Consider the following 144,179-nt stretch of genomic DNA (forward strand, 5'->3'; position numbering starts at 1 on the left):
TCCGGGATCAGCGGGATATACTTCGAAATCTTCTTATTATCGCTTTGAAAATCTGATTGAAAATGATCGAATTCAATATTACAGATTTATAATCAAATTTATTCAGACTTTACCGTGCAATAAATTATCAAGATTTGACAAAGATCCAATTCTATTCAAACAACAAATACATGACTTTTACGATAATGGAGTAGTTATTTCAGGAAGCGGAACCGAACATCAAACTAAAATATGCGGAACTATTGCTAAACGCGGAAGTGTATTTCATAGTTTGATCGACAATGATTTGCAATTTGAGATAAAGGATCTCGTTCCCACATTTCAAATACAATATAATTTTAAAAAGTCGTTACCAATAAAACAGTTTGATAAAATCGGCTGTAAACCAGGATTTCTAGATTCGGGAATTTCCTGCGTCAAATACATCAAAAATGAACGTCTGGATTGGGAGAACGCTGAAATGTACTGTCAACACAAATACGGAGGACATCTTCTCAGTATCAACTCACAAGATGAAATGATTTCTGTCAAAAGATTATTCGCCACGAAACTGCTTAGAAAGGGATATACCCAGGAGGCGCTTATAATGATGATCGGGCTAAAATTCAAGGTAACTTACACTCGACAAATGATAAAAAAACATCGACATCGAATAGAACTCAAAGAGATTCCAAATTGATGTGTCATTTAATGGCATTAGAATATTTAAGTTTATATCACTTCTATATAGGACTTATGTTAATTTTCATGGTCTTGGTGAAAAATTTGAAAATTCTCGAATTCTTTCTTTTCGGCCGAATATTGAAAAAGATCAATTTGGCATCCAGTCACTTAACACTCTTGCAAATCAAATATCTTTAAAATTATACGGATTAACTTCAATAGATTAATTATGAAAATGGAAATAATGCATTTTTGCGGTCGATGAATGAATATGAATTAAATTTTAAACAGAATGATGGTTATTACACGTGGACTGATGGTAAACCATTGAGCTACACAGAGTGGTTTAAACCTGCTATGATAAACGAAACGATACCAGAAGTTATTCAAGGACTGATATCTCCTCTACGAAAACAACCGATAAATGACGTCAATATGCCGTGTACGGCGATGATACTGAATAATCCACGAGGATCAGCGAACTGGGTTCGATTCCCGTGTCAAATCGAGGAGACTCGAACAACTTTCATTTGTGAATCGGATAGAATTGACGTCGATTCAGAACGCGTGGATAATTCGACAATTAAAATTCAAAATACAACGACTATCCTAGAAATAACTGATACTAATAACGATATCGCATTTCTAACAGGAAACAAAAATGATCTAAATTCCAATACATATAACTCGACTTGTAAAAAAGGCTGGCAAAATGTAGACGGCAAATGTTGCCAGATTCTCACCGATTGGAACAGCAATCGATGTTTGAATATTCGAAGTGCTACGCAATTGTGTCGTGACCTTCACGCTGAAATAGGTATTGTAACTTTCCATGTGGAAAATGATATAAAAGCATTAATTGATGAGTTTAGTTTTAAACACCAATATGGCGCTATACTGACTATGGGTGCGAGGAAATTGTTTCAAGTGATCGAACCAGTTTTGACACGGGATGAAATCACTTTTATCGAGTCGTTGAACTGGTCGATAAAACCATGGAATAATCTGACAAACAACGTTCATTCCGTGCTATGTTCCTATAATGTAACTGATGAAGAGTTAGCTTCTATAAGCGGTTGTAAATCGTGGCAGTTTAAATGTAACGATCAACGATGTATCAGCGACCATCGCGTATGTGATAACAGAAACGACTGTCAACACGGTGAAGATGAACTCGATTGTTCGGGTTTAAACTTACAAAGTCAGTTCCACTGTTCAGATGGACGGGTTATATCAATAAGTGGATTCTGTGATTTCATTAAGGATTGTTTGGATGGTTCTGATGAGAACTCGTGTATTCATCCCCCGTGTTTGCCCCAACAATTCCGCTGTACTAGTGGTCAATGTGTCGATAGATCGTACCGATGTGATGGAATCGTTAACTGTAAGGACGGCTCCGACGAGCGGGAGTGTGGTCCGCAACTTTGCAACGGGTTTCTGTGTAACAACGGTGAATGTATCAGTTCTCTATTGTATCGGGATGGTGTTGTAGATTGTAGCGGAAGCCTCGAAGAAGATGAACTTTTAACATCGAATGTAACAGTGAATCCTACTGTTCACTGTAATAGTGATAACTACTGTACGACTAATTTCACAAACCTTTGTACAGAATCTGATGAACAAAGATGTTCTTTCGATTCTCCTCATTGTTATTCTAGACGTCATAGATGTATTTTAGAAAGGATGCCGATTGGTTACCCGGTATGTAGAAGGCTCGAACATATACAAGGTTGTACTGATTTCAAATGTCCAGCTGGTACTGTTAAATGTCCAGCATCTTACTGTATACCGATGGGACAGGTGTGCGATGGTCGATCAGATTGTCCTAATTCAGAAGACGAGCGAAACTGCGAGACTTTGTCGTGTCCCGGCATGTTCAAATGTGGCCAGGAAAACCGATGTATACCTCAATCTGAGGTTTGTGATGGTGTCACAAATTGTAAACATACCACTGATGACGAGTCTTACTGTGACGTCACGTGTCCTAAATACTGTAAATGTCAAGGTCATTTAATTGATTGCGACGATGCTGGTTTAGTAGAAATTACTGATCTTTTCTCGGCATCAACTCGAGTTCTGATTTTATCAGAAAACCGAGTTGTATTCAATGAGTCCACGTTTTCTTCTTACCTCTATCTACACCTTCTTAATATTTCACGTAACAATTTGTCTTATATTGTTCCAAACTCGTTCTCAAACCTGCATAATCTACATACATTAGATCTTACATATAATCGCTTAATATCATTGTCCGCGAATACATTCGCCGGTTTGTATAGTGTGAAAATACTTCTGATGTTTGGGAATCCAGTAAGATATTTAGAAGAAGGCAGTTTTCAAGGTTTAAAGTCATTAAGCGATCTCGATCTTCACGGACTTTCCTTGTCGTTACTCGTTGGAAATGTGTTCAGTCGTTTATCCGCTTTAGAGTCGTTAGATGTCAGCAATAACAGAATCAGTTATATTTCACCAAACGCATTTGTCGGATTAACAAAACTTAAAAGTCTGGATCTAACCAAAAATTCAAAAGTCATATCCGTAGAAAAAAACGTTTTTGACAGTCTTACATTAATAAGTACCTTGGCTTCTGACGCGTACAAATTTTGTTGCATGGTTCCGAATGTTGACCAGTGTCTCCCGGAAGCCGACCAATTTTCATCTTGTTCCGACCTGATGGGTAACACTGTTCTTAGAGCAATCATTTGGGCGATCGCTTCATTCAGCTTTTTTGCAAACATCACCGTAATTTTACTTCGCGTTCAAGCGTTACGCATTTCATCCTCTGAATCACGTAACACATCCTCTGATATCCTAATCATTAATGTTGCCACCTGCGATTTTCTGATGTCGATTTATCTGTTTCTGATCGCAGGAGCCGATTACGTCTATAAAGGTGTTTATTTCCTAAATTCTGAAAGTTGGACGGATAGTTCATTGTGTCGACTCGCTGGGATTATAGTGACTCTTTCCTGCGAGGGATCTTTGATTTTTCTCCTCATTCTTACCCGTCAAAGATACTCGAATATCGTCGATCCATTTTCTGCAAGCCCAATTATATCATCGAATTCTGTATCCGGGATTTGTTGCATATGTTGGATCAATTTAAGCATCGTTTCAATGCTGCCGCTGTCGTCATCTTCTTATTTCGGAAATAACTTTTACGGCACAACTGGTGTTTGTCTACCTATGAATTTACTATCCATCAATGTCCACGCCTGGCAATACTCATTCGCTATATTTGCCGTGTTTAACTCGGTCGTACTTGCTACAATAATGATGACGTATGCACAGATGTATAGACTCGTATCTGGAAGCAGGTCCGGCTCGGGTAGAGCTGATCCTACCGAATTGGTTCTGGCGCGTAGGAGTTTAGTGATAAATCTGTGTAATCTATTTTGCTGGTTACCGATAATTATCGTTCAGTTTTGCGCTGTATTGCGAGTAGAAATACCGAACCAAGTGGCGGCTTGGTTGGCGGTACTTTTCCTACCGATCAATTCGTCACTGAATCCACTTCTTTACACAATCCTCACTATCGATGTTAAATCTATTCGGGCCAGAAATAAACGCGTTTTGAGAACCCGCTGAAACATTCGTCAGTCGATATTAACCTTGTCGAACTCTAATCAGAATATGAGAACATATCAGATGAAATCGATAAACATGAAGGAACTAATTGCGATGTAGTTCAATGCGGCGTTTAATCTTATTTCACGTAAATTGATTGTAAATTCTTTTATGATTCACTTGTTCCGTTTTGTTGCATGAATAAAAATCGATTCAACATTGAAAATTTTTCTGTCTATGTTATATTCAATATTTTCATAGTTCGAATATTGAAATCTTTGGGAGGCACTTGACGTTTAAATGTTTCTTACTAACTTATGATTAGCAGAATGCAACATTAATTATTCCAACTATTTCACTTCATAAGCGTTTATTCTATGCTCTAGTTCATCTTATGGGTGTCTTTATTTACTGACAGTGAATGGAGCATGACAATCGGCCATAGAAATTAGACTGGTCACCGCAGCCGAACGGTAACCCGTTAAATATTCAAGCCTCACCAGTTCTGCAGTCGATCGATTGATTAGCGCATAATGCTAACTCCGAGTTCGAGACCTGATTATGGGTTAATTCATTCTATTTAGCGGGTATTTCCCTCCTTTTTGGAAGCTCATCTTGCGTAAAAAAAGAACGAGAATAAAGCTGAAAATCATTGGCAATTGAAGGATTCAATGACAGATGGTGTTGTCATTGAATAGTGTATTTGGTAATCACTCTCTACATCTCTACTTTTATCAATGATTACCGATGACTGTTATACCGGTCATAAGAAAAGACATCAGGTGGAATTGCGACTTTAATTCGGGATACTCTAGCCACCATTGTGCCAATATCCATCGTTAAACAATGGTCGTGGAGGGATGAATCCGTAGTGTTGACCATGAGTGGAGTATGGAGTATATACATCCTTGTATCCACTTTTGTAGGTGTTCTTGCTGTAGGTGTCCTTTGCCTTATAGCTCTTGCCTTTATCGTAAGTCTCGCCGTAGCTGTTCGTGTTTCATCGAAGAGAAAAATTAAAATAGAAATAACAATTTTCATCCATTCTTTAGTCGGTTTAGACATTGTTGTTTCACATTTAGTACACGGATCAAGGGGCAGTTTGTACACCCAGGTCTAGCTGGTCCGATAGCATTGATCAAACAATGTCATAGTCAATCATAGTCACGAGGGTGTAATTTGTTGAATTAGTTACAGCTGAAACGAGCTTTTAGAATGATCTCGCTTAGGTTTCTAGATTAGTTATAGAACCGAAATGCGCTAAGACTGGTCTTAAGTGGTTAGATTAGCTATAGAACCAAAACTGAGAACCCAAATGAGCTTAGACTGGTTTTTAAATTCGCAGAATTGGATGCGCAGTTGCCCAAATGGTTCTTACCTACCGTTCGCCATGGTAGCCTATCGGTAACAGGTATTAGAAATTGTGAAAACAAGCTTTGGCTCATTCAATAATGTAAGAAGGAGATGATATTTTGACAGAGCGAAAAGTAGCCGGGCTAAGGGATAATATCCATGATGATGTTCCATTACGTAGATTGCGTCCTTCTTTAAAATGCTTCATGCGTAGTTTAAGCTTTAGCAAGTAGGTGTCCCATTGTTACAGTAGACACCAGTGCCATACCTATCATCCTCGTAGCTTTCTCCATAGCCATCATCATAGCTCTCCTCGTAGCCATCATCATAGCTCTCCTCGTAGCCATCATCATAGCTCTCCTCGTAGCCGTCATAATTTTTCTCATAGCTTTCATCATAGCCAAAATTATAGCTTTCTTCTTCGTTACCATGACCATAGCTTTCACCATCATCATCGATCTCCCCGTAGCCATCATTGTAGCTTTTCTCGTAGCCATCATAATTTTCACCATAGCCTAAATTGTAGCTATCTTCTTCATAGCGGCTGTAGTCTTCTTCGTGATAGGTGCCTTCATTATCGTAAGCGGTGCAGTGGTCTCCACAATATTTCGGCGGATCAGTCGGATAGCGATAATCACTATAATATCCTGTAAGGAAAATCCGCTCTTAATAAACGTAAGATTTAAGAATAAAATGGTTTCCTAGCTTTTAAACGTTACTCTTGATTAATTACAATGAGTCCGACTAATACGGCGGATCGTTCGGTTCATAGCGATAATCAGTATAGCCTGTAAGCAAAATTAGTCTTTAATTCTTAATACTTAGGGGCCAGTTGCACAGTCGTGACTTAAGTCCAAAAGTGGTCTTAAATCGTAAGACTGGTGTTAAGTTGTTAGATTGGCTATAGAACTAAGTTGGTCTTAGACTGGTCTTAAGTCTAAGCCATGACTATGAAACCGGCCCTAGGAGTTAAGAGAATATGATGGTTTTCTAGATTTTAAACAATTCTCTTGGTAACAAATGAGTCCAACGAATACACGTTTTCCACGTAGTTAGATCGTCCCGATTGCTAGGACCTTTTGAGAAATTGCGAGTACACGCAATACTTACCTGGAGCGGCGGCAGCCACGGCCACAAGGGCCATCATGACAAGGAAAACTAACTTCATCCTGTAGACAACAAGAAACAAGAACATATTCCCAACATATTTTTACCATATTCAGTACGTACGCAACAACCGAATCGTACAAGCGATAAGAAAGGTACGTAATATGAGGAACAATTTACGCATAATTCGATCGAATTTTCTGTACGCCGAAATTCGTTTTGATTGTGAATAGATTTCAGATGTAACAGCACAGGATTCCACAATTAACCAACAGACACACGTACCTGATAATAACAGGGCGGCTCTTTTCCGAGATAAGACGCTGATCTGTTTTCGAGTTTGGTTTTATACGCGTTTTGGAGGGATATGAATCATTTCCACAGGTGAAATTAATTTCTTATTTTCAAGTATTGTATAATACATCTTTTTACGTTGAATTCGATCATAAATCTGTATTGTATCACTTGCAACTGTCCTCTACCCGTAATCTATGTATGAATCGGTAGGCGACGACATAGTTCGATGTCGCTGAAGTTGCCGCTGAATGAAATATAACATTCAAATCCATGTTAGAACTTCAGTTTGCGTTAACGATTTCAGTAAAACGTATTGATCTTCATTACTAATGCATCCTCGCTTGCCAGGGTTTGATTGCCGCCCGCCTAGCTCACGCCAACACAAACCCTGGCCGCAAAACCTTAATTGGTCTATTACACCGCCCAAGATTTCTTGGGTGGGCAGGTTGCGGCCCGTCGCCACCACGTCTACGTATATGTCAAGCCAATCAGATGCATTTTTTCACCATCCTCGCTTGCCAGGGTCTGATTGCCGCCCGCTGTGAGCTCATGCCTATGCAAACCCTCGCCGCAAACCCTTCATTGGTCTATTTCACCACCCACGATTTCTTTGGAGGACGGGTTCCCGCTCAGCGCCCGCCAGTCTATATATCTAACCAATCAAATGCGTTTTTACCGGCACGACGTTTGCCCTATAAATACCACGTATCTGATAGGCTAGATAAATAGACCGAGCGAGAACCATGGCAAGCGAGGATGTTTTTCGCCGGTAGATTCGTAGACTGGTCGCCTGTCCAATTCTGCGCTACCTGCATTCGCAGTTTGAATAGTCTAACTGAAGGTAGAGACCGGTGACCAGTCTAGTAGATTCGTTCAATACAACGCAGCTGATTGGCTAGATATAAAGACTGGTGGCCGCTGATTATCTGCTCACAACTCGTCGAGTTGGTACGAACTATGATCTGGAAAAAGTTTCTGGTCCTGAAAGTCCTGAAAATCGTTGTAATGCACCATGTTATGCTCATTGATGGTAGACGAGTGTGAAATTGGATATCTTCAATCAATGAGGATTTCGTGCCAACAGCTATCCCGCTAGATGGCGTGCGTAACAGTGCGACAACCCCGTCAAAATCTGGTTCATTCTCAATGAACTTTCATCTAGATTTTTAGCCTCCCTCATCAGAAATTAGGCAAATCTTTATAAACTCAGATGATCTTTAGCTAGTTCATATATAAGGTGGATTTTTACTAATCATCATTCAAAGAATTTGAGAAATTATGGATAGACTTTAATTGAATATGAGAAGAAATCCGGGAGTCGTTGTCTGAATGCACACTAGCGAACCTGGTGGATCCTCGCTTGCCACATTCGAACGTAGGGGTGCGTACGGCTACTTCGGTTTTGTCTATAGAGCTTGCCGAAAGCTGCTTACATCCTACCTAGACTGGAATCGAACCCGATGGCATCGAGACTCGCCACGGTACGAACACCTGCCACACTAGCCCAGGTGCCCAGCTATACACAGGATGATGGCGGTGACGATGAGGACGGACGCGAGACCTGAAGTAAATAGACATGGCGTCACAGGACCTGGTTCCGTGTGTACACTAGACAGCAGAACGATTGCACACGCGCTCACAACTTCGCTTGAGAAACAAAACATTTCACCATTTCTTTCAAGATTGCACCAGTGGAATCGTATTTTTTCAACAGACCCTATCACGTAACACCATATTAAACAAGATTGCAAAAAAAATTAGGCCGTTGGGACTAATCCGGGAATGCTCAACTACATGCGCTGAACCGGCTGATTTACTATATGCTGAATTTCGACAAAACCTTGGCATCATACAGTATCAATGGTACACGTGGGCGAAGTGTCATATTTATTAGAAACAAAAGCTACAACAATATCTACCTACGCCGGTTAAAAAGACATTACTGACACCTGCCGGTCAAATGATTAATCATCCTGTTTTACCGTATAAAAACACTCACAAAGATACAACGATCAATTTACTGATAAAAACAAGAAGCTCGTGAACTAACAATGCTCAGGTAAGTGCACGGGGAGCTATCACAATTTTTTCATTTCTAACTCGGGCGAGCTTTAACGTAGACGCAGGGCCCGGTTATTTGTTCTATTTTCACCAAAACGTTTGCCTCATAGCACCACAGTATAAGTCGCGTGATAAGTTCCATAGTTCAGTGCAATTCGAGTTCAATCGCAAATATGGTCATTTAAACCTACAGCGCTCAAATCTAACTGAACTGTATATGGAATTGGATCCTCGTAGTAGGATAAACAAAATATATTTTCGTTTTTTTTTTTATACAGAATTAAGTTGTTCGCCATTTTGCTGGTATTGTTGATTGTTCTTGTGGTTGCAACCTCCGCTTGTAAGTTACATTAATATATGTGCCAGCTCTCCCCTTCCCCGAAAACCGGATTCTAACAGTTCGACGCAATTGAAATTTCAGTCTTCAGAGGCTTTGGGGGTTATAGAGGTGGTTATAGAGGTGGTTACGGGCGGCCGTATGGCTATGGTGGTTATAGAGGTGGTTACGGACGGCCGTATGGCTATGGTGGATACAGAGGCTGATTTATTTACATGATATTTCATTCCGTCGGATAAACGTCATTCTTAATGTTTAGGAAAATTATTTCTTGATGTATGAATTCATTGTTTAAATTTTGTTATCTCGAATGCTTCAATTATCATAACGGTTGTGTCAACGTGTAAACCTGGAACAACTACAACGTGTGCAGGATCTATCGTATAATACAATAGCCTATTTCTCAAGAAGTTCATTTGTTTCTTCCTTTTTGTCTTTCAATACAGTCTTATGTGTAGCTTTGAGCCAGGTTTTTATGAATCGACTTCACCCGAAATGAACACTGGCATAATCTCATAAGAAATCAGAGTTTGTAACCTAAGCCCATTTTAAAAGATTTAGTCGATGTACCAGGTATTGCAGGATTTCACGCAAGCGACGATCGATGATCAATATCATGCACAGTGATTAGCATGGGAAGAGTCTTTAGCTCAATTCCAACCATAACTTGACCAAATTTTGAAGTCGAAGCGCAAACTACTAACAGAGTATGCTAGGCTCTGGTGGTCATTGCTCCTGAAGGGCTGACCGGTAAGATCTCCCGGATTTATTTGCGATAACGAACAAAATGAAAACGAAAGCAACAAAACGTCTATATTTTCAAGAGGTTTTATTACGGTATCCTGATGACGACTACAAATCAAGTGTGTACAGTCGGTACATTGACAGAAGATCAATAGTAGTTGCCGAAGCCTCCGTATCCGTACTTGTTGTTGTACTTGTTGTTGTACTTGGCGTACTTGGCGCGGTACTTAGCTAACTTTTTGGCGAGTTTTTCCGCCTGCTTTCTGGCGTACTTTTCGTACTTGTACCTGTACTTGTCATTGCCATATTTGCTGTACTTGCTATATTTGTCGTAATCATCATCATAGCTGTTTTCATAACCGCTATAACCTCCATCGCACTCATAGCCTCCACAAGACGGAGCGACATAAGCATCTTCGTCATAATAATCGTTCTCTTCATAACCTATAAACAAAGGTTGAGTACATCAGAAATGCATCCACGATTTTAGACATCGTTAGGGGAATACAGTTGAACCTCGGTTATAGTACGATTCGGCTTACAACGAAAACCTCAGTAATTCGATGAATCTAAAAATTCCCATTTTCCCATAAAAATATTTGCTTGTTACGATCGTATGGTGGCCGATAAGGGCCATAGCGTAAAATTCCTGGTATGTAAATGAGGGCGCCAGAACGCCAAAACGAAAAAAAAAACGTCCAATTTTCTCTGAAAGTTCCGTTTTGGCGCCCCCGTTTTGTTACATAATCAATTCCCCTTTTTTTAAGTTGGTCCCGTACAAATTGTTTATGCGCCGTCTGACCTATACATTAAAAATGCATAAAAAGGATCCACTGACTGGTGGCGCGGTCACCTGAGACATTTTAAATTGAAAATGAACTACAAACACCAGATATTAGACATTTTATCAGCACACTTTCAAAAACTGATCGTCCACACTTCACATGTGTTCAGTGCTTCACCTGAGACATTTCTAATTGAAAATGAACTACAAACACCAGATATTAGACATTTTATCAGCACACTTTCAAAAACTGATCGTCCACACTTCACATGTGTTCAGTGCTTCACCTGAGACATTTCTAATTGAAAATGAACTACAAACACCAGATATTAGACATTTTATCAGCACACTTTCAAAAACTGATCATCCACACTTCACATGTGTTCAGTGCTTCACCTGAGACATTTTTAATTGAAAATGAACTACAAACACCAGACATTAGATATTTTATCGGAATACTTTCAAAAACTGATAGCTGAGACTCGACAGTGGCTCCAGTCTGCATATATGCCCTCATCCGGCGTTCAAAGTGTAGACTTTTTTCATATCTAATTATGGTTAATGAAGATTTATTTGTATATAAAACATATATATGATGGACAAAACCTAATATCTAAACATCACTTACCTCTACCAGCGATAGCCAAGGCCACAAGGGCCATCATGACAAGGAAAACTAACTTCATCCTGCAAACAACAAGAAACAAACTCTCTACACGCAGGAATAGAATATACGATTTTGAAACTGATTTTCATTTGCTTATTTCCGTCGAAAGGACCAGTTTTGTTCACGAAAGCTGATGATGAATAGCTGATTCTGAATTTATTCGGTATAATTCTAAAATGCGCATTACACTAACTCCACACTGACCTGAAGCTTGAAGGACCGGTTCTTTTCCGAGATAAGACGTCAAGTTGGATTTCATGATGGTTTATATACTTATACTGAGACACAAATCACTCCAGCAGGTGTCATTTATATGCTTTTTAATGTGACAGCAATTCATCTTTTCCGTAAAATCACTAACACTTGTCTACTGTAGGTCCGTTTGCTATGTGTCTCAAGCATAAGGTATTTTATTAACCTGCAATAAAACTGGAGACATCGAACGTCAACGCACCGGAACTTGAGATTCAGTGGACGCTCGTCGAGTTCATTTTCAGTTACTTCAACTCTACAGTCAAAATCAGTTCATTTTCGATTACTTTAAGTCTACATTCAAAATCAGTCCATTTTCAATTACTTTAAGTCTACATTCAAAATCAGTCCATTTTCAATTACTTCAACTCTACATTCAAAATCAGTCCATTTTCAATTACTTAAACTCTACAGTCAAAATCAGTTCATTTTCAGTTACTTCAACTCTATATTCAAAATCAGTCCATTTTCAATTACTTAAACTCTACAGTCAAAATCAGTCCATTTTCAATTACTTAAGATCAACAGTCAAAATTCGTTCATTTTCAATTACTTGAATTCTACAGTCAAATTCAGTTCATTTTCAGTTACTTCAACTCTTTATTCAAAATCAGTCCATTTTCAATTACTTTAGATCAACAGTCAAAATCAGTTCATTTTCAATTACTTGAATTCTGCAGTCAAAACCTGTTCATTTTCAACTTTTACGGACAAAACGAGCTTATTTTCAATTACATGTACAACAATTACGTTCTAGGGTTGAATTTTCAACGTGGACCAATAGATCAACAGGACAATGTAGTAATTTGTCATCAAACTCTTCATCGTAAACATAATGAACATATAAGACACGTGCTTCCTTGCATGAGATATCAACAACATATGGGGCCAATATTGTACCAGATCAACAATGTTGGCATGAATGCCTCTTGTTAATTCATAGTTACACCAATGTTATTCGAAAATCATTGTTTCCAAAATCATCGTATCTAATCATTGTGCCCACGTTGTTTGCGTTATGGGTGGTTTTATTCGACGGTAGTGATTAGAGCTTGACATATTCCGGTTACGACATATGTGATAAGATAAAAACCTACTACTAATTAAAAGAATCTAAAAAAAAAGAAATTTATTTCAATAATCAAAGATATATATATATATATATATATATATATATATATATATATATATATATATATATATATATATATATATATATATATATATATATATATATATATATATATATATATATATATATATATATCGAAAGACCCGACGTTACGAACTCTCAATATATATCATGATCGTCAGACCAGGGAAAGTTTGAGACTTCGAAATCAATTTTCTAGCTTCTGGTACGATAACCACACTCAAACGTGGTGAACGGATAAAAAGATTAAAACCCACTATTTACAGATTAAAAGAATTTAAAATCAAGAATTTATTTATTCGAACAATCTAAAATACATGAAATACGCGACGTTTCGATCTCACCCTAGAGATCATCGTCAGGTGTGAGGTGTCAGGTGTGACCTGACGATGATCTCTAGGGTGCGACATATGTGACTGGTCACCGCAGCTAAGTGGCCACCACACTGACCTATCAAACGTTTTAACCTAATCTGTTGGTTAGTGCATTTGTCTATCAGATGGTCGCCCCGGGTTCGATACCTGACTTTTTAAATCCTTCCTAATGGCTTTTTCCCTCCCTTTTGAGAATGACTTTTGGTATTAAAATCTTCTTTTTGCTTCTCCTTTACTTGGACGATTTGCGAAACAAAAGAATGACATGAAAAGAAATTAATAAGATTAAGTTGAAAATCATATCGTTCTTGACAAGGAACTGTTGTAGTCAGATAATGACAGATCTAAACCTCATTCTTTTTCATTGTCTTTTCTATCCTTTTGTTGTTTTTATCTATCTTCTTTTTTTCTTTTCAAGGGTGCTTGCTTGAGCAGCCCTTTGGCCTTCTCTTGGACTTCATACGAAAGCCTTCTCAATTTCATTCTTGTTCTGTTTGCAAATTATCTTATAACATACTCAATGAAAAAAATTGAAATTCAATTGAAATTGAAAGACGATATTTTTATTGAATAGCACACATTTGTTAATCAGTCAATCGGACTACTGTGAGCTGCGTTCACACCACCACTAGTTGATTACTTAGACCGGTCCAAATGGTTCCGTACCTGGAACGAGCCAAATTTGGAACGGACGAAATCAGTGTGCGGTCACGCACGCGTCGCTAATAAGCTACGTAGAGTTATGATTTGCCCCGCAAGATGTCGCCGTGGGTATTCTAATCCGTGAAAACATTTTTAATTTCAACTCATGGCTATCTAGATATTCTAAAAAATCCTACAATCAACTTTGCAAAATACATCAAAAAAGGTCTCCCTCTATATACCATAGAAATGGTTGGAGTGTAAATTTCCTAATCCTAATCCCGAGGTAAACATTTATATGATAGATTAATGAGTCCATGTCTGCTATTTATCTTACAAATTGTGATGACTGCAGTTGATTCTTATATCCGGAGACATCAATCTATCGTAAAACAAACCATACCAATCAATACCATCACAATCTATGGGATGTATATACCAATCAATACCTTCACAATCTACGGGATGTATATACCAATCAATACCATCACAATCTATGGGTTCTATTGACAGTGCTATGACTGTTATAACAAGAAAAATGTTTGAAGACATCAGGAGAAATTGCAGTTCTGATTCAGGAGTCGCCCTTTTAGACCCTATGAACAATTTTCTACCACTCATTTTCTTGGACCTCTTACCAGAGAAAAAACAAACAATAAAACGAAAATAAAGTCTATTTTCTACGATAGTTTTATGATTTATTTCTACTTCAGGACAAGGACAGTGATCAGTAGTGATAACGGTGTCCGTGGTAACGCGGGTAAGCATGACCGCCGTGGTAATATCCACCGCCAAAGAATGGAGGAGGCGCGATGAATCCGTATTGTGGACCATGGGCGTGGTACGGAGCATATCCATCCTTGTATCCACTTTTGTAGGTGTTCTTGGTGTAGGTGTCCTTTGCCTTATAACCTTTGTCTTTGCCATAACTGTCTTCGTAACTCTCTTTGTAGCTGTTTTTGTTTGAAAGAAAAGAAAATAGTACTAAAATGTGTAATCATTAGTCAGTTTATACTGTGTCGTTTCACATTACAGTACACTGATCGAGGAGCCATGTCTTAGTCCAGAAGACTAGTATTAATCTAGACTATTCACGAGGTTGTTACATCGGTTATAGAGAATCAGCTTAGACTGGTCTAGAATTGATAGTTTGGTTGAACCAAAATGAGCTTAGACAGGTCTCAACTTGTTACTTTTGTTATAGAAACAAGTGGCCCTGGTCAGATTGGTTAGAGAACCCAGTAGAACTGAAATGTACTCAGACTGGTGTTCAAATCGCAGAACTAGCTCCGCAGCTGGCAAAATGGTTCTTGTCTACCGTTTGCCACGGTAACGCCACATGAAATAAGTTGTGGAAACAAACTTTGGTTCATAAATGTAAAAAAGGGATCGCGTTTTGACTGAGCCCTGATAGTACCGGTATTTATATACTACCTAGAAGTCTAATATTTGCTAAGCTTTAGCAAGTAGGTGTCCCATTGTTACAGAAGACACCAGTGCCATACCTATCATCCTCATAGCTTTCTCCATAGCCATCATCATAGCTCTCCTCGTAGCCATCATCATAGCTCTCCTCGTAGCCATCATCATGGCTTTCCTCGTAGTCATCATAGTTTTTCTCATAGCTTTCACCATAGCCATCATCATAGCTATCTTCTTCTGAGCCGTTGTAGTCTTCATCGTAATAGGTGCCTTCATCGTCGTATGAGGTGCAGTGGTCTCCACAATATTTCGGTGGATCGTTCGGTTCATAGCGATAATCAGTATACTCTGTAAGCAAAATGAGCAGCGTCTTAATACGTTAGAGTTAAGAGAATTAAGTGGTTTCCCAGATTTTAAACATTCCTCTTAGTAACCAATGAGTCCAACAATTACACGTTTTCCATGCGAAGTTCGATCCTCTAAACTCACTTTGAGAAATTGGGAGTACACGCAATACTTACTGTAACTGGCGGCAGCCACGGCTACAAGAGCCATCATGACAAGGAAAACTAACTTCATCCTGTAGACAACAAGAAACATATTCCCTACACATTTTTACCATATTCAGTACGTACGCAACAACCGAATCGTACAAGCGATAAGAAAGGTGCTGAACAATTAACGCATGTTCGATCGAGTTTTCTGTACGCCGAAATTCGTTTTGATTGTGAATAGATTTCAGATGTAACAGTACAGGATTCCACAATTAACCAACAGACACGTACCTGATACTAACAGGGCGGCTCTTTTCCGAGATAAGACGCTGAACGGTTTTCGTGTTTGGTTTATATACGCGTTTTGGGGGGATATGAATCATTTACACAGGTGAAGTTTATTTCTTATTTTCGCGTGGTTTATTTATTACGACTTCTACGTTGAATTCGGTCATAAATCGTTTTGTATCACTTGCAACTGTCCACTACCCGTAATCTATGTATGTATGTACCTGTAAGTAAACGACGTGAATGAACTGGTTCGATTTCGCAATGTTGCCGCCGTTGCGCTTCTCGGTGAAGTAGAACATCAAAATCCGTTTAACTATATGTACTTAAGTTATACAGTGGAAGCTCGGTTACAACGAACATCACGGGACCAGAAAATCTGTTCGTTATAACCGATAGTTCTATATACAGCGTAACCTCGTTACAACGAACTTCACGGGACCAGAAAATCTGTTCGTTATAACCGATAGTTCTATATACAGCGTAACCTCGTTACAACGAACTTCACGGGACCAGAAAATCTGTTCGTTATAACCGATAGTTCTATATACAGCGTAACCTCGTTACAACGAACTTCACGGGACCAGAAAATCTGTTCGTTATAACCGATAGTTCTATATACAGCGGAACCTCGTTACAACGAACTTCAGGAGACCAGAAAATCTGTTCGTTATAACCGATAGTTCTATATACAGCGGAACCTCGTTACAACGAACTTCAGGAGACCAGAAAATCTGTTCGTTATAACCGATAGTTCTATATACGGCGGAACCTCGTTACAACGAACTTCAGGAGACCAGAAAATCTGTTCGTTATAATCGATAGTTCTATATACAACGAGACCTCGTTACAACGAACTTCAGGAGACCAGAAAATCTGTTCGTTATAACCGATAGTTCTATATACAGCGGAACCTCGTTACAACGAACTTCAGGAGACCAGAAAATCTGTTCGTTATAACCGATACTTCGTTATATTCAGTATGAAATATTATTTACAAGCTGCAGATCGAAGATATTGTCTGGACCTGGAGGAGAGTTCTTGTCCCTTTTCGTAATTAAAGTTGTTACCGATTACATACAGATTTCGTATCGAAAGAACATGCGACCGTTAATACGAATCAACCAATCAGCGAACCGCCAGATAAAACTACTACGTCAAATCATTTTTTCTTTAAATCTATAAAGCAACGAATCTTTGTCTTTTATTTTCATACAAAATCTACAAAATGTTTCTTAACCCGTAGTTACGTGATCGACATACACAAGCTCATACAGTATTACAAAACAATTTAACGTAAATCAAATGAATTCATAGAAAAAAAAGAATTTCACAATGTATTTGATATATACAGAATTGAAGCCATTTTCTTGTTTACGCGTTGAAATACATGTGTCACATAATGTTTATTCTACGTCGATTTGAGACATTTGTTACGGAAGAGAAGAAATAATTGATTTCACGTAAAAGCTGCCTTCGAAGGAATTTACTATCACACGTATAATACGGTACAACAATTCCGTGGAGTAGGTTTTTTGGGGGGCCATTACACGGTACCTATTTCTGAATTGGATATGATATCTATTACGATTCATGGATTTTGACAGTTCAGCGATAACGGTATGGGAATTAATGGGGTAGTGGCAAGCGAAATTTCATCATCATCCACCGCTAGGTGTCGCTAGTGTGCAGTACGACCCGCAATATTTGTATATATTGTTCAAGTTATTATCAGTTTTACTTTATAGACGATGATTTAATTTTTGTTAATCCTCTATGTACCAAAAGTTTTGGTTAGAATGTAATAAACTAACTTATCTTATCTTACGTCGATGCTGGATTTCTTCTCAAACTCAACTAACAGTAATTTCTCAAATACTATGCATGATGTACCCAAAATTGTGCCACGTATGAACTCTAAACACTAATACGAGTTTATCTAGACTGAAAGATCAAAGTTACTTGAAAATGAACTAATTTTGATCGAGTTGATATCTCAAAAGGCGCCATCTGACGGGATAGCTGATGTACCGGTACCCCATCGGAACTGTTGTGTAGATAGTTGATCGGTTACCATACCATGTAATTAACAATATCAGCAACTTGCTAAAATGCTTTCAGACATTTAACACCAAAGCCGCGATCCCGATTCAGCCCGGGAAAATTGGCGCGATTTTGCCAGTGCCTAATTAGAGAGCGCGTTCACACGTAAACCACTCACTCGGTACTAAAGAATAATTCAATTCGCTTAATCAAAGCGAATTGAATCAATTCCGGAACCTGCAGCAATTCATGACGCTCGTCTGAACGCAGCTTTAGTGTATGAAGTGTGCACGACCAGTTTTGAAAAGTGTGCTGATAAAAAGTCTAATATCTGGTGTTTGTATTTTCAATTAGAAATATCTCAGGTGAAGCACTGAACAAATGTGAAGTGTGGCCGATCAAAACTTGAATGTTGATAAAGTATCAAAATTTCCGAGATGTAGAGGTGGTTCTGATACCTGCACGAGTTCTGCCATATTTCACACTACCAGCGCGTATGTTTACATAATGTACATTACGATATAATAAAAAAGAGAATACAGAAAAAAAAGTTCATCCGATTTTGCTCTGACATCAGGTGTTTATCCGATATATCAACCGACTGTCGATGAATTTATAGTTGGAACACCTGTCGTCGGACGCACGGCACCACCTGATCAACTGAACGGCAACTCGGTCGCTATATAGTCATCGGTCTCTTCGACGAAACGCGTCGGAGCAGCCCGGTTCGAGTCGGCGGTCGCCTCCATTTCGACCGCTTTCAAAAGCATCTGAAACATACTCGGCTGCGGTTCGGCCGGTTTGTTAGCGCTATAGGCGACGCCCAGCGGCCGAGGCACGGGCGATTCCGTACGGCCGACGAACGACAACTCGCTATCGGAGCAATCCTCTTCCGCGTCGTAATACTCGTCGTCGCCGTCCTCGTCATCGTCGTCGGTGACGTCATCGTTATTTGCGCGCTTGCTCGCCGAGTGGATGGCGTTTAATCGCATTTTGTAATGACGAAAGCCGATCGGGGCGTTCGGCATTCTCACCGCGTAGTTATTCAAAGCGCAGCGGAAGTTTGCCTTCCATTTTTTCGGATTCTCATTTTTGCTGTCGTATTTATCTGAAATAAACAGAAACACAAACAATTCAGTAAACTACGAATACAGATCGTATCAGTCGGCACCAGGTGTTTTATCCACCGAAGCCACAATACGGTATAAGTAAGAATACAGCATTGTACAAGACAGCACTTAACTATATACAAAAAATACCCCTTTCTAGAATCACAGGGAAAATTGTGCTTTCGTTTTTACAGAAATTGCCCTCTCCAGATGGAAAGTCTTGATTACGATAGCCTCTTAACACCCAGGGCCCAGTTCCACAGTTCTGAGTTAAGATTTAGCGCTGAGTTAATTCATTGAAAATGAACTGATTTTAACTCAGAGTTAACTCTAACTCACAACTGTGGAACTGGATCCTCATGGACAATCATATGGCTCAGATTCATGACCGATCTAAGACCGACTTAATCGCTATATCCTTGATCGCTATATACTTAATCGCTATATCCTTGATCGCTATATACTTAATCTACTATAATAGCCGATCTCAAAACTAAGACTAGTCTAAGCTTATTTCAGTTCTACATGTATAACCAACCTAACAACTTTGGACTAGTCTAAGCTCATTTTGGATCTAACAGCTTAATACGCTAAAGATTGAAGACCACTTTTGGACTTTTCACCTGAACTCAATCTTAGTCCAGTCTAAGCTTCGTGCATTGTCTCAAAGTTGAAGCTGGTTCCACTAGTTCCCGCCTATACTTACTGGTATGAATCGCCCATCGCTTGAAGATGACCGCGTCGTCATTGATCCAATTGGCAGCGCTGCGATGACGCCACGGCAACTGTAGAATCGTTCTATCCCTATCGACCCATTTCAATCCGGGAATCTCCCTGGAGTTCACCTGTACGGCCAGCCAATCGGGCATCCGGAATTGCTTCCTTTTCCGCAGCTTAATCGGAAGTTTCGTCGAAGAGGCGGCGGATGCTTGGTTGACTACCGTCGGTATGGCCGATCCGTCATCGTCGTCGTCAGAACTGCCTTCGAAATCTAAGTCCGAAATTTTGCTGATAGGGGGCGCCCGGGTACACTGTTCGGGTTTTCCCCGTCCTAAGATACGTATTCGTTTACTCGGCTTTCGCGGCGAATACTGACGTCGTTTCGGCCACCGACTCGAACAGGCCGCAGTCCCCATAATTCGCTTTTCACCGTCGGAATTACTATTTGAAACGGCTTCAGCCGGCGCGGAAGACAAACGTAAATTCCGGACTCTAGATGGCGTCGTAGTCGATTTAGAAGGTATATTGTGGTTTGATTTGCTAGTTTTGTCGCGTGTAAACCCGCTTGGCTGTGGTTTAATGACAGTACGCACAGTCGATCGGATTCCACGGGAGGTATTTCCGTATTTCGACGTCGATTCGCTTACACTAGTCATAATTTCGAATTTAACGGCGCTGTCTACCGGCGTCGCGGTAGGCGGCGCTCTTTCGACGCTGACGTCAGAACATTCGTCGTCTGCCGGTTCTGATTTAATAACGACGGGAAAGTTCGTCTGCACTAGAATCGGCGTGAACGCTTCGGTTTTACCCTCGAGCTCATTCTCGGTCTCCTGAGCCCGGTCAGTGACGTCGCGCGTATCCAATAAACGCGACATAAGCTCAGCCGAACGCGACTGGCCAGGTTGCGAAAACTCGCGTTTTCTCGCAAAATCTCGCGCGTACGCGATTTTCAACGCCTGCGTACCGGTTCGACCGGTCGTTAGGACGTTCCCGCTATCCGAGTTTCTATCCGTATGTCGTGAGACGGCGGTCGAGTCGGGACGAGTCAATACGGGGCGAGGTATGTCCGACGACAAGGCGGGACTCGCGACGAACGGGTTAACCGACGGCGTAGAAACTCGAATGATACCGCCAGCAGCCGGGCGCGGTATACTCAATCCGAGATTAGCCGGGGAGGGTATTGTTAGTCTCTCCTCTGCTGTTGGAGACATATCTACCGGTTGAGATTCGGACCGGCGGTCAGTTCGTTTACCGGCCAGGTACGACTTCAACGCGTGCATGCCACTGGTCCCTGGCGAATCGAGCGAACCAGGCCGGATAGGCGCGTCGACAACGGGCACCGGGATCGTGAACGCATCCGACGATTGCGAATCGGTGCCGGTAGATGACGCTACCGGTGTCGGTATTTCGCAGTCTTTACCGCTGGTCTTGCTTTCCACGCTCAGGTCGAGCGGCAACTCGTCGGAGTCGACCAGAAACTGGTCGCAATTTATAACCGACGACCGGCGCGCCACGTCGGCATGCGCGCCCTCTATAACCGGGCTACTATCCGACAAACTCAAACACGACCCCCCGCTAAGCTGTAAATAATTCAAGCTATTCGCGTCCGCTTTAAACACGGGGGGTGAAGATAATTTCAACGGCGCCAGACCGACCGGCTTCGAGCACGGGATGTCCAATTTGACGACGGCGGCGCCATCTAGCGACTTAGTAGACGCGGGTTTGATTCTGGCGATGGACGCCATCGATCGAATGACGGCGTCTGACGACGGCTGTAGTGGATCTAGCGGAATAACCATCGGACCATCCGGGTTGTGCACGTCGACTTTCATATTCTCGACCGGTACGGGAATATTCAAACGCCGTATGTCATCGTCGATGGATACGTCACTCAACACGGCCGCCGCGTCAGTAAGCTCCTCCTTCTTTATAATGGCGTCGTAATAGTCCGCCCCGCCCACTTCGCGTATCGTCTGCTGTAGCTGCGGTACGGGTAGAATCTTTATCTCGAACAAAGCGTCGGAAGTGTTGGCAGATTCATCGTTAACGCGTCGACCGATATCTGTCGGGTTCGGCTCGGTTTTGAAGAGTTTATCGTCGCTTCTAGTTTCGGCAGCGATCGGTGCCGCTTTATCCCTGCTCTTGCATCGACGACCGACTCGGCCAGCGCGGCCAGAATCTACGAATTTCTTTTCCATCTTCGATCAACGTTCGTCATTACTAAAAATATAAACCGATAAGAAATGTTACCGATCAGAAATCGCAATCAACGTTTCAAAATATCGTTGGCCGCCATATTGGGTTTCCGTCTTTAATGCGACCAGCCAGGATCCACCAGGTGCCGCTAGTGAGCAGTAGGGCATCAAATACTGCGGCAATAGTGGATTCCACTTGTGGCAAATAAGGATCCACCAGATGTCGCTAATGTGCAGTAGGGCATCAAATACTGCGGCAATAGTGGATTCCACTTGTGGCAAATAAGGATCCACCAGATGTCGCTAGTGTGCAGTAGGGCATCAAATACTGCGGCAATAGTGGATTCCACTTGTGGCAAGTGAGGATCCACCAGGTGCCGCTAGTGAGCAGTAGGGCATCAAATACTGCGGCAATAGTGGATTCCATTCGTGGCAAGTGAGGATCCACCAGGTGCCGCTAGTGAGCAGTAGGGCGTCAAATACTGCGGCAATAGTGGACTCCACTTGTGGCAAGTGAGGATTCACCAGGTGTCGCTAGCGTGAAGTAGGACATGAACAGTAGAATGGCAGTAGACTTGACGAATGAGGATGCACTATAGTAGGCCTATATACTAATGAAGAATGATCTAGAATCTATCTGTATCTTAGAATAGGCCCGATACACGTCACTCTCGGCCTAACGTGATTGACATACAGATAATTATTATAATCAAATAGTTGATAAGTTTTATCCGTATGAGCAAGTGAATTATGGTAAGCATGATAAACTCTCTCATTTCTGGGAGATGAACATATCATCGGGAATAGCTCAACATCATGATTATGTTCAGGGAAAAGCGCATCCCCCCGTGGTGCGGGAAAAAAAGCCTCTCAACTGAAAGAAGCCGGTTACAAAGTGGCACAAATATCGAACCATAATGACTTAAGAATTTAGGTTTTAAAAGGAATGTGAAATATGTTCCCTAATGATGAAAGCATAGGGAGTTGACATATAAAGCCTCCAGTAGCAGATAAGATAGGACCCAGGTCCCCGAGGTACACGGCTTTACAAATGTGTTCTTACAAATTCATTAAACACTTTGCATACTGCACTGTTGCAGACTTATTCTTTAAATTCATAATAAGTCATAGTACCCGCCCTGAGCTAAGCCAGGTGTTTGATCCCTGTAAGGGGTCACCCCTCTCGGGGGTAACATTTCAATCATAACTTGTACGTATGTGTCTATCGCTTTAACTCTAGTCGTATTATAATCGATATTGGCAGTCTACACCCATGCGCCATCTATCCGATTTGGCTGTCATCGACGTTGTGTCTTAAAGGGTTTAGAGGTCGCTGGGCACCGTAACAATTCGGTATATTGTAAATTCATTGCACTGTGGCAAGTGAGGATCCACCGGGTGTTGAAGGGCGTGTAAGTGGAGGAAAACCTTCCTCGGGCATATTCATAAGAACCTTTAGAGTTTACGGGGCGATACTATCGGGACATCCTCCTCCGGCAGGGATTCGAACTTAATCGCCGAATTGCCAAGGTACAAAAACCCTACCACACTAGACCGAGCTAGGTAGTGTGGTAGGGCTTCGTGCAGTGATGCCATCAGGTTCGAATCCCTGCCTGGGAATAATGAGGAACCCTGTAGGTGGCGCCCTCTAGGAGCGGATTTAGAGGGGGCGCAATTGTGTCCTTCAAATTTTCATTATTAATTTCTAAACCGTAACATTCGGTCACCAGAATCCAGGAAATGCAATCTAAGAGGGGTCCGATTTAAAAGATTTCTAAAAATGTCAGTCCCCGGGCGTCAGTGGCACCCTCATCGGGAAAGCTGTGAACCTCTTGAGTTCTAAATATGATCCACCAGTGGGTCCACTTGTCAATCGGTGGCGCCCTCAGTGGGGAAATTAAGAACCTTCAGTCAATGGTGCAGTGAACCTCTAATGTCAGGAGTCTTAGTCAATGTCAATTGATCCATCAGTGGTGCCCCCTGTCTGGGAACTGAGAACCTCTTCGAGCCAAGGGAGGTTCATTTCTGATCCACCTGGCCTCGGCAGAAGACAGAGAGAAACCTGTTGTTAGTAAATCAGTGTAGTGTGTCAGTAGTGTCTGTTAGCTGGAGGAGTAAGGAGTATCAATCACTATTGCGTTCATAATTTGTGTGCGAATCAGAAGATATTTAACAAAACTGTTTCATAATCGAGTTCCATATGTGTATATATATATATATATACTCCAAACTACTCATCAAACTATCAGAGATTACGACAACAACATTACACACATTTATAACAACATTTAACCACTGCTGACTTAGCATAGAGATACTGACCCCTCATTGTATAGCGGACAAAATCTCATAAATTTAGATCCAAATTGAGGAAATAATTTCTTTTCTTAAATACACTAACTTGACCCGAACATGAAGGAACCTACTTACTAGCAACTTTCAATTTGACTTATTCAGTTGGGTTAAAATTGGACTTCGAGTTAGTCCTGGTAGAGGTCTATTTCAAGTCTATTTAGTCAAATTGTAACCCACGCTAACTCTGTGCCCAGTTTTTGAGCGCAAATTCAACTTCAAGACTTGCGATTAGCTGATATTTAATGTTTAGAAGTCAAACACTAATCTAAGATCATCGAAAATATCAAACTTTTAAACTGATAGTGGAACTAGGCTACGCAAAGATCATTGAAAATGAACTAAATTCAGTTCAGGTCAAATTTAGCGCATAAGATACCGACCGATTTCGACAATTATTGCGCCCGCTTTATAAAGTGGTCGCGCTTTCTAAAAAAAGTCAGCAGTGGTCGCGACATCCGATCGATTTAGAAAACAAAACACAAATAACGATATCGATTGTTGTTCGGTATTTTTTTTTCTTCAATTTTCTCGCTATATCATTTGACAGCAAAACACACGTATGCATCGTAAAATCATGCGTTTATAGAGAGAGAGAGAGAGAGATAGAGGATACTCGCGAGTTTGAATATTTCGCGGTATAAAAAATAATTTGTCATCTCCGACAATCTAATCTTCACCGCGCCCGGCATTTTTTTCATTTCTTCACATTTCGCCGGTTTTCGAAAAAAACTATATCGCTCGTGAAGCTTTTGATTACGACGGAAATTGGCGACGATTTCGAGGTGGTTAATATACACACATGGAACTGGATAGTACATCGAGTATATTACAATATTTGATAAATCATGTTTTTTGTTTTTCGTTTACGAATCTCGTGGTAACGTTTTTTTTTTTTCGACGCGATAAAAAAATATTCTACCTTCGCGACGATTCGTGCAACTGTCAATCCGCAGCCTGGAGGAGGACCCTAGGACCTCAGGTATTCAATACACTTACGCTATTCTTCTGAGATATTTCATATCAGACATTTTATCAGAACACTTTCAAAAACTGATCATCCACACTTCACATGTGTTCAGTGCTTCACCTGAGACATTTCTAATTGAAAATGAGCTACAAACACCAGATATTAGACATTTTATCAGAACACTTTCAAAAACTGATCGTCCACACTTCACATGTGTTCAGTGCTTCACCTGAGACATTATTTAATTGAAAATGAACTACAAACACCAGATATTAGACATTTTATCAGAACACTTTCAAAAACTGATCGTCCACACTTCACATGTGTTCAGTGCTTCACTTGAGACATTTCTAATTGAAAATGAACTACTAACACCAGATATTAGACATTTTATCAGCACACTTTCAAAAACTGATCACCCACACTTCACATGTGTTCAGTACTTCACTTCAGAGATTTCTTTTATGTCAATGTAAATGAACTACAAACACCAGATATTAGACATTTTATAGCGAAAGTAAGTTGCGAGTTCCAGGCTGCAGATTGACACCTGTTTATTACACCAAAAATGCGATTCATTTCGAACCTGTATACTACATCACTACACAACTATATTTGTAACCTAATATTTACACGAAAATTAAGTCGAACGTGGTTAACAGTAAGTACATACTTACTATTGATTTGAACAGAATAATGACCGTAGCTGTAAACCAGGCCCCAGTTCCACAGTCGCGAGTTAGAGTTAACTCCGAGTTAAAGTTAGTTCATTTTCAATGAGTTAACTTTGAGTGAAACCTAACCTCAGAACTGTGGAACTGGCCACAGAACCACTAGAATTTTCTACGCGATAACAATAAAATTAAAATTACGTAAGACAATATTATTCTCGAGTTATGTACAATCGTTTGTCGAAGTCATAATCAGGCCTAAGCGAAGAAAGAAAAACTGTGAAAATTAGGCGAAAATAAAACGATGCCTTTTTTCTCCTAATCGGCTGCTGTGTCATTTTGTAAACTGGCAATGAAATTTGTAATCAGTTCATTTCTACAACTGTCGTCGGGTCTGTTATGGTTATGACCATGATAAAAAATAGAATAAAAGAAATTTACAGGATTGATAGGCGGCCAGCCGGGTCAACGTTTAAGCTCAGCAGAAATAAGGAATCATCGAAATGAGAAGGTATCGATTTCTTTCACGTTAATTGAAACTATTCTCTAAGCCTGTTGCTATATACTTGGAATGATTTTTGTAAGCGAGTATTATAGAGATTGTACTAAAATTTTGTGAAGCGAAGTTACCAAAATTGTAAGCGTCATATGTACAGGGAAAATTGGCCAATAATTTTGAACCCCACCCGACCTTGCGTTCATAAGAATTCGAATTATAAATCGGCCTTTATAGATATTATCGGGCTATATAAAAATACACATAATTTGTTTGTTTAATCATCATTATATTTTCTAGCGGTGAGCAGGTTTTTTTTCAATCATTTCATGATTCAGTGAAGAAAATTCTGCTTTGTACCAGCTTTGAACAGTCGATATCTAATTATCAGGACCCAGTTCCACAGTTGCGAGTTAGAGTTAACTCAAAAGAGTTAAAATTAGTTCATTTTCAATGAGTCAACTCAGGGTCAAATCTTAACTCCGAACTGTGGAACTGGACCCTGGATTCTACCATACAAACATGGCTGAATCCATCATCCCCCCAATGACATCAACAAATTACCTACACTATCAATAATTCAATATTCAGAACCTTCGATAGAGCTTTCAAAATGCTCTCGATGACATCATCAAATTGCTACTGATAAAATCTTCGAGATGACAAAGCCGAAGACATCCGCAAAATAGTAGTCACTTTGATGATGTCATAGGGTGATTTCCGGACGACTTATGAACACAATAGTGATATACGAACGATACTCTCCTCCAGCGCTAGAAATTTACACGCGTCATCTTAAAAATGAGACTTTAAACATTAAATGCAACATCTGAAATTACGAACACAAAACGACCGCCGCATGAAACTCGGTCAATTCGATTAATCTCACGCGCGCCGTGAACAATTCTAGCCGTCCGCTAACTCTGGGCACGCGTCGCCATTCGAGAATTTCCATTTCGCCCAATTCTCAATCGTTTGTCAACTCTTCGAATGGATGTATACGCGACCGAACCGTTTTACCGTGTGTACCCCGCGGTGCCGCGTATTAATCTACCCCCTTAAATTGCGCCTACCCAACCGTGCGATGTATGACATGATTCGTCGATCTCAACTGAAAGATGGCAGCACCCGTCAAACATTGTAAATATAAGCGACTAACCACATGTCTTACTACAGGTTATGTGATACACCGCACTGAGGGAAAACTTAATATATAAGATAGCAGTAACCCGTTAAAAACGTAGTCCTACAACATCTGACTAATTTTCCAAATATCTTGTAGAATTTTCTACAGCACCTTCGGAAAAGAATTTGTCAATGCTGACAGTATGATTTCAAATCAACCGAGATGATTATCCCTGATTAACCCTTTCAGTGCTGATGCTGGAGATATTTAAAGATTTAAAAAAAATTCCGCTCTAGTGTCCAAAAACGGGCATTGTGCAGTCGTGTATCGTAAGTTACTGTTAGACAGGTGCTGCCATCTTTCAATAGAGATAAGAAATGATAACTTTAATACACCGCAATGCAGTGTACTATAGCAAAGTCCATCACCGATGTATACACCGCACCGCGGGGTAGATGCATTGAAAGGTTTAGGCCGATCGCTGGCATTTAATCCGGGGAATTATCGGTGTGAGCTAAACTGATAATGCTATCCATCACTTCGTCCATGTGTTGCTCTAGAACGGACGGCCGGGCGGACGAGGCCGACGAACTGGCGGCGGCGGGGGTATCACCGGTATCCGCGTTGCTGTATCGATGCGTGTGCGGGTTCGTGCGCATGTGCACGTTCATACCGCATTCGCTCGGCGACTGAAACAAACACCCGTCGATCGGGCACAGGTAAAACGTGGCGGCGCCGTCCGGACCGCCGCCGTGCGCGAATATCATCAAGTCCGTTTCGGTCGGGTGGTGGAGCTGCATGTGGCGTTTCGCTTTGGCGATGTTCGCGTGGTTCAGTTCGTTCATCGTTTCGAGCTTGTCGCAGTAGAAACAACTGTACTGGCGCTTCTCGGCGTCGCCGCCGCCGCCGCCCGTGTCATCGACTACGGGTACGACCTCGAGCTCCGCAGTCGAATCGGCGCGCGCAAACTTCGGCACCGGCGCCAACGAGCACATGCTCACGTGCGTCTCCATCGCGGCGACGTCCGTGTTGAAATACGCGCACTCGACGCGTTTGCATATGAACACGCGCGCCGGTTGACGGTTGGCGCGCGCGCGGATGTTCCACGCGATCACGTAGTTGGACGTCTCGGCGGCGGTCGCGTGCGCCGCGAGGCAGTGCGCGCGCACGTCGGCCGTGCGCAGGAACCGCTGGTTGCAGCTGAAACACTGCAGCATCCCGGGGAAGTAGTCGTCGGTCTGGTCGGCCGAGCGATGAGCCACGGCGTACGGCGGCGCGTTCGATATGCGCGCCGCTCGTTTACTTTTGCGACTGCGTTTACGGAATCCCGACGTCGCCGAGTCATCGGTAACTAGGTCGGACTCGTTACCGGCATTCTCGTTGTAGTTGATGCGTTTACGCCGGCGCAGACTCCGCGAGCCCGGAGACGTCGATAAAGCGCCCTCTAGATCTAAGTCTTCATCGTTGCGGTTGATCGCGTCGTCGTCCCGTGACGAATCCGCGACGACTCGAGGCGTGACTGACGACTCCGCGATGACTTCACGCGCCGACGACGAAGACTCCTTGATGGCCCGATCGACGATCGCTCGGTCGAGAACTACACGCGCGACCGCTTTCCCGACAGCGCCACTTTCGTCCGTCTGCGACGACGCGACTAAATCCTCGTCGTTTTCCTCTAAATCATCGCCGCTATCAGGATTAACGTCATCATCCCTCTCATCATCGACGGTTTCCCCGTCGTCGTCGGCTACGGCTTCGTATTTCACGTGCCGCGGATGACGCGTGTAATGCTGCTCGAGACCGGTCGCGAACACGTACAACGCCGGACATTTCGGATGCGCGCACAGATAGCAGAGTTTGCGACGTTTTTGCGACTCGGCGCGACAGTCGACGACCACGAGCGGTTTACCGGGCGCGCATCGTTTCAAGTGTTCTTTAATCGCCGGCAAACTGTCGCCGGTGAACGCCGAGCCGTTCGGACAGTACGAACACCGGTATTTCACAGTCCGGTCGACAGACGCCGTCTTTTTATGTTTCGCGCGACGCATGATCGTCACCTTGTACCGCGTCGACTCGACCGACGTTTCGCAACAATCGTCGTCGACCGGCGGCGGGTGCGCGTACGCCAGGTGGTCGCCGTGTACGCGATAGTGATCGTTCATCTGGTCCTCGTCGCGCGTTGCCACCGCGCAGTCCGGATGCCGGCAAATGTAGACGATCTTACGACGTTTCAGCTGCTCCTGACGCAGATCGACGACGAAGAACGACTTCGTGTCCGGGTGTTTCTCGATCAGGTGGCGCTTCTGCACGGCGAGGTCCGGGTTGCCGTAGCAACATATCTGACACTCGTACATCACGGGACTGCGATGGACGATCTCTTTCTCCGCGCCGCCGCCGTTTTCATCGTCGCCGTCCTCCTTCTCGTAGTCGTATTCCTCCTCGTCGAAGTCCAACTCGATGTCGGTTACGACTAAATCGCGGTCGGGATGCTCGAGTCGGACGTGGCTGGCGACGCGGCTACGTTTGCTCGACTCGTAGCTACAATACGGACAGCCGAACCGCTGCGCGCCGAGGTGTATGTTGATCAGGTGTTTCAGAATGGACGTCTTGTCGTGCGCGTTGTACTTGCACCGGCGGCACATGTACACTTTCGCCGAATCGCCGCCGGCGCCCGAGTCCTCGCGCGTGATTTTAATCACGACGTTCGGATCGAGTTTACGCGAGCCGACCGTCAACACGCGACACTGCGCCGGGCCCGACGCGGCGTCGCGCTCCTTCAACCGTTGCTGCACGATCTCGTAGTCGTCGAGCGGTTCCTCCTTGACGACGACGGCCGGCGTCGGAGCGGTCGTCACCGATATGACTTCGCTCGCCGTCACGACCGTCGGAGCCGGTGCCGGAGCGTTCTTCTCCATTATGATGCGACCGTTACGGAAACGAGGCACGTACGCCACCTGTCGACCGGCTGACTGGTCGACGCCGCCGCTGATAATCGCGCGCATCATTAACGCCGGACTAGCCGTTGTGGTCGACTGCGCGACCGGACTAGCGATCGTAATCGGCGCGCATAGTCCGGCGGTGCGTATCGAGGGACCTACGGCGCCGGCTGGAGCGCGCATCACGGTGCGATCACCAGGTGGCGCCGCCGAGCTACGCTGCGTGAATATCTGCGAGTTCGACGAGTTGAGTAGTATGGGTATCGCACCGGGACTGTTCGCCGGTGGAGTCCCCGCGACGAAGCAATAGCGAATCTGTCCTTTATTCGCCGAGTTCGGTATCGGTAGCAAGTAACCCTTATTCGCCGGCGAATTAGCCGTCGACGGGGCGTTGAACGTCGACGGCGCGTTGAAGGTCGACGGCGCGTTGAAGGTCGACGGCGCTACGCTCGGATTCAACGCGCAGTTGATCCGCGTCGTTGCGGTCGTCGCGGCGACTCCTGGCGAACGCACCATCAGTATCTGTTTATTGCCGGCGCTCGTCAGGTTGAACTGCTGCGGAGAAACGATACGCAGTATCGGAGATTGAGTCGAGGATGGCACGGACGGTTTCGGCATCGAGACGATCGACGTTAGTCCCGTGCTCATGCATCTAGTCGTCGTAGTGACCGCACCGGCGCCGCTGCTAGTCATTCGCAACGCGTCCATCGGGCTAGCGGTGGTCGTCGATCTAGTTGCCGCCGGCGGAACGACCGTGCGTATAGTCACCGCGGCGGTCTGAGTGGTCGTAGCGGGCACCGCAGCACGCGTCGGTTGAGGGTTCGAAGCGCCGTCGCAGTGGAACGCACGTTCGTCGACCGGCAATATCGACTGGTTCAAATCGCCGTGACGACGCTGACAATGCGCCTCGACGTTCGAGTAGTGGTCGGACACGTGGTCGCACAGGCCGCACCGGAAAAACATGAAGTTCTGCGTCAACATCGACACGGAGTCGTACGCGCGTTTGCACCGCGGAACCGGGTCGACGCGATAAACGACCGGTTTCGCGTCGGCGATGTCGACGACGAGCTTACGCGAATTCGAGTGCCGCATGTTCGCGTGTCGCATCACCGACGACGGCGCTGCGGCGACGAACTCGCACTGACTGCAGCGCCATCTATTAGCCGTCGATGGCGTTAAACCGGCGTCGTCGCGCAGGTCGTCGGGCACGTCCAATTCTTTGCGCAGGATCTCGTGCGTCGCGTCGGTCGCGTTGAAAAGGCGCGCGTCGACCGGCGACTCGGCGTCGAGGTAGTGGCCGGCGAGGTCGACGTCCTCGCAGCTGATGTGCACATCGTAGCACCGGTTCAACGCGGCGACCAACCACGCCGACAGCTTCTTATAGCAGATGATCAAACGCGTGTTCAACGCGCTGCGCGAGTGTTTCACGTTCATGTGGCCGATCATCGTCGACAGGTAGCGCGTTTTGAAGACATCGCCGCGTCCCTGATAGCGACAGTTGCTGCACTCCCACAATTTGCCGACGCCGCGATGCGTGAAAACGTGCCGTTCGATCAGAGTCCGTTCGACCGCGCGAAAGCTGCAGTAATAGCAGAAATAACGACACGCGCCGACGGTCGCCGCGTCGGCGAGCGCCGACGACGGGTCCACCAGCTTACGCAGCTCGAACAAATCGGCGTTCGTGTAATGGTACTCGGGCGACGACGCAACGCCGTCCGGTTTCCGAGCGTCCAATACGAGCAGCATGTGGCTGTCGAATCCGACGCCGTGCGCCGACTGGTGGTGCGCCAACAACGCTTTACGCGTCAACGCCTGGTAGCGACATTTCGTGCAGAGGAACACGTGGTTCATCGTGTGTTCGACGAATTTCGCCTTGCTCGACGTCGAGTAGTTGCAGTGGTTGCACATGAACAACGCGACGTCCTTGGCGCGGCCGCCGCGCCACAACGTCGGCACCTTCTGCACGAAGCCGCACAGCCGCGACGCGTTCACCTTCGTTTGCAGCTCGTCCTGAACGACGAGCAGGTTCAAGTTGACCGTTAGGTTCGCGTTCGGCGCCGCGCTTGCGTCGATTGTGCGCCCCGTGTCGTGATCCGCCTCGCGCGTCGACGGCGCCTGCTTCTCAAAATGCTCGACAGGCGGCGTCACGACAGGGTCGAGGTCGTTGTTTAACAACGCGTCGTCGGCGAGGCTACAAACGCTTTCGATTTGTATGAACTGATCATCATCATCGTCATCATCATCCACTTCATTGTTATTCCGATAATCCGAATTCGTAGACAAATCGATCTTATCCTCGTTCTTCTTCTCTTCGTCTCTCTTATTCTCGTCCTCGTCGCTCGTCTTCGACGGAACGTGCGCGATCGAGCGAACCGAATCGATCGAGATATCGTTCTCCGTTGCGCTTTCAATTATTTCCACGTCCGCGCTATCCGTTTCCATGGCGACGTTTGCGCTCTCGGCAACGTCACCGGTTTCTATAGCGATGACATCCGCGTCGTCGGTTACTATAGTTACGTCGTCGTCATCATTAACCGACTCCGTATCCATAGCGACGACTTCGTCAGTCTCAGTTTCTATAGCAACGATATCCGCATCGGCGCCAGTATCGTTATCGATAGCGACGCAGTCTGTTTCTATGGCGACAATATCCGTATCGGTTTCTATAGCGACTACATCGGCATCTGTTTCATCATTCGTTTCTATGGCGACATCGGTACTACGCTCGGTAACCACCACAACCGGATCCTTTTCTGAAGCACCAACGTTCGTTTCTATAGCGACAACATCCGTATCCGAGTCGTTATTTGTTTCTAAAGCAACGACATCCGCGTCGGTTTCTATGGCGATGAGATTATCGTCAGTTTCCTGGGTAACGTTATCGGTCTCTATAGAGATATCATCGGCATCACAATTCGTTTCTATAGCAACAACATCTGTATCCTTTTCTATAGCAACACGATCAGTTTCTATAGCAACATTGTCTTCATTTTTAGCAACATCATCGGAAACGTGTGCTGTATCCGTATTGGTATCCATAGCGACTACATCGTCGTCGGTTTCGCTGACCTTCGGGTCATCGGTCGCTGTAGCAACGACCTTCGTATCGTTGTCATTGGTTTCTTTAGCAACGGAATTCTGGTCGCGTTCTCGTAGCGTTTTCACGTCGGTTATAACGCACGTTACATCATCACTTTCATCATCGTCCTCATTCAAGCCCACCTCCACTTTCTGCTCAGCGACTGACGAATTCAGATTTTCGTCGACATTTTCATCGGCATTTTCATCTTCTTCATCAGCATTTTCATCTTTTTCATCGGCATTTTCATCTTTTCCATCGGCATTTTCACATTTTTCGCCAGCATATTCACATTTTTCGTCGGCATTTCCATCTTTTTCGTCGGCATTTTCATCTTTTTCGTCCATGTTTTCCGTAATCTCCTCGTTCCCGCGTAACGACACGACACTATCCAACCGGATCTCCGGAAACTTCGACGAACTTTCTGCGACCGGCGGCGCCCCCTCGCCTGAACTACTACTACCGCTGCGGTCGGAACCTGCCGCGATCGTCTGATCTTCGCGTGGACCAGCTTTCGCACGAGCAGTACTGTCACATTTCGCGATATCGTCCGTTCCTTTCAGGTATTTGCCGAGACGCGTTATTTCCTTTTCGGAATGTCGGTCTCCATTTTCGATCGAAGCTACGTATTTAGCAAAGGCGTCATCTTTGGAGGTCGGATCCGCGCGACTGCTGCTGTTAGCGATAAGCCTCGCGTCGTCTTCTTCCGTCCTCGTCTCCGTCAAGCTATCGACCGCGTCGATCGAGTGTTCGAACCGGTCCTCGCGAGTGTCGCTCCCGCTCGGCCCTACAAGTGAAAAACATCGAATTCAATGCTCGACAGTACGACAAAATTTGCAAGCGTTCTCAATTCGTGTTCGCAAGTCGAATTCTAAATCATGGCTGCTGAAGTAGCAAGGCTTTCAATCCCCCAAATATACGAAAAATTCAAATTAAAAAAATTAATTCAAATGAGCTTTCGTGTAATCTTCTTTCATTTTTACGTCAGCTCAATTATATATTTCAAAGCGATGAGCAGCATTGATAGAATATCAACATTCACTAAGGTAGGCGCAGAAGATATCTTACAAGGGGCGCCTGATTTTCAGAGGGATGGCTGTCCATCTAAACCTGTTAAGGCTAAAAAAAATTGATACCTTGTTTCTCCGCTCTGCTGAGCTTAAATGTTGACCCGGCCGGCCGCCTATCTACCCTATACATTACTTTTTTTTTAAATCGTGATCAATTTTACCATAACAGACGAAGAAATGAACTGTTTACAAATTTTATCATATTTTACAAAAATGACCCGGCCGCTGCGGAGAAACAAGGTATTATTTTTTTTTTCGCCTAATGCGGGGATATTGTAATGTTTTTATCTTAAAGCATTTGACTTCCAAACCGTCGGAACTCAGGTCACGTATCAACATATTGCTTTTCGCTTCACCAAAAATCTATACCACGACATTCCGATATCACATATGCTGGTTATTCATTCGGTTTCTCGTCATCCCAAAATATACGAACCTGTTCAGTGCCGACTAATTCGTACCCTTAAAGTGCTGCAAATAATTCGATAAGTTCAAATAACTGCTCGTTAGTTACAAAAATTCCGCCGTGCTGCCATCTTCCATTTGAGATAAAAACTAATAATAAACCATCAAAACACCACGCAGAAAGTGCTGATCAATTTATAACATGTCGTTGCTTTATGAAATAAATCGATTGATGTGAACATTTACATTTTTCGGAATTAAAGCTAGCCACCAGTCAGCCATCTTGAAAGCAAAATAACCTCCAAATAAAATAGTGTTCATCTTCATGCATAATTACCATAAAGATTTAAGGATTCTCGACATGGTATCCGAGTTGTCGCGGTACAGCCAAAATCATATTTAATTCCCCAACACCCCGGACGTTGTCCAGGGGATATGAAAGATAAAATAAACTCACCAGAATCAGGACTTTTTTCATCGCTGTCTTTTTGATTTCCGTTACATTTCGCTTCGAAGCAATCGTCTTTATCGGATGACGCCGGCTTTATATCAGATGGTGTTGGAGAAGTTAGTTCCCACCACCTCGGCACCTGACTGGTAGCTGCTGCTGCTGCTGCTGGCGGTGCCTCTGACTGACTCATGTGGCCTTTCTACTACCATTCAAACCTACACGACAAAACTGGTACAAAAAGGTCAAATAAAAAAAATTCCCCAATTCATGATGATGTATGATGGATCCTCACTTGCCACAAGTGGAATTCGTTATAGTAGCAGTTGATGTCCTATTGCACACTAGCGACACCTGGTGGATCCTTTATTGCTACAAGTGAAATCCCCTATTACCACAATATAAGATGATGTCCCACCTCATACTAGCGACACCTGGAGGATCCTCACTTGCCACAAGTGGAATTCTCTAATGCTGCAGTTGATATCCTACTGCACACTAGCGACACCTGGTGAATCATCACAAAAAGTGGACTCCTTTGTTGCCGCAGTAGTTGATGTCCTACTGCACACTAGCGACACCTGTTGGATACTCACTTACCACATTCAATAAATTTATTGAGATATATTTATTCAGATGTTTTTAGGTGGTCATTAGGGTCTAACTGCAGTTTGGGTCACCTATCCAATGGGTGGCGCCAAAGTGTTAATAAAGATTAGTGTTATGGGTAGGTCGGGTACATAAACCATTAGGGACACCTAAACTGCAGTCATACAAGCTCGAATGCACTTAATTCATTGCTGAATCTCAATTCATGTTTACTAGGTTCGTATAAAATAACGGGTCGTGTAGTACTATACAAATAGTAATTTCACCCGCCGCCATTTCTAATAAACATTGCCCGTAAAGTGTCGCCACCTACAATGCATTTTCTATCTATTTACGGTCGAAAATACACGATTTAACTCGAAATCGCGAATTATTTCGATTGAAAATATATTCCAATAAATCTTCGTTGTCGGCACTTACCTAAGAACGACATTTTGTGAAGATTCGACGTCGTGAAACGGGTCTAAAATCGGGTTTTAGCTCGAATTATTCACCCTCTATTTAGCCGCCATTTTCTTTAACTGCGTCGAGTCCATTGTCGGTATAGGGGTGGTAGATACGACGGAGTTCGGCGGAAATATCCGAACGATACCGAGATATGCGAGTGGTGCGATATCCCGATGAGTGGAATTTCACGGAAACGTCCGAACGATTCCGGCCGGTAGATCGGAGACCCAATCTCTTACAGGTGTAGGTGATCGTCGAAACACTGAAAATGAAACTCGATAGGCCAAACAAACTTCGAAGAACTTATTCTCTTTTTCTCGAACTTATTGTCGTTCCGTTTCCAAAGGCTCCAACTGATTTCGAATTAAAAGAAAGACCCGCCCTGTCAAAAAGACTATGTTTTGAAAATTCATAAACCGGCGCTTTTTGTGAGTCAAAAACTTCAGTTGACCTAATTAATCCTGGCAGGTGTTTTAGCGTCTCCACCAGTGACAGCGACGTTGCTCCACGATCCTCAGCCCTAGTGTACGCAAGAAATGTGGTCAGGACACTAGGTTCTTAGTAGTCGGAAAAATCTTTGATTCTAGGTTAAACGGCAAAACTGCTTCTAGACTGGTGTCAATACCACTGCTAGTTGCCTGCAGAGTGGGTTTGTGACGTTTTATGAATGAAATTCTGCAAAAATCGTCAAATTAAATTTTTAAAATGTCCGTCTTGTTTTCAATCTATTAACTTTGTAAAAAGTTTTGTAAGTAAAAGTTAAAATTTCATCTCAATTTTCAATTTTACGATTTGCAAAAAAAGTTTCTCCAATCATTTGAAATTTTACTCCTTTTTAATTTTTTTCTGAGGTTCTATATTTACACAAATTTTCATTTTTTCCCTTCTCACTTCCCTTCAATTTTTAAAGGCCTATCAAATTTTCTTTTCATTTTCATTATTTCCCTTCGCCCTTCCACTTTTTTCTAGATATACCGCCTAACAATGTTTTAATTGTTAAGTAAAGTTTTATCCAGGTCCAGAGTTAGAATTTGACCTGGATTGGTAGTTAGCCAATCAAATAACATGTTTAAGCGATGGAATCCTTTTCTAAGACCCTTGCAACCGGGTTCATGAAACAATTAAAGCTTAAAATAGTTAAATTTGAATTTCTTCGTCCTCAGTTCCAGGTTATGTGGGCCACGATATTTCATGGGAAATTAATGAAAATCCAAATCGAGCGAGGTCTAACTGTAACGATTACACCTAAAAATTAAAGTTTCTAACCTCGAAACCGATCCGGACCCATCACTCGCTGAAAATCTCGATCGAAACAAAAAGAAACTCGAAACAAACTCGACATTTTATTGGAGCATGATAAAACTCTTTTTCTTTTATTACAGGTATTATATATATATATATATATATATATTTATATATATAACTCGATGATTACTGTACAATGACACAAATCAAGGGGGGTACGTTTAATGTGTATGTGTGTGTGTGTGTGTGTGCGCGCGCGATGATGTCATCCGATCAATTTACCATTGTTATATTCAATATATCGATCATTTATCTGTACACATCTACAATATAACTAATAATCATCATCATCCTCATTAATAATAATAACAATAATAATAATAATAATAATAATATTAAAATTATTATCAATAATAATCATATAAATAATAATGATAATATCTTAACTGAAAAAGGATCGATGGATAATTTTAACCTTGCTTTTTACAGTTATCAAAAATGCCGATCGGCAATTATAGTTATGGGTTCATCTAAATTTATTAAATGTTGCAATAGGGTGGAAGAAGGGTTTTAAAGAATATTAGACCCAACTGTCTGAAGTATGGGTATCCGTTCGGTTGTTTGGTAGGCTACTGTTGTCGGGAAATGTACACAGCAGGACGTCGTTACAACGAACTTCACGGGACCAGAAAATATGTTCGTCATAACCGATAGTTCTTTATATATATATATATATATATATATATATATATATATATATATATATATATATATATATATATATATATATATATATATATATATATATATATATATATCCAGTATGAAATTAACTAGATTCTCTTACTCAGGACGAAATTCGTTTGAATCAGATGAATTGTTGTATCAGAGTTCGTTGTAACGGAGTAGTTAGTTTCTAATGTAGGTATCAATCTGCAGCCTCGACCCTGCACCTTAGCTAGAAATGTGATATCTCATCGCCAACTTTCGAAATACAGTCATGTCTAAACATCACATGTGTCCAGAACTTCATCACAGACATTTCCAATTGAAAATGAACTACAAACACCAGACATTAGACATTTTATCAGCGCACTTTCAAAAACTGATCGTCCACACTTCACATGTGTTCAGAACTTCACCTGAGACATTTCTAATTGAAAATGAACTACAAACACCAGATATTAGACATTTTATGAGCACACTTTCAAAAACTGATCGTCCACACTTCACATGTGTTCAGTGCTTCACCTTCTAATTGAAAATGAACTACAAACACCAGACATTAGACATTTTATCAGCACACTTTCAAAAACTGATCGTCCACACTTCACATGTGTTCAGTACTTCACCAGAGACATTTCTAATCGAAAAATGAACTACTATTTCGCACTTTCAAAAACTGACCGTCGAGGCCTCGCAACTAACATGAAAGAAAAGCGCTAGGTTCCAGGCTTATCACAAATTGATACCCACACATGAAAACGAACATTTTTCTCGAGAGAAATATTTCCCCCGGAATCACAGTCAGCGTCTACGAACCATCGGATTTCTACGAATTAAGATTCTTTCTACGTTTTTTAAGCCATTAAGATAAGATCAAACGAACCTCATCGAATTCAATCAATTACAACAGTTACCAAAAAAGACACGCTTACATCCCCCCCCCGAAAACCTTAAAATCGGGACGAGTTCTAGGCATACGCACACACAAAAAACCATTCAGAACACATTACTCGTTTCTTAAACACGTATTTTCTGTACATATAAAAACATACACAATTCATAAATAAAATCTATATTCATTCGTTCAAATTAGAATAAATTTCATTTATTAATTTCAAGCCACACGCTCGATACTCGTATTAACACGTATATATATATACTCTGTCGAGAAGGATTGGCACCTAGAGCCAGTTGTTGGTATTAGTAAAACCGTTCGAAACTCTTGGTGACAATTGATAAAACTGCATGCATTGTTATAAAGCGGTACTTAATACGAACTGGTCAAAACTGAAACCGACTTTTCAACTACTAGGCTCCGACGACATCTGCCACGTTCCTCGGCGCACGGATTCGAACCTGATGACATCGCGAGAATCTATCAGGTTTGTCCCTTGCGGAGATTTGAACCCGACGGCATCGAAATGCTCTGCCTCGTTTTTCCGTCGCAGGGAACCCGATGACATCGTGAGACTCTGCCATATTCTTCCTTCGCAGGGATTCGGACACCGAAGAACGCGGCAAAGTCTCGCGATGTCGTCAGGTTCAAATCCCCGCAAGGGAGGAACTTGGCACAGTCTCGTAGAGGCCATAGCTGAAATTATTATCTTTTTACGAATTCGAACCAAATCTTAGTAGGGTAGGGTTTAGTAGCACGGCAGCAACTATGCACCACAGTACGTTCATCATCATACACCACCACTGCAAACATTTGGCTTCGAAAGAGAACGTCAAAAATCTTTACAACAATACGACATTTCAGTGACGACCAAGTCCTCGCGGACATTGCCGAATTACAATCTGATTTCTAAAAAATTTCCATTAGTTTTATTAAGAACATTGCCGTTGGATAGTTAAAAATAGTGCCGCTCGAAATCGGCGAAAATATACAACTGATGAAAATAACTTGTCAAAACGCGCGCCGCCACCTACTGGTAGACGGATGAATGACAGCAGCAGACGCGGGCCAGGGAGAATAACTGTATAAATAATTGATTATAATGTCCGATCTAACTAATGGGGTACCGGCACACCAGCTATACCCATCAGATGGCGCCACTTAAGATACCAGACAAACTCGTCTTCAAAATTAGTTCGTTTTCAAGTAACTTTGATCTCAATTATCGGTCTTCCAATCCTAAAATTAGGCAAATCAAGCAGCGAAAAAAACTTTGATTGGACTTAAAGAGTTCATATGTGGCACGATTTTCATAGATGTTAGCGACACCTGGCGGATGATGCCGGTAACCCATTATATTTGACTGTTTAGAGGGAGAACTTATCAATGACTATATATTCTATCAAACATCTATAATATTCGTAATGAAGAATACCCGTAATTAACATTACTGGTATGAACACATTCGCAGCCGACTGCCGAGATATCTCGAATCTCCAGTTCTGCCACCATTGCAACTATGAGATATCTCGAATCTCCAGTTCTGCCACCATTGCAACTACGAAATATCTCGGAATCTCCAGTTCTGCCACCTATTGCAACAGCGAGATATCTTGAATTTCTAGTTCTGCCACCATTGCAACAACGAGATATCTCGATTATCCAGTTCTGCCACCATTGCAACTACGAAATATCTCGGAATCTCCAGTTCTGCCACCTATTGCAACAGCGAGATATCTCGAATTTCCAGCTCTGCCACCATTGCAACTATGAGATATCTCATAGCTGATCCTCTAATTCACTGTTTGATATACGCACTCAGGCACACGGGGAATAACAGAGTTCCTGATTATTGGCTGGCAATTGGCTGAACGAACTCGGCTTCAGGCAGCGAACGTGTTAAAATAAATAAATGACAGGATGCTGTATAAGAAATATGACGATATAACTAAAGGCGACACAATTTTCTCTTCGCCCCGAGAATCTCTGCTATATCCATTCGACTTACTGATTAAAAACTGTGGAGAATTGTTGGTACTACGAAGGCACCAATCCGAAAAATTGCCCACTTCGACCAGCCACAGTGCGCATAAGCTTAAAATTTCATACCGAAGGGGTGAAAATCAGCCAACTCTCGCGTTAACGACTTATGTACCTTAAAGAACGGCTCAAAGCCCCACAGGCCCCGATCCCACAAAGATTTTCAACACGGAATAAACATTTTTCAGACGTCGAAATGTAATCTACATATCCACTACGAAATTCGAAGCTAATTTTTACAAAGCATTTTATAAATTCCACGACGTGCTCCGGGACACAAGCGCGCATTCGACAAAGTGAAATTCATAAAAAATTTTGGCATTTAGTTCATTTTTAGTAATACATACAACCGCGGGACCGATGAATCCGTTACGAGCAAAAAGGGAATTGCGATGGGTCATCCATCTCGTGAACGGGAGTAGGAAGATTTTTAAAATATCGACGGGGCACGCGACAACCTGTGGCAACTCAAGACTACTCATGGATGCATTAACGTGAGATACGCCCGTGGTCTATTGAACCGGTATAGTTCTATATACGGCGGAAGCTCGTAACAACGAACTTCAGGGCACCAGAAAATCTGTTCGTTATAACCGATAGTTCTATATACAGCGGAACCTCGTTACAACGAACTTCAGGAGACCAGAAAATCTGTTCGTTATAACCGATAGTTCTATATACAGCGGAACCTCGTTACAACGAACTTGAGGAGACCAGAAAATCTGTTTGTTATAACCGATAGTTCTATATACAGCGGAACCTCGTTACAACGAACTTCAGGAGACCAGAAAATCTGTTCGTTATAACCGATAGTTCGTTGTATCCGGTATGAAACTTAATAAATTGTCCCCCTAAACTTGAAACTAAGACAGTGCGATGTATAAATCGGTAATGGCTTGTACGCCGCATAACGGTGTACTGATGTTATCAGTAATTACCGGGTAGTTACTCATATGTGTCGAGCGATGGCAACACCTGTCAATAATGTTGAAACATTAGTTACTAAAAATACACCGCACCACGGCACAGATGCATCGAAGAGGTGTGCTAGCTATACATCGCACCGGGGAGGAAAATGTTAAAATTATCGCCAGCATTTTTGGGTATTAATTAGTCGGCACTGAAAGGGTTAAACATGTTAGGATGAGGTTTTGCTGTATTTGGCTATTTTTGCAGGGCATTCATAAAACAATACTAGGCTCGGTCCCTCCCTTATTTTCTTCAAATTAAAATCTCAAAAAGAAAACTAAATGTTATATATATATATATATATATATATATATATATATATATATATATATATATATATATATATATATATATATATAACAAACATACGTTATATCCGCACGCAGGGGCCGGAAAATTAACCAACTAAGAAATTCACCGTTACGAAACTTTATCGTCTGTACATTTTGATTAAATAAAACCACCAAAAAAAAATGACAATCACCATTTCGCGCCCCCTCAGATCATATTTGACTAGAACTCTTTCGGGAACAGCTCCGTGTAAAACAGGGGAACGAAGGGCGAGGGTTTTCTTTCGAGGAAAACCCTCCGATGGCTATGGACTGCGCGATCGTCTAAATAAAACCCATCCCCCACGCGGCAGGGGCTCGAACCTCGTGGCATCGCCAATCACCATCTGTTTAAATATCCCACGCGCACAGCTTAGATGATGTCGTTATCTGGGCCAATCAGAAATCGCTTTTTATCTTAGCCCGGTCGTCCAAAAATAAAATCATCCGCGAATTTGCCTCAGCAATTATTCAACAGGCAATCTGATCGGTCAAATTTTTACCGCCTTACCAAAGAAAATTAACGGGCAATTTTTCAAAAGAACTTTCCAGAAAATACTCAATGCATACGATTAAATATCCGAAACAGCACTCAGGATCCCGAGGAAAAAATTGTTTGCGGCAAATCCTCATGAAACTTAACCTGATAAGACGTTTGAAAAATTTTTTTTTCGAATTTTTCCCCGTCTTTCCAAGAAGGGCATTTCGGATATTTTGGGTGCCTCACGACGCGAGGCATGCGAGGTACCCTCTGGGGTTTCGAGACACCATCGGGTTCGAATTCCTGCCGATGGAGGATGAATAAAACCTGAACTGAAATTTCTCAATTCGCTTTCCATCGCGCTGAGAAGAATTTCAGATTTTAATCATTTTCTATACATATATATATATATATATATATATATATATATATATATATATATATATATATATATATATATATATATATATATATATATATATATATATATACATATATATATATATTCATATATACGTAATTAAATATAATCTTCGTATTATACACAAGTGCTGCCACCTATACAAAAACTTGCGGTCGTCACCAAAAAAAAAAAAAAAAAAAAAATCAAAACCAAAATAAACGCGGCAGTGAGCAACAACGATGCGATTCCGGGACGCGCCGAGCCCGCGATTCACATTTCCGTGGCAACAACAAACAGACACAATTATCATAATCGAACGCGCGTGCATACCACGTACGAGTACATAAATTATGTAAATCAGTATAATTCGCATTAACGACGCCTCATTATAATAATAATAATCATAATATCAATAATTATAATAATAATTTACATTTTTCCCCCCTGTTTGTTTAAAAAGCACCGATGCCCGACGACAACTTTTTACGCGAGTCATCGACCCCTCCGTTATTTTTTTTCTCGCTAAGATAATTAATATTATTTCTTCTTCAATTTCAATAAAAACGACTTTCATTAATAATCTTTTAACTCTTTTTTTTTACTAATTCATTAATTTAAACACACGCGCAGTATATACGCAGTAGTAGTAGTAGTAATAGCATATATTCACATATCACAAAATTCGGTCCAATCCGAGATGAACGTTTTCGTTCGTTCGTTTCGTCATCTCGACCTCACACGAGTTAAAAAAAAAACAAAACAAACAAAACCCGGCGAAATTATCGTCTGGCGCCCGGTTTTAATTCGTTTTTTGCGTCGTATGTTTATTTTCTTCGTAATAAATATCCGAGTATCATCTGAACCGCGCGCGACTCCTCGGCTGAACGCGACGATTTCTCCCGAGCCTGTCTCGCGACGGCGTCTCCGCGCACCCGCGTAAAAAAAAAAAAAAAACTCGACACAATTAACAAACGCATGATATATAAAACTTTTTCGCCATCTTGAAAACTCGGCACACGCGTAACTCCACCGAGTGCGCACGTCGTACTTTACGACATCATTTTCGACTATGACTCAATAATTCCGGCGTCGTCGTCAGCGTCGCGTGTCTACCGTCGAATCGCGATCACTTCTTAAAAACCTGACATCGTTAAAAATTTCCGGTCACGTCGTTAATTCCGCACGGCGTCGCATTTGATTCCGCTCCGGCGATTCCGCATTCAACTCCGCGGTTGTATTTCCGAGCTGCGGTTGTTTATTCCGACGCGCGATCGCTTAAAATCCGAATAAATCCTCACGCCGCGAGTCGCCGAATCTAAAATCTTCCGGCGCCGCCATCGCGATATCGGCGCCGTCGCGAGCGCCGCAAAAACGTACGCGTCCGCAAGATTTAGTTTTAGAATCACCAGAACTTCGACGGGTAGAGAGGTAGGGGGCGTCTCTCGCGTATTCCTGTAGTCCCGAAACCCGTAGTTCCGATAACAGTTCGCTTTAAGTGATTACGCGCCCCCCCCCCCCCGCGAGCGAGTTCATGCTCAAATTTTTTTCGCTTCGTAAAATCGTTTAATTTTTATTCTCTATAAATAAGTTGTTTTTTTTTCCGCGTTCGCGTGGCTCTCATGCGGTGCCACTCGCTCCGCTCGCCCCGGCCTGAGATGCTGAGTCGCCACCAGATGGCGTCGAATCGTTGAGGTTAGTCGAATCTGCTGGACGAGCGTGCTGCGGAATCAGTTGAGTGTTCAATGAAGGCTGAATCATTAATTCTGAAAAAGAATTTGCAAGATTGAACAAGATGATGCTACCTTAAACGGATTTCCTATGAACATGAAAGTTGTGAGAGCTCCTATATCAATCACTTCATTCCATAAAATTTTGTTTAATATCTGGTGTTTGTAGTTCATTTTCAAATAGAAATGTCTCAGGTGAAGCACTGAACACATGTGAAGTGTGGACGATCAGTTTTTGAAAGTGTGCTGATAAAATGTCTAATATCTGATGTTTGTAGTTCATTTTCAATTGAAAATGTCTCAGGTGAAGCACTGAACACATGTGAAGTGTGGATGATCAGTTTTTGAAAGTGAACTGATAAAATGTCTAATATCTGGTGTTTGTAGTTCATTTTCAATTAGAAATGTCTCAGGTGAAGCACTGAACACATGTGAAGTGTGGACGATCAGTTTTTGAAAGTGTTCTGATAAAATGTCTAATGTCTGGTGTTTGTAGTTCATTTTCAATTAAAAATGTCTCAGGTGAAGCACTGAACACATGTGAAGTGTGGAATGTCTGAAGGGCTGATGATTAGAGTCAAACCTGCTTAACCTCTTCACTACCATAGGTAATGTAACGCCCTTCACCAGAGCATTTTTCCATATTCATATTCATTTTCGATTCAGTTCAGTATTTGGGGCACTGATTCGCCATCTATGAGTAAATAGTGTAACTAAATTGAAGCAGATGACCATTTAGTACGTCTACACACCAGCGGCGTTGTGACTCGCCACACCAGCAATATTGTAGTAAATGAATATATTTGCCATGTAAATATACGTCGCGCATGGTAGCGAAGAGGTTAATTCAGTTAAAGTTAAAACCTGTTTTCGATCTAATCGGAATTTCTCACGAACATTCAAAATCATCGGAATTAAGTAAACGGAATACGTACCTTCAGGGGTGAAATTAAATAACGGCGGCAGGTCGCGTCCGTTCGGCAGTCTCGTCGACGGTTCGCGCAACTCGTCGAAGAAATTATGCGCGCACGCCTCGAGCGGACTCTTCCTCGCCGACGGTGTATATTCCAGTAACCAGCTGACTAGTTGTATAGCCTCGGGAGGAGTCCTCGGTCGAAATACCTACAAAACACGCAGCGGCGACATGCGATGTATCGTTACGACGTCGGAATCGAGTACGATCCTTTAGGGGAAAGGGTCGTTCTCAGAATGCGATTCGGATATTCTCGGAGCCAACCACTACTAGAAAGAGACAGCGGTGTGCTTCGGATATCCATGGAGCCACCCTCTTGAGATATTCCGGGCCAAATTCGGATTTCGTATCGAGTCGACTAGTGGTCAGAACTAATAATGCGCTTGATTTTCGAACTATTTCGGGAATATAGTTCCGACTAATGGACATTCGGTTTCGTTAAGTTCGAATATAGTCGACTAAGTCAGAAAACTGAAGGTGGCCCTTGGTGCTACCAAAATCAAGTCCATCCTTAAGAGGGAAGGATGGCTCAGAATGTGATTTGTATATTCTCGGAGCCATCCACTACTAGTCTAGAAACGGCAGTGTGCGTCAGATATTCATGGAGCCACTCTCTTGAGATATTCTCGGTGCCACCCACTACTAGAGACCACAGTTTGCTCCGGAGCCACCCTCTAGAGATATTGTCTCAACCACCCACTATCGGAGTCCGCAGTTCGCTTCAGATATTCATGAAGCCACCCTTCTCGATATAGGCCTACTTGTGGAGCTACCCTCTAGATATATTCATGGAGCCACCCTCTAGAGATATTCTTGGAGCCATTGACAAGAAAGGGTTCCTTGTGCTACTGGTCACCAGCTAATCAAATCATAAGATATTCTCAGTGAGGGGTGTTTCTTATCAAAAGGTTCCTCGTGCCGTGTGTTCCCAGCTCAAGAAAAAAACACCCAACAATTCTTGTCCCCTGACCTTCAGAATAAAATATAATTCTCTTATTTTGACCGATCTGTAAAACCCCGAATGAAACGACTCTCTTACCTTTGTCCATGGATGCGCTTTTATCTGCGGGAATTTGAATTCCTGATAGTTCGGATTCATTTCTCGTATTTGCTCGCGAGATGGCGTGCCGAGCACTTTGATAATCTCGACGAGTTGATCGACGCCGCTGTCGCCGGGAAATATCGGCTGACCGAGTAACAATTCGGCCAGAACACAACCAGCCGACCATACGTCTATCCAACAACAAACAAAATTCATTAAAATTCTTTGATTAACCTCGGGCCAGTTACATAGTCATAGCTTACGCTTAGGACCTGTTTAAAGACAATCTCACTTCTATTGCCAATCTAACTATTTAAGACCTGTCAACCACTTCACTAATGTATATTGGGGTACTGTATTTTAGAGACTGTTCCTGACAATCAGGGACAACCGTGTGCCTCAGGGGGGACAATCAAGTATTTTCAGAGACTGTTCCTGACAATCAGAGATGGTTGACAGCTCTGTGTGTGTCAGGGGGGACAGCTGAGTATTTTCAGAAACTGTTCCTGACAATCAGGGATTGTTGACAGCCCTGTGTGCGTCAGGGGGGACAGCAAAGTATTTTCAGCGACTGTTCCTGACAATCAGGGATGGTTGACAGCTCTGTGTGCGTCAGGGAGGACAGCAAAGTATTTTCAGAAACTGTTCCTGACAATCAGGGATTGTTGACAGCCCTGTGTGCGTCAGGGGGGACAATCAAGTATTTTCAGAGACCGTTTCTGATAATCAGGGATGGTTGACAGCTCTGTGTGCGTCAGGGAGGACAGCTGAGTATTTTCAGAAACTGTTCCTGACAATCAGGGATTGTTGACAGCCCTGTGTGCGTCAGGGGGGATAATAAAGTATTTTCAGCGACTGTTCCTGACAATCAGGGATTGTTGACAGCTCTGTGTGCGTCAGGGGGGACAGTAAAGTATTTTCAGAAACTGTTCCTGACAATCAGGGATTGTTGACAGCTCTGTGTGTGTCAGGGGGGACAGCTGAGTATTTTCAGAAACTGTTCCTGACAATCAGGGATGGTTGACAGCTGTGTGCGTCAGGGGGGACATTAGAGTATTTTCAGAGACTGTTCTTGACAATCAGGGATGGTTGACAGCTCTGTGTGCGTCAGGGGGGGACAGTTAAGTATTTTCAGAGACTGTTTCTGACCATCAGGGAAGGTTGACAGCTCTGTGTGCATCAGGGGGACAGTTAAGTATTTTCAGAGAATGTTTGTGATAATCAGGAATGGTTGACAGCTCTGTGTGCGTCAGGGGGGGACAGTTACGTTTTTTCAGAGATTGTTACTAAGAATCAGAGGACAGTAAACACTTATCAGCGACCAGTGAAGGATATTTGTTACGTACCTATTTGAGAAGTATAATCAGTAGCACCAAATATCAGCTCTGGAGCTCGGTAATATCGTGAACATATATAGGACACGTTCGGTTCAGTTCGAACAAGTACTTTGGCGCTGAAATAGTTGAGAAAAAATTAAAATTGCTCAATTGCCGCTACAAAGACGAGGCAAAAACCTTTTTTACCCCATTGTTCATAAGGAAAGGCTGAGGCTGAAATATGTACTATTCAGCACTTTTTGGCATTATTAGCACTTCGATGGTTATGTCCTAATCCACAAAATAAATCATCAAAGCCCCGAGTAATGTCCAAAAAAAAAATTGGGGGATAACGAAAGTTAGCACTTCTTAGCAGTAAAAGTAAGTACTCGTGCTTAGTTTCATTATCAAAAAGTTCACTTCTATAAGTCAAAACTGAGACACTTTTCGTTTAAACACTTTTGAGTCTAAGTCCAAGGAATGTGAATGTCCTTAGTGATTGTGCACACTGTAAGTTCCCATCATCAATTTATGACACGTGTATAATTATCACGTAGATGTTCTCTTCGCAACGTCGATTTCACAATCGATATCATTTCGCAAAGTCATCACCGAGCGAACTTACCTTCCGAAGTCACAAAGTTTCAACACCCCCGACTCGGGGTCGAGTAGAAGATTCTGAGGTTTGATGTCGCGGTGGCAGACGCCCTGCGAGTGTATATACGCTAAACTGCGGAATAACTGATACATATACAACTGAAAAAAATCGAAAAAACGAAAATATTCTAAAATCGTTATTTTCACTGCTACACTCTTGATGAACTCCCTCCCATAATGAAAATTTCATTTTCTTCTTTTTTCAATAGTTCATTTTGAATATAAGTGAAACCTTTCTAGAGTGCGAACCTCAGTCTTCACAATGAACCCTCTTTAATGCGAGACCTCCTCACAATTATGCCCAGAACCAAGAGAGTTTTATTGTAGAGAGGTTTTACGGTATTAAGAGACATGATTACATAATCATATGACAAAAGTCAAGTTTAGGATTTAACCCTTTCAGTGCGTCTACACCGCAGTGCGGTGTACGAATCAGTGATGAATTTTGCTAGTACATCGCACTGCGGAGTATTGATTTAATTAGTAATTACTAATTATCTCTCTTGAAAGATGGCAGCACCTGCCAAACATAGTGAAATATTAGTAACTAACGATACACCGCGCCGCAGTGTAGACGCACTATAGTGGTATTCCCGTTATTCAAAACACTAGGGTGGAATTTTTCAGAATTTTCAAATTATCTTCAGCACTATAGGGTATTAATTAACCAGCACTGAAAGGGTTAAACGAGGATAATTTGATTTCCCCAGCTTCAACAGCTTCTTGTTCACAACATTCCTAGACTTTTCTACAGAAATCAAAATTCCCCGACCGTTTCTTGATTTTCGAGGAAAGTGGCCACAGTCGAACTGGGTTCTTTTTTTTCAAGTTTACGTTTACCTTTATATAAAGAATAGGAATAGTTTGTTTGGATTTGCTGTAATGTCGCGCCACGCGGTAAACGGTCTCCGGCACGAACTCCAAAACCAGATTCAAATATACATCGTCTTTCTGTAAAACAATTCATTAAACAGTTTATCATCAAAATTATAATCAAATGACGGCGCTCCCGATGTCGGTGCAAGCAGTGTTAGTCAATAAAACGAGCGAAGCTTTCTATAGAAGCGATGCCCCCGAATGACGACCAGATTCTGGAAAGTCAACATCTAATTTCTCATCGGAAAATTTGATAAATACATGGTTCCCGCAGTTATATGAATTCAAAATTTCCAAGTTTTTCCCAAGTATTTCACAGGTGATTTTTCAATTTTCCCAAATGGAAATGAACACATATCGTCGTGCAACAGATCGTGACGCGAGAATCTGTGAATCTCGGGAATCGTCAAGGAGATAACTCAAGACACTCGTGTTGACTCTAAGAGAACTGCACCCTAACAGCAGACGCATGATGTCATCACATTTGAATCCATAACAGGGGATAAATGGCAAGGGTCTGAAGTTATCCTTAACCAATGGGCATTCAATTAACCAGTGACTACAAAAACTTGGTAACAAAAATTAGGCTAAATATTTCTCTAATGATCAAGGATGATTAATTAGGATCTAATTAGAATTTTCTCGGACGGAAGTAGACTAAGTTTCAGACGTGAAAAAAAAATACGAACAACACGTTGGAATACCTTCAACTGATACCGAGCTCGACTAACAGGTGGCAGCACTAGGCACATGCAGCAGCAGTAGTGCGCGCGCGTGAAAGAGAGAGAATGTGCGATTCGGAAAAAACAAAAAATAATAAAACTATACATTTACCTTGTGGCTTACCTTATCCCCGCTGGAATAAAAGAAATATCGCAATTTCACGATATTCTGGTGTTCGAGTTTCTGCATGATTTGCAACTCGCGGTTCTGAAAAATACGAATACGCAAAACATCTTATTTCTCGCACCAGATGGCGTTGTGAATCGTAGCGAGCATTGCTTCCAAGTCAAAATCAGTTTTTTTCTTTAATTTCCACTTCGAAGAAAATTTGATTTGATTTTAATTGAAATCTAGAAGAAATTGAGGAGTAACCACTAGCGACACCTGGTGGATCTTCATTTGTCACAAGTGGAATCCTCTATTGCCGCAGTAGTTGATGTCCTACCGCACACTAGCGACAACTGGTGGATCCTCAATTGCAACAAGTGGAATCCTCAATTGCAGCAGTAGTTGATGTCCTACTGCACTCTAGCCACACCTGGAGGATCCTCACATACCACGAGCGGAATCCTCTATTGCCGCAGTAGTTGAAGTCCTACCGCACGCTAGCGACACCTGGTAGCATCACCAGCAACCATACTTAGCATGAACGTCAAATTTTCAAAACCTTTCTTTGTACGTACCTTAAACCGTTTATCCTGTAGAACCTTTTTAATGGCGACCAGTTCGTTGGTATCGCACAGTTTCGCCTGGTAGACGACGCCGAACGAACCGTTGCCGATAACCCTCGTATCGGTGTACGACACCTCGCGGGTACGATCCGGCGGACCTGACCCTGTTGTAGCCACAACCGTCGTTACTTTACTGCCGTCTTTACCTACAAAAAAAAAAAAAAATTGCAAAAATCTTAAAAACTTAAGAAAATGTGATCAAATTTTTTTTTGCGACTAGACTGTTAGATATCAAGCGATAGGGCAAAAATACGTGTTACAAGAAATGCATTAACCCTTTCAGCGCATCTACACCGCAGTGCGGTGTACGAATCAGTGATGAATTTTGCTAGTACACTGCACTGCGGTGTATTGATTTAATTAGTAATTACTTATTATCTATCTTGAAAGATGGCAGCACCTGTCAAACATAGTGAAATATTAGTAACTAATGATACACCGCGCTGCTGTGTAGACGCACTATAGTGGTATTCCCGTTATTTAACACACTAGGGTGGAATTTTTCAGAATTTTCAAATTATCTTCAGCACTATAGAGTATTAATTAGTCAGCACTGAAAGGGTTAAACGCATCTCAAAAATCAGTTTCCTGAGTTAAATCTCAATTGAAGGCGATTATATTCTCTGAACATTCGATGATTCCAGTAGTGATGATCATAATTAAACCGCAGTACAGATCGATTAACCCTCCCCGCTCCGACCACCATACCAGAGATGTAGATAGAGGCTTTAATTCGAATAATATCGATGAGTATTCTCGCGAGGTTGACCGTTATATCGACACCCGGCTCGAGGTACAGACATCTCTTATGTCGATACCCTCTCCCCTCGCGGTGACACTAACGGCATTTTATACAACGTAGAACCTTTCATTCCTTAGTTCATCAATCAGATATCAATTACAGGACACTGAGGGAGAGAGAGACTATTGATATAAAGTGATTGCCTCTGACCGGTTCAGCCACGTACAGTGCAGTCTACTAACACTGACCTCAACTAGCAGCACACACCAACCACCGAGTGTAACATCTGTCCTAGTTCAACTCTAGAAAGTCTGGGGCCGGTTGCAGAGTCATGACTTAAACTTAAGACCAACTTGACGTCTAAGACGAACTTAGTTCTAAAGCCAATCTAACAACTTAAGACCAGTCTTAAGATTTAAGACCACTTTGGGACGTAAGTTCCGACTATAGAACTGGGCCCTGGTTTCAAAATATAGTTGCATAGCCATGGCTTAGACTTAACACCAATTCAAGACCAGCTTAGTTCTATAACCAATCTAACAACTTAAGACCAGTCTTAATATTCAAGACCATTTTTGGACTTAAGTCTCAACTAAGGAACCGGCCCCTGGGGCCGGTTGCACGGTCACGGCTTTAACTTAAGACCAGTCTAAGACCAACTTAGTTCTATAGCCAATCTAACAACTTATTAAGACCAGTCTTAAGATTTAAGAGCACTTAAGGAGTTAAGTCACGACTGCACAACTGGCCCCTGGGGCCGGTTGCATAGTCATGGCTTAGACTTAATCTAAGACCAATCTAAGACTATCTTAGTTCTATAGCTAATCTAACCAGCTTAAGACCAATCTTAAGATTTAAGACCACTTTTGAACTTAAGTCTAGACTATGGAACCGGTCCTCTGGTAAGTGACTGCACCCTGTTGATATAGACCAGTCTCAAATTCAAACCGGGTTGAATTGATAATAACCTACGTCGCAATTCAGGTAATTAAGGGAAAGACTAATTAATAGCGACGAGTTGGGACAGCGGAAAAAAGTAAGGCAATGAAGGCGGGACATAGCAGAGATGATTCAGTCAGCGCTGGATGCTGCAAACTGTTGCTGCAACGGTTTATCATCATCTCAATATATAAAACTAGAAAAAATCAATACGAGAAAATTCCACCAGTCATCGCAGCGATATACGTACGAACGAACGTACATGAACGTACGTGCTGTACTGGTGCTATCCAGCTTCATCTCTCTCCTCTCTTCTCTCTCTCCTTATTCTTAACTCAGTGAATGATTCATTCGCGCAAAATTAACTTCGCAAAAAAATATCAAGCTTCGATCGGATTATGGAAATGCATATATTGCTAAACCGACGAGTCCTCGGTCCCAGGACCCTTACACTGTATAACGGTACCATAGATATTGACCGTAGAACCAAAATGAGCTTAAACTGGACTTAAGTTTAGGTAGGCTTATTAACTCTTAAGTTGTTAGATTGGTTATAGAACCAAAATGAGCTTAGACAGGTCTTAAGTTGTCAGAGTGGTTCTAGAACTAAAGTGAGCTTAGACTGGTCTTAAGTTGTTAGATCGGTTATAGAACCAAAATGAGCTAGACTGGTCTTAAGTTGTTATATTGGTTATAGAACCAAAAATGAGCTAGACTGGTCTTAAGTTGTTAGATTGGTTATAGAACCAGAATGAGCTAGACTGGTCTTAAGTTGTTAGATTGGTTATAGAACCAAAATGAGCTTAGACTGGTCTTAAGTTGTTATATTGGTTATAAAACTAAAATGAGCTAGACTGGTCTTAAGTTGTTAGATTGGTTATAGAACCAAAATGAGCTAGACTGGTCTTAAGTTATTAGATTGGTTATAGAATCAAAATGAGCTTCGGCTGGTCTTAAATCTAGATAGGCTTATTTAATCAAAATGGGCTTAAGACTGGTCTTTAGTTGTTAGATTGGCTATAGAATTAAAATGAGTTAAGACTGATCTTAAGTTTAGATTTAAGCTAATATAATCACAATGAGCTTAGACTGGTCTTGAGTTGTTACATTGGATATAGAACCATGAGTTTAAACTGGTTTTAAGCTGTTAGAATGGCTATACAATCAAAATAAGCTTAGACTGGTTTTAAATTGTTAAATTGGTTATAGAACCAAAATGAGCTTAGACTGGTCTTAAGTTGATAGATTGGTTATAGAACCAAAATGAGCTTAGACTGGTCTTAAGTTGTTAGATTGGTTATAGAACCAAAATGAGCTTAGACTGGTCTTAAGTTGTAAGTTTGGCTATCGAACCAAAATTAACTTATGACTGGTCAGAAGTTATCACATTGGATTTAAGTAGAACCAAAATGAGCTTAGTAGACTGGCTTTACAGAGAAACCACAGAGGCACTCCATTACACAAGATCTGGATTTTTCTTGCCATATCAAATTCTATTTTCAAAAATACCAATGCAAAATCTGGATTCAGCAGGCAATACTCATAAATAGTTCATTGCGCCGTAAACAATTCTTGCTCACATTGAACCCGAAACGTATCGCTCTAATCAAACGGAGACCTGAATTCAGCACGAGGAATAATATCAAACCGGCGAACTTTGACCGCGACCTAGAATTTGATTCCTGTTCGGGGCAGCGATGATGAAATTATAAGCTTTCCGCGATCACCAGCGCTTCATATTTCTAACTAACTAAGTTTGCGAGTAGAAAAACGCGATAAAATCTCCAAAATATACGAATCGAAAATTCTACTATAGTAACAATTTTTCGTCGCCGATATCGGAAATTATCTTATCACGACTTCATGGTATGGCACTACGACTTGTGAACGCATTTCTTTCATAATGCAGAACAATGACCTCCTCGCACGAGTCGTGTATCATCGTCCGATGATAACGTGATTTCGTCCGTCAATTTACACCGTTCTGGAAAAGACGGCTGCTATTATCGGGGACGAAAACGGCCCATATCGAAAAAATCGGAAAATATTCCGAATTAAGAGCCGCTTTTCGAATCAGGCGCCGTATTGGTTTCTCCGCCAAAAACCGTCTTAAGGAGCACTCCTAACTATGGAGCGCTCCGATGTTAAGGAGCACTCCTTACTACGGAGCGCTCCGATGTGAAATTCGATCCAGAAATTGAACATCGACAGCCATTTCGCGTAGATGGCTGCCCTTATGGATCCCCCTATGACATCACGAAACAAGTCTACTGGGGATTTGAAATATTTCTAGAAAAGATGACTGGCTCTATAAATCCCCCTATGACATCACAAAGTTGAAAATCCACAGCTATTTCGCATAGATGGCTGCCCTTATGGATCCCCCTATGACATCACGAAACAAGTCTACTGGGGATTTGAAATATTTCTAGAAAAGATGACTGGCTCTATAAATCCCCCTATGACATCACAAAATTGAAAATCCACAGCCATTTCGCGTAGATGGCTGCCCTTATGGATCCCCCTATGACATCACGAAACAAGTCTACTGGGGATTTGAAATATTTCTAGAAAAGATGACTGGCTCTATAAATCCCCCTATGACATCACAAAATTGAAAATCCACAGCCATTTCGCGTAGATGGCTGCCCTTATGGATCCCCGCTTTGACAACAGTCTACTAGGGATTTGATATATCTCTAGAAAAGATGACCGCCTCCATAAATCCCCCTATGACATCATCAAATTAGTAAGAAAGCGACATCTATGCGGTTAATAATTATACATCGAAAACACCACATGCTACAATCACTCCTCGCATGCCAGAGCTAAAGAGAGCCTGAGTAAGAAATTAGTACGAAAATCAAATCAAAATAATAAAACTACGACATCGGTGCAGGCTACGCGGGTTAGAGAGAAAACAAGTTAAAAAACAGATCCGAAATAAAAACGATTAATTATCTACGATGTACAGTGTAAAAAGAATAAAACTTTGTCGCGATATATACTAAAACGACTTCAAATTTCTTCAGATACAATTTAAGAAAATCGAAAAGAAATTGAATTCTTACGAAAAACATTAAATTCGAAATTTAAAAAAAAAAATTATCATCAGATTCTTCATACATTTGAAATGAAATGATTTCTTCAAAGAAAATACATACAAAAAATCGTCCGAAAATAATTTCGACGGGAATTTTTTTCGTCGCACTTTGATTCGTCCGATCAATTGAATATTCGCGAATAAATACGAGCCCCGAAAAAAAAAAAACGTAATAATTACGAAACAATCCAACGAAAGAATATTTTCCCCCAGATTTTTTTTCTCGTAAAAGCAATACGATGATCTAGCGTTAAAATGAACGTGACGTAAATAAATGAATAACAATGCTACTGCACACTTCGACTATAATTCTAAATACACTGCACATACCTGACATGTTTTACTTCACAGTTTTTTGTGTTTTGTTTGTGTTTTTTTTGTGTTTTAGTTTTGTTTTTTTACGGAAGACCCAATTTACAAACCTGCAGAGACAAACACAAGCAGAGATGAAGACAAAAAAAAAAAACGTTAAAAATTCAACCGCAAATTTTGATTTCAATATTTCAGCTAGTTCTTTTTTTAAGCAAGAAATACGTGCATTTTTGTCAGCTACAAGGTCGGCCAGGGTTATTACAGACCAGGGAATCCAAAATTGCCGGATGTTGGTAGAGCCCGGACCAAAAATCTCCTGGATTTAAATTATAAGAACCTCAGTGAGGGCTGTTTCTTATCAAGAGGTTTCTCGTGCCACTCGTCACCAGCAAGAACAACAAGACACCAAAAATTCAAATTCCCTGATTAAATTATAAGATATCCTCAGTGAGGGCTGTTTCTTATCGAGAGGTTTCCTCAGTGAGGGCTGTTTCTTATCGAGAGGTTCCTTTTGCCACTCGTCACCAGCAAGAACAACAAGACACCAAAAATTCAAATTCCCTGATTAAATTATAAGATATCCTCAGTGGAGGCTGTTTCTTATAAACAGGTTCCTTGTGCCACTCGTCACCAGCAAGAACAAGACACCAAAAATTCAAATTCCCTGATTGAATTATAAGATATCCTCAGTGAGGGCTGTTTCTTATCAAGAGGTTCCTTGTGCCATTCATCCCCAGCAAACATCTGTGCATCTTGATTTACCGGTGAAAAATATATCTTGAATTCCCTAATTTTCCTTTTTATATGCAAAAACCCTGCACTATGTACCCGTAGATGAGGGCCAATATCCGTGCTTTGCAACTCATGAGGGTAAAGATCCTCGATATGAAGGTTGGTACCCCAAACCTCAAATAGCAGGTTTCAATTGATGAACGTTTACCAATTCCCGAAAAACTCTTCACCGGTCGTTTTTTTTCCCCAGGTTTACGCTATCCCAGAATAGGTAGAGCGTATATTCAGGTCGAAGGGAACACGCGAAGAGAGGTGCAAAAAGCGAAACCGGTCTAGTCTTCAGGAGAGTCCAAACTGGTATCATATGATTTAGTTCTCTGGGAATCTAGAAATGATATTTTTCTACGTAAATCAACTGCAGCTAAGGTGTTAGCTCCATGTACAGACAGAATACCAGACTACCTGATATTTCTAATTTCACAAAAAAAATCAGAGAAATTTGACGTCGAAAGTTGGCGTTTTAAAAATGCAGATTTCCAGATCATATCAATATCTCTGCGAGAAGCAGAGCTCTAGTACGGGGCAGAGACAATTCGGAAATAGCAAGTAGTCAGGTCTGCATGTAGCGACTACTGAACTGCAGTATGAAGGCGGGTAGCTGAGAAGAGACAGGTCAGGGACAGCACCAGCTGAGAAGAGACAGGTCAGGGACAGCACCAGGGAGGGGAGGCCAGTCAGGGAGAACACCAGGGGGGGAGGCCAGTCAGGGAGAGAACCAGCTGAGAGACCGGTCAGGGAGAGCACCAGGGAGGGAACATCCTCCCCCGGCAGGGATTCGAACCTAATGGCATCGAGATTGCCACGGCACGAAACCCTGCCATAATCGACCGTGTGCGCAGATACATGCGCAGTTCAGATGATGTGATTTTTAGCCAATCAGAAATCCCGTTTTATTTTAACCCGGGTTTTCCCATTTATAGTTCTTCCTTGAAATTCGCCTCAACGATTATACGAGCAATCTGATTGGTGCCGCCAGTTTTCGTTCAGAAAGCTACGCATGTTCCTGGGCACACGGTCTACTGATGCAGGGGTTCGTGCCGTGCCTAAGTGTAGCGATGCCATCAGGTTTGAGTCTCTGCAGAGGGAGGATGGGGAGGGAAGGTCGGTCAAGTAGGACAAGGTTTGCGCTATAGCCTAGACAATCTTTTATGCTAGGCAGGATGCGGCAACAGGAATAGGGTTCATGGAGTAGAGGCAGCTCAGGCGATAGTAAAAAAAGCACTTCTGTAAATGCAAAAATGACACTTCTCTATTTCAACCGTCCTAATCTACAACATTAATCATCATGGAAGCCAAAAGTAACGTTCAAAATAATATCAACATTTTGCAAGCACTTCAATTCAAGTCCTACTCGTTATGAATCCTGAATACGGATGGCGGGGGTACCTAGGGGGGACAGGGATACGAACCTTAAAAAGCCCTCGCATGCCAGGGCCCACTTCTCTAAGCGAACTGAAAGAAAATCATTGCGAAAAACGACATGCAGCGTTTCGAGGGACGTTACTTACTGATCGTTTTCATTCCTCCGAAACTCGGCTGTTGTGAACTCGAAGTCGACGAGGTTTTTCCGCCGTCGGCGAATGAGGTCGTCCTCGGTCTGCCGCTCATGATTGAATCCTGTCTCTCGATTCCCTCGTCCTCGGACCCTCAGATTCTAACGCCTCGTACCGCCGTCTTCTATTCGCATCGGTTGAGAAAAACTTACTCGCTGCTATTCGTAAAATCTCGAAGGTTTATTATTACATCCCGGACTGATTCAGTCGTTTTCTGTCGTCTCCTTACTCAACAAACCACACCCGCGATTCAAGCCTGATTTTCGCCCGGTTCGACCCTTTAAAACGCGTCGATTCCGGTCTATCCGACGCTCGTGATTCGGCTGATTCGATCTGACGTGATTCGACTGTGACCCGCCCGAAAACTGCGGCGATTTACAGCATTTTAGCCCGTCGAAAAACAGTGTCTAGTGTTTGGTTTCCAATGGCTGCTCTCTCTACAATGACGGAGAAATGGCGACCATTCGGCGAACATCGGTGATGTCCGTAACCGCTCGGTGGATAACGGTTTCGGCCGAGCGGTGACGGAGTTTACCGGATCGATCGGTTTCTCCCGAACGGTGACGGAGTTTACCGATTAGCCGATATACCCCGAGAAGAGATGTACTTAACCGATGCATCGATTCTATTCAGTGGTTCTAATACTGAGTTAATTTATATTTTTGGTTTGGACACTCGGACCACACTCGAAATCGAATTTCTCTGATTGGCCCGGTAGACTGTAGAGCCCGGTAACCAGTCTACTGGTTCGACGGTCTTGTTTATGCTATTCTGTATGAATAACACATGTGTAATGTATGTGGTATTTTCTCATTTAAAATTTTTTAACTTGTGTTTTGTGTATTGTATTTTATTATTTCAAAATTTGTAAATTTATTGAATTTGGGAATCTGATGCGTATTGTAGACGTCCGCGAATGTTCCGGGTTGTGTGGGTGGGTCCGGTTCCGATTATTTAGTTCCAAGGTTATCCAATAGACAGCAGACCAGTCGCAAAAATTAGCTGTTTCTTACTTCTAGCTAGTTAGACTAATTCATAGATAAATATATGGTGAATTTTAAATGATTTTAATTATTTAGAGTATTAAGAATTCATCGGTAGAATTGAAACGCATTTCATTCTGATTTTCAGAGGATTTTTTCAGATCAGTTCCAAGGTCTTTTGATAGATGGCGTATAAGTAGCTGCTGATGAATGCTACACACCTCACATGTGGAGCCGGTAGATCACGTAGGCCGAATTTCATTACAGCTAAGATCCACACATCTACGGCTTATTGTCACAATTTGGATGATTTAACGCAATAATTATCGATGATATAGAAGTGAAGTTGGTTTCGAGGGTGAGTTAGATTTCTTAATTCTCTCCTCCGACTGCGAGAATCATTATTAGAATTGAATCTGAAATGATTGTTGTCTTGAAGAAGGACATTTTTTCTGCCCCCGTGCCCCCGCCCCATCTCTTTTTGATTGCGCGTTGCTGGTTTTTTACTTAGGGACAAACTGTTATTAAGGGCAAGGCATGGTCATTGACAAACTGATGTAAATAAAACCGGGTCATTGACAAAATGGGGTAGGCCTAATAGAATTAGACAAATCATCATCTGGCATCTGCGTGGGTTAGGCGCCCCAGCTTGGTTTTTACTAACACTATCAACTTACCTGTAATATAGCACTGGGTCAGTGGCAACCTGGGGTAAGGCTGGGTCAGTGACAGTGATGAACAAACTGTGGTAATTAAGTCCGGGTCAGTGACAAACTTGGGTAATTAAGCCTGGGTCAGTGGTGACAAACTGGGGTAATTAAGCCTGGGTCAGTGGCAAACTGGGGTAATTAAGCTTGAGCGAGTGACAAACTGGGGTAATTAAGCTTGGGTCAGTGACAAACTGGGGTAATTAAGCCTGGGTCAGTGGCAAACTGGGGTAATTAAGGCTGGGTCAGTGACAAACTTGGGTAATTAAGCCTGGGTCAGTGACAAACTGGGGTAATTAAGCCTGGGTCAGTGGCAAACTGGGGTAATTAAGGCTGGGTCAGTAACAGCTGGTAACAAGATACTGGGAGGTAATTAAGGCTGGGTCTGTGGCAAACTGGGGAAATTTAGGCTAGCTGTCCCGTCAGTAAATAACTGGGTGGGGGGGGGGTCATTAAGACTGCTTTCTGGTTTTTTTTAAGAGCTCAACTTTCACACAAAATATCAAAATGGAAATGTTCTCTAAATGAAAATCACTTCTTGTTCACTTCCAATTAGGCATAAACTATTTCCGATGAAATAATTTTTGATTCATTTATTTCGTAACTAAGAAATTTGTCGATACAATTCCTGATTTTAAGGCTGAAATGAAACATATTTTATTAGCCACATATGTTGTCGCTCGGTCCGATTAAAATCAAACTCACCACTTCGCGTGACGTTTACCAGACATAAGCTATGACGTGAATGAATAAATATATATATATATATATATATATATATATATATATATATATATATATATATATATATATATATATATATATATATATATATATATATATAATCCGATGCAGCTGTTGAAATGAAATGTTTAATCAGTTTCCGATGATAAATAGATTTCGATAGGAATTCGTTATCGAGGATTTGAGACTATTTAATCATCGGGCGACTGATCGAGAATTTAATAATAAGTCAGCTGCGTAAACAAATGGATACCGATTGTAAGCTGCGAGTTTGCAAAACGATCCTTCCCCCCATAGAATAAACGCGCTTATAATTACTGTTGTTTATTAGTATTCAAGCATTTGTTGATGTAAGTAATCGATCTTTCTGGTTATGATATACGATAAGTAGATATTAATTTTATGGATTCGTCAAGTCAGTTGGTCGTTGCTCGTCTCCACGCTGAGCTCTGTTGTAGTGTAAACCTCATTAGTGTTCAGGTGTAATTAATCTCCGGTAGGCCTGATATATGTTATATAACACCGACTCATTGTATCTGTCTGGTTGAAGCTGGCGACCTAGTGCAGTCTCTGAACTGGAAAATATTAGCGCTCTCACATCTTGGCTATACCTCACTTTTTCAAGGTATGTTTTTCTTCTTTTTTTGGCAAATTAGATTTGATCAAGTTCCAAAGTTGTATGGGGTAGATTTGATTTGGGGTTAGACAGTTGTGATGGTTTAATTTGACTCTGAACTCAGTTCCACACAGTTGTGTTGGTTTAATTTGACTCTGAACTCAGTTCCACAGTTGTGTTGGTTTAATTAGCCTCAGAACTCAGTTCCACAGTTGTGAGGGTTTAATTTGACTCTGAACTCAGTTCCACAGTTGTGTTTGTTTAATTAGCCTCAGAACTCAGTTCCACAGTTGTGAGGGTTTAATTTTACTCTGAACTCAGTTCCACAGTTGTGTTGGTTTAATTAGCCTCAGAACTCTGTTCCACAGTTGTGAGGGTTTAATTAGCCTCAGAACTCAGTTCCACAGTTGTGTGGGTTTAATTTGACTCTGAACTCAGTTCCACAGTTGTGTTGGTTTAATTAGCCTCAGAACTCAGTTCCACAGTTGTGAGGGTTTAATTTGACTCTGAATTCAGTTCCACAGTTGTGTGGGTTTAATTTGCCTCTGAACTCAGTTCCACAACTTTGTGTTGGTTTAATTTGACTCAGATCCCAGTTCCACGCAGTTGTGTGAGTTTAATTTGACTCTGAACTCATTTCCACAGTTGTGTGAGTTCAATTTGACTTTGGACCCAGTTCCACAGTTGTGTTGATTAATTTGCCTCTGAACTCAGTTCCACAGTCGTGTGGGTTTAATTTGACTCTGAACCCAGTTCCACACAGTTGTGTTGGCTTAATTTGACTCTGTTGTGCGGGTTCAATAATTGACTCAGGAACCCAGTAGCACAGTTGTACAGGATTCCACTAGATTTCTTAGATAGACCCTATGAATCGGAATAATCTAGTTATCAGCCAGTAAAAAGCTCGCAAGGCCTCAACGAAATATCCCAGACGTGAATTACGTATGATCAGGTTTTTTGCCAGGTCATGTTTTGTGTAATATTTTCATGTATTCAGACAGTAATGTATTTTTTAATGAATGAGTGACAGTAGACGATTGAACCAGTCAGTCTATTAATACCTACCGGTAACACACTGACAGCTCCTAGTTCTACTCTGTGTACAGTTAGACTACAGTTAGACTACCTACAATATTGTGTTTTATGGAGGTAGGTTAGAATGCGGGGGCCTCTTTTATTCTTTATCTCGCTATACTCTTAGTTTTTGAAGTAATTAACTTTTACAGCCTAGTAACGCGTACGTTAACCCGAAAGACTTGAATATTACAAGCCTTGCAGCATAATTTCTCTTTTCTACTTTCAATGTTTACTTTTTCCTTATAATTCCGCGTCCTTACGACCCATTGATTCCTTGAAACCTATTGCAATTCGAGCAAAATGCGCGAAAACTCATTCAATTTTGAAAAATAGTCGATTAAAAATGTTTGTAGTTGTACACTAGACTACGCTTGCTAAATCAATAAATTTGGGAAGGGTTTTTCTTACCCAATCAATGAATTAGCAGAAGCAGAATAGAAATTTAGATTAGGTAGGACTAGTGTATAGGTTGATATTTTAATTTTACGAAATTACAAAACCAACGAATTAATAGTTTAAACAGTACATCCAGATAAAGAGTATCGATTTAGGAGGATTCTACTGAAATTATTACTGTAAATTGGTGAAGTGCGGATATTTCCTCAAAATTTGAAAATGTCTCCTTTAAAACTCATGATCTGTGGGGAACCTTAATTGATTGATTATTAGTAATGACTAGTTTTTATTCAGGGTTAAGCTTATGGTTAGGTTAGGTTAGGTACGTATACGTACATTAATTCATAAGGGACACCTAAACTGCTGTAGTTGCTACTTTGTTGATGTCCCACTGCACACTAGCGACACCTGGTGGATCCTCACTTGCCACAAGAGGAAAGTTTTCTGAAGTAGTCGATGTTTTACTGCACATTAGCGACAACTGGTGGATCCTCACTTGCTACTAGTGGAATCCTCTATTGTTGCAGTAGTTGATGTCCTACTGCACACTAGCGACACCTGGTGGATCCTCACTTGCCACAAGAGGAAAGTTTTCTGAAGTAGTCGATGTTTTACTGCACATTAGCGACAACTGGTGGATCCTCACTTGCTACTAGTGGAATCCTCTATTGTTGCAGTAGTTGATGTCCTACTGCACACTAGCGACGCCTGGTGGATCCTCACTTGCTACAAAGGGAATCCTCTATTGCTGCAGTAGTTGATGTCCTCCTTCACACTAGTGACACCTCACTTGCTACTAGTGGAATCCTCTATTGTTGCAGTAGTTGATGTCCTACTGCACACTAGCGACACCTGGTGGATCCTCACTTGCTACAAGTGGAATCCTCTATTGCCGCAGTAGTCGATGTTTTACTGCACACTAGCGACGCCTGGTGGATCCTAACTTGCTACAAGTGGAATCCTCTAATGCTGCAGTAGTCGATGTTTTACTGCACACTAGCGACAACTGGTGGATCCACACTTGCTACAAGTGGAATATTTTATTGCCGCAGTAGTTGATGTCCTACTGCACACTAGCGACACCTGGTGGATCCTCACTTACCACAAAGGGAATCCTCTATTGCTGCAGTAGTTGATGTCCTACTGCACACTAGCGACGCCTGGTGGATCCTCACTTGCTACAAAGGGAATCCTCTATTGCTGCAGTAGTTGATGTCCTCCTTCACACTAGTGACACCTCACTTGCTACTAGTGGAATCCTCTATTGTTGCAGTAGTTGATGTCCTACTGCACACTAGCGACACCTGGTGGATCCTCACTTGCTACAAGTGGAATCCTCTATTGCCGCAGTAGTCGATGTTTTACTGCACACTAGCGACGCCTGGTGGATCCTCACTTGCTACAAGTGGAATCCTCTAATGCTGCAGTAGTCGATGTTTTACTGCACACTAGCGACAACTGGTGGATCCACACTTGCTACAAGTGGAATATTTTATTGCCGCAGTAGTTGATGTCCTACTGCACACTAGCGACACCTGGTGGATCCTCACTTACCACAAAGGGAATCCTCTATTGCTGCAGTAGTTGATGTCCTACTGCACACTAGCGACACCTGGTGGATCCCCACTTAGAATCCTCTATTTGAATAGTTGTATTCTGATCAATATTTCTGTGATTGTATTTTTCAGCGTATCGTTGTTGTCTCTCGTCAAGTCTCCGATGAACGCCGCTGATACTACGACTAACGCCACCTATGATGTACGCCAGCCGGTCGGGCGCCACACCTCGTCGATGGCGCGATATCTCTGCCCGTATTTCCTGTGCATGTTGCTGCTAGCGTATTTACAGCATACGCTAGCCGCGCCCGCTGCATCGCCTAGCAACAGTCATAATAATAATAATAATAATAATAATAATAAACTGCTCGTATTGTTGTTCGACGGATTACGCTGGGATTATGTTGCCGATGACGACCGCAGTTTACCGGGGTTCGCGACCGTTTTTAAAAACGGGGTGAAAGCCGATCACCTGCGACCGGTTTTCCCGACGCTGTGCTACCCGAATCTCTACTCGCTTGCCACAGGTACGTGTTTTACGCCATTGTCAATTTACAGTTGGAGCCATCCCATTTTGCCTGGAACCATCCTCTTCTGTTTAGAACCGCTCGCTGAGCCTGAAACCATCGCTTCAGCGTGGAACCATCCTAGCATGGATCCAACCGACTTAAGCCCTGAACCATCCTGTTTAACATGGAGCCACCCCCTTAGCCTGGTACCACCCTTTCGACAGCCCCGAACCATCCTCTTAAGCTTGAAACCATGCTCTTTAGCCCCAAGCCACCCTTTCAGCCTGGAACCACCCATCAATACTGGAAGATTTAGCGAACTCGGGTAATAACGAGTCTCGAAAATTGAGATTAACAAACGCGAAAATTTCTATTAAGAGGGAAATAATTTATATGTCTCGATAAGCAGGAAAAGTTAGAAGGGCAATGCAGGTACAGGCACAGGGTTCAGGGGATTTAAACCTTGGATCTAGTTTAAACAAAAAATACGGCTATTGTTATATCTATTGTATCAAATCAAATCGCGATCTACTTATTAACCCTTTCAGTGCGTATACACTGCAGTGCGGTGTATGAATCAGTGATGGATTTTGCTAGCACACCGCACTGCGGTGTATGGGTGTAATTAGTAATTAGTTTTTATCTCTATTGAAAGATGGCAGCACCTGCCAAACATAGTGAAATATTAGTTACTAACGATACACCGCGCCGCGGTGTAGACGCACTATAGTGGTATTCCCGTTATTCAACACACTAGGGCGGAATTTTTCAAAATTTTCAGATTATCCCCAGCACTATAGGGTATTGATTAGTCAGCACTGAAAGAGTTAAACAAATAACAATCACTCAATCCCTACTTAAAGATTAAAAAGATGGACAGCTATATTGTAAAAAAAACGTTGAAACAGCGGTTTTCAAGCTGAATTCTGAATGTTGTTTGTTACAGGTCTATATCCGGAGAGTCACGGTATGATCGGTAATTACATGTACGACAGCGTCGAAGACGAACATTTCAAAGCGAAATCGACGAAATCTTTTTGGTGGAACGGTGCTGAACCGATTTGGATCACTGCGAAAAAACAGGTTAGAGCGCATGCAAATTCAAAATGCCACATTTTCAACCTTAGCGGAGTCGTAATGACATTTAGCTGAAACGTTGTTTAAAAGTTAAAGACGATTCAAAATTATGACTCCAAATTGCTGTTTCATAAATCTAGTTGAGTCCTTATTACTATTGTATAGTCTCAATGACTCAATTAACTGTACTATGCTTATACTCTTAACCCTTTCGCTGAAACATGATTGAATCATGGTTTGCCACAGTCACCAGAGGTGAAAAAAATTTAAGCAATTTAAATAGAAAACCATTCATTTTTTGTTGGGCCTTGATGTTATCTCGATAGAAAATAGAGATATTTTTTCTAAATTTTAAATGTGACAGAATCAACTGGCTAATGTTTCAGAAAATGTCAGAGCTTAGTTGTCTGGTGTACGTACATAGAGTTATGTATATATGTGTTGACAAGTGCTATACAATACTTGATGATGAGCATATCGAATGTCAATTTAGTGACGGGCCCAGCTAGCCATACGCAGCGAAAGTGTTATTAAGAGTTTGCCATAAGAGTGAAAGCTTCTTGAATCGAATGGTTACTTCGATAATTAAAAACATTGTTGTTCTAGGGTAAACGCAGTGGTTGGTATTACTGGCCAGGTTGTGAAGTGAAGATTCACGGTTATACTCCGGATTTGTGTAAACCGTATTATTACTACCCGAGCAAGAAGGACGTCTCCTCGGCCGTACTGGACGCTGTTACTAGACTGCGCGACGACTCTTTAGATATCGCCGGTAAGATATTAGTCCTTTCTGTATTTCTATTTCTGTGTATATGGAATGTTAACCCTAACAGATCCCAGGGTGGCCCATCTTCACCCGTCAAGGGATTCGAACCCACTACGCTAAAGCTGTTCCCCGAACCCCTTGACCTCACGAGTCGTTGGAGTCGTTACTAGCCGACCAGAATCCGGTCGTACCAATCACAGCGCTTGTAACAAACCGACAGTAGACTTCTGTTGGTTTTCCCGTTAAATGGACCAATCAGCGAACGTTTTACCGAACAAGGAAGTATTTCGCAAATCGATATATGACGTCATGCGCAACAGCGCCAGTAATGAAATCACGCTTCGTGAGGCCAGGGGGCTGGTGGAAGCGAGTTCGGGAGTGATACTGGACCCCTGGCAAGCAAGGATGAGGGTGGCCACTTTACGACGAGTTTCTTGGTCGAAGGTTCTTCTCTGGTCTCTCCCCATTGGGAAAAAAGAAACATCGAACCTGCTAATAATGACTTGCGTGGCGCTCGGCAGGGTTGAGGGAGGATAATGAAATGAATGTGTATTTGTTGTAGGTGTATACAGTGAGGTATTAGACGTGACCGGTCACCGCCACGCGTCCGACTCCAGCCAGATGAGAACGGCTCTCAGCGATGTCGATTCGATCGTGATACTCGCCGTCGCCGAGATTAAAAAACACGGTCTGCAAAACTCGGTGAATCTGATGATCGTCTCCGATCACGGGACGACCCCCGTGTCGCTGTCGAGAGTCATCAATCTACGAGAGCTCGTCAAAGAGTCGCAGGTCGATAGAATGCTGGACGGCGGGCCGTACGTGAACATCTGGCCGGCGCAGAACCAATTAAAACAGGTCAGTTACATTTTCATCATTCTTACTTAAAGTGGATTGTTGTATCCACCAGGTGTCGCTAGTGTGCAGTAGGACATTAATTACTGCGGCAATAGAGAATTCCACTGGTGGCAAGTGAGGATCCACCAGGTGTCGCTAGTGTGCAGTAGGACATGAACTACTGCAGCAATAGAGAATTCCACTTGTGGCAAGTGAGGATCCACCAGGGGTCGCTAGTGTGCAGTAGGACATTAATTACTGCGGCAAATGAGAATTCCACTTGTGACAAGTGAGGATCCACCAGGTGTCACTAGTGTGCAGTAGGACATCAACTACTGCGGCAATAGAGAATTCCACTTGTGACAAGTGAGGATCCACCAGAGGTCGCTAGTGTGCAGTAGGACATCAACTACTGCAGCATTAGAGGATTCCACTTGTGACAAGTGAGGATCCACCAGGTGTCGTTAGTGTGCAGTAGGACATCAACTACTGCGGCAATGGAGAATTCCACTTGTGGCAAGTGAGGATCCACCAGGTGTCACTAGTGTGCAGTAGGACATCAACTACTGCAGCAATGGAGGATTCCACTTGTGGCAAGTGAGGATCCACCAGGTGTCACTAGTGTGCAGTAGGACATCAACTACTGCGGCAATGGAGGATTCCACTTGTGGCAAGTGAGGATCCACCAGGTGTCACTAGTGTGCAGTAGGACATCAACTACTGCAGCAATGGAGAATTCCACTTGTGGCAAGTGAGGATCCACCAGGTGTCACTAGTGTGCAGTAGGACATCAACTACTGCGGCAATGGAGAATTCCACTTGTGGCAAGTGAGGATCCACCAGGTGTCACTAGTGTGCAGTTGGACATCAACTACTGCGGCAATAGAGGATTTTTCGTGTCTCGTTTGATGATCGTATTTGTATTTGTATTTTCAAAGATCCAGGCTTGATTATGTTTTCATTGGCAAATGACTTATGAATTTTATGTTTGATTCTTTTTCAAATCTCAGGTGTACACGATTTTGAAATATTCCAAAGAACCGATGACGGTTTATTTAAAAGAAGATCTTCCGGAACGATGGCATTATAAAAACAGCGCACGAGTCGCGCCGATAACAGTAGTGGCCGATCCAGGCTGGTACATCATATCGGTAAGTCATTAATCTGTTGACATTCCTCCCTCCCAGGGATTTGAACCTTATGACAATGTGAGACTCTGCCACGTTCCGCCCTCCCAGGGATTCGAACCTGATGACATCATGAGAATCTGCCGCATTCAACCCTCGCTAGGATTCAAACCTGATGACATCATGAGAATCTGCCGCATTCAACCCTCGCTGGGATTCGAACCTTATGACCTCAAGAGACTCTGCCACGTTCCTCCCTCGGCAGGGGTTCGAACCTGATGACATCATGAGAATCTGCCGCATTCAACCCTCGCTGGGATTCAAACCTGATGACGTCATGAGACTCTGCCACGTTCCTCCCTCGCAGGGATTCGAACCTGATGACATCGCGAGACTTTGCCACATTCCTCCCTCGGCAGGGGTTCGAATTATATTCAAATTATGATGAATTATTTGCTGATTATAGCATCATAAAGGATTTCCGATGTACACAAGTAATCGTTACCCGGCCGCAGCCGTACACGGGTATGATAATCAACATCCAGACATGTGGGGAATGTTCGCCGCTACTGGACCAGGTACGATTAACAAACACTTCTTCAGCCTACGAGTTGTTCTTGACGAGTTGGAGTCAAAATTCTCACCAGATTCTCAAAATATTGACACCAGAATATGATGTTTGCCCACAACTATAGAACTGACTCCAAAGTCAAATCTTACCTCGCAACTATAGAAATGACTCCAGAGTCAATTTTTACCTCACAACTATGGAAATGACTCCTGAGTCAAATTTTACCTCACAACTATAGAAATGACTCCAGAGTCAAATTTTACCTCGCAATCGTTGAATTGACTCCTTGCAAAACATTGACTCCGGAGTCAAATGTTCACCCACCTGATGAAACTTCAGTAATTCGTGAAGTGTTGGACTATTTGGCTCTGCTTCGAATAACTTACTTAAGCCCCCCCCCCCCCAAAAAAAAAGTCAAACTATTGATTAGACGAATTCCTAAATTCTTCATTAAATTTTCAGATTTTAAGCGAGGTCTCAAGGTCGGTGGAGTATCGATAGTTGACGTTTACGCGTTGATGTGTCGCAGCGTCGGACTGGCGCCCGCTCATAACAACGCCACCTGGTCGAACGTAGCCCAACTAATCGACGACGACGACGAAAATCATTCCATATCATCGGCGGTCGCCGATCCGAAATACGACGTCGTCAAGGCGACGAGTGTTGCGGCGTCGTCGCCGGATTCGACCCGATTCCGATCCGTAGTCCTGATGACGGTGTTTAGCGTTTTGGCCGCCGTCGCCGGTCGGTTGGTTTAACCGGGCGTTCGGAGACTCGGGAGAGGTTTGAATTGTGATGTCCGTATTTTAGTCTAACCCCGTTGACGGAATAGCTACCGGTTTTTCTATTGTTAACCCTTTCCCGTCCCGTCACTTTTTGGGAAAGTCGAAACCCATGAAAATTGATGAAAGCGGTTATATAGGCAACGGGCGGTATAGGGTTAATGATTAGGTTTTTTAAGTCGAGCTGAGCCGGCGTGCCGTGGGCGTGTTTTGTACAGATATTATATTCAAACATCAATTGTGCCATATTCAGTCTTTCAGTATGAAAAAACGCGGTAAAATGTTTTTCAGAAATATTATTACAAAAATGGCCTGTCTCTTGTTGGTTTCCATGCTTTTGGTTTAAGGGAAACCTCTCTGGTGGCCACTTCCATAGAATATAACGCATTTGCGGTCATCGAGTAATAAAGCAAGAGTTGTTGAAGTTGGGAAACTTCAAAAATAGGTAGCAAAATGCATAATGCAAGTAGGACCACCTTAAAAATAGCATTTTATTGTGGTGCCTTTGCCTTGTAGAGATATCAATCTGCAGCCTGGACCCTATACTCTGCACAAACATCATTCTAACAGTTAACAATCGTCCACACGTCACATCTCTTCAGTTCTTTTCCCGAGACATTATTTAATTGAAAATGAACTACAAACTCGTGACATTAGACATTTTATCAGCTCACTTTCAAAAACTGATCATCCACACTTCACATGTGTTCAGAACTTGAGACATATTTTTAATCGAAAATGAACTACAAACACCAGACATTAAACATCTTATCAGCACACTTTCAAAAACTGATCGTCCACACGTCACATGTGTTCAGTGCTTCACCTGAGACATTTTTAATCGAAAATGAACTACAAACACCAGATATTAGACATTTTATCAGCGCACCTTCAAAAACTGATCATCCACACTTGAGAGGGATGTTTCCAGGCTGAAGATCGATATGTACATCGAAGGCATAGGCGTGTTGGGTGAATCGTAAACATATATACTGCTCAGTTGATATCTCGGTAACAGCAGGGAACAACAACGAAACTCATCGTCATCAAAGAGAAAAATATGCATTTATTTTTACAACTCGCAACATCAAGATATGTATAAGGTACATCGCATAAACGAGCAGTTTTTACAATCTGTTCGAAATGCGTGGACACGACAGGTGTTCATCTATTGAAAATGATTTCGTGAAATTATGTGCTGAAAATATTCAGAAGAAAAGTGGAATGGTATATTCTTTATTGGTTGTAGCTTATTCTGCCACTTGGATCTACTGCCATGACAACATTTGGTTGCTTCCATATGTCTTGATTGTTTTAGATAATTATTGTACTGGCAATTTGGATCCACCAGGTGTAGCTAGTGTGCAGTAGGACATCAACTACTGCGGCTATAGAAGATTCCACTTGTGGCAAGTGAGGATGCACCAGGTGTCGCTAATGTACAGTAGGATATCAACTACTGCGGCTATAGAAGATTCCACTTGTGGCAAGTGAGGATGCACCAGATGTCGCTAGTGTGCAGTAGGACATCAACTACTGTCACGATAGGGATTCCACTTGTTGCAAGTGAGGATGCACCAGGTGTCGCTAGCGTACAGTAGGACATCAACTACTGCGGCAATAGAGGATTCCACTTGTTGCAAGTGAGGATCCACCAGGTGTAAATCAATTTTCAATGAAACTAGAAAACAACAAACCACGAGTAGAAAAGTATGAAAACTTTTCGAGGCTCGTATGACGATCATATTTGTAGCCGCGACATCTGGTGGGGAATGCCAGTACTCGTATGAAGCTGGAATCTAGTAACGCGTGTCAAGTCTCTCACTCAAGTTACCAAAACCAGTGCGTTTTGTAACGAATCTGTGATATAATGAAACTCGTATTTTGATACATACATTATACCGATATTATGTATTTTAATATTTAGATCACAGCATTAGAGAATTTTGTAAATAGACATATTGCATACGTATTCTTCTGGCACCCCCTAGTGGTCGGTTACCATCGGCAGTGTCCGTTGTAATTGTTTAAGACCACCAGGGGGCGTTTTACGGATCGTTATTTGTTTTTGCGTCGCCTCCTAGTGGCCGGTTACCAGCGGCAGTGCCCGTTGTAATTTTTTAAGGCCACCAGGGGGCGTTACGATTATTAATTCTGGGGTTAGTTGTGTTCTGCGCCCTTTGATTGGTCGGTTACCATCGGCAGTGCCCGATGTAATTGTTTAAGACCACCAGGGGGCGCAACTAACATTAATCAGGGGGTAATTGTTGTGTAAATAGGTGTTTTATGCCCCCTCGGGGGTCGGTTACCATCAGCAGTGTCTGTTGTAATTGTTTAAGACCTCCAGGGGGCGCTTGTTTATCATGTAGTACCGCGGCGCGTCGTCTTGGCTCGGCTCAAATTTTTGTCATTTTTTTTTTCTTTTAGTCAAATAATTGTTAAGTACTGGGTGACTAGAAAATGACTAGGTTGTGACTAGTTAGCAGCATATAGGAGAAAAAAGCGGTTACTTAGAATGCCGAGATAATTTTGTTTTCACTGCTCAAAGATCTGAGTTATTTTAAAAGGCTTATTTTACAGCAGCCTTGGTTTATGTTTAACATTTCTCGAAAGACCTGCGTTCGAATACCAGGGTAAATAATGTGCTTTTTGCCGTGAATTTTGTTGTAGAAAAAAAAAATCTCCATTACCGGACTCAGTTCCACAGTTGAGTTATGAATGCGGTTATAATTAAGTAAAACATTTTTCGTCAGATTTTAACAGTCATTGTCTAAATTAAGAGCAGTCTAAAGTCCGTAGATATTTGATAAATCGCCATCATTGAAATTAGCCCTGGACGAGACATAAGTCGAATTGTCTAGCGAGATTACCTTGAGTCTTATTCAGCCAGTGGAAACTTGAGTTAAGTCTGGGCTTTGCACTATTATTGGTCTATTAATCTGCTGACGATACTACATATTTGAAAATGAAATTGATTTGAACCCTTATCCGTGGACTGGTTCACGCTATTTGCCAAACATTCATTCATATCACAAAATGATTGTAATTGCTATTGATACATGTAATGATGATGATTAAATAATGATAATTTATTGAAGCCTAAAATGCATTGATAGAATGCTCTAAATGGCTTTACAAAAAAATGCTCGCGAATATCACCTAAGTTTTTGGTAATTTGTGAATTTTCCTTTTATCCTAAAATCTCCTTTTGAAACCTATTGAATTAATAATAATTTCGGATATTGTCCGAATGGATTTGATTTCTTGTGTATATTTTTTGTTTTTCGATTTTGATTGCTTTGAACTCGCTCTGTATTTATCGCATACTTCGTTGTTCGTGTGTGAAATTAATGAAAATTGCTGTTCGTAAAGAATTTACGGAACTTTGGGCAGGTTTCGATTCCAGAAATTCTCCAGAATAGAGGCGCTCTACCTATTCCGGAAAAGCATCTGTGAACCTGATAGAAGCGGCCGTTAGAGAGTTTTTTAGCCGGAATTTCTTCTAGTAAACCATTCAATCTATGTACAATCGAAATTTGCCTTACAGCCGAGAGGGGCGGGAATAATTTCCTAAACCAAGCAAAACAAACTGGGGCTGCAAAAGTCGCGCAAAAGTTGGTTAAAGACAACTGACGGATTGATATCCGAGTAACGACGAACTTTTAATAGTCACTATGTCAACTATCCACTGGTTAACTCTCACCAACTTTTCAGCGACTGCAGCCCCTAGCGTAATTTTAAACCCGAAAAAATTTCAAATTCTGTTTCTGTTTTTATATGTATACTTTAATGGCAAGATGCACGATTTATAGCTTTAGTTCATTGGTTCTAGGCGGCAGATACAGCATGTAATTCAATTCTTGATTGTGTAGATAAAATTCTCCATTTGTGTAAGTTATAAAGGCAGCGTTCATTAAGTACATAATAGGCAGAGAATCAAGCACGTTTCGGACATGTCAGCATAGCGTGCATGGTTGTATCTGTACTATAACCGATCCCATTTCAAAATCAAGCTTAATACAAACGCGTGCGCTTAAAAGTCTGAGGGTGTTAAATTCATCAAACGACATCGCTTAAAATATAAATGCTTTTAATGCCAGTGTACGGTGACTGATCCTATTTCAAACTCATTAATATCAAGGTTAACGCAAACGCGCGCACAAGGAAGTCCATAGGTGTTAATTTCTTCAATCGGCATCCTTTGCACTGCTATGACGTGTTCTGTATAAATGCTCTTCATCTTCTTGAATTCTTCATTCCACATAGATAGTTATATGGGGATGTAATGAATTGCCATCAACAGAAGTTTGTATTGACTTCATCAACCTGCAGCATCATGCGGCAGGCATAAATAGAAATGATAAGTAAATCGGAATATTCGGTCCGTACTTTTCCCTAAAGACTCACTGCTACGTACAAGCCATGTTAGACATGAATCTGTTGATGTCCTACTCAACAATTGTCTTGATATTATCCGAGTTTTCAGCGTCTTTCCACAAAACCCTCTTGTTATTCACCTTAATTATTATTATTCTTAAATCGCTCCTTCAAGCCCCACTGTTTTGTGCAAGCCATGTTAGACATGAATCTGTTGATGTCCGATTCAACAATTGTCTTAATACATTGTCGTCAGCTCCTTCCCCCAAAACCCCCTTTGTTTTTCTCTTTGATTATTATTATTCTTAAATATTCCGAAATAAGAGAACAAAATTATCTGATAAAAGAAATGAACATGGTAAAAAAAAGTAACCAGATAAAATGAACATGACAGCATCGTACACTGACACATTGAGAGCAACAACATAAGAAGGCATTATGGTGTAACAAACATAATTTGGGTCCAAATTTTTAATGGCAATTTGATTTATTTTCTATATGGATACAACGAACTATCAGTTATTGCGAACAGATCTTCTTGTACGTACATATCATAATCTTGGTTTTCTTGACTCGCCTGGCTAACGGCTTGCGTAGACGTGTTTTTAATGAACGCTCCTTTATTAACTGATACTGGAACCTCCTAGAAGACCCTGTTCCGTATGAACCATCAGCTGTTCTCCTGGGTCCTTGGAATTTTACTTAGGCTCTCAAGATGTAATTTTTGAAAAGAAAATTTTTTAAAAAGCGTACAAATACTTGGCTTGGCTTGGTAAGACGTGGTTAGTATCCCGAATTAGGTATATGGAGAACGATTATGTATTATGCCAATATTAATACACAGACTGTCGTCTTTGAGAAGAGAAGTGTCAATTTTGCTTTATAACTGTGCTTGGCTCTTTGCCTTAAGTCTTAACACTATGAACCCTGTCCTCGGTGAAAATATATGTGAACTGAATTTGTTGGAAATAAATTATTTGAATGATTGAGATTTTTTGTTGTTTGAAGTTGGTACTTTTCATCGCTTCCAACCCGAGACACCGTCCAGACTGCGCACTGAATCGGTATCCAATAGACCGGGTTCGAATCTGGGACACCCCCTGTTTATCCTGTATTCGTCATCTCTTGGTGCCGCTACTGCTGGTAGTTAGTCTAGTTCGTTTCGCAGGTCGAAACTTCTCGTTAAAATCATCACGTTCGTCGCCTTGTTGCTGCTCACCGTGGCGTTGTCGACCATCACGCCTCTTCTACCGCCAATGCTGGTTCACGTCGCCAACCATCAAAATCAACCAACGTTTATGAATAACTGGGTCTTAAGATAAGAAATCGCAAAGATGGCTGCCTCTAAATCTTCCAGCTAGGTAGACATTTGGAATTTGTCGGGCCATGTACCTAACGTTTGTAGGCCCAAAGTACAAATAACGTAGGGGTCAGTGACTGAATCATTTTTTCTATTCCACTGGTATTTTCTAAAGGCAAAATTGGCTTACGCATATTTTCATCATGTTGTTTGCTATTTCGCCACCTGTCTCATTTGGGATTCAAATTACTGGAAAGTGGACGATATGAAAACCTGAACAAACATTCGTTGTCAGGAGGGATATGATCAATATGATAAACCATTTTACAGTTGCTAGCCGCAATTTTGTTAGAGTACTTTAGTCCTGTATTGTTGGGTCATTTTTTTCTCTTTTCTAAAAGATATCTGTGATGCGTGTTTTATCATATTTCATCTGTCCCTGGATGGATTTCGACAGGTTTAGCAACAATCAAACCGCGTGAATCTCTTGGTTTCAGATCCTCCAAAAGTGACACCAACATTTCTATTCGTTCTGATCTCGCTATATTGTTCTCTTCTTGCTTCTAACCATTCTCCCAATTTCTTCACTTCTTTGAGATCACATGTCTGCGTTTAAAAAAGTTGCTAAAAGCATCCGCCTCTCTTGTCACTTTTGGTGGGTAGACAAGGGTGAGAAACAAGTTATCATCTTATAGCCTGAGTTGTGATTTTGATTAGTTCGCAATACGGTCAATATCGTGTGGTTAACGCGAAACCAGTTAGGCTAAAAAAATTGCTACCTTGTTTCTCCGCTCTGCTGAGCTTAAATGTTGACCCGGCCGGCCGCCTATCTACCCTATACGCTGCGGAGAAACAAGGTATCATTTTTGTTTAGCCTTATTTACAAATAAAAAAGATTTGACTATCATGTTTAAAAATTGATTCAGTTCTAATTAATAAAGATACATGCATTAAGTTTTAGTCATATTTCTTCTATGCGATAAAACCACCGGTACGATTAGTAGGTGTATTCTGTTATTTTACCATCATGGAACATAAAAAAATGGGAGTTATTCTAAAGCTCTCCTTCCTCACAAACGAACATTGCTTCTCATCTCCGAGTACGCGAAAATTGGGAGACTTTTCTGCCAGCGCTGGTAACACCTATAGGTTGACGATAGCGCGGATACAACTGCTGACATCCACAAAATACTAAAGTTGCTCAGGGATAATGGATGCATTAGGGACGTCACTAATGCCCTGTTCGCTATTAGGAACCGAACCTCTGATTTATCGACATCATTCATTAATGGACTAGATTTCAATGCAGTGTAAAGAACGCAGGGGCGGATCCAAGCTATATTCCACTGTATTCCAGAATATAGTCAGAAAATGTGAATAACATATCTTCTAGAAGTAGCTAATCTAACAGGTCCAGAATAAGCTTACGTGGAACAAGAAAAAAGAGTCTTCTCAAATTTTTCTTGGGGTGGAACCTCAAACCCCCTTTAATGAGCTTTGCCGCCGACATATCACTGAGCAATGATTTTCAGAGAAGTCAAATTCACAGGCTGGATCTGCCCCTTGAACAACACATGAACATCGAAATAAGAACTCATGAGCGACAGCGGCTATTGTTAATAAAAATAATTCACTAGACCTGACTGGTCACCATAGCTATTTGGTCACCACACTGAGCAATCTACCAACTTTCACCGTTCACCACAACTAGCAGTTGGCCTAATGCTAGTGTGCACGTCTGCTGCGCTTGAGGTCGAAGGTTCGAATCCCGCCTGGGTTGTTTTTGGAAATGCTGTTCGGCGCGTCAGAATGAGGAGTAAAGTTAAAGTCCCTCGCACGATATAATTTTTCGTGCAATATCAACTAAATATTTCTTTTCAGTATAGACACAAAACTATAAATATTAATCATACGATGAATCAAAAGATGATTTTATTACTCTCCGATATCATTTTTTCAAACCCGTTTATTTCTGGCCCGAATTGATTTGATATCAATAGTGAGGATGGTGTAAAGAAGTGGATTCAGTGACGAGTTGATCGGTAGGAAAAGTACCGCCAACCAAGCCGCCACTTGGTTCGGTATTTCTACTCGGAATACAGCGCAAAACTGAACGATAATTATCGGTAACCAGCAAAATAAATTACACAGATTTATCACTAAACTCCTACGTGCCAGAACCAATTCGGTAGGATCAGCTCTACCCGAGCCGGACCTGCTTCCAGATACGAGTCTATACATCTGTGCATACGTCATCATTATTGTAACAAGTACGACCGAGTTAAACGCGGCATAAATTGAGAATGAATATTGCCAGGCGTGGACATTGATGGATAGTAAATTCATAGGTAAACAAACACCAGTTGTGCCGTAAAAATTATTTCCGAAATAATAAGATGGCGAAAGTGGTAGCATTGAAATGATGCTTAAAGTGATCCAACATATACAACAAATACTGGACACAGAAATCGTAGATGTAATTGGGTTTCGAGAAAATGGATCGACGATATTTGAGTATCTCTGACGGGTTAGAATGAGGAGAAAAATCAAGGATCCTTCGCACGAAAGCGTCACTATAATCCCAGCGAGTCGACACAATGAACTACCCGTCCAACTTTCAGAATATAGAAAATAAACTCCTTTATAGACGTAATCGGCTCCTGCGATCAGAAACAGATAAATCGACATCAGAAAATCGCAAGTGGCAATATTAATGATGAGGATATCAGAGGATGTGTTACGTGATTCAGAGGATGAAATGCGTAACGCTTGAACGCGAAGTAAAATTACGATGATGTTCGCAAAAAAGCTGAATGAAGCGATCGCCCAAATGATTGCTCTAAGAACAGTGTTACCCATCAGGTCGGAACAAGATGAAAATTGGTCGGCTTCCGGGAGACACTGGTCAACACTCGAAACCATGCAACAAAATTTGTACGCGTCAGAAGCCAAAGAACTCAATAATGTAACACTGTCAAAAACGTTTCTTTGTACGGATATGACTTTTGAATTTTTGGTTAGATCCATAATTCTTAGCTTTGTTAATCCGGCAAATGCGTGTGTTGAAATATGTCTGATTTTGTTATTGCTGATATTTAGAGACTCTAAAGCGGATAAACCACTGAACACATTTCCACTGAGTAACGACAAGGAAAGTCCGTGAAGATCGAGATCGCTTAGTGAATTTAAACCTTGAAAACTGCCTTCTTCCAAATTTGTTAAAGGATTTCCAAAAATGATGAGAATTTCCAAACTAGACAAACCGGTGAATGTATTCGCGGACAATGATATTAAGCGGTTATATGTAAGATCTAATGTATGTAGATTATGCAGGTTTGAGAACGAGTTTGGAACAATATAAGATAAATTGTTACGTGAAATATTGAGGAGATGTAGATAGAGGTAAGAAGAAAACGTGGACTCATTGAATACAAGTCGATTATCTGATAATATCAGAACACGAGTTGATGCCGAGAAAAGATCATTAATTTCTACTAAACCAGCATCATCGCAATAAATGAAATGACCTTGACATTTACAATATTTTGGACACGAAACGTCACAGTAGGACTCGTCATCAGTGGTATGTTTACAATTTACAACACCATCGCAAACTTCAGATTGAGGTATACATCGGTTTTCCTGGCCACATTTGAACATGCCGGGACATGATAAAGTCTCGCAGTTTCGCTCGTCTTCTGAATTAGGACAATCTGATCGACCATCGCACACCTGTCCCATCGGTATACAGTAAGATGCTGGACATTTCACAGTACCAGCAGGACATATGAAATCAGTACAACCTTGTATATGTTCGAGCCTTCTACATACCGGGTAACCAATCGACATCCTTTCTAAAATACATCTATGACGTCTAGAATAACAATGAGGAGAATCGAAAGAACATCTTTGTTCATCAGATTCTGTACAAAGATTTGTAAAGTTAGTCGTACAGTAGTTATCATTATTACAGTGAACAGTAGGATTCACTGTAACATTCGATGTTAAAAGTTCATCTTCTTCGAGGCTTCCGCTACAATCTACAACACCATCTCGATACAATAGAGAACTGATACATTCACCGTTGTTACACAGAAACCCGTTGCAAAGTTGCGGAGCACATCCCCACTCATCGGAGCCGTCCTTACAGCTAACGATTCCATCACATCGGTACGATCTATCCACACATTGTCCACTAGTACAACGGTATTTTTGGTGCAAACACAGTGGATGAAAACACAAGTTTTCATCCGAGCCATCGACACAATCCGGTTCAAAGTCGCAGATACCACTTATAGATGTAACCCGTCCATCCGAACAGTGGAACTGACTTAGTAAGTTTAAACCCGAACAATCGAGTTCATCTTCACCGTGTTGACAGTCGTTTCTGGTATCACATACGCGATGGTCACTGATACATCTTTGATCGTTACATTTAAATTGCCACGATTTACAACCGCTTATAGAAGCCAACTCTTCATCAGTTACATTATAGGAACATAGCACGGAATGAACGTTGTTCGTCTGATTATTCCACGGTTTTATCGACCATTTTAATGACTCGATAAAAGTGATTTCATCCCTTGTCAAAACTGGTTCGATCACTTTAAACATTTTCCTAGCATCCATAGTCAGTATAGCGCCATATTGATGTTTAAAACAAAAAGCGTCCATTAATGCTTTTATTTCATTTTCCACATGGAAAGTTACAATACCTATTTCAGCGTGAAGGTCACGACACATTTTCGTAGCGCTTCGAATATCCAAACTTCGATTGTTGTTCCAATCTGTGAGAATTTGACAACATTTGCCGTCCACATTTTGCCAGCCTCTTTTACAGGTCGAGTTGTTGGATGTATTGGGATTTCGAGCACTTTCATATCCAGTTAGAAATGCGATATCGTTATGAGTATCAGTTATTTCTATGATACTCGTTGTATTTTGATTTCTTATTGTCGAATTATCCATGCGCTCTGAATCGACGTGAATTCTATCCGATTCGCAAATAAAAGTTGTTCGAGTCTCCTCGATTTGACACGGGAATCGAACCCAGTTCGCTGATCCTCGTGGATTATTCAGTATCATCGCCGTACACGGCATATTGACGTCATTTATCGGCTGTTTTCGTAGAGGAGATATCAACCCTTGAATAACTTCTGGTATGGTTTCGTTTATCATAGCAGGTTTAAACCACTCTGCGTAGCTCAATGGTTTCCCATCAGTCCATGAGTGATACCCATCATTCTGTTTAAAATATAAATCATTTTCATTCATCGACAGTAAAAATGGTTTTACCATTATTTTCATTATTAATTAATTGAAGTTAATCCGTTCATAATTGATTTATTGAGGTTAATCAGTTCAATTTATGACATTTGACTTGTAAGTGTGTTAAGTGTCTGAATGCCAATTTGATCTTTTTCAATATTTGGCATGAAAAAAAAGAATTCGAGAATTTTCAATTTTCTCACCACTATAAAAATTATCATAAGTCCTGTATAGAAGTTATATATACATAATATTTTGATGCCATAAAAATGACACATCAATTTGGAGTCTCTTATTTCAAATTCGATGTTGATTTTCTTTTTCATTTGTCGAGAGTGGAAGTTACCTTGTATTTTAGCCCGATCATCATTATAAGCGCCTCCTGGGTATATCCCTTTCTAAGCAGTTTCGTGGCGAATAATCTTTTGACAGAAATCATTTCATCTTGTGAGTTGATACTGAGAAGATGTCCTCCGTATTTCTGTTGACAATACATTTCAGCGTTCTCCCAATTCAGACGTTCATCTCTGATGTATTTGACGCAGGAAATTCCCGAATCTATAAATCCTGATTTACAGCCGATTTTATCAAACTGTTTTATTGGTAACGACTTTTCTAAATTGTATTGTATTTGAAATGTGGGAACGCGATCCTTTATCTCAAATTGCAAATCATTGTCACTTAAACTATAAAATATATTTCCACGTTTAGCATAAGTTCCACATATTGTAATTTGATGTTGGGCTTCGCTTTTTGGAATAGCAAATCCATTATCGTAAAGGTCACGTATCTGTTGCTTGAAAAGAATTGGGTCTTTGTCCAATGAAGATAATTTACTGCACGGTAAAGTCTGAATAAATTTGATTATAAATCTGTAATATTGAATTCGATTATTCATTATCGGGTTTTCAAAGATATAATAAGAAGACTTCGAAGTATATCCCGCCGATCCCGGATAGTTCGGTGATTGTACGATTCCACATTCATCCCTATCCGGGAAAAATGAAACACCAAATTGAGATTGTGTAGGTTTTTTCTCTCCTTGACATTTACGACGTAGTTTAACTATCAATTCATCATTCCAGAATTGATATTTGTAGAACAATTTCAAAGTGTTTAATACGAAACTGTTATTGAGAAACTGATTTGATAAACTCATTTCCATGTCACATGATCTACTAGAGTATCGCGCTGGAAAACATGCATCAATTTGATATTCATATTCTGATAAAATACAAATATTTTCTAAAGGAAGGCGCCGGTTTTCAGGTGTAATCACCAGACAGTGTGACGTCATATTAATCTGATTTTCTCCTTCCCGTAAAACATACCCGTAACAATCAGTAGGATTGAATCTGAGATACCCAGATTTAGGTACATCATTAAAAGCGTATCCTACTACAGTAACCGTTCCTCCTGATGTAATCAGACTGACGACCCTACGACCGTACCACTGACCAGGACAATACGGACCATAGCGTCTAGCTGTAAAACTACCACCATCATATATATAAAATCCAGCTCTCTCGCACGTCTCTGATAAAACTGTTAGTTTTAATCTATCCTCATAGATATCAACTTTCCGCTTGAATTCTAATGTATTTATACGATACGATAATTTTGTCTTCTTTGACGCCGGGAGGAGTTTGCTTGGAATCAAACTTGCGCTGGAGCCAGATATCTACAAAATATGAATAACTTACGAATAAAAGAACGATTTACATTATTCTGCGTTTACGAAACGGATTATATTTGAAAGATACATTAATGCTTTCGTCTTCGACCACGGGCCAGTACACAAGCTGGCTGTTAAACAGCTACAAAATAGTGAAAATAAGACTTTTTCCCTTCTTCTTAAACTAAACAAAAAGCGTTAATGTTTCTTTTTTTCGCATAAGAAATTAGATATCAATTTAGACGATGAGGTTTCTTTTTAATTGTTTTTTGAGATTTATTGCAACATCTTCATTTGATGCTAAATGAAAATTGATATCTCCTATTTCAATTAAGTTTCATCTTTTTAGTGTTATCTCGATTACGTTTTGGCTCATATGGCTCATATGATATTTTACATTTAATTTAATCATGTTTACTCACCCTGGGTTTGTGGACTTGTACGTCTTCTATAGAAATAGATTTCACTTCAAATTCTATCCTTACATTCGATTGTAAAACACCTGGTCTTATTAAAACGCACAGTATGACGAGAAAGCCTTCAGATTTAACACTCAGTGATTCCAGGTAGTTGTAACCGAGTAAAATATCAGTTCCTACAACGCGTAACCCTTCTAGTTTATATACACCGATGACGTCACCGGATGTGCTGAGATCACGTGTCCAGTTGAAGACGACGTACTGTAACACCTGCACTGTGATAGACCAGCAGTGTAAGTGTTTTGATCGAGTTATTACGTGTAAACTGTTGTCATCGGGAATGAGCACTCCAGACTCGTTATTAGAGATTTGAATTAACGGATTAGAGACGTTCCAATCAGATATTCTATATACCTTAACTGATAGTTGTGATTTAAAGGATGATGGATGTGTATCATCAATAATGGCTTTGTCAGTTTTAGTATAGAATGATGATGGTGGATGTCCGGTTTGTTCTGGTATAACAGCAATAGGTTCACTGATGTTCCATCCGTCGTAAATTTGAACAGTTGTCACTGAATGAGCGCCAGGAGGTAATCTGAAATCTATTTGTGTAAATGTCAAATTCATCGCACAACCATTCGGGATCCCGATCCATTCCAAGTACAATTTACATTGACTTAAGATGATTGCGAATTTGTATCCTGCCGAAGTTTGTAATTTGTTTAACATTAAATTGTATTCTCTGCAGTTGTGAATGAATTTCAAATGGCTTCGTTCAAAACGATATATGACATAAACCCAACTACCCCGCGCACCATCGACGTTACTTCTAAACATCAACGAGATCGAATCGTTACGGCGGATTTCATGTTTTCCTTCTCCGCAGAATCTGTTATCGGACTCACCGACGAGAAGGTAGTTATCACTACAGAACATCGACGGCTCGATGTCGTAGTATAGTTTGATGTTGAAAGTTCCCGGTAAAGAGCTGTTGACGAACCAACGACATTCAACACCGCGCGTTAACGACGGGTAATTCGGTGAAACGATGTAACCGGACGTAGAATCGAGTGGGTACCAAGTGTTGTTACAAGACGAACTGACCGTCACAGAGTCAGACAGATCAGCGTGTGCGATGTTAACTCGCCAGACGATCAGCGACGCTATAAACAGCGCTCTCAGTCGATCCATACCGAACAGCATCAACACGACTGAACCGAATCTTTCAAACTATTATTCGGATCACTTTGTGTCGAAAAACAACCGAACACAAATTACATTTCGTCCAATCAGAATATTCCCTGAGAATTCTTGGAAATTGATATGTTTCGTCGATGCTGCAATTTTTTGAAACCGATTCTAATTCTGCGTGCTGAACATTTACGCTGACAGATCAGTTTATCAAGTTATGGATGCAAAGATAAATTTTAGACTTCCAAAGGCAAATTAGATCAACTAAAGGTTCAAAATTTCTTATTGTTTACATTGTTAAAACAATATTCCAGATGGGAAAAGGGGACGTTCTGAGTATGTCTGGTGTTTGTAGATCATTTTCAATAAAAAAATGTCTCAGGTGAAGTTGTGAACACATGTGAAGTGTTGACGATCAGTTTTTGAAAGTGTGCTGATAATATGTCTAATGTCTGGTGTTTGTAAATCATTTTCAGTTAAAAATGTCTCAGGTGAAGCACTGAACACATGTGAAGTGTGGACGATCAGTTTTTGAAAGTGTGCTGATAAAATGTCTAATGTCTGGTGTTTGTAGTTCATTTTCAATTAGAAATGTCTCAGGTGAAGCACTGAACACATGTGAAGTGTGGACGATCAGTTTTTGAAAGTGTGCTGATAAAATGTCTAATATCTGGTGTTTGTAGTTCATTTTCAATTAAAAATGTCTCAGGTGAAGCACTGGACACATGTGAAGTGTGGGCGATCAGTTTTTGAAAGTGTGCTGATAAAATGTCTAATGTCTGGTGTTTGTAGTTCATTTTCAATTAGAAATGTCTCAGGTGAAGCACTGAACACATGTGAAGTGTTGACGATCAGTTTTTGAAAGTGTGCTGATAAAATGTCTAATGTCTGGTGTTTGTAGTTCATTTTCAATTAGAAATGTCTCAGGTGAAGCACTGAACACATGTGAAGTGTGGACGATCAGTTTTTGAAAGTGCAAATGAAATCTCGTGCATTTCCACAGTATTTGATAATAGTGAAATAACTTATAGAAGAACATCTGAACACCCCTTAAACCTGCCAACATACTCATGACGTCACGAGTTTTGGCAATTACACATTCTTAGTACAAAGTATGTATGGATGGCAATAAATGAAAATAGACCGCCCCAGCCGGAATGGAAGCATCGATATCATTTTCTTGGTCGTTACGTTGAATCTTTTCAAATAACTTGTTAAAACCAGTCGGATTGATTCCCAACGGGTTTAGCAATAACATGCAAACATTCGGAGACCTTTTCTGCGATGTCGAGTTTGACTGCTGGTAACCGGTCGAGGTCACCCTTCGCGCGGATAACTGCTGACGTTCACGAAATAATAACGTGACTTTGAGATAATGGATGCATTAGGAACATACACTAATGCACGGTGGAATTAATCGAGAAATTATCTGTTCACTGTTAGTAACTCAGTAATATCATTCATTGATACACGATATTCTAATGCAGTAAAACATTATGTCGAATAATATTCTAACATATTTTGACGAACTTGTATTCACCTCATGGGCTCGTATTTGAAGTTTGGGGGTGAATTGTAGCTTAGATCATCATCCCTGGTACAATATATATAAAAAGAATTATAAAAAGAATTCTTTATATATATAGTACCAGGCATACTGGATGATCTAAGCTACAGTTCATCCCCAAACTTCAAATACGAGGCCCTGTGGTATTCACACGCAGAGAAACGTTATAGCAAGCACCCTGCGAATTTCTGCTTGAACATGATGTGCGTAACTAGATCAAAAATCCTATAACCAGCAACCAATGACGGGAACGTGTTCTTTAGGTTTTAAACTTATACATTTCACTGAATTCTTGGTTCTGGACATGCAACACGCTTAGCGGCTAATGTATCCGAATCGCCTACTTTTTGCTCTCAACAGTTTGTTTTAAACAATTACTAAGTGAGGCATTATTCAGACAGAGAACATGTATAGAATTAGTATGGCATTGAATTAGGTTTTTTTAGTTATCATTTCTATTAGCTCGCAGTATCCGGATATATCATATTGCTGGTACGAATATCTATGGTCAAAAATGTTACAAGTATAATGCATCATATAAGATGAGGTTATTCATAATCAAAAACGAGCTGATAGCAAATTCGAAATATTCAACGATCATACTTGAAAACTTTCATTTTTATCTTATAAAATTGAATATAGCGAGTTTTATTATCTTTTGCTAATTTTTTCTTATCTTATCAAGGATAGAAAGAATATCGTGCGGCTCGAATCGTAAATTACCGTGGTGAACTTTTTGGTGCGAAAACGGTAGGTAACGAATGTAACCATATGATATGGCGGCTGATTCGGGCCAAGTTAAGAAAAAAGAATTCCGCGCAATGTATATATCGCTTCGTTTTTTCGCCGCGCAGAACGAACCTGTGTTTCTCGTTTCTGCGCCCGCCGAAATAAACTTCGTTTAGCTGCGTCCGGTTGACATCCACGCGTTGACATTCGATGATAGAAGATCTATAAACACGTGTACGGGTATAAACGGGCTGTTGGTGTTCGGTTTTTGAGAATCGCTAGCCAGGGCGAAACTCGGTTTTCGTAGCTAGTCGACTAGTGGTCGAAACTAATAACCGAATGCGCTTAATTTCCGAACTATATCCGGAATATAGTTCCGACTAACTGAAATTCGGTTAGATTTAGTTCGACTATAGTCGACTAACTCAGATATCAAACCGAAGTTGGCCCAGGCTGGGGATTTTGTATGTACTAAATTACTGAATGTCTCCGTGAGCTATGTATTGTCTTTATGTGTGGCCTGGACGATTCTACTGTTTTGATCTTAAAATAGGAAATGACCCTGTTATTGATTTGATTGGTAAATTCCTCGTCCCTTACAGACCCACCACACCTGCCGGGAGCGAAACAGGGGGTTTAATATTGAAATTGGAAGTACAGATATAGTTGTGTGATCGGCGGTCGAGTTTACAACAGTTTGTTTAAATCGAAGTACATTATTGGGAAATTTGGTTCCGGGTTATCCAAACAATATTCCATTGGTTAGCCTACCAGTTAAAGCAGTAAACACGTGCATGTTTTTAATCGATTCTTGTGTATGCAGCCGGGAGGTCGTTCAGATATTCGATTTCGGAGGAGTTTGAACGTATGATTGTGGTAAAAAATATAGTTCGTGTTGAACGAATATTCGACATCAAGTAAGCATGTGTATAAGATCGATAACGGAATCTGCGACTCAGGAAAGTAGCTGAATTTCAAAAAAAAAATTTCTGTTCGGAGAAGACAGAAAGACCAACCACGCAGAGCGGTAGATTTGAAACCTGATTTCCTAAGCCACGAGAGAATGATAAATCTCCGACCTAGGCACAAAACTAAATATTCGTTTGATGCGTCGAAAACACTATCGTAGGTTAAACTTGAAACTGAAATAAGGTATGATGATTTTATCAGTCTCCAACTGTTTCCAAAAATAGTTTTCCATGAATATAGCGGCTGAAGGCGCTCCTAGCGTGTATCCAAAGTTTCTATCGACTGATAAATGTTTCAGCGAGTTTTTAAAATCCGTTTATTTTTAGCCCGAATTGATTTAACATCGATAGTGAGGATGGTGTAAAGAAGTGGATTCAGTGACGAGTTGATCGGTAGGAAAAGTACCGCCAACCAAGCCGCCACTTGGTTCGGTATTTCTACTCGCAATACAGCGCAAAACTGAACGATGATTATCGGTAACCAGCAAAATAAATTACACAGATTTATCACTAAACTCCTACGTGCCAGAATCAATTCGGTAGGATCAGCTCTACCCGAGCCGGACCTGCTTCCAGATACGAGTCTATACATCTGTGCATACGTCATCACTATTGTAGCAAGTACGACCGAGTTAAACACGGCAAATATAGCGAATGAATATTGCCAGGCGTGGACATTGATGGTCAGTAAATTCATAGGTAAACAAACACCGGTTGTGCCGTAAAAGTTATTACCGAAATAAGAAGATGACGATAGTGGTAGCATTGAAATGATGCTTAAAATGATCCAACATATGCAACAAATACTGGACACAGAAATCGAAGATATAATTGGGCTTCCAGAAAATGGATCGACGATATTCGAGTATCTTTGACGGGTAAGCATGAGCAGAAAGGTCAGCGATCCCTCGCAAGATAGAGTCACTATAATCCCAGCGAGTCGACACGATGAACTATCCGTCCAACTTTCAGAATTTAAGAAGTAAACTCCTTTATAGACGTAATCGGCTCCAGCGATCATAAACAGATAAATCGACATCAGAAAATCGCAAGTGGCAATATTAATAATGAGGATATCAGAGGATGTATTACGTGATTCAGAGGATGAAATTCGAAACGCTTGAACGCGAAGTAAAATGACAATAATGTTTGCGAAAAAGCTGAATGAAGCGATCGCCCAAATGATTGCTCTAAGAACAGTGTTACCCATCAGGTCGGAACAAGATGAAAATTGGTCGGCTTCAGGGAGACACTGGTCAACATTCGGAATCATGCAACAAAATTTGTACGCGTCAGAAGCCAAGGTACTTATTAATGTAAGACTGTCAAAAACGTTTTTTTCTACGGATATGACTTTTGAATTTTTGGTTAGATCCAGACTTTTAAGTTTTGTTAATCCGGCAAATGCGTTTGGTGAAATATAACTGATTCTGTTATTGCTGACATCTAACGACTCTAAAGCGGATAAACCACTGAACACATTTCCAACGAGTAACGACAAGGAAAGTCCGTGAAGATCGAGATCGCTTAATGACTTTAAACCTAGAAAACTGCCTTCTTCTAAATATCTCACTGGATTCCCAAAAATCAAGAGAATATTCAAACTGTTCAAACCGGCGAATGTATTCGCGGACAATGACATTAAGCGGTTATATGTAAGATCTAATGTATGTAGATTATGCAGGTTTGAGAACGAGTTTGGAACAATATAAGACAAATTGTTACGTGAAATATTAAGAAGGTGTAGATAGAGGTAAGAAGAAAACGTGGACTCATTGAATACAACTCGGTTTTCTGATAAAATCAGAACTCGAGTTGATGCCGAGAACATATCTGTAATTTCTACCAAACCAGCATCATCGCAATCAATTAAATGACCTCGACATTTACAATTTTCAAGACACGTGACGTCACAGTAAGACTCGTCATCAGTGTTATGTTTACAATTTACAACATCATCACAAACTTCTGATTGAGGTATACATCGGTTTTCCTGGCCACATTTGAACATGCCGGGACACGACAAAGTCTCGCAGTTTCGCTCGTCTTCTGAATTAGGACAATCGGATCGACCATCGCACACCTGTCCCATCGGTATACAGTAAGATGCTGGACATTTTACAGTACCAGCTGGACATTTGAAATCAGTACAACCTTGTATATGTTCGAGCCTTCTACATACCGGGTAACCAATCGGCGTCCTTTCTAAAATACATCTATGACGTCTAGAATAACAATGAGGAGAATCGAAAGAACATCTTTGTTCATCAGATTCTGTACAGAGATTTGTGAAATTAGTCGTGCAGTAGTTATCATTATTACAGTGAACTGTAGGATTCACTGTAACATTCGATGTTAAAAGTTCATCTTCTTCGAGGCTTCCGCTACAATCTACAACACCATCCCGATACAATACAGAACTGATACATTCACCGTTGTTACACAGAAACCCGTTGCATATTTGTGGACCGCACTCCCGTTCGTCGGAACCGTCCTTGCAGCTAACGATTCCATCACATCGGTACGATCTATCTACACATTGACCACTAGTACAGCGGAATTGTTGGGGCAAACACAGTGGATGAAAACACGATTTCTCATCCGAGCCATCGACACAATCCGCTTCAAAGTCACACAAACCACTTATTGATATAACCTGACCATCTGAACAGTGGAACTGACTTTGTAAGTTTAAACCAGAACAATCGAGTTCATCTTCACCGTGTTGACAGTCGTTTCTGGTATCACATACGCGATGGTCGCTGATACATCTTTGATCGTTACATTTAAACTGCCACGATTTACAACCGCTTATAGAATCCCACTCTTCACCAGTCTTATTATAGTAACATAGCACGGAATGAACGTCGTTTGTCTGATTATTCCATGGTTTTATCGACCATCTCAACGACTCGATAAAAGTGATTCCATTCCTTGTCAAAACTGGTTCGATCACTTGAAACATTTTCCTAGCATCCATAGTCAGTATAGCGCCATATTGATGTTTAAAACTAAACTCGTCAATTAATGCTTTTATTTCATTTTCCCTGCGCCTAGTAACAATAGCTATTTCAGCGTGAAGATCACGACACAATTTCGTAGCGCTTAGAATATCCAAACCTCGATTGTTGATCCAATCTGTGAACATTTTACAACATTTACCTTCGACATTTTGCCAACCTTTTTCACAGGTCGAGTTGTTGGTTGTATTTGGATTTTTAATACTTTCATTTCCAGTGAGAAATACGATATTGTTAAGAGTATCAGTTAGTTCTGTGATGCTCGTTGTATTTGTTGAATTATCCACGCGTTCTGAATCGATGTCAATTCTATCCGATTCACAAATAAAAGTTGTTCGAGTCTCCTCGATTTGACACGGGAATCGAACCCAGTTCGCTGATCCTCGTGGATTATTCAGTATCATCGCCGTACACGGCATATTGACGTCATTTATCGGTTGTTTTCGTAGAGGAGATATCAATCCTTGAATAACTTCTGGTATCGTTTCGTTTATCATTGCAGGTTTAAACCACTCTGTGTAGCTCAATGGTTTTCCATCAGTCCACGTGTAGAAACCATCATTCTGTTCAAAAATAAAATCCAGATTCATCTATCAACTTCAAAAATGGCTGCAAAAACGGTTTTTAAGCATTTTTCTACTTTAATCATTGACATTGTGTTTAGACTCGAATATTTTCAGTGCATATTTCACATCTTTTTCAAAATTCAGCTTCAAAATGAAGTTTTATTTATAATTGATATCTAGAATAAAGAATATTTGCATTCATCAAATTTTATGATTTACATGAATTGAGAGTCTAGTGATTCCAGGATAATCTAACTTTCTTATCCCATTTTGTCGAGTGTAAGTTACCTTGAATTTTAGCCCGATCATCATTATAAGCGCCTCCTGGGTATATCCCTTTCTAAGCAGTTTCGTCGCGAATAATCTTTTGACAGAAATCATTTCATCTTGTGAGTTGATACTGAGAAGATGTCCTCCGTATTTCTGTTGACAGTACATTTCAGCGTTCTCCCAATTCAGATGTTCATCTCTGATGTATTTGACGCAGGAAATTCCCGAATCTAGAAATCCTGATTTACAGTGGATTTTATCAAACTGTTTTATTGGTAACGACTTTTCTAAATTGTATTGTATTTGAAATGTGGGAACGAGATCCTTTATCTCAAATTGCAAATTATTGTCACTTAAACTATAAAATATATTTCCACGTTCAGCATAAGTTCCACATATTTCAGTTTGATGTTGGGTTTCACTATGTGGAATCATTAATCCATTATCGTAATAGTCTTTCAACCGTTGTTTGAATAGAATTGGGTCTTTGTCTGAACTAGATAATTTACTGCACGGTAAAGTCTGAATAAATTTGATTATAAATCTGTAATATTGAATTCGATTATTTTCTATCGGGTTTTCAAAGCTATAATATAAAGATTCCGGAGCATGTCCCACCGATCCCGGATAGTTCGGTGATTGTACGATTCCACATTCATCCCTATCCGGGAAATATGAAGAACCGAGAAATGGCGTTGGTTTTTTCGCTCCTTGACATTTACGACGTAGTTTAACTATCAATTCTCTTTGCCAGAATTGATATTTGTAGAACAATTTCAAAGTGTTCAATACAAAACTGTTATTGAGAAACTGATTTGATAAACTCATTTGCCTGTCACATGTTCTACTCGTGTATCGCGCAGGAAAACATGCGTCAATTTGATATTCATATTCTGATAATATATAAATGTTTTCTAAAGGAAGGCGCCGGTTTTCAGGTGTAATCACGAGACAGTGTGACGTCATGTTGATCTGATTTTCTCCTGCCTGTAAAACATATCCATCACAGTCAGAAGGATTGAATCTGAGATACCCAGCCGTGTCTCCTATTAATGATTCTATGCGAGTTCTTAGTTCTGGCACCAAATTATCCCAGTTATAAGCGTATCCTACTACAGTAACCGGTCCTCCTGATGTTATCAGACTGACGACGCGACGACCGTATTTATTACCAGGACAATACGGACCATAGCGTCTAGCTATAAAATTACCACCATCATATATATAAAATCCAGCTCTCTCGCACGTCTCTGATAGAACTGTTAGTTTTAATCTATCATCCTCATAGATATCAACTTTCTGTTTAAATTGAAATGTGTTTATGCCATACGTTAATGTTGTCATCTTTGATGTCGGGAATAGTTTGCTCGGAGACAAACTAGCACCGGAGCCAGATACCTACAAAATATGAATATTGATCATTAATCGAATAATTTAGATTCTTTTGTTAGATTTTACATTATTCTTAAGTCAAACACTTTATGTATTTATCCGACAAAATAATTGACGAATTTCCTTGTTCTTAATTACACTTTTGAATACATTAAAGGGATGTTCCGTATCTTATATTTTCGCACAAGAAATTTAACGGTTTTACAAAAAAAGTTATTTTTTCAAAGATTTATTTAAACATCAGTACTTTTACTAATATTCATGTTTAATGAAAATAAATATTTCTCAATTAAACAATTCTACATAATTTTGTTAAGCAATAGCTGAGAAATGATTTTACTAATTGTGGACTTGCACGTCTTCTGTTGTAAGAAAAATTCAACTTCAAACCCATTTTTATTTCTATGGTTCATTCTTACGTATTATTTAGCTGAGGCTGAGTAGTTATTTCACTCACCCTTCGTTTGTGAACTTGTACGTCTCCTGTGGATAAAGATTTCACTTCAAATTCAATGTTTACATTCGATTGTAAAACACCTGGTCTTATTAAAACGCACAGTATGACGAGAAAGCCGTCAGATTTAACACTCAGTGATTCCAGGTAGTTGTAACCGAGTAAAATATCAGTTCCTACAACGCGTAACCCTTCTAGTTTATATACACCGATGACGTCACCGGATGTGCTGAGATCACGTGTCCAGTTGAAGACGACGTACTGTAACACCTGCACTGTGATAGACCAGCAGTGTAAGTGTTTTGATCGAGTTATTACGTGTAAACTGTTGTCATCAGGAATGAGCACTCCAGACTCGTTATTAGAGATTTGAATTAACGGATTAGAGACGTTCCAATCAGATATTCTATACACCTGAACTGATAGTTGTGATTTAAATGACAAACGGCGTTTTTTTGAGAAAATAATGGCTTTGTCAGTTTTAGTATAAAATGATGACGGTGGATGTCCGGTTTGTTCTGGTATAACAGCTATTGGTTCACTACTGTTCCATCCGTCGTAAATTTGAACGGTTGTCGCTGAATCAGCGCCAGGATATAATCTGAAATCTATTTGTCTAAACGTCAAATTCATAGCGAAACCATCCGGGATCTCGATCCATTCCAAATACAATTTACATCGCATTAAATATATTACGAATTTGTATCCTATCGATGTTTGTAATTTGTTTATACTGTACATAGCTTTCATGCAGTTGTGAATCAATTTCAAATTGTTTCGTTCGAAACGATATGTGACATAAACCCGACTACCCCGCGCACCATCGACGTTACTTCTAAACATCAACGAGATCGAATCGTTACGGCGGATTTCATGTTTTCCTTCACCGCAGAATCTGTTATCGGCCGCACCGACGAGAAGGTAATTATCACTACAGAATATCGACGGCTCGATGTCGTAGTATAGTTTGATGTTGAAAGTTCCCGGTAAAGAGCTGTTGACGAACCAACGACATTCAACACCGCGCGTAAACGACGGGTTATTCGGTGAAACGATGTAACCGGACGTAGAATCGACGGGGTACCAAGTGTTGTTACAAGACGAACTGATCGTCACAGAGTCAGACAGATCAGCGTGTGCGATGTTAACTCGCCAGACGATCAGCGACGCTATAAACAGCGCTCTCAGTCGATCCATACCGAACAACAATCTCTACTGAATAATCAAAACTTGCATAGCTTTACGAAATCGAAACAAATTACAGTTCGTCCAATTAGAAAATTCGCTGAGAATTCTTTGAAATAGATATTTTTCGTCGTTGCTGCAATTATTTTGAAACCGATTCTAATGAAGCGTTCTGATTTTTTTAATGCTCAGCTTCCAATTTATAACAGATATTCATATATCATATATTTCGTGTAGCTAACTACTACAAGTTCACGTGTTTATAGAAGTGAAAGATCATTTTAAACATATGCGTGGTGAAGTGCGGAAGATCTGTTTTGAAAGTTCACTGAAAAGATGTCTGATATCACATGTTTATGTACATTTTTTAATAAAAAAAATGTCTCAGTTGAAGACCTGAACACATGTAAAGTGTGAACGATCAGTTTTTGAAAGTTTGTGCTGATAATATGTCTAATGTCTGGTGTTTGTAGTACATTTTTTAATAAAAAAAATGTCTCAGTTGAAGACCTGAACACATGTGAAGTGTGGACGATCAATTTTTGAAAGTGTGTGCTGATAATATGTCTAATGTCTGGCGCTTGTAGTATATATATATATATATATATATATATATATATATATATATATATATATATATATATATATATATATATATATATATATATATATATATATATATATATATATATATATATACCCCAAACTTCAAATACGAGGCCCTGTGGTATTCACCCGCAGAGAAACGTTATAGCAAGCTCCCTGCGAATTTCTGCTTGAACATGATGTGCGTAACTAGATCGAAAATCCTATAACCAGTAACCAATGACGGGAACGTGTTCTTTAGGTTTTAAACTTATACATTTCACTGAATTCTTGGTTCTGGACTCTCAACACCCTCAGCGGCTAAATACAATCCGAATCGCCTACTTTTTGCTCTCAACAGTATTTTTTAAACGATTACTAAGTGATGCATTATTCAGACAGAGAACATGTATGGAATGAGTATGAATTATGTTTTTTTAGTTATCATTTCTATTAGCTCGCAGTATCCGGATATATCATATTGCTGGTACGAATATCTATGGTCAAAAATGTTACAGGTATAATGCATCATATAAAATGATGTTATTCATAATTAAAAACGAGCTGATAGCAAATTCGAAATATTCAACGATCATACTTGAAAACTTTCATTTTTATCTTATAAAGTTGAATATAGCGAGTTTTATTATCTTTTGCTAATTTTTTCTTATCTTATGAAGGATAGAAAGAATATCGTGTGATAAGTTTGTACAGTGGACTCCACTAGACTCAAATTCTTGGGACCAGAAAACAAAATCAACGAGTTAAGGGGAATTCGAGTTGAGGTTTTTGACGAAATTGGCCAAAAATTATCAAGAAATTAAACCATTCTGTATCGATCCTACGTGGCTTATTTGACTATTGGATGCTAAATAGAAATAAATCCTGCTAAAATAAAGTTTGTTTAGTCTCTTATTTTCCTCCATAACTTTACTCGGTGCGAAGAAAAATAAACGATCATAAAATGCGGCTCGAATCGTAAATTACCGCGGTGAACTTTTTGGTGCGAAAACAGTAGGTAACGAATGTAACCATATGATATGGCGGCTGATTCGGGCCAAATTAAGAAAAAAGAATTCCGCGCAATGTATTTCGCTGCTTCGTTTCTGCGTCCGTTTCTTCGCCGCGCAGAAGGACGAACCTTCGTTTCTCGTTTCAGCGCCCGCAGAAATGAACTTCGTTCAGCTGCGTCCGGTTGTAACCACGTGTTGACATTCGATGATAGAAGATCTATAAACACGTGTACGGGTATAAACGGGCTGTTGGTGTTCGGTTTGAGGATCGCTAGCCAGGGCGAAATTCGGTTTTCTTAGCTAGTCGACTAGTGGTCGAAACCGAATGCGCTTAATTTCCGAGCTATTTCCGGAATATAGTTCCGACTAACTGAAATTCGGTTTCATTTAGTTCGACTATAGTCGACTAACTCAGATATCAAACCGAAGTTGGCCCAGGCTGGGGATTTTGTATGTACTAAATTACTGAATGTCTCCGTGAGCTATGTATTGTCTTTATGTGTGGCCTGGATGATTCTACTGTTTTGATCTTAAAATAGGAATTGACTCTGTTATTTATTTGATTGGTAAATTCCTCGTCCCTTACAGACCCACCACACAAGCCGGGAGCGACACAGGGGGTTTAATATTGAAATCGGAAATCGAAGTACAGATATAGTTGTGTGATCGGCGGTCGAGTTTACAACAGTTTGTTTAAATCGAAGTACATTATTGGGAAATTCGGTTCCGGTTCATTCAAACAATGTTCCATTGGTTAGCCTTCCAGTTAAAGCAGTAAACACGTGCATGTTTTTAATCGATTCTTGTGTATGCAGCCGGGAGGTCGTTCAGATATTCGAGTTCAGAGGAGTTTGAACGTATGATTGTGGTAAAAAATATAGTTCGTGTTGAACGAATATTCGAAGTCAAGTAAGCATGTGTATAAGATCGATAACGGAATCTGCGACTCAGGAAAGTAGCTGTATTTCAAAAAAAAACCTCTGTTCGGAGAAGACAGAAAGACCAACCACGCAGAGCGGTAGATTTGAAACCTGATTTCCTAAGCCACGAGAGAATGATAAATCTCCGACCTAGGCACAAAACTAAATATTCGTTTGATTCGTCGAAAAAACTATCGTAAGTTCAGACTTGAAACTGAGATAAGATACGATGATTTTATCAGTCTCCAACTGTTTCCAAAAATAGTTTTCCATGAATATAGCGGCTGAAGGCGCTCCTAGCGTGTATCCAAAGTTTCTATCGACTGATAAATGGTTCAGCGAGTTTTCAAAATCCGTTTACTTTTAGCCCGAATAGATTTAACATCGATATTGAGGATGGTGTAAAGAAGTGGATTAAGCGACGAGTTGATCGGTAGGAAAAGTACCGCCAACCAAGCCGCCACTTGGTTCGGTATTTCTACTCGCAATACAGCGCAAAACTGAACGATTATTATCGGTAACCAGCAAAATAGATTACACAGATTTATCACTAAACTCCTACGCGCCAGAACCAATTCGGTAGGATCAGCTCTACCCGAGCCGGACCTGCTTCCAGATACGAGTTTATACATCTGTGCATACGTCATCATTATTGTAGCAAGTACGACCGAGTTAAACACGGCAAAAATAGCGAATGAGTATTGCCAGGCGTGGACATTGATGGTTAGTAAGTTCATAGGTAAACAAACACCAGTTGTGCCGAAAAAGTTATTTCCGAAATAAGAAGATGACGATAGCGGTAGCATTGAAATGATGCTTAAAATGATCCAACATATGCAACAAATACTGGACACAGAAATCGAAGATATAATTGGGCTTCCAGAAAATGGGTCCACGATATTCGAGTATCTTTGACGGGTAAGCATTAGCAGAAAGGTCAACGATCCCTCGCAAGATAGAGTCACTATAATCCCAGCGAGTCGACACGATGAACTATCCGTCCAACTTTCAGAATTTAAGAAGTAAACTCCTTTATAGACGTAATCGGCTCCAGCGATCATAAACAGATAAATCGACATCAGAAAATCGCAAGTGGCAATATTAATAATGAGGATATCAGAGGATGTATTACGTGATTCAGAGGATGAAATTCGAAACGCTTGAACGCGAAGTAAAATGACAATAATGTTTGCGAAAAAGCTGAATGAAGCGATCGCCCAAATGATTGCTCTAAGAACAGTGTTACCCATCAGGTCGGAACAAGATGAAAATTGGTCGGCTTCAGGGAGACACTGGTCAACATTCGGAATCATGCAACAAAATTTGTACGCGTCAGAAGCCAAGGTACTTATTAATGTAAGACTGTCAAAAACGTTTTTTTCTACGGATATGACTTTTGAATTTTTGGTTAGATCCAGACTTTTAAGTTTTGTTAATCCGGCAAATGCGTTTGGTGAAATATAACTGATTCTGTTATTGCTGACATCTAACGACTCTAAAGCGGATAAACCACTGAACACATTTCCAACGAGTAACGACAAGGAAAGTCCGTGGAGATCGAGATCGCTTAATGACTTTAAACCTAGAAAACTGCCTTCTTCTAAATATCTCACTGGATTCCCAAAAATCAAGAGAATATTCAAACTGTTCAAACCGGCGAATGTATTCGCGGACAATGACATTAAGCGGTTATATGTAAGATCTAATGTATGTAGATTATGCAGGTTTGAGAACGAGTTTGGAACAATATAAGACAAATTGTTACGTGAAATATTAAGAAGGTGTAGATAGAGGTAAGAAGAAAACGTGGACTCATTGAATACAACTCGGTTTTCTGATAAAATCAGAACTCGAGTTGATGCCGAGAACATATCTGTAATTTCTACCAAACCAGCATCATCGCAATCAATTAAATGACCTCGACATTTACAATTTTCTGGACACGTGACGTCACAGTAAGACTCGTCATCAGTGTTATGTTTACAATTTACAACATCATCACAAACTTCAGATTGAGGTATACATCGGTTTTCCTGGCCACATTTGAACATGCCGGGACATGACAAAGTCTCGCAGTTTCGCTCGTCTTCTGAATTAGGACAATCTGATCGACCATCGCACACCTGTCCCATCGGTATACAGTAAGATGCTAGACATTTTACAGTACCAGCTGGACATTTGAAATCAGTGCAACCTTGTATATGTTCGAGCCTTTTACATACCGGGTAACTAATCGGCATCCTTTCTAAAATACATCTATGACGTCTAGAATAACAATGAGGAGAATCGAAAGAACATCTTTGTTCATCAGATTCTGTACAGAGATTTGTGAAATTAGTCGTACAGTAGTTATCATTATTACAGTGAACTGTAGGATTCACTGTAACATTCGATGTTAAAAGTTCATCTTCTTCGAGGCTTCCGCTACAATCTACAACACCATCCCGATACAATAGAGAACTGATACATTCACCGTTGTTACACAGAAACCCGTTGCATATTTGTGGACCGCACTCCCGTTCGTCGGAACCGTCCTTACAGTCAACGATTCCATTACATCGGTACGATCTATCTACACATTGACCACTAGTACAGCGGAATTGTTGCGGCGAACACAGTGGATGAAAACACGATTTCTCATCCGAGCCATCGACACAATCCGCTTCAAAGTCACACAAACAACTTATTGATATAACCTGACCATCTAAACAGTGGAACTGACTTTGTAAGTTTAAACCAGAACAATCGAGTTCATCTTCACCGTGTTGACAGTCGTTTCTCGTATCACATACGCGATGGTCGCTGATACATCTTTGATCGTTACATTTAAACTGCCACGATTTACAACCGCTTATAGAAGCCAACTCTTCACCAGTTACATTATAGTAACATAGCACGGAATGAACGTTGTTTGTCTGATTATTCCATGGTTTTATCGACCATCTCAACGACTCGATAAAAGTGATTCCATTCCTTGTCAAAACTGGTTCGATCACTTGAAACATTTTCCTAGCATCCATAGTCAGTATAGCGCCATATTGATGTTTAAAACTAAACTCGTCAATTAATGCTTTTATTTCATTTTCCCTGTGCCTAGTAACAATAGCTATTTCAGCGTGAAGATCACGACACAATTTCGTAGCCCTTAGAATATCCAAACCTCGATTATTGTTCCAATCTGTGAACATTTTACAACATTTACCTTCGACGTTTTGCCAACCTTTTTCACAGGTCGAGTTGTTGGTTGTATTTGGATTTTTAATACTTTCATTTCCAGTGAGAAATACGATATTGTTAAGAGTATCAGTTAGTTCTGTGATGCTCGTTGTATTTGTTGAATTATCCACGCGTTCTGAATCGATGTCAATTCTATCCGATTCACAAATAAAAGTTGTTCGAGTCTCCTCGATTTGACACGGGAATCGAACCCAGTTCGCTGATCCTCGTGGGTTATTCAGTATCATCGCCGTACACGGCATATTGACGTCATTTATCGGTTGTTTTCGTAGAGGAGATATCAATCCTTGAATAACTTCTGGTATCGTTTCGTTTATCATTGCAGGTTTAAACCACTCTGTGTAGCTCAATGGTTTTCCATCAGTCCACGTGTAGAAACCATCATTCTGTTCAAAAATAAAATCCAGATTCATCTATCAACTTCAAAAATAGCTGCAAAAACGGTTTTTAAGCATTTTTCTACTTTAATCATTGACATTGTGTTTAGACTCGAATATTTTCAGTGCATATTTCACATCTTTTTCAAAATTCAGCTTCAAAATGAAGTTTTATTTATAATTGATATCTAGAATAAAGAATATTTGCATTCATCAAATTTTATGATTTACATGAATTGAGAGTCTAGTGATTCGAGGATAATCTAACTTTCTTATCCCATTTTGTCGAGTGTAAGTTACCTTGAATTTTAGCCCGATCATCATTACAAGCGCCTCCTGGGTATATCCCTTTCTAAGAAGTTTCGTGGCGAATAATCTTTTGACAGAAATCATTTCATCTTGTGAGTTGATACTGAGAAGATGTCCTATGTATTTCTGTTGACAGTACATTTCAGCGTTCTCCCAATTCAGATATTCATCTCTGATGTATTTGACGCAGGAAATTCCCGAATCTAGAAATCCTGATTTACAGTGGATTTTATCAAACTGTTTTATTGGTAACGACTTTTCTAAATTGTATTGTATTTGAAATGTGGGAACGCGACCATTTATCTCAAAATACAAATCATTGTCCCTTAAACTATAAAATACATTTCCACGTTTAGCAATAGTTCCACATATATTAGTTTGATGTTCGGTTCCGCTTCCTGAAATAGCTAATCCATTATCGTAAAAGTCATGTATTTGTTGTTTGAATAGAATTGGGTCTTTGTCAAATCTTGATAATTTATTGCACGTTAAAGACTGTATAAACTTGATTATAAATCTGTAATATTGAATTCGATTATTTTCTATCGGGTTTTCAAAGCGATAATAAGAAGATTTCAAAAAATATCCCGCCGATCCCGGATAGTTCGGTGATTGTACGATTCCACATTCATCCCTATCCGGGAAATATGAATGCCCGAATTGGGATTGTGTAGGTTTTTTTACTCCTTGACATTTACGACGTAGTTTAACTATCAATTCATAATTCCAGAATTGATATTTGTGGAACAATTTCAAAGCGTTAAATACGAAACTGTTATTGAGATACTCATTTGATAAACTCATTTGCCTGTCACACTTTCGTCTCGAGTATCGCGCAGGAAAACATGCGTCAATTTGATATTCATATTCTGATAATATATAAATGTTTTCTAAAGGAAGGCGCCGGTTTTCAGGTGTAATCACTAGACAGTGTGACGTCATATTGATCTGATTTTCTCCTTCCCGTAAAACATATCCATCACAATCAGCAGGATTGAATCTGAGATACCCAGAGTTAGGTACATCACTATAAGCGTATCCTACTACAGTAACCGGTCCTCCTGATGTAATCAGACTGACGACGTTACGACCGTATTTATGGCCAGGACAATACGGACCATAGCGTCTAGCTGTAAAATTACCACCATCATATATATAAAATCCAGCTCTCTCGCACATCTCAGATAAAACTGATAGTTTTAATCTATCATCATAGATATCAACTTTCCGTTTAAATTCTAATGTATTTATACGATACGATAATATTGTCTTCTTTGACGCCGGGAATAGTTTGCTCGGAATCAAACTTGCACCGGAGCCAAATATCTACAAAATATGAATATTGATCATTAATCTAATAATTTACATTGTTTTGTTAGATAAATTGTTTTACATTTTTCCTTAAATCATACACTTTATGTATTTATCCGACAAAATAATTGACGAATTTTCCTTGTTCTTAATTACACTTTTGAATACATTAAAGGGATGTTCCGTATCTTATATTTTCGAACAAGAAATTTAAAGGTTGTACAAAAAAGTTATATTTTAAAGAATTATTTAAACATCAGTTCTTGCACCAATATTCATGTTTAACAAAAATTCATATTTCTCATTTTAACAATATCAATTTAATTTTGTAAAACAAAAGCTGAGAAATAATTTTACTACATCTGTGGACTTGCACGTCTTCTATTGAAAGAGAAATCTTTAAACTCATTTTTATTTCTATGGTTCATTCTTACGTATTATTTAGCTGAAGCTGAGTAGTTATTTTACTCACCCTTCGTTTGTGAACTTGTACGTCTCCTGTGGATAAAGATTTCACTTCAAATTCTATCCTTACATTCGATTGTAAAACACCTGGTCTTATTAAAACGCACAGTATGACGAGAAAACCGTCAGATTTAACACTCAGTGATTCCAGGTAGTTGTAACCGAGTAAAATATCAGTTCCTACAACGCGTAACCCTTCTAGTTTATATACACCGATGACGTCACCGGATGTGCTAAGATCACGTGTCCAGTTGAAGACGACGTACTGTAACACCTGCACTGTGATAGACCAGCAGTGTAAGTGTTTTGATCGAGTTATTACGTGTAAACTGTTGTCATCAGGAATGAGCACTCCAGACTCGTTATTAGAGATTTGAATTAACGGATTAGAGACGTTCCAATCAGATATTCTGTACACCTGAACTAATAGTTGTGATTTAAAGGACAATAGATGTGTATCGATAATGGCTTTGTTAGTTTTAGTATAGAATGATAATGGTGGATGTCCGGTTTGTTCTGGTATAACAGCTATAGGTTCACTGGTGTTCCATTCGTCATGAATTTGAACAGTTGTCACTGAACGAGTGCGAGGAGATAATCTGAAATCTATTTGTAAGAACGTCAAATTCATAGCGAAACCATCTGGGATCTCGATCCATTCCAAATATAATAAACATCGATATAAATATATTGCGAATTTGTATCCTGTCGAAGTTGGTAATATGTTTATTCTTTGTTTGTATATTATGCAGTTATGAATAAACTTTAAATTGTTTCGTTCATAACGATATATGATATAAACCCGACTACCCCGCGCACCATCGACGTTACTTCTAAACATCAACGAGATCGAATCGTTACGGCGGATTTCATGTTTTCCTTCACCGCAGAATCTGTTATCGGACTCACCGACGAGAAGGTAGTTATCACTACAGAATATCGACGGCTCGATGTCGTAGTATAGTTTGATGTTGAAAGTTCCCGGTAAAGAGCTGTTGACGAACCAACGACATTCAACACCGCGCGTAAACGACGGGTAATTCGGTGAAACGATGTAACCGGACGTAGAATCGACGGGGTACCAAGTGTTGTTACAAGACGAACTGACCGTCACAGAGTCAGACAGATCAGCGTGTGCGATGTTAACTCGCCAGACGATCAGCGACGATATAAACAGCGCTCTCAGTCGATCCATACCGAACAACAATCTCTACTGAATAATCAAAACTTGCATAGCTTTACGAAATCGAAACAAATTACAGTTCGTCCAATTAGAAAATTCGCTGAGAATTCTTTGAAATTGATATTTTTCGTCGTTGCTGCAATTATTTTGAAACCGATTCCAGTTTTGCATATTTGAACTTTTTGCAGTTCAGTTTCTCATGAAGCGTTCTGATATTTTTATTGCTCAGTTTCCAATTAATAACAAATATTCATATATCATATATTTCGTGTAGCTAACTACTACAAGTTCACGTGTTTATAGAAGTGAAAGATCATTTCAAACATATGCGGGGTGAAGTGCGGAAGATCTATTTTGAAAGTTCACTGAAAAGATGTCTGATATCACATGTTTATGTACATTTTTTGATAAAAAATGTCTCAGTTGAAGACCTGAACACATGTTAAGTGTGGACGATCAATTTTTGAAAGTGTGTGCTGATAATATGTCTAATATCTGGTGTTTGTAGTTCATTTTCAAATAGAAATGTCTCAGGTGAAGCACTGAACACATGTGAAGTGTGGACGATCAGTTTTTGAAAGTGTGCTGATAAAATGTCTAATGTCTGGTGTTTGTAGTTCATTTTCAATTAGAAATATCTCAGATGAAGCACTGAACACATGTGAAGTGTGGACGATCAGTTTTTGAAAGTGTGCTGATAAAATGTCTAATGTCTGGTGTTTGTAGTTCATTTTCAATTAGAAATGTCTCAGGTGAAGCACTGAGCACATGTGAAGTGTGGACGATCAGTTTTTGAAAGTGCGCTGATAAAATGTCTAATGTCTGGTGTTTGTAGTTCATTTTCAATTAGAAATGTCTCAGGTGAAGCACTGAACACATGTGACGTGTGGACGATCAGTTTTTGAAACTGCAAATAAAATCTCATGCATTTCCTCAGTATTTGATAATAGTGAAATAACTTATAGAAGAACATCTGAACACCCCTTAAACCTGCCACCATACTCATGACGTCATGAGTTGTGACAATTACAAATTTTTAGTACAAAGTATGTATGGATGGCAATAAATGAAAATAGACCGCCCCAGCCGGAACGGTAGCATCGATATCATTTACTTGGTCGTTACGTTGAATCTTTTCAAATAACTTCTTAAAACCTAGTCGGATTGATTCCCAACGGGTTTAGCAATAACATGCAAACATTCGGAGACCTTTTCTGCGAAGTCGAGGTTGACTGCTGGTAACCGATCGAGGTCACCCTTCGCGCGGATAACTGCTGACGTTCACGAAATAATAACGTGACTTTGAGATAATGGATGCATTAGGAACATACACTAATGCACGGTGGAATTAATCGAGAAATTATCTGTTCCCTGTTAGTAACTCAGTAATATCATTCATTGATACACGATATTCTAATGCAGTAAAACATTATGTCGAATAATATTCTAACATATTTTGACGAACTTGTATTCACCTCATGGGCTCGTATTTGAAGTTTGGGGGTGAATTGTAGCTTGAGTCATCATCCCTGGTACTATATATAACTATATATATATAAAGAATTCTTTATATATATATATATATATATATATATATATATATATATATATATATATATATATATAAAGAATTCTTTATATATATATAGTACCATATAGTATATATATATATATATATATATATATATATATATATATATATATATATATATATATATATATATATATATATATATATATAAAGAATTCTTTATATATATATAGTACCATATAGTATATATATATATATATATATATATATATATATATATATATATATATATATATATATATATATATATATATATATATATATATATATATATATATATATATATATATATATATAGTACCAGGCATACTGGATGATCTAAGCTACAGTTCACCCCCAAACTTCAAATACGAGGCCCTGTGGTATTCACACGCAGAGTAACGTTATAGCAAGCTCCCTGCGAATTTCTGCTCGAACACGATGTGCGTAACTAGATCGAAAATCCTATAACCAGCAACCAATGACGGGAACGTGTTCTTTAGGTTTTAAACTTATACATTTCACTGAATTCTTGGTTCTGGACACTCAACACCCTCAGCGGCTAAATACAATCCGAATCGCCTACTTTTTGCTCTCAACAGTATGTTTTCAACGATTACTAAGTGAGGCATTATTCAGACAGAGAACATGTATGGAATGAGTATGAATTATGTTTTTTTAGTTATCATTTCTATTAGCTCGCAGTATCCGGATATATCATATTGCTGGTACGAATATCTATGGTCAAAAATGTTACAAGTATAATGCATCATATAAGATGAGGTTAATAATCAAAAACGAGCTGATAGCAAATTCGAAATATTCAACGATCATAATTGAAAACTTTCATTTTTATCTTATAAAGTTGAATATAGCGAGTTTTATTATCTTTTGCGAGTTTTTTTCTTATCTTATGACAGATAGAAAGAATATCGTGTGATAAGTTTGTACAGTGGACTCCACTCGACTCAAATTCATTGGGACCAGAAACAAAAATCGACGAGTTAAGCGGAATTCGATTTGAGGTTTTTGACGAAATTGGCCAAAAATTATCAAGAAATTAAACCATTCTGTATCGATCCTACGTGGCTTATTTGACTATTGGATGCTAAATAGAAATAAATCCCGTTAAAATAAAGTTTGTTTTGTCTCTTATTTACCTCCATAACTTTACTCGGTGCGAAGAAAAGTAAACGATCATAAAATGCGGCTCGAAACGTAAATTACCGCGGTGAACTTTTTGGTGCGAAAACGATAGGTAACGAATGTAACCATATGATATGGCGGCTGATTCGGGCCAAGTTAAGAAAAAAGAATTCCGCGCAATGTATATATCGCTTCGTTTTTTCGCCGCGCAGGAAAACGAACCTGTGTTTCTCGTTTCTGCGCCCGCCGAAATAAACTTCGTTTAGCTGCGTCCGGTTGTAACCACGTGTTGACATTCGATGATAGAAGATCTATAAACACGTGTACGGGTATAAACGGGCTGTTGGTGTTCGGTTTGAGGATCGCTAGCCAGGGCGAAACTCGGTTTTCGTAGCTAGTCGACTAGAGGTCGAACTTAATAACCGAATGCGCTTAATTTCCGAACTATTTCCGGAATATAGTTCCGACTAACTGAAATTCGGTTTCATTTAGTTCGACTATAGTCGACTAACTCAGATATCAAACCGAAGTTGGCCCAGGCTGGGGATTTTGTATGTACTAAATTACTGAATGTCTCCGTGAGCTAAGTATTGTCTTTATGTGTGGCCTGGACGATTCTACTGTTTTGATCTTAAAATAGGAAATGACCCTGTTATTGATTTGATTGGTAAATTCCTCGTCCCTTACAGACCCACCACACCTGCCGGGAGCGAAACAGGGGGTTTAATATTGAAATTGGAAGTACAGATATAGTTGTGTGATCGGCGGTCGAGTTTACAACAGTTTGTTTAAATCGAAGTACATTATTGGGAAATTTGGTTCCGGGTTATCCAAACAATATTCCATTGGTTAGCCTACCAGTTAAAGCAGTAAACACGTGCATGTTTTTAATCGATTCTTGTGTATGCAGCCGGAAGGTCGTTCAGATATTCGATTTCGGAGGAGTTTGAACGTATGATTGTGGTAAAAAATATAGTTCGTGTTGAACGAATATTCGACATCAAGTAAGCATGTGTATAAGATCGATAACGGAATCTGCGACTCAGGAAAGTAGCTGAATTTCAAAAAAAAAATTTCTGTTCGGAGAAGACAGAAAGACCAACCACGCAGAGCGGTAGATTTGAAACCTGATTTCCTTAGCCACGAGAGAATGATAAATCTCCGACCTAGGCACAAAACTAAATATTCGTTTGATGCGTCGAAAACACTATCGTAGGTTCAAACTTGAAACTGAAATAAGGTATGATGATTTTATCAGTCTCCAACTGTTTCCAAAAATAGTTTTCCATGAATATAGCGGCTGAAGGCGCTCCTAGCGTGTATCCAAAGTTTCTATCGACTGATAAATGTTTCAGCGAGTTTTTAAAATCCGTTTATTTTTAGCCCGAATTGATTTAACATCGATAGTGAGGATGGTGTAAAGAAGTGGATTCAGTGACGAGTTGATCGGTAGGAAAAGTACCGCCAACCAAGCCGCCACTTGGTTCGGTATTTCTACTCGCAATACAGCGCAAAACTGAACGATAATTATCGGTAACCAGCAACATAAATTACACAGATTTATCACTAAACTCCTACGTGCCAGAATCAATTCGGTAGGATCAGCTCTACCCGAGCCGGACCTGCTTCCAGATACGAGTCTATACATCTGTGCATACGTCATCACTATTGTAGCAAGTACGACCGAGTTAAACACGGCAAATATAGCGAATGAATATTGCCAGGCGTGGACATTGATGGTCAGTAAATTCATAGGTAAACAAACACCGGTTGTGCCGTAAAAGTTATTACCGAAATAAGAAGATGACGATAGCGGTAGCATTGAAATGGTGCTTAAAATGATCCAACATATGCAACAAATACTGGACACAGAAATCGAAGATATAATTGGGCTTCCAGAAAATGGGTCCACGATATTCGAGTATCTTTGACGGGTAAGCATGAGCAGAAAGGTCAACGATCCCTCACAAGATAGAGTCACTATAATCCCAGCGAGTCGACACAATGAACTATCTGTCCAACTTTCAGAATTTAAGAAGTAAACTCCTTTATAGACGTAATCGGCTCCAGCGATCAAAAACAAATAAATCGACATCAGAAAATCGCAAGTGGCAATATTAATAATGAGGATATCAGAGGATGTATTACGTGATACAGAGGATGAAATTCGAAGTGCTTGAACGCGAATTAAAATGACAATTATGTTCGCAACAAAGCTGAATGAAGCGATCGCCCAAATGATTGCTCTAAGAACAGTGTTACCCATCAGGTCGGAACAAGAAGAAAATTGGTCGGCTTTCGGGAGACACTGGTCAACATTCGGAATCATGCAACAAAATTTGTACGCGTCAGAAGCTAAAGTACTTAATAATGTAAGACTGTAAAAAACGTTTTTTTCTACGGATATGACTTTTGAATTTGTGGTTAGATCCAGACTTTTAAGTTTTGTTAATCCGGCAAATGCGTTTGGTGAAATATAACTGATTCTGTTATTGCTGACATCTAACGACTCTAAAGCGGATAAACCACTGAACACATTTCCACCAAGTAACGACAAGAAAAGTCCGTGAAGATCGAGATCGCTTAATGACTTTAAACCTAGAAAACTGCCTTCTTCTAAATATCTAACTGGATTCCCAAAAATAAAGAGAATTTCCAAACTGTTCAAACCGGCGAATGTATTCGCGGACAATGACATTAAGCGGTTATATGTAAGATCTAATGTGTGTAGATTAACCAGGTTTGAGAACGAGTTTGGAACAATATAAGACAAATTGTTACGTGAAATATTAAGGAAATGTAAATAGAGGTAAGAAGAAAATGTGGACTCATTGAATACAACTCGGTTTCCTGATAATATCAGAACACGAGTTGATGCCGAGAAAAGATCAGTAATTTCTATTAAACCAGCATCATCGCAATCAATTAAATGACCTCGACATTTACAATATTTTGGACACGTGACGTCACAGTAGGACTCGTCATCAGTGGTGTGTTTACAATTTACAACACCATCGCAAACCTCAGATTGAGGTATACATCGGTTTTCCTGGCCACATTTGAACATGCCGGGACACGTCAAAGTCTCGCAGTTTCGCTCATCTTCTGAATTAGGACAATCGGATCGACCATCGCACACTTGTCCCATCGGTATACAGTAAGATGCTGGACATTTTACAGTGCCAGCTGGACATATGAAATAAGAGCAACCTTGTATATGTTCGAGCCTTCTACATACCGGGTAACCAATCGGCATCCTTTCTAAAATGCATCTATGACGTCTAGAATAACAATGAGGAGAATCGAAAGAACATCTTTGTTCATCAGATTCTGTGCAGAGATTTGTAAAGTTAGTCGTACAGTAGTTATCATTATTACAGTGAACTGTAGGATTCACTGTAACATTCGGTGTTAAAAGTTCATCTTCTTCGAGGCTTCCGCTACAATCTACAACACCATCCCGATACAATAGAGAACTGATACATTCACCGTTGTTACACAGAAACCCATTGCATATTTGTGGACCGCACGCCCGTTCGTCGGAACCGTCCTTACAGTTAACGATTCCATTACATCGGTACGATCTATCTACACATTGACCACTAGTACAGCGGAATTGTTGCGGCGAACACAGTGGATGAAAACACGATTTCTCATCCGAGCCATCGACACAATCCGCTTCAAAGTCACACAAACCACTTATTGATATAACCTGACCATCTAAACAGTGGAACTGACTTTGTAAGTTTAAACCAGAACAATCGAGTTCATCTTCACCGTGTTGACAGTCGTTTCTCGTATCACATACGCGATGGTCGCTGATACATCTTTGATCGTTACATTTAAACTGCCACGATTTACAACCGCTTATAGAAGCCAACTCTTCACCAGTTACATTATAGGAACATAGCACGGAATGAACGTCGTTTGTTTGATTATTCCATGGTTTTATCGACCATCTCAACGACTCGATAAAAGTGATTCCATCCCTTGTCAAAACTGGTTCGATCACTTGAAACATTTTCCTAGCATCCATAGTCAGTATAGCGCCATATTGATGTTTAAAACTAAACTCGTCAATTAATGCTTTTATTTCATTTTCCCTGTGCCTAGTAACAATAGCTATTTCAGCGTGAAGATCACGACACAATTTCGTAGCCCTTAGAATATCCAAACCTCGATTATTGTTCCAATCTGTGAACATTTTACAACATTTACCTTCGACATTTTGCCAACCTTTTTCACAGGTCGAGTTGTTGGTTGTATTTGGATTTTTAATACTTTCATTTCCAGTGAGAAATACGATATTGTTAAGAGTATCAGTTAGTTCTGTGATGCTCGTTGTATTTGTTGAATTATCCACGCGTTCTGAATCGATGTCAATTCTATCCGATTCACAAATAAAAGTTGTTCGAGTCTCCTCGATTTGACACGGGAATCGAACCCAGTTCGCTGATCCTCGTGGATTATTCAGTATCATCGCCGTACACGGCATATTGACGTCATTTATCGGTTGTTTTCGTAGAGGAGATATCAATCCTTGAATAACTTCTGGTATCGTTTCGTTTATCATAGCAGGTTTAAACCACTCTGTGTAGCTCAATGGTTTCCCATCAGTCCAAGTGTAGAAACCATCATTGTCATTCATTGGCTGCAAAATCGATTTTTAAGCATTTTTCTACTTTAATCATTGAAATTGTGTTTAGAATCGAATATTTTCAGTGCATATTTTACATCTTTTTCAAAATTCAGCTTAAAGATTAAAATATGCTTATAAATAAAAATTGTCAATTTTCGACCATCATTATATTCGTTATACTTTTTATGAATTAAATTTTATTTATAATTGACATGTAGAATAAAGAATATTTGCATTCATCAAATTTTACGATTTACATGAATTGGGAGTCTAGTGATTCGAGGATAATCTAACTTTCTTATTCCATTTCGTCGAGTGTAAGTTACCTTGTATTTTAGCCCGATCATCATTATAAGCGCCTCCTGTGTATATCCCTTTCTAAGCAGTTTCGCGGCGAATAATCTTTTGACAGAAATCATTTCATCTTGTGAGTTGATACTGAGAAGATGTCCTCCGTATTTCTGTTGACAGTACATTTCAGCGTTCTCCCAATTCAGACGTTCATCTTTGATGTATTTGACGCAGGATATTCCCGAATCTAGAAATCCTGATTTACAGCCGATTTCATCAAACTGTTTTATTGGTAACGACTTTTCTAAATTGTATTGTATTTCAAATGTGGGAATGCGTTCCTTTATCTCAAAATACAAATCATTGTCCCATAAACTATAAAATACACTTCCACGTTTAGCCATAGTTCCACATATTTTAGTTAAATGTTCAGTGTCGCTTCCTGAAATAACTACTCCATTATCGTAAAGGTCATGTATCTGTTGCTTGAATAGAATTGGGTCTTTGTCTGATCTAGATAATTTACTGCACGGTAAAGTCTGAATAAATTTGATTATAAATCTGTAATATTGAATTCGATCATTTTCAATCGGATTTTCGAAGTTATAATAAGATGATTTCGAAGTATATCCCGCAAAGCCCGGATAGTTCGGTGATTGTACGATTCCACATTCATCCCTATCCGGCAAATATGAAGAACCGGGAAATTGTGTAGGGTTTTTTACTCCTTGACATTTACGACGTAGTTTAACTATTAATTCATCATTCCAGAATTGATATTTGTAGAACAATTTCAAAGTGTTTAATACAAAACTGTTATTGAGAAACTGATTTGATAAACTCATTTGCCTGTCACACTTTCTTCTCGAGTATCGCGCTGGAAAACATGCGTCAATTTGATACTCATGTTCTGATAATATATAAATGTTTTCTAAAGGAAGGCGCCGGTTTTCAGGTGTAATCACCAGACAGTGTGACGTCATGTTGATCTGATTTTCTCCTTCCCGTAAAACATACCCGTAACAATCAGCAGGACTGAATCTAAGATACCCAGAGTTAGGTACATCACTATAAGCGTACCCTACTACAGTAACCGGTCCTCCTGATGTAATCAGACTGACGACGTTACGATCGTATTGATAACCAGTACAATACGGACCATAGCGTCTAGCTGTAAAATTACCACCATCATATATATAAAATCCAGCTCTCTCGCACGTCTCTGATAAAACTGTTAGTTTCAATCCATCCTCATAGATATCAACTTTCCGTTTAAATTCTAATGTATTTATGCCATACGTTAATGCTGTCATCTTTGATGTCGGGAAGAGTTCGCTCGGAATCAAACTTGCACCGGAGCCAAATATCTACAAAATATGAATATTGATCATTAATCGAATAATTTACATTGTTTTGTTAGATACATTGTTTTACATTATTCTTAAATCATACACTTTATGTATTTATCCGACAAAATAATTGACGAATTTTCCTTGTTCTTAATTACACTTTTGTTCCGTATCTTATATTTTCGCACAAGAAATTTAAAGGTTGTACAAAAAACTTATATTTTAAAGAATTATTTAAACATCAGTACTTGCACCAATATTCATGTTTAACAAAAATTCATATTTCTCATTTTAACAATGTCAATTTAATTTTGTAAAACAAAAGCTGAGAAATAATTTTACTACATCTGTGGACTTGCACGCCTTCTATTGAAAGAGAAATCTTTAAACTCATTTTTATTTCTATGGTTCATTCTTACGTATTATTTAGCTGAGGCTGAGTAGTTATTTTACTCACCCTTCGTTTGTGAACTTGTACGTCTCCTGTGGATAAAGATTTCACTTCAAATTCTATCCTTACATTCGATTGTAAAACACCTGGTCTTATTAAAACGCACAGTATGACGAGAAAGCCGTCAGATTTAACACTCAGTGATTCCAGGTAGTTGTAACCGAGTAAAATATCAGTTCCTACAACGCGTAACCCTTCTAGTTTATATACACCAATGATGTCATCGGATGTGCTGAGATCACGTGTCCAGTTGAAGACGACGTACTGTAACACCTGCACTGTGATAGACCAGCAGTGTAAGTGTTTTGATCGAGTTATTACGTGTAAACTGTTGTCATCAGGAATGAGCACTCCAGACTCGTTATTAGAGATTTGAATTAACGGATTAGAGACGTTCCAATCAGATATTCTATACACCTGAACTGATAGTTGTGATTTAAAGGACAGTAGATGTGTATCGATAATGGCTTTGTAAGTTTTTGTGTAAAATGATGATGGTGGATGTCCGGTTTGTTCTGGTATAACAGCTATAGGTTCACTGGTGATGTTCCATCCGTCGTAAATTTGAACAGTTGTCGTTGAATGAGCGCCAGGAGATAATCTGAAATCTATTTGTGTAAACGTCAAATTCATAGCGAAACCATCCGGGATCTCGATCCATTCCAAATATAATATACATCGTTTTAAATATATTGCGAATTTGTATCCTGTCGAAGTTGGTAATATGTTTATTCTTTGTTTGTATATTATGCAGTTATGAATAAACTTCAAATTGTTTCGTTCATAACGATATATGATATAAACCCGACTACCCCGCGCACCATCGACGTTACTTCTAAACATCAACGAGATCGAATCGTTACGGCGGATTTCATGTTTTCCTTCACCGCAGAATCTGTTATCGAACTCACCGACGAGAAGGTAGTTATCACTACAGAATATCGACGGCTCGATGTCGTAGTATAGTTTGATGTTGAAAGTTCCCGGTAAAGAGCTGTTGACGAACCAACGACATTCAACACCGCGCGTAAACGACGGGTAATTCGGTGAAACGATGTAACCGGACGTAGAATCGACGGGGTACCAAGTGTTGTTACAAGGCGAACTGACCGTCACGGAGTCAGACAGATCAGCGTGTGCGATGTTAACTCGCCAGACGATCAGCGACGATATAAACAGCGCTCTCAGTCGATCCATACCGAACAACAATCTCTACTGAATAATCAAAACTTGCATAGCTTTACGAAATCGAAACAAATTACAGTTCGTCCAATTAGAAAATTCGCTGAGAATTCTTTGAAATTGATATTTTTCGTCGTTGCTGCAATTATTTTGAAACCGATTCTAATGAAGCGTTCTGATTTTTTCCAATTAATAACAAATATTCATATATCATATATTTCGTGTAGCTAACTACTACAAGTTCACGTGTTTATAGAAGTGAAAGATCATTTTAAACATATGCGTGGTGAAGTGCGGGAGATCTGTTTCGTAAGTTCACTGAAAAGATGTCTGATACCACATGTTTATGTACATTTTTTAATAAAAAAAAAATGTCTCAGTTGAAGACCTGAACACATGTGAAGTGTGGACGATCAGTTTTTGAAAGTGTGCTGATAAAATGTCTAATGTCTGGTGTTTGTAGTTCATTTTCAATTAAAAATGTCTCAGGTGAAGCACTGGACACATGTGAAGTGTGGACGATCAGTTTTTGAAAGTGTGCTGATAAAATGTCTAATATCTGGTGTTTGTAGTTCATTTTCAATTAAAAATGTCTCAGGTGAAGCACTGGACACATGTGAAGTGTGGACGATCAGTTTTTGAAAGTGTGCTGATAAAATGTCTAATATCTGGTGTTTGTAGTTCATTTTCAATTAAAAATGTTTCAGGTGAAGCACTGAACACATGTTAAGTGTGGATGATCAGTTTTTGAAATTGCAAATAAAATCTCATGCATTTCCACAGTATTCGATAATAGTGAAATCACTTATAGAAGAACATCTGAACACACCTTATACACCAAGGCTCTTACATACTCATGACGTCACGAGTTTTGGCAATTACAAATTTCTAGTACAAAATATGTATAGATGGCAATAAATGAAAATAGACCGCCCCAGCCGGAACGGAAGCATCGATATCATTTACTTGGTCGTTACGTTGAATCTTTTCAAATAACTTGTTAAAACCTAGTCGGATTGATTCCCAATCGTTTTAGCAATAACATGCAAACATTCGGAGACCTTTTCTGCGAAGTCGAGGTTGACTGCTGGTAACCGGTCGAGGTCACCCTTCGCGCGGATAACAGCTGACGTTCACGAAATAATAACGTGACTTTGAGATAATGGATGCATTAGGAACATACACTAATGCACGGTGGAATTAATCGAGAAATTATCTGTTCCCTGTTAGTAACTCAGTAATATCATTCATTGATACACGATATTCTAATGCAGTAAAACATTATGTCGAATAATATTCTAACATATTTTGACGAACTTGTATTCACCACAGGGGCTCGTATTTGAAGTTTGAGGGTGAATTGTAGCTTATATATATATATATATATATATATATATATATATATATATATATATATATATATATATATATATATATATATATATATATATATATATATATATATATATATATATATATATATATATATATATATAGTACCAGGCATACTGGATGATCTAAGCTACAGTTCACCCCCAAACTTCAAATACGAGGCCCTGTGGTATTCACACGCAGAGTAACGTTATAGCAAGCACCCTGCGAATTTCTGCTTGAACACGATGTGCGTAACTAGATCGAAAATCCTATAACCAGAAACCAATGACAGGAACGTGTTCTTTAGGTTTTAAACTTATACATTTCACTGAATTCTTGGTTCTGGACATGCAACACGCTTAGCGGCTAATGTATATACAATCCGAATCGCCTACTTTTTGCTCTCAACAGTTTGTTTTAAACGATTACTAAGTGAGGCATTATTCAGACAGAGAACATGTATAGAATTAGTATGGCATTGAATTAGGTTTTTTTAGTTATCATTTCGATTAGCTCGCAGTATCTGGATATATCATATTGCTGGTACGAATATCTATGGTCAAAAATGTTACAAGTATAATGCATCATATAAGATGAGGTTATTCATAATCAAAAACGAGCTGATAGCAAATTCGAAATATTCAACGATCATACTTGAAAACTTTCATTTTTATCTTATAAAATTGAATATAGCGAGTTTTATTATCTTTTGCTAATTTTTTCTTATCTTATGAAGGATAGAAAGAATATCGTGCGGCTCGAATCGTAAATTACCGTGGTGAACTTTTTGGTGCGAAAACAGTAGGCAATGAATGTAACCATACAATATGGCGGCTGATTCGGGCCAAGTTAAGAAAAAAGAATTCCGCGCAATGTATATATCGCTTCGTTTTTTCGCCGCGCAGGAAAACGAACCTGTGTTTCTCGTTTCTGCGCCCGCCGAAATAAACTTCGTTTAGCTGCGTCCGGTTGACATCCACGCGTTGACATTCGATGATAGAAGATCTATAAACACGAGTACGGGTATAAACGGGCTGTTGGTGTTCGGTTTTTGAGAATCGCTAGCCAGGGCGAAACTCGGTTTTCGTAGCTAGTCGACTAGTGGTCGAAACTAATAACCGAATGCGCTTAATTTCCGAACTATTTCCGGAATATAGTTCCGACTAACTGAAATTCGGTTTCATTTAGTTCGACTATAGTCGACTAACTCAGATATCAAACCGAAGTTGGCCCAGGCTGGGGATTTTGTATGTACTAAATTACTGAATGTCTCCGTGAGCTAAGTATTGTCTTTATGTGTGGCCTGGACGATTCTACTGTTTTGATCTTAAAATAGGAATTGACCCTGTTATCGATTTGATTGGTAAATTCCTCGTCCCTTACAGACCCACCACACCTGCCGGGAGCGAAACAGGGGGTTTAATATTGAAATTGGAAGTACAGATATAGTTGTGTGATCGGCGGTCGAGTTTACAACAGTTTGTTTAAATCGAAGTACATTATTGGGAAATTTGGTTCCGGGTTATCCAAACAATATTCCATTGGTTAGCCTACCAGTTAAAGCAATAAACACGTGCATGTTTTTAATCGATTCTTGTGTATGCAGCCGGGAGGTCGTTCAGATATTCGAGTTCTGAGGAGTTTGAACGTATGATTGTGGTAAAAAATATAGTTCGTGTTGAACGAATATTCGACATCAAGTAAGCATGTGTATAAGATCGATAACGGAATCTGCGACTCAGGAAAGTAGCTGAATTTCAAAAAAAAAATTTCTGTTCGGAGAAGACAGAAAGACCAACCACGCAGAGCGGTAGATTTGAAACCTGATTTCCTAAGCCACGAGAGAATGATAAATCTCCGACCTAGGCACAAAACTAAATATTCGTTTGATGCGTCGAAAACACTATCGTAGGTTCAAACTTGAAACTGAAATAAGGTATGATGATTTTATCAGTCTCCAACTGTTTCCAAAAATAGTTTTCCATGAATATAGCGGCTGAAGGCGCTCCTAGCGTGTATCCAAAGTTTCTATCGACTGATAAATGTTTCAGCGAGTTTTTAAAATCCGTTTATTTTTAGCCCGAATTGATTTAACATCGATAGTGAGGATGGTGTAAAGAAGTGGATTCAGTGACGAGTTGATCGGTAGGAAAAGTACCGCCAACCAAGCCGCCACTTGGTTCGGTATTTCTACTCGCAATACAGCGCAAAACTGAACGATAATTATCGGTAACCAGCAAAATAGATTACACAGATTTATCACTAAACTCCTACGCGCCAGAATCAGTTCGGTAGGATCAGCTCTACCCGAGCCGGACCTGCTTCCAGATACGAGTCTATACATCTGTGCATACGTCATCATTATTGTAGCAAGTACGACCGAGTTAAACACGGCAAAAATAGCGAATGAGTATTGCCAGGCGTGGACATTGATGGTTAGTAAATTCATAGGTAAACAAACACCGGTTGTGCCGTAAAAGTTATTTCCGAAATAAGAAGATGACGACAGCGGTAGCATTGAAATGATGCTTAAAATGATCCAACATATACAGCAAATACTGGACACAGAAATCGAAGATATAATTGGGCTTCCAGAAAATGGGTCCACGATATTCGAGTATCTTTGACGGGTAAGCATGAGCAGAAAGGTCAACGATCCCTCACAAGATAGAGTCACTATAATCCCAGCGAGTCGACACGATGAACTATCTGTCCAACTTTCAGAATTTAAGAAATAAACACCTTTATAGACGTAATCGGCTCCTGCGATCAAAAACAGATAAATCGACATCAGAAAATCGCAAGTGGCAATATTAATAATGAGGATATCAGAGGATGTATTACGTGATTCAGAGGATGAAATTCGTAACGCTTGAACGCGAAGTAAAATTACGGTGATGTTTGCGAAAAAGCTGAATGAAGCGATCGCCCAAATGATTGCTCTAAGAACAGTGTTACCCATCAGGTCGGAACAAGATGAAAATTGGTCGGCTTCCGGGAGACACTGGTCAACATTCGGAACCATGCAACAAAATTTGTACGCGTCAGAAGCCAAAGTACTTAATGATGAAAGACTGTCAAAAACGTTTTTTTCTACGGATATGACTTTTGAATTTTTGGTCAGATCTAGACTTTTAAGTTTTGTTAACCCGGAAAATGCGTTTGGTGAAATATAACTGATTCTGTTATTGCTGACATCTAACGACTCTAAAGCTGATAAACCACTGAACACATTTCCAACGAGTAACGACAAGGAAAGTCCGTGAAGATCGAGATCGCTTAATGACTTTAAACCTAGAAAACTGCCTTCTTCTAAATTTCTCAATGGATTTCCAAGAATCAAGAGTATTTTCAACCTATACAAACCACTAAATGTATTCGCGGACAATGACATTAAGCGGTTATATGTAAGATCTAATGTATGTAGATTACGCAGGTTTGAGAACGAGTTTGGAACAATATAAGATAAATTGTTACGTGAAATATTAAGGAGATGTAGATAGAGGTAGGAAGAAAACGTGGACTCATCGAATACAACTCGGTTTTCTGATAAAATCAGAACTCGAGTTGATGCCGAGAACATATCTGTAATTTCTACTAAACCAGCATCATCGCAATAAATGAAATGACCTTGACATTTACAATTATCTGGACACGTGATGTCACAGTAAGACTCGTCATCAGTGGCATGTTTACAATTAACAACACCATCACAAACTTCAGATTGAGGTATACATCGGTTTTCCTGGCCACATTTGAACATGCCGGGACACGACAAAGTCTCGCAGTTTCGCTCGTCTTCTGAATTAGGACAATCTGATCGACCATCGCACACCTGTCCCATCGGTATACAGTAAGATGCTGGACATTTCACAGTACCAGCAGGACATATGAAATCAGTACAACCTTGTATATGTTCGAGCCTTCTACATACCGGGTAACCAATCGGCATCCTTTCTAAAATACATCTATGACGTCTAGAATAACAATGAGGAGAATCGAAAGAACATCTTTGTTCATCAGATTCTGTACAAAGGTTTGTGAAATTAATCGTGCAGTAGTTATCATTATTACAGTGAACTGTAGGATTCACTGTAACATTCGATGTTAAAAGTTCATCTTCTTCGAGGCTTCCGCTACAATCTACAACACCATCCCGATACAATAGAGAACTGATACATTCACCGTTGTTACAGAGAAACCCGTTGCAAAGTTGCGGACCGCACGTCCGTTCGTCGGAGCCGTCTTTACAGTTAGCGATTCCATCACATCGGTACGATCTATCCACACATTGACCACTAGTACAGCGGAATTGTTGGGGCAAACACAGTGGATGAAAACACGAGTTTTCATCCGAGCCATCCACACAATCCGATTGAAAGTCGCAGAAACCACTTATAGATGTAACCCGTCCATCCGAACAGTGGAACTGACTTCGTAAGTTTAAACCCGAACAATCGAATTCATCTTCACCGTGTTGACAGTCGTTTCTGTTATCACATACGCGATGGTCGCTGATACATCTTTGATCGTTACATTTAAACTGCCACGATTTACAACCGCTTATAGAAGCCAACTCTTCACCAGTTACATTATGGGAACATAGCACGGAATGAACGTTGTTTGTCTGATTATTCCACGGTTTTATCGACCATTTCAACGACTCGATTAAAGTGATTTCATCCCTTGTCAAAACTGGTTCGATCACTCGAAACATTTTCTTAGCATCCATAGTCAGTACAGCACCATATTGGTGTTTAAAACTAAACTCGTCAATTAATGCTTTTATTTCATTTTCCCTGTGCCTAGTTACAATAGCTATTTCAGCGTGAAGATCACGACACAATTTCGTAGCGCTTAGAATATCCAAACCTCGATTGTTGATCCAATCTGTGAACATCTGACAACATTTACCTTCGACATTTTGCCAACCTTTTTCACAGGTCGAGTTGTTGGTTGTATCGGGATTTTGAATACTTTTATTTCCAGTGAGAAATACGATATTGTTATGAGTATCAGTTGTTTCTGTGATGCTCGTTGTATTTGTCGAATTATCCATGCGTTCTGAATCGACGACAATTCTATCCGATTCACAAATGAAAGTTGTTCGAGTCTCCTCGATTTGACACGGGAATCGAACCCAGTTCGCTGATCCTCGTGGATTATTCAGTATCATCGCGGTACACGGCATATTGACGTCATTTATCGGTTGTTTTCGTAGAGGAGATATCAATCCTTGAATAACTTCTGGTATGGTTTCGTTTATCATAGCAGGTTTAAACCACTCTGTGTAGCTCAATGGTTTTCCATCAGTCCACGTGTAGAAACCATCATTGTCATTCAATGGCTGCAAAAACGGGTTTTAAGCATTTTTCTACTTTAATTATTGACATTGTGTTTAGACTCGAATATTTTCAGTGCATATTTGACATCTTTTTTCGAAATTCAGCTTAAAGAATGAATATGCTTACAAAAATTGTCAATTTTCGACCATCATTATATTTATTGTACTTTTTATGAATGAAGTTTTATTTATAATTTATATCTAGAATAAAGAATATTTGCCTTCATCAAATTTTACGATTTACATGAATTGGGAGTCTAGTGATTCGAGGATAATCTAACTTTCTTATCTCATTTTGTCGATTGGAAATTACCTTGAATCTAAGCCCGAGCATCATTATAAGCGCCTCCTGGGTATATCCCTTTCTAAGCAGTTTCGTGGCGAATAATCTTTTGACAGAAATCATTTCATCTTGTGAGTTGATACTGAGAAGATGTCCTCCGTATTTCTGTTGACAATACATTTCAGCGTTCTCCCAATTCAGACGTTCATCTCTGATGTATTTGACGCAGGAAATTCCCGAATCTAGAAATCCTGATTTACAGCTGATTTTATCAAACTGTTTTATTGGTAACGCCTTTTCTAAATTGTATTGTATTTGAAATGTGGGAACGCGACCATTTATCTCAATATACAAATCATTGTCCCATAAACTATAAAATACATTTCCACGTTTAGCAATAGTTCCACATATATCAGTTTGATGTTCGGTTCCGCTTCCTGAAATAGCTAATCCATTATCGTAAAAGTCAAGTATTTGTTGTTTGAATAGAATTAGGTCTTTGTCAAATCTTGATAATTTATTGCACGTTAAAGACTGTATAAACTTGATTATAAATCTGTAATATTGAATTCGATTATTTTCTATCGGGTTTTCAAAGCGATAATAAGAAGATTTCGAAAAATATCCCGCCGATCCCGGATAGTTCGGTGATTGTACGATTCCACATTCATCCCTATCCGGGAAATATGAATGCCCGAATTGGGATTGTGTAGGTTTTTTTACTCCTTGACATTTACGACGTAGTTTAACTATTAATTCATCATTCCAGAATTGATATTTGTGGAACAATTTCAAAGCGTTAAATACGAAACTGATATTGAGAAACTGATTTGATAAACTCATTTGCCTGTCACACTTTCTTCTCGTGTATCTCGCAGGAAAACACGCATCAATTTGATATTCATATTCTGATAATATATAAATGTTTTCTAAAGGAAGGCGCCGGTTTTCAGGTGTAATCACGAGACAGTGTGACGTCATGTTGATCTGATTTTCTCCTTCCCGTAAAACATACCCGTAACAATCAGCAGGACTGAATCTGAGATACCCAGAGTTAGGCACATCACTATAAGCGTATCCTACTACAGTAACCAGTCCTCCTGATGTAATCAGACTAACGACGTTACGACCATATTTATAACCAGGACAATACGGACCATAGCGTCTAGCTGTAAAATTACCACCATCATATATATAAAATCCAGCTCTCTCGCACGTCTCTGATAAAACTGTTAGTTTTAATCCATCCTCATAGATATCAACTTTCCGTTTAAATTCTAATGTATTTATACGATACGATAATATTTTCTTCTTTGACGCCGGGAAGAATTCGCTTGGAATCAAACTTGCACTGGAGCCAAATATCTACAAAATATGAATATTGATCATTAATCGAATAATTTACATTGTTTTGTTAGATAAATTGTTTTACATTTTTCCTTAAATCATACACTTTATGTATTTATCCGACAAAATAATTGACGAATTTTCCTTGTTCTTAATTACACTTTTGAATACATTAAAGGGATGTTCCGTATCTTATATTTTCGCACAAGAAATTTAAAGGTTGTACAAAAAAGTTATATTTTAAAGAATTATTTAAACATCAGTACTTGCACCAATATTCATGTTTAACAAAAATTCATATTTCTCATTTTAACAATATCAATTTAATTTTGTAAAACAATAGCTGAGAAATAATTTTACTACATCTGTGGACTTGCACGCCTTCTATTGAAAGAGAAATCTTTAAACTCATTTTTATTTCTATGGTTCATTCTTACGTATTATTTAGCTGAGGCTGAGTAGTTATTTTACTCACCCTTCGTTTGTGAACTTGTACGTCTCCTGTGGATAAAGATTTCACTTCAAATTCTATCCTTACATTCGATTGTGAAACACCTGGTCTTATTAAAACGCACAGTATGACGAGAAAGCCGTCAGATTTAACACTCAGTGATTCCAGGTAGTTGTAACCGAGTAAAATATCAGTTCCTACAACGCGTAACCCTTCTAGTTTATATACACCGATGACGTCACCGGATGTGCTGAGATCACGTGTCCAGTTGAAGACGACGTACTGTAACACCTGCACTGTGATAGACCAGCAGTGTAAGTGTTTTGATCGAGTTATTACGTGTAAACTGTTGTCATCGGGAATGAGCACTCCAGACTCGTTATTAGAGATTTGAATTAACGGATTAGAGACGTTCCAATCAGATATTCTATACACCTGAACTGATAGTTGTGATTTAAAGGACAGTAGATGTGTATCGATAATGGCTTTGTAAGTTTTTGTGTAAAATGATGATGGTGGATGTCCGGTTTGTTCTGGTATAACAGCTATAGGTTCACTGGTGATGTTCCATCCGTCGTAAATTTGAACAGTTGTCGTTGAATGAGCGCCAGGAGATAATCTGAAATCTATTTGTGTAAACGTCAAATTCATAGCGAAACCATCCGGGATCTCGATCCATTCCAAATATAATATACATCGTTTTAAATATATTGCGAATTTGTATCCTGTCGAAGTTGGTAATATGTTTATTCTTTGTTTGTATATTATGCAGTTATGAATAAACTTCAAATTGTTTCGTTCATAACGATATATGATATAAACCCGACTACCCCGCGCACCATCGACGTTACTTCTAAACATCAACGAGATCGAATCGTTACGGCGGATTTCATGTTTTCCTTCACCGCAGAATCTGTTATCGGACTCACCGACGAGAAGGTAGTTATCACTACAGAATATCGACGGCTCGATGTCGTAGTATAGTTTGATGTTGAAAGTTCCCGGTAAAGAGCTGTTGACGAACCAACGACATTCAACACCGCGCGTAAACGACGGGTAATTCAGTGAAACGATGTAACCGGACGTAGAATCGACGGGGTACCAAGTGTTGTTACAAGGCGAACTGACCGTCACAGAGTCAGACAGATCAGCGTGTGCGATGTTAACTCGCCAGACGATCAGCGACGATATAAACAGCGCTCTCAGTCGATCCATACCGAACAACAATCTCTACTGAATAATCAAAACTTGCATAGCTTTACGAAATCGAAACAAATTACAGTTCGTCCAATTAGAAAATTCGCTGAGAATTCTTTGAAATTGATATTTTTCGTCGTTGCTGCAATTATTTTGAAACCGATTCTAATGAAGCGTTCTGATTTTTTCCAATTAATAACAAATATTCATATATCATATATTTCTAACTACTACAAGTTCACGTGTTTATAGAAGTGAAAGATCATTTTAAACATATGCGTGATGAAGTGCGGAAGATCTGTTTTGAAAGTGCACTGAAAAGATGTCTGATACCACATGTTTATGTACATTTTTTAATAAAAAAAAAATGTCTCAGTTGAAGACCTGAACACATGTGAAGTGTGGACGATCAGTTTTTGAAAGTGTGCTGATAAAATGTCTAATATCTGGTGTTTGTAGTTCATTTTCAATTAAAAATGTCTCAGGTGAAGCACTGAACACATGTGAAGTGTGGACGATCAGTTTTTGAAAGTGTGCTGATAAAATGTCTAATGTCTGGTGTTTGTAGTTCATTTTCAATTAAAAATGTCTCAGGTGAAGCACTGGACACATGTGAAGTGTGGACGATCAGTTTTTGAAAGTGTGCTGATAAAATGTCTAATATCTGGTGTTTGTAGTTCATTTTCAATTAAAAATGTCTCAGGTGAAGCACTGGACACATGTGAAGTGTGGACGATCAGTTTTTGAAAGTGTGCTGATAAAATGTCTAATATCTGGTGTTTGTAGTTCATTTTCAATTAAAAATGTTTCAGGTGAAGCACTGAACACATGTTAAGTGTGGATGATCAGTTTTTGAAATTGCAAATAAAATCTCATGCATTTCCACAGTATTCGATAATAGTGAAATCACTTATAGAAGAACATCTGAACACACCTTATACACCAAGGCTCTTACATACTCATGACGTCACGAGTTTTGGCAATTACAGATTTCTAGTACAAAATATGTATAGATGGCAATAAATGAAAATAGACCGCCCCAGCCGGAACGGAAGCATCGATATCATTTACTTGGTCGTTACGTTGAATCTTTTCAAATAACTTCTTAAAACCTAGTCGGATTGATTCCCAATCGTTTTAGCAATAACATGCAAACATTCGGAGACCTTTTCTGCGAAGTCGAGGTTGACTGCTGGTAACCGGTCGAGGTCACCCTTCGCGCGGATAACAGCTGACGTTCACGAAATAATAACGTGACTTTGAGATAATGGATGCATTAGGAACATACACTAATGCACGGTGGAATTAATCGAGAAATTATCTGTTCCCTGTTAGTAACTCAGTAATATCATTCATTGATACACGATATTCTAATGCAGTAGAACATTATGTCGAATAATATTCTAACATATTTTGACGAACTTGTATTCACCACAGGGGCTCGTATTTGAAGTTTGGGGGTGAATTGTAGCTTATATATATATATATATATATATATATATATATATATATATATATATATATATATATATATATATATATATATATATATATATATATATATATATATATATATATATATATATAGTACCAGGCATACTGGATGATCTAAGCTACAGTTCACCCCCAAACTTCAAATACGAGGCCCTGTGGTATTCACACGCAGAGTAACGTTATAGCAAGCACCCTGCGAATTTCTGCTTGAACACGATGTGCGTAACTAGATCGAAAATCCTATAACCAGAAACCAATGACAGGAACGTGTTCTTTAGGTTTTAAACTTATACATTTCACTGAATTCTTGGTTCTGGACATGCAACACGCTTAGCGGCTAATGTATATACAATCCGAATCGCCTACTTTTTGCTCTCAACAGTTTGTTTTAAACGATTACTAAGTGAGGCATTATTCAGACAGAGAACATGTATAGAATTAGTATGGCATTGAATTAGGTTTTTTTAGTTATCATTTCGATTAGCTCGCAGTATCTGGATATATCATATTGCTGGTACGAATATCTATGGTCAAAAATGTTACAAGTATAATGCATCATATAAGATGAGGTTATTCATAATCAAAAACGAGCTGATAGCAAATTCGAAATATTCAACGATCATACTTGAAAACTTTCATTTTTATCTTATAAAATTGAATATAGCGAGTTTTATTATCTTTTGCTAATTTTTTCTTATCTTATGAAGGATAGAAAGAATATCGTGCGGCTCGAATCGTAAATTACCGCGGTGAACTTTTTGGTGCGAAAACGGTAGGTAACGAATGTAACCATATGATATGGCGGCTGATTCGGGCCAAGTTAAGAAAAAAGAATTCCGCGCAATGTATATATCGCTTCGTTTTTTCGCCGCGCAGGAAAACGAACCTGTGTTTCTCGTTTCTGCGCCCGCCGAAATAAACTTCGTTTAGCTGCGTCCGGTTGACATCCACGCGTTGACATTCGATGATAGAAGATCTATAAACACGAGTACGGGTATAAACGGGCTGTTGGTGTTCGGTTTTTGAGAATCGCTAGCCAGGGCGAAACTCGGTTTTCGTAGCTAGTCGACTAGTGGTCGAAACTAATAACCGAATGCGCTTAATTTCCGAACTATTTCCGGAATATAGTTCCGACTAACTGAAATTCGGTTTCATTTAGTTCGACTATAGTCGACTAACTCAGATATCAAACCGAAGTTGGCCCAGGCTGGGGATTTTGTATGTACTAAATTACTGAATGTCTCCGTGAGCTAAGTAATGTCTTTATGTGTGGCCTGGACGATTCTACTGTTTTGATCTTAAAATAGGAATTGACCCTGTTATTGATTTGATTGGTAAATTCCTCGTCCCTTACAGACCCACCACACCTGCCGGGAGCGAAACAGGGGGTTTAATATTGAAATTGGAAGTACAGATATAGTTGTGTGATCGGCGGTCGAGTTTACAACAGTTTGTTTAAATCGAAGTACATTATTGGGAAATTCGGTTCCGGTTCATTCAAACAATCTTCCATTGGGTAGCCTACTAGTTAAAGCAGTAAACACGTGCATGTTTTTAATCGATTCTTGTGTATGCAGCCGGGAGGTCGTTCAGATATTCGAGTTCAGAGGAGTTTGAACGTATGATTGTGGTAAAAAATATAGTTCGTGTTGAACGAATATTCGAAGTCAAGTAAGCATGTGTATAAGATCGATAACGGAATCTGTGACTCAGGAAAGTAGCTGAATTTTAAAAAAAAACTTCAATCGGAAAAAACAGAAAGACCAACCACGCAGTGCGGTAGATTTGAAACCTGATTTCCTAAGCCACGAGAGAATGATAAATCTCCGACCTAGGCACAAAACTAAATATTAGTTTGATTCGTCGAAAAAACTATCGTAAGTTCATACTTGAAACTGAGATAAGGTATGATGATTTTAACAGTGTCCAACTGTTTCCAAAAATAGTTTTCCATGAATATAGCGGCTGAAGGCGCTCCTAGCGTGTATCCAAAGTTTCTATCGACTGATAAATGTTTCAGCGAGTTTTTAAAATCCGTTTATTTTTAGCCCGAATTGATTTAACATCGATAGTGAGGATGGTGTAAAGAAGTGGATTCAGTGACGAGTTGATCGGTAGGAAAAGTACCGCCAACCAAGCCGCCACTTGGTTCGGCATTTCTACTCGGAATACAGCGCAAAACTGAACGATAATTATCGGTAACCAGCAACATAAATTACACAGATTTATCACTAAACTCCTACGTGCAAGAATCAATTCGGTAGGATCAGCTCTACCCGAGCCGGACCTGCTTCCAGATACGAGTCTATACATCTGTGCATACGTCATCACTATTGTAGCAAGTACGACCGAGTTAAACACGGCAAAAATAGCGAATGAGTATTGCCAGGCGTGGACATTGATGGTCAGTAAATTCATAGGTAAACAAACACCGGTTGTGCCGTAAAAGTTATTACCGAAATAAGAAGATGACGATAGCGGTAGCATTGAAATGATGCTTAAAATGATCCAACATATGCAACAAATACTGGACACAGAAATCGAAGATATAATTGGGCTTCCAGAAAATGGGTCCACGATATTCGAGTATCTTTGACGGGTAAGCATTAGCAGAAAGGTCAACGATCCCTCGCAAGAAAGAGTCACTATAATCCCAGCGAGTCGACACGATGAACTATCCGTCCAACTTTCAGAATTTAAGAAGTAAACTCCTTTATAGACGTAATCGGCTCCTGCGATCAAAAACAGATAAATCGACATCAGAAAATCGCAAGTGGCAATATTAATAATGAGGATATCAGAGGATATGTTACGTGATTCAGAGGATGAAATGCGTAACGCTTGAACGCGAAGTAAAATGACAATAATGTTCGCGAAAAAGCTGAATGAAGCGATCGCCCAAATGATTGCTCTAAGAACAGTGTTACCCATCAGGTCGGAACAAGATGAAAATTGGTCGGCTTTCGGGAGACACTGGTCAACATTCGGAACCATGCAACAAAATTTGTACGCGTCAGAAGCCAAAGTTCTTAATAATGTAAGACTGTAAAAAACGTTTTTTTCTACGGATATGACTTTTGAATTTTTGGTTAAATCCAGACTTTTAAGTTTTGTTAATCCGGCAAATGCGTTTGGTGAAATATAACTGATTCTGTTATTGCTGATATTTAACGACTCTAAAGCGGATAAACCACTGAACACATTTCCACCGAGTATTGACAAGGAAAGTCCGTGGAGATCGAGATCGCTTAATGACTTTAAACCTTGAAAACTGCCTTCTTCTAAATATCTAACTGGATTCCCAAAAATAAAGAGAATTTCCAAACTGTTCAAACCGGCGAATGTATTCGCGGACAATGATACTAAGCGGTTATATGTAAGATCTAATGTATGTAGATTATGCAGGTTTGAGAACGAGTTTGGAACAATATAAGACAAATTGTTACGTGAAATATTAAGAAGGTGTAGATAGAGGTAAGAAGAAAACGTGGACTCATTGAATACAACTCGGTTTTCTGATAAAATCAGAACTCGAGTTGATGCCGAGAAAAGATCAGTCATTTCTACTAAACCAGCATCAACGCAATCAATTAAATGACCTCGACATTTACAATATTTTGGACACGTGACGTCACAGTAGGACTCGTCATCAGTGGTGTGTTTACAATTTACAACACCATCGCAAACCTCAGATTGAGGTATACATCGGTTTTCCTGGCCACATTTGAACATGCCGGGACACGTCAAAGTCTCGCAGTTTCGCTCATCTTCTGAATTAGGACAATCTGATCGACCATCGCACACCCGTCCCATCGGTATACAGTAAGATGCTGGACATTTTACAGTACCAGCTGGACATATGAAATAGGAGCAACCTTGTATATGTTCGAGCCTTCTACATACCGGGTAACCAATCGGCATCCTTTCTAAAATGCATCTATGACGTCTAGAATAACAATGAGGAGAATCGAAAGAACATCTTTGTTCATCAGATTCTGTGCAGAAATTTGTAAAGTTAGTCGTACAGTAGTTATCATTATTACAGTGAACTGTAGGATTCACCGTAACATTCGATGTTAAAAGTTCATCTTCTTCGAGGCTTCCGCTACAATCTACAACACCATCCCGATACAATAGAGAACTAATACATTCACCGCTGTTACATAGAAACCCGTTGCAAAGTTGCGGAGCACATCCCCACTCATCGGAGCCGTCCTTACAGCTAACGATTCCATCACATCGGTACGATCTATCCACACATTGTCCACTAGTACAACGGTATTGTTGGTGCGAACATAGTGGATGAAAACACGAGTTTTCATCCGAGCCATCGACACAATCCAGTTCAAAGTCACACAAACCACTTATTGATATAACCTTACCATCTAAACAGTGGAACTGACTCTGTAATTTTGAACCCGAACAATCGAGTTCATCTTCACCGCGTTGACAATCGTTTCTCGTATCACATACGCGATGGTCGCTGATACATCTTTGATCGTCACATTCAAATTGCCACGATTTACAACCGCTTACAGAAGCAAAATCTTCACCAGTTACATTATAGGAACATAGCACGGAATGAACGTTGTTTGTCTGATTATTCCACGGTTTTATTGACCATCTCAACGACTCGATAAAAGTGATTTCATCCCGTGTCAAAACTGGTTCGATCACTCGAAACATTTTCTTAGCATCCATTGTCAGTACAGCACCATATTGGTGTTTAAAACTGAACTCGTCAATTAATGCTTTTATTTCATTTTCCCTGTGCCTAGTTACAATACCTATTTCAGCGTGAAGGTCACGACACAATTTCGTAGCGCTAAGAATATCTAAATCTCGATTGTTGTTCCAATCTGTGAACAATTGACAACATTTGCCTTCGACATTTTGCCAACCTTTTTCACAGGTCGAGTTGTTGGTTGTATTGGGATTTCGAATACTTTCATTACCAGTGAGAAATACGATATTGTTAAGAGTATCGGTTAGTTCTGTGATGCTCGTTGTATTTGTCGAATTATCCGCGCGTTCTGAATCGATGTCAATTCTATCCGATTCACAAATAAAAGTTGTTCGAGTCTCCTCGATTTGACACGGGAATCGAACCCAGTTCGCTGATCCTCGTGGATTATTCAGTATCATCGCCGTACACGGCATATTGACGTCATTTATCGGTTGTTTTCGTAGAGGAGATATCAATCCTTGAATAACTTCTGGTATCGTTTCGTTTAAGATAGCAGGTTTAAACCACTCTGTGTAGCTCAATGGTTTCCCATCAGTCCACGTGTAGAGACCATCATTGTCATTCATTGGCTGCAAAAACGGTTTTTAAGCATTTTCTACTTTAACCATTGTTTAGACTCGAATATTTTCAGTGCATATTTCACATCTTTTTCAAAATTCTAAACACTATACTTTTTATGAATTAAGTTTTATCTTTAATTGACATCTAGAATAAAGAATATTAACCCTTTTAGTGCTGACTAATTAATACCCTATGGTGCTGGAGAAAATTTGCAAATTTTTAAAAATTCCACCTAAGTGCTTTGCATAACGAGAATACCACTATAGTGCGTCTACACCGCAGCGCGGTATATCGTTAGTTACTAGTATTTCACTATGTTTAACAGGTGCTGCCATTTTTCAAGAGATAATTACTAATTACGTTAATACACTGCACTGCGGTGTAGACGTTATTTTGTCGAGTGAAGGTTACCTTGTATTTTAGCCCGATCATCATTATAAGCGCCTCCTGGGTATATCCCTTTCTTAGCAGTTTCGTGGCGAATAATCTTTTGACAGAAATCATTTCATCTTGTGAGTTGATACTGAGAAGATGTCCTCCGTATTTCTGTTGACAGTACATTTCAGCGTTCTCCCAATTCAGACGTTCATCTCTGATGTATTTGACGCAGGAAATTCCCGAATCTAGAAATCCTGATTTACAGCCGATTTCATCAAACTGTTTTATTGGTAACGACTTTTCTAAATTGTATTGTATTTCAAATGTGGGAATGCGTTCCTTTATCTCAAAATACAAATCATTGTCCCATAAACTATAAAATACACTTCCACGTTTAGCCATAGTTCCACATATTTTAGTTAAATGTTCAGTGTCGCTTCCTGAAATAACTACTCCATTATCGTAAAGGTCATGTATCTGTTGCTTGAATAGAATTGGGTCTTTGTCTGATCTAGATAATTTACTGCACGGTAAAGTCTGAATAAATTTGATTATAAATCTGTAATATTGAATTCGATCATTTTCAATCGGATTTTCGAAGTTATAATAAGATGATTTCGAAGTATATCCCGCAAAGCCCGGATAGTTCGGTGATTGTACGATTCCACATTCATCCCTATCCGGCAAATATGAAGAACCGGGAAATTGTGTAGGGTTTTTTACTCCTTGACATTTACGACGTAGTTTAACTATTAATTCATCATTCCAGAATTGATATTTGTAGAACAATTTCAAAGTGTTTAATACAAAACTGTTATTGAGAAACTGATTTGATAAACTCATTTGCCTGTCACACTTTCTTCTCGAGTATCGCGCTGGAAAACATGCGTCAATTTGATACTCATGTTCTGATAATATATAAATGTTTTCTAAAGGAAGGCGCCGGTTTTCAGGTGTAATCACCAGACAGTGTGACGTCATGTTGATCTGATTTTCTCCTTCCCGTAAAACATACCCGTAACAATCAGCAGGACTGAATCTAAGATACCCAGAGTTAGGTACATCACTATAAGCGTACCCTACTACAGTAACCGGTCCTCCTGATGTAATCAGACTGACGACGTTACGACCGTACCACAGACCATCAGGACAATACGGACCATAGCTTCTAGCTGTAAAATTACCACCATCATATATATAAAATCCAGCTCTCTCGCACGTCTCTGATAAAACGGTTAGTTTTAATCCATCCTCATAGATATCAACTTTCCGCTTGAATTCTAATGTATTTATACGATACGATAATATTGTCTTCTTTGACGCCGGGAATAGTTTGCTCGGAATCAAACTTGCACCGGAGCCAAATATCTACAAAATATGAATATTGATCATTAATCGAATAATTTACATTGTTTTGTTAGATACATTGTTTTACATTATTCTTAAATCATACACTTTATGTATTTATCCGACAAAATAATTGACGAATTTTCCTTGTTCTTAACTACACTTTTAAATGCATTAAAGGGATGTTCCGTATCTTATACTTTCGCACAAGAAATTTAAAGGTTTTACAAAAAAGTTATTTTTTCAAAGCTTTATTTAAACATCAGTACTTTCACTAGAATTCATGTCTAATGAAAATTAATATTTCTCAATTAAACAATTCTACATAATTTTGTAAAGCAATAGCTGAGAAATGATTTTACTACATCTGTGGAGCTGCACGTCTTCTATTGAAAGAAAAATTCAAATTTAGCTGAACCTGAGTAGTTATTTTACTCACCCTTAGTTTGTGAACTTGTACGTCTCCTGTGGATAAAGATTTCACTTCAAATTCTATCCTTACATTCGATTGTAAAACACCTGGTCTTATTAAAACGCACAGTATGACGAGAAAGCCGTCAGATTTAACACTCAGTGATTCCAGGTAGTTGTAACCGAGTAAAATATCAGTTCCTACAACGCGTAACCCTTCTAGTTTATATACACCAATGACGTCACCGGATGTGGTGAGGTCACGTGTCCAGTTGAAGACGACGTACTGTAACACCTGCACTGTGATAGACCAGCAGTGTAAGTGTTTTGATCGAGTTGTTACGTGTAAACTGTTGTCATCAGGAATGAGCACTCCAGACTCGTTATTAGAGATTTGAATTGACGGATTAGAGACGTTCCAATCAGATATTCTATACACCTGAACTGATAGTTGTGATTTAAAGGACAATTGATGTGTATCAATAATGGCTTTGTTAGTTTTAGTATAAAATGATGAAGGGGGATGTCCGGTTTGTTCTGGTATAACAGCTATAGGTTCACTGGTGTTCCATCCGTCGTAAATTTGAACAGTTATCACTGAATCAGCACCAGGAGATGATCTGAAATCGATCTGTGTAAAAGTCAAATTCATCGCAAAACCGTCCGGGATCCCGATCCATTCCAAACATAATTGACAATGTTTTAAAAATATTGCGAATTTGTATCCTGACAATGTTTGTAAGTTGTTAAATATGAAATTGTATTTTCCGCAGTTGTGAATGAATTTCAAATCGTTTCGTTCAAAACGATATATGATATAAACCCGACTACCCCGCGCACCATCGACGTTACTTCTAAGCATCAACGAGATCGAATTTTTACGGCGGATTTCATGTTTTCCTTCACCGCAGAATCTGTTATCGGACTCACCGACGGAAAGGTAGTTATCACTACAGAATATCGACGGCTCGATGTCGTAGTAAAGTTTGATGTTGAAAGTTCCTGACGGTAAAGAGCTGTTGACGAACCAACGACATTCAACACCGCGCGTTAACGACGGGAATTTCGGTGAAACGATGTAACCGGACGTAGAATCGAGTGGGTACCAAGTGTTGTTACAAGAGGAACTGACCGTCACAGAGTCAGACAGATCAGCGTGTGCGATGTTAACTCGCCAGACGATCAGCGACGCTATAAACAGCGCTCTCAGTCGATCCATACCGAACAACAATCTCTACTGAATAATCAAAACTTGCATAGCTTTACGAAATCGACACAAATTACAGTTCGTCCAATTAGAAAATTCGCTGAGAATTCTTTGAAATTGATATATTTCGTCGTTGCTGCAATTATTTTGAAACCGATTCTAATGAAGCGTTCTGATTTTTTTAATGCTCAACTTCCAATTTATAACAGATATTCATATATCATATATTTCGTGTAGCTAACTACTACAAGTTCACGTGTTTATAGAAGTGAAAGATCATTTTAAACATATGCGTGGTGAAGTGCGGAAGATCTGTTTTGAAAGTTCACTGAAAAGATTTCTGATATCACATGTTTATGTACATTTTTTAATAAAAAAAATGTCTCAGTTGAAGCACTGAACACATGTGAAGTGTGGACGATCAATTTTTGAAAGTGTGTGCTGATAATATGTCTAATGTCTGGTGCTTGTAGTTCATTTTAAATTAAAATTGTCTCAGGTGAAGCACTGAACACATGTGAAGTGTGGACGATCAGTTTTTGAAAGTGTGCTGATGAAATGTCTAATATCTAATGTTTGTAGTTCATTTTGAATTAAAAATGTCTCAGTTGAAGCACTGAACACATTTGAAGTGTGGACGATCAGTTTCTGAAACTGCAAATAAAATCTCGTGCATTTCCACAGTATTTAATAATAGTGATTAACTTATAGAAGAACATCTGAACACACCTTATACACCAAGGCTCTTCGTTGAAAAATACAGCAACAGGTGCCACCATACTCATGACGTCATGAGTTGTGACAATTACATATTCTTAGTACAAAATATGTATAGATGGCAATAACTAAAAATAGACCGCCCCAGCCGGAACGGAAGCATCGATATCATTTTCTTGGTCGTTACGTTGAATCTTTTCAAATAACTTCTTAAAACCTAGTAATAATACAAAATAATACAGAATAATACAAAGAATTCTTTTTATATATATAGTACCAGGCATACTGGATGATCTAAGCTACAGTTCACCCCCAAACTTCAAATACGAGGCCCTGTGGTATTCACACGCAGAGAAACGTTATAGCAAGTACCCTGCGAATTTCTGCTTGAACACGATGTGCGTAACTAGATCGAAAATCCTATAACCAGCAACCAATGTCGGGAACGTGTTCTTTAGGTTTTAAACTTATACATTTCACTGAATTCTTGGTTCTGGACATGTAACACGCCCAACGGCTACATACAATCCGAATCGCCTACTTTTTGCTCTCAACAGTTGTTTTAAACGATTACTAAGTGATGCATTATTCAGACAGAGAACATGTATGGAATGAGTATGAATTATGTTTTTTTAGTTATCATTTCTATTAGCTCGCAGTATCCGGATATATCATATTGCTGGTACGAATATCTATGGTCAAAAATGTTACAAGTATAATGCATCATATAAGATGAGGTTATTCATAATTAAAAACGAGCTGATAGCAAATTAGAAATATTCAACGATCACAATTGAAAACTTTCATTTTTATCTTATAAAGTTGAATATAGCGAGTTTTATTATCTTTTGCTAATTTTTTCTTATCTTATGAAGGATAGAAAGAATATCGTGCGGCTCGAATCGTAAATTACCGCGGTGAACTTTTTGGTGCGAAGACAGTAGGTAACGAATGTAATGATATAATATGGTGGCTGATTCGGGCCAAGTTAAGAAAAAAGAATTCCGCGCAATGTATATATCGCTTCGTTTTTTCGCCGCGCAGGAAAACGAACCTGTGTTTCTCGTTTCTGCGCCCGCCGAAATAAACTTCGTTTAGCTGCGTCCGGTTGACATCCACGCGTTGACATTCGATGATAGAAGATCTATAAACACGTGTACGGGTATAAACGGGCTGTTGGTGTTCGGTTTTTGAGAATCGCTAGCCAGGGCGAAATTCGGTTTTCGTAGCTAGTCGACTAGTGGTCGAAACTAATAACCGAATGCGCTTAATTTCCGAACTATTTCCGGAATATAGTTCCGACTAACTGAAATTCGGTTTCATTTAGTTCGACTATAGTCGACTAACTCAGATATCAAACCGAAGTTGGCCCAGGCTGGGGATTTTGTATGTACTAAATTACTGAATGTCTCCGTGAGCTAAGTATTGTCTTTATGTGTGGCCTGGACGATTCTACTGTTTTGATCTTAAAATAGGAATTGACCCTATTATTGATTTGATTGGTAAATTCCTCGTCCCTTACAGACCCACCACACCTGCCGGGAGCGAAACAGGGGGTTTAATATTGAAATTGGAAGTACAGATATAGTTGTGTGATCGGCGGTCGAGTTTACAACAGTTTGTTTAAATCGAAGTACATTATTGGGAAATTTGGTTCCGGGTTATCCAAACAATATTCCATTGGTTAGCCTACCAGTTAAAGCAGTAAACACGTGCATGTTTTTAATCGATTCTTGTGTATGCAGCCGGGAGGTCGTTCAGATATTCGATTTCGGAGGAGTTTGAACGTATGATTGTGGTAAAAAATATAGTTCGTGTTGAACGAATATTCGCGGTCAAGTAAGCATGTGTATAAGATCGATAACGGAATCTGTGACTCAGGAAAGTAGCTGAATTTAAAAAAAAACTTCAATCGGAAAAAACAGAAAGACCAACCACGCAGTGCGGTAGATTTGAAACCTGATTTCCTAAGCCACGAGAGAATGATAAATCTCCGACCTAGGCACAAAACTAAATATTAGTTTGATTCGTCGAAAAAACTATCGTAAGTTCATACTTGAAACTGAGATAAGGTATGATGATTTTAACAGTGTCCAACTGTTTCCAAAAATAGTTTTCCATGAATATAGCGGCTGAAGGCGCTCCTAGCGTGTATCCAAAGTTTCTATCGACTGATAAATGTTTCAGCGAGTTTTTAAAATCCGTTTATTTTTAGCCCGAATTGATTTAACATCGATAGTGAGGATGGTGTAAAGAAGTGGATTCAGTGACGAGTTGATCGGTAGGAAAAGTACCGCCAACCAAGCCGCCACTTGGTTCGGTATATCTACTCGGAATACAGCGCAAAACTGAACGATAATTATCGGTAACCAGCAACATAAATTACACAGATTTATCACTAAACTCCTACGTGCCAGAATCAATTCGGTTGGATCAGCTCTACCCGAGCCGGACCTGCTTCCAGATACGAATCTATACATCTGTGCATACGTCATCACTATTGTAGCAAGTACGACCGAGTTAAACACGGCAAATATAGCGAATGAATATTGCCAGGCGTGGACATTGATTGTTAGTAAATTCATAGGTAGACAAACACCAGTTGTGCCGTAAAAGTTATTACCGAAATAAGAAGATGACGATAGTGGTAGCATTGAAATGATGCTTAAAATGATCCAACATATGCAACAAATACTGGACACAGAAATCGAAGATATAATTGGGCTTCCAGAAAATGGGTCCACGATATTCGAGTATCTTTGACGGGTAAGCATTAGCAGAAAGGTCAAAGATCCCTCGCACGAAAGAGTTACTATAATCCCAGCGAGTCGACACGATGAACTATCCGTCCAAACTTCAGAATTTAAGAAGTAAACTCCTTTATAGACGTAATCGGCTCCAGCGATCAAAAACAAATAAATCGACATCAGAAAATCGCAAGTGGCAATATTAATAATGAGGATATCAGAGGATGTATTACGTGATACAGAGGATGAAATTCGAAGTGCTTGAACGCGAATTAAAATGACAATTATGTTCGCAACAAAGCTGAATGAAGCGATCGCCCAAATGATTGCTCTAAGAACAGTGTTACCCATCAGGTCGGAACAAGAAGAAAATTGGTCGGTTTTCGGGAGACACTGGTCAACATTCGGAATCATGCAACAAAATTTGTACGCGTCAGAAGCTAAAGTACTTAATAATGTAAGACTGTAAAAAACGTTTTTTTCTACGGATATGACTTTTGAATTTGTGGTTAGATCCAGACTTTTAAGTTTTGTTAATCCGGCAAATGCGTTTGGTGAAATATAACTGATTCTGTTATTGCTGACATCTAACGACTCTAAAGCGGATAAACCACTGAACACATTTCCACCAAGTAACGACAAGAAAAGTCCGTGAAGATCGAGATCGCTTAATGACTTTAAACCTAGAAAACTGCCTTCTTCTAAATATCTAACTGGATTCCCAAAAATAAAGAGAATTTCCAAACTGTTCAAACCGGCGAATGTATTCGCGGACAATGACATTAAGCGGTTATATGTAAGATCTAATGTGTGTAGATTAACCAGGTTTGAGAACGAGTTTGGAACAATATAAGACAAATTGTTACGTGAAATATTAAGGAAATGTAAATAGAGGTAAGAAGAAAATGTGGACTCATTGAATACAACTCGGTTTCCTGATAATATCAGAACACGAGTTGATGCCGAGAAAAGATCAGTAATTTCTATTAAACCAGCATCATCGCAATCAATTAAATGACCTCGACATTTACAATATTTTGGACACGTGACGTCACAGTAGGACTCGTCATCAGTGGTGTGTTTACAATTTACAACACCATCGCAAACCTCAGATTGAGGTATACATCGGTTTTCCTGGCCACATTTGAACATGCCGGGACACGTCAAAGTCTCGCAGTTTCGCTCATCTTCTGAATTAGGACAATCTGATCGACCATCGCACACTTGTCCCATCGGTATACAGTAAGATGCTGGACATTTTACAGTGCCAGCTGGACATATGAAATAAGAGCAACCTTGTATATGTTCGAGCCTTCTACATACCGGGTAACCAATCGGCATCCTTTCTAAAATGCATCTATGACGTCTAGAATAACAATGAGGAGAATCGAAAGAACATCTTTGTTCATCAGATTCTGTGCAGAGATTTGTAAAGTTAGTCGTACAGTAGTTATCATTATTACAGTGAACTGTAGGATTCACCGTAACATTCGATATTAAAAGTTCATCTTCTTCGAGGCTTCCGCTACAATCTACAACACCATCCCGATACAATAGAGAACTGATACATTCACCATTGTTACACAGAAACCCGTTGCATATTTGCGGACCGCACTCCCGCTCGTCGGAGCCGTCCTTACAGTTAACGATTCCATCACATCGGTACGATCTATCCACACATTGACCACTAGTACAACGGTATTGTTGCGGCGAACACAGTGGGTGAAAACACGATTTCTCATCCGAGCCATCGACACAATCCTCTTCAAAGTCACACAAACCACTTATTGATATAACCTTACCATCTAAACAGTGGAACTGACTCTGTAATTTTGAACCCGAACAATCGAGTTCATCTTCACCGCGTTGACAGTCGTTTCTCGTGTCACATACGCGATGGTCGCTGATACATCTTTGATCGTTACATTTAAATTGCCATGATTTACAACCGCTTATAGAAGCCAACTCTTCACCAGTTACATTATAGGAACATAGCACGGAATGAACGTTGTTTGTCTGATTATTCCACGGTTTTATTGACCATCTCAACGACTCGATAAAAGTGATTTCATCCCGTGTCAAAACTGGTTCGATCACTCGAAACATTTTCTTAGCATCCATTGTCAGTATAGCGCCATATTGGTGTTTAAAACTGAACTCGTCAATTAATGCTTTTATTTCATTTTCCCTGTGCCTAGTTACAATACCTATTTCAGCGTGAAGGTCACGACACAATTTCGTAGCGCTAAGAATATCTAAATCTCGATTGTTGTTCCAATCTGTGAACAATTGACAACATTTACCTTCGACATTTTGCCAACCTTTTTCACAGGTCGAGTTGTTGGTTGTATTGGGATTTTGAATACTTTCATTACCAGTGAGAAATACGATATCGTTATGAGTATCGGTTATTTCTATGATGCTCGTTGTATTTGTCGAATTATCCGCGCGTTCTGAATCGATATCAATCCTATCCGATTCACAAATAAAAGTTGTTCGAGTCTCCTCGATTTGACACGGGAATCGAACCCAGTTCGCTGATCCTCGTGGATTATTCAGTATCATCGCCGTACACGGCATATTGACGTCATTTATCGGTTGTTTTCGTAGAGGAGATATCAATCCTTGAATAACTTCTGGTATCGTTTCGTTTATCATAGCAGGTTTAAACCACTCTGTGTAGCTCAATGGTTTCCCATCAGTCCACGTGTAGAGACCATCATTGTCATTCATTGGCTGCAAAAACGGTTTTTAAGCATTTTCTACTTTAACCATTGTTTAGACTCGAATATTTTCAGTGCATATTTCACATGTTTTTCAAAATTCAGCTTAAAGAATGAGTATGCTTATAAAAATCGTCAATTTTCGACCATCATTATATTCACTATACTTTTTATGAATTAAGTTTTATCTTTAATTGACATCTAGAATAAAGAATATTAACCCTTTTAGTGCTGACTAATTAATACCCTATAGTGCTGGAGAAAATTTGAAAATTTTTAAAAATTCCACCTAAGTGCTTTGCATAACGAGAATACCACTATAGTGCGTCTACACCGCAGCGCGGTATATCGTTAGTTATTAGTATTTCACTATGTTTAACAGGTGCTGCTATTTTTCAAGAGATAATTACTAATTACGTTAATACACTGCACTGCGGTGTAGACGCACTAAAAGGGTAAACATTCATCAAATTTTACGATTTACATGAATTGGGAGTCTAGTGATTCGAGGAAAATCTAACTTTCTTATCTCATTTAGTCGAGTGTAAGTTACCTTGAATTTTAGCCCGATCATCATTATAAGCGCCTCCTGGGTATATCCCTTTCTAAGCAGTTTCGTGGCGAATAATCTTTTGACAGAAATCATTTCATCTTGTGAGTTGATACTGAGAAGATGTCCTCCGTATTTCTGTTGACAGTACATTTCAGCGTTCTCCCAATTCAGACGATCATCTCTGATGTATTTGACGCAGGAAATTCCCGAATCTAGAAATCCTGATTTACAGCCGATTTTATCAAACTGTTTTATTGGTAACGACTTTTCTAAATTGTATTGTATTTGAAATGTGGGAACGCGATGCTTTATCTCGAAATACAATTCATTGTCCCATAAACTATAAAATACACTTCCACGTTTAGCAATAGTTCCGCATATTTTAGTTTGATGTTCAGTGTCGCTTCCTGAAATAACTACTCCATTATCGTAAAGGTCACGTATCTGTTGTTTGAATAGAATTGGGTCTCTGTCTGATACAGATAATTTACTGCACGGTAAAGTCTGAATAAATTTGATTATAAATCTGTAATATTGAATTCGATCATTTTCAATCGGATTTTCAAAACTATAATAAGATGATTTCGAAGTATATCCCGCCGATCCGGGATAGTTCGGTGATTGTACGATTCCACATTCATCCCTATCCGGGAAATATGAAATACCGCGAAATTGTGTAGGTTTTTTCGCTCCTTGACATTTACGACGTAGTTTAACTATCAATCTATCATTCCAGAATTGATATTTGTTGAACAATTTCAAAGTGTTTAATACAAGACTGTTATTGAGCAACTGATTTGATAAACTCATTTGCCTGTCACAAGTTCTCGAGTATCGCGCAGGAAAACATGCGTCAATTTTATATTCATATTCTGATAATATATAAATATTTTGTAAAGGAAGGCGCCGGTTTTCAGGTGTAATCACCAGACAGTGTGACGTCATGTTGATCTGATTTTCTCCTTCCCGTAAAACATACCCGTAACAATCAGCAGGACTGAATCTAAGATACCCAGAGTTTGGTACATCACTATAAGCGTATCCTACTACAGTAACCGGTCCTCCTGATGTAATCAGACTGACGACGTGACGACCGTATTCATAACCAGGACAATACGGACCATAGCGTCTAGCTGTAAAATTACCACCACCATATATATAAAATCCAGCTCTCTCGCACGTCTCTGATAAAACTGTTAGTTTCAATCCATCCTCATAGATATCAACTTTCCGTTTAAATTCTAATGTATTTATGCCATACGTTAATGCTGTCATCTTTGATGTCGGGAATAGTTTGCTCGGAATCAAACTTGCACTGGAGCCAAATATCTACAAAATATGAATATTGATCATTAATCGAATAATTTACATTGTTTTGTTAGATAAATTGTTTTACATTTTTCCTTAAATCATACACTTTATGTATTTATCCGACAAAATAATTGACGAATTTTCCTTGTTCTTAATTACACTTTTGAATACATTAAAGGGATGTTCCGTATCTTATATTTTCGCACAAGAAATTTAAAGGTTGTACAAAAAAGTTATATTTTAAAGAATTATTTAAACATCAGTTCTTGCACCAATATTCATGTTTAACAAAAATTCATATTTCTCATTTTAACAATATCAATTTAATTTTGTAAAACAAAAGCTGAGAAATAATTTTACTACATCTGTGGA

At 39.9% G+C, this 144,179-nt stretch overlaps 3 protein-coding genes across 7 annotated transcripts; 1 reads left to right on the forward strand and 2 right to left on the reverse strand.

Annotated features, from left to right (window-relative positions):
- Window positions 1-17,400: 17,400 nt before the first annotated feature.
- Window positions 17,401-36,935, reverse strand: LOC141907479 (uncharacterized). 4 transcript variants are annotated; one of them, XM_074797131.1, is made up of 3 exons: window positions 36,855-36,935; window positions 20,064-22,297; window positions 17,401-19,356 (listed from the first exon to the last, which is right to left on the reverse strand). In XM_074797131.1, exons 2-3 carry the CDS (start codon window positions 22,273-22,275, stop codon window positions 18,905-18,907), a joined length of 2,664 nt encoding a protein of 887 aa, XP_074653232.1. In that variant the 5' UTR covers window positions 22,276-22,297; window positions 36,855-36,935; the 3' UTR covers window positions 17,401-18,904. The 4 variants fall into 4 exon arrangements, with proteins under 4 accessions (XP_074653232.1, XP_074653235.1, XP_074653233.1 ...); XM_074797134.1 differs by lacking the exon at window positions 36,855-36,935 and adding an exon at window positions 35,835-35,886; XM_074797132.1 differs by lacking the exon at window positions 36,855-36,935 and adding an exon at window positions 27,605-28,376.
- Window positions 36,936-44,414: 7,479 nt separating this feature from the next.
- Window positions 44,415-59,878, reverse strand: LOC141907480 (glycogen synthase kinase-3 beta-like). 2 transcript variants are annotated; one of them, XM_074797136.1, is made up of 9 exons: window positions 59,411-59,878; window positions 51,967-52,160; window positions 51,407-51,490; window positions 50,525-50,635; window positions 49,653-49,783; window positions 49,058-49,164; window positions 47,709-47,902; window positions 46,632-46,818; window positions 44,415-45,732 (listed from the first exon to the last, which is right to left on the reverse strand). In XM_074797136.1, the coding sequence occupies exons 1-9, from the start codon at window positions 59,508-59,510 to the stop codon at window positions 45,587-45,589; spliced, it is 1,254 nt and encodes a 417-aa protein (XP_074653237.1). In that variant the 5' UTR covers window positions 59,511-59,878; the 3' UTR covers window positions 44,415-45,586. The 2 variants fall into 2 exon arrangements, with proteins under 2 accessions (XP_074653237.1, XP_074653236.1); XM_074797135.1 differs by having other exon boundaries at window positions 51,395-51,490.
- Window positions 59,879-60,651: 773 nt separating this feature from the next.
- LOC141907002 (glycerophosphocholine cholinephosphodiesterase ENPP6-like) lies at window positions 60,652-76,569 on the forward strand. Its single transcript, XM_074796530.1, has 8 exons — window positions 60,652-60,796; window positions 65,667-66,061; window positions 66,990-67,126; window positions 67,727-67,892; window positions 68,449-68,744; window positions 69,734-69,874; window positions 70,317-70,428; window positions 70,884-76,569. The coding sequence occupies exons 2-8, from the start codon at window positions 65,698-65,700 to the stop codon at window positions 71,177-71,179; spliced, it is 1,512 nt and encodes a 503-aa protein (XP_074652631.1). The 5' UTR covers window positions 60,652-60,796; window positions 65,667-65,697; the 3' UTR covers window positions 71,180-76,569.
- Window positions 76,570-144,179: the final 67,610 nt, after the last annotated feature.

The sequence above is a fragment of the Tubulanus polymorphus genome, chromosome 6 (genome assembly GCF_964204645.1).
Source record: "Tubulanus polymorphus chromosome 6, tnTubPoly1.2, whole genome shotgun sequence".
Taxonomy (NCBI): Eukaryota; Metazoa; Nemertea; class Palaeonemertea; order Tubulaniformes; family Tubulanidae; genus Tubulanus; species Tubulanus polymorphus.

Coding starts and splice junctions, on each gene's coding strand:
- LOC141907479 (XM_074797131.1), bottom strand. CDS start 22,275: ATGGAAAAGAAATTCGTAGATTCTGGCCGCGCTGGCCGAGTCGGTCGT. Junction 19,357..20,063: donor GCGATGGGCGATTCATACCA/GTAAGTATAGGC, acceptor TGTTTATTTCAG/ATAAATACGACAGCAAAAAT.
- LOC141907480 (XM_074797135.1), bottom strand. CDS start 59,510: ATGAGCGGCAGACCGAGGACGACCTCATTCGCCGACGGCGGAAAAACC. Junction 51,491..51,966: donor TACAGGATAAACGGTTTAAG/GTACGTACAAAG, acceptor CGTATTTTTCAG/AACCGCGAGTTGCAAATCAT. Junction 49,784..50,524: donor TTCCTATTCTTTATATAAAG/GTAAACGTAAAC, acceptor GATTTTTTTCAG/TTGTATATGTATCAGTTATT.
- LOC141907002 (XM_074796530.1), top strand. CDS start 65,698: ATGAACGCCGCTGATACTACGACTAACGCCACCTATGATGTACGCCAG. Junction 67,127..67,726: donor GGATCACTGCGAAAAAACAG/GTTAGAGCGCAT, acceptor TTGTTGTTCTAG/GGTAAACGCAGTGGTTGGTA. Junction 68,745..69,733: donor CGCAGAACCAATTAAAACAG/GTCAGTTACATT, acceptor TTCAAATCTCAG/GTGTACACGATTTTGAAATA.